This window comes from Oncorhynchus keta, chromosome 27, assembly GCF_023373465.1.
Source record: "Oncorhynchus keta strain PuntledgeMale-10-30-2019 chromosome 27, Oket_V2, whole genome shotgun sequence".
Lineage (NCBI taxonomy): Eukaryota > Metazoa > Chordata > Actinopteri > Salmoniformes > Salmonidae > Oncorhynchus > Oncorhynchus keta.
The window spans coordinates 47,904,450-48,048,628 of NC_068447.1; the positions used below are offsets into that span (position 1 = coordinate 47,904,450).

Here is a 144,179-nt window from a genome sequence, read left to right on the forward strand (position 1 = left end):
GATACAACAAGCTCTGTGATTGGTGGAGCCTTGGAGTCATCATGTATGAGATGCTGATAGGTGAGATCCTGTCAACAACTTCTGCTTGGGGCCTCTGAAGAACATTGGCTTTCAATCATCTTGCATCAATGTCACAGAATGGTGCCATTACTACGTATTTGTCCATGCCTGGCTTGTTGATCCCATGTGTGTTGTTTTCCAGGCTATCCCCCGTTCTGCTCAGAGACCCCCCAGGAGACCTACAGGAAGGTGATGAACTGGCAAGAAACACTGACTTTTCCCCCTGAAGTGCCCATTTCGGAGAAAGCTAAGGACCTCATCCTCAGGTTCTGCTGTGAGGAGGAGCACAGGATTGGAGCCACTGGAGTGGAGGACATTAAGGGCAACGCCTTCTTCGAGGGGGTGGACTACGACCACATCAGGTAGTTAAAAGAATAGTTAACTTTTCTGATGTTTTTTATACATTTTAAATTGCTGGTTATTTGTCAATATCCCAAATCTCCTGGCTAGCATTTTTTTGAGGATGATTGTCTCAGTTAATGGTGCATTCAGAAATGGGAACAGTGACATTGTAAAAACAGGGTTTCATTTTTATTACAGAGAGCGACCCGCTGCCATTCCCATTGAGATCAAAAGCATCGACGACACGTCCAACTTTGACGAGTTCCCAGACTCTGATATCCTCCAGCCGACAGGTACGTTTCTCATTGTCACCAACATTAGTGGTCCAGTAGTCATAATTCAACAGGGTAGTGTTCATTAGGGCACACAATGAAAAACAAAGACGTTTCGTATTACACCAGTTAGTCACTCCCAGGTTAAGTCTGTTTTCTTCTATTTGGCGCCAATTAAACACGGCCCTGGTCAACTAATGCCACCTTGAAACAGGATTCTCACATTTTGGCTCCTTTGTTTACCTCTTTTGCCCTGTGTGAAATAATCCCTGTCTTTTTCTGCCTCAGCTGCCCCTGTGGTGTCCAACCATTCTGAGGCAGACCTCAAGAACAAGGACTGGGTCTTCATCAACTACACCTACAAGCGCTTTGAAGGCCTCACAGCCCGAGGGGCTATCCCCTCCTACATGAAGACGGGGAAGAGATGAATCCTTCCTTTGTTTCCTCACTCACTCTACCTGCCCCTCAGACTGGCATTCAAATGGAATTCCCCATGGATCCCAACGTCCACTCCTCTCCCAAACTCCATTTTGGAGGTAGAAACTAAATGACCCTATTCAAGCTTGTTGAAGGGGTCCCTCATAATTGAGACTATCCCATGTGTCTGATCCTGCTGAAGGGACCTTTCTCATTCCTTTGCAGGGGACTTGTAGGGCTCTGTGTACTGTGTAGAGAAGTGTGACCTACTCCAACTCGAGTTTGTCTATCTAAAATAGCCATAGTGTTGTGCTGGACGGTATGGACAGTGATTGTTTTCTATGTGAAAACTCACATGCCATTCCACCCCAGGATTAAAGTTCCCAGTGTGGGATCCACCAATGAGCAGTCTTGGAGGTGTTGATATGACCTTAGTTTGGGGACCATCTCTCGTAGATCTCCACTAGCATCGGTCCAACTCGGCCAAGACTGATTCTCTATCCTTCAGTATCCCAAGGGACTGAACCAAGATACCAGCATAACCGGTCACCTTAGTGGCCAGAGCCCATTTTCACATCAGAAGAACACACTTGACTGGCTATTACCAGCCTTCTTCACTTCTTCCTCCACAAACAGACATTGAAGTCTTAAAGTTTAGCTGGGCGACCACCAGCATGGGACTAGGATCCAATATGCCTCACTTTTCTGTCAAAGGGCTAGCTTTTCTCTCTTCAGTTTCTTTCTTTTTTCCACACACACACAATAGAATTCCATCTTTTTAGAAATGAGTTCTGCCATTAAAAACATTAGAAATAGTGTCATTTGACAAACTAATGATGCTTTTCAGGGAATATATGTCAATGTTTTTCATGTGTTTTTAGAGAGCTCTCTACTGAAGCATCTTGGATGATGGTGTTTCGGACCAGTTGCCTGTTGCAACTCATAACCAAAATCAATGAGAGCTGAGAGTAATTGTTGTAACTCTTCAGTCTAATTTGAGGGTTTCAATGGAATTACTTTGTCTCCATTTAATTGTCACTTCCCTACTGCCAATGGTGGAGCTGTTACATGGACTTTGGCAAGTGTTTAAAGCAATAGAATCGCCTCTTGAATATGATTATATTTGAAATGGAACTACCCCTTCCAGAAGCCCACCTTTTTAGGGTCTTAGTTTAGGTTCTTAGTTTGACAATCACCCACTGTTAATATTAGCACCTTCATGCTCTCCTTCAACTCATTTGATTTACCAATACTCGTGGATATACATGTCCTTTAGCTAGAGAGCAAAATCAAATACAAAAATATGTTGAATGTACTGATTGAATGCTAAAATTTGTTGCATGTACCAACCATTATTTATGGTACTTTTCCATGGACCTTTGGGGTAGGGGAGCTATGAGTAAGGTCAAGATATTGATACTCTTATCTTTCCTTCTCTTTTTTTTGTCCTGACCACTGGTCTGTAAGGGCTTGGTAGGTGAGGTGGCAGAGCAAGTTTGTTCAGTGGATATGTAAGTAACAGAGAATAGAAGAAGAGCAGCATTTAGAGTATTGAGACACACTCAGGCTCTGTGACCCTGGGTTAGGGTCATTAACACACTTTTCCCACTTCCTGTCATATCTATAGTTCCGTCTCTTCCTGTTGCTTGGCTATTTCTTAGCAAGAATACTTTAAACATTACATTTGTCTGACGTTTGGTGTCAAGGATATGCCACCTGGTATGTCCTTACTTTTCAAGAGGCGAAGAGGTGTGAGTGAGAAACTCGACCGTAACTCTGTAAACAGGGCTATATGTGACTCACTGTTCTTAACACAATCCCAAATGCTGTCATTTGAATCGAATGTAATCCCAATGTGTAGTTGAAGATGAATTTAATGCCATGTTGTTTCCAAAATGCTGTAATTTGAATGGAATGTAGCCTAAACCACAGGAGTGGTAGGTTTGTCACACGTTGAAGATGTCTGGTATTTTGTTAAATATCTGTACGGTGTTCTGGGTAGTTCAGACTAATTGCTGAGATTTAATATCCAGACTTTTTTTTTGTAGTTTTTACGACTGAGCGACAGAACTGATTTTGAGACTGGTCTCACCTTTTACTGATGCTTGTTGCCCGAATGATCCTGTGGTAATGCCGGGTTTAAAAAGTATTGGGCGGATGACTTGGCAAAGTGCGAATAACGTTTTGGAATATTTGTATTTTAAATGTATGCTGCTTGGTGTGTGAGATTTGCATGTCTTTTAGAGAAATGGGTGATGGTGCTCAGTAAAAATAAGATGCTGGAATATGTTGTGCTCGATGAACCAACACTGATAAGGTGGGTGCTCTTTTGTAGATGTCATCCAACTGTGTGTGCCTGCTGTTATTTCCCCCAGGCACACAAGGTGTGGGAAACAGGATGTACAAACCTTTTTATAGGGAACATTCAATCAAAGGTAGGGGGAGTTGTATTTAATCCACTGTGGTGTGGGTGTTTCTATTGTATATTTTCTGCCATTTCACATTGAATAACTGCACTTAGTGTCTGTGGTGTTTCCGTTTGTACAGCAAAATAATGGGCCGCTCTGAAATCTCCTTGTTTTGATGGGTGAGGGAATGTCATTTCACTGGTTGAATGGGCAAGCTAGCCATATGCAGGAGTTACATTTTCTTCTGGAAATAGTTTTATCTGACAAACTAAATGAGATGGAATAATGTAGATGGTGAAGAAAGGTCTTAATTAAATATTCAAACACCCCTTCGCCAAGAGCAATGTTTTCATCCAAACGGGAGAAGGGTGAGGTTTTTTTTTTTTTTTTTTTGACCAAAGCGAACCCTACACCACAAACGGGGCTAGGAGTAAAGTTAGCAGGACCCACCAGTTTCTCAAGCCCCATCATGTAGAGTCACCCAGGCATTGCGCTGTCATCTCTCAATAGTGCAAAGCAGTTCTTACAGGGCTGTTGTCATGCATGCAACCATTTAAACAGCGTAAACTAGTCTTTGTGTAATAGATGGCACATTCCACCTGTGAAAACTAACATGGTTTTCAGAGAATTGTTCAGTGTTCCTCAAAGGTGCTACTAGGCAGTATCTCTGGTTAGACATGGAAGCTAGTAGCCTACTACCATAGAGGCTTAGAAACTACCTGGTTGAGATGTGCATTTAACCATGTATCCTTTCAGTATGTTAACCCACTGTTAAGGCAGAAAGTGGCTAAGTTGTGTGGGTATTGGTTCTCCAGTTAGTTCAAAGGGCACATTTTATTTTGCCAGTTAATGGCAGACCGCTTGTTTCACTTCTGGTAGAAATACTCACCTCCGCTATTATGGTGGTAGACTTTTAACAGCATTAAATAAAACACCTAGGACTATGTTGAACCAGTGTCTGTCTTTTTCATTCCTTGTCTGTGTAGAATAGGTCAGCTAGGGTGGCTCTGCCTCCAGGGAAGAAACAAGTTATAAGGCAAGAAAAGTGATGCAAAAGTTATCACAGTTGGCTAGGGTAACAGGTTGGGATGCTCAAAACATATCCTACTGCGGAAGATGTTTTGATATCAGCCTCAACCTCAAACAGGGTTTCTCTTTAAAAACGTGATGCTACTTATCCTTTTACCTATTGTTGAAGGAATTCTAAATTCCTCTGTTTTAATTCCCAATCAAAATTAAACGCTGTCAATGCATTAAGGGTTTGTAAAGACCCTTATTTTATAAGAATGGACAGAGCCCCGGTCTTAAGTCAGGTAACAGCCTTTAATTCAAGAGAGTACTAAGTTCATACACATTTTACCACAGGTTATAAACTGAAAATGACGTCAGCGTTTTCTAAATGTTCCGTCTCTTCTTGACACTGGTAGAAAGGCCCTATAGTTCTCAAGCCTTCCCTCCTCGCCTAGAGCCAAGGTCAGTCAGTGTAGATAAGCATTCTAGACAGTCTGGAGATAGTTCATTCATTTGTACAAAGGAACAGACCGTCATTGTACTAAACTCCCTACTACATTCACTACATTATATTCAATAATGGGAGCAAGAGAGAAATTCATGTATAGTAACATAATAGCCCTTTAATTCATCCTGATTGAAATGTATACATAATTAGTCATTATAGATAAAAATTCCCTTAACACCTATATAATGTCTAGCACAACTAGTTATGTCAAAAAAAAACTACATACAGGGCCTTGCAAAGTATTCATCCCCCTTGGTGTATTTCCTATTTTGTTGCATTACAACCTGTCATTTAAATTTATTTATCTTTGGATTTCATGTAATCGACGTACACAAAATAGTCCAACTTGGTGAAGGGAATTAAAAATAAAATAAAAAACACCTTTTTTTTAACTTTTTTTAAGATGGAAAAGTGGTACGTGCATATGTATTCACCCCCTTTGCTAGGAAGCCCCTAAATAAGATCGGAGTCACATAATTAGAATGCACACAGGTGGACTTTATTTAACTTTCGTATGATCTGAGTATACATAAACCTGTTCTGAAAGGCCCCAGAGTCTGCAACACCACTAAGCAAGGGGCACCATGAGGACCAAGTAGCTCTCCAAACAGGTCCGCCACAAATTTGTGGAGAAGTTCAGATCAGGGTTGGGTTCTAAAAAAAAATCGGAAATTTAGAAAATCCCACAGAGCCCCATTTTAAATCCATTATTAAAAATTGGAAAGAATATGGCACCACAAAAAAACCTGCCAAGAGAAGGCCGCCCACCAAAACTTACGGACCAGGCAAGGAGGGCATTATTCAGAGATAAATCTGAAGGAGCAGCAGAGCTCCATTTACATTTACATTTAAGTCATTTAGCAGACGCTCTTATCCAGAGCGACTTACAAATTGGTGCATACACCTTATGACATCCAGTGGAACAGCCACTTTACAATAGTGCATCTAAATCTTTTTAGGGGGGGGGGGGTGAGAAGGATTACTTACCCTATCCTAGGTATTCCTTGAAGAGGTGGGGTTTCAGGTGTCTCCGGAAGGTGGTGATTGACTCCGCTGTCCTGGCGTTGTGAGGGAGTTTGTTCCACCATTGGGGGCCAGAGCAGCGAACAGTTTTGACTGGGCTGAGCGGGAACTGTACTTCCTCAGTGGTAGGGAGGCGAGCAGGCCAGAGGTGGATGAACGCAGTGCCCTTGTTTGGGTGTAGGGCCTGATCAGAGCCTGGAGGTACTGAGGTGCCGTTCCCCTCACAGCTCCGTAGGCAAGCACCATGGTCTTGTAGCGGATGCGAGCTTCAACTGGAAGCCAGTGGAGAGAGCGGAGGAGCGGGGTGACGTGAGAGAACTTGGGAAGGTTGAACACCAGACGGGCTGCGGCGTTCTGGATGAGTTGTAGGGGTTTAATGGCACAGGCAGGGAGCCCAGCCAACAGCGAGTTGCAGTAATCCAGACGGGAGATGACAAGTGCCTGGATTAGGACCTGCGCCGCTTCCTGTGTGAGGCAGGGTCGTACTCTGCGGATGTTGTAGAGCATGAACCTACAGGAACGGGCTACCGCCTTGATGTTAGTTGAGAACGACAGGGTGTTGTCCAGGATCACGCCAAGGTTCTTAGCGCTCTGGGAGGAGGACACAATGGAGTTGTCAACCGTGATGGCGAGATCATGGAACGGGCAGTCCTTCCCCGGGAGGAAGAGCAACTCCGTCTTGCCGAGGTTCAGCTTGAGGTGGTGATCCGTCATCCACACTGATATGTCTGCCAGACATGCAGAGATGCGATTCACCACCTGGTCATCAGAAGGAGGAAAGGAGAAGATTAATTGTGTGTCGTCTGCATAGCAATGATAGGAGAGACCATGTGAGGTTATGACAGAGCCAAGTGACTTGGTGTATAGTGAGAATATGAGAGGGCCTAGAACAGAGCCCTGGGGACACCAGTGGTGAGAGCGCGTGGTGAGGAGACAGATTCTCGCCACGCCACCTGGTAGGAGCGACCTGTCAGGTAGGACGCAATCCAAGCGTGGGCCGCGCCGGAGATGCCCAACTCGGAGAGGGTGGAGAGGAGGATCTGATGGTTCACAGTATCGAAGGCAGCCGATAGGTCTAGAAGGATGAGAGCAGAGGAGAGAGAGTTAGCTTTAGCGGTGCGGAGCGCCTCCGTGATACAGAGAAGAGCAGTCTCAGTTGAATGACTAGTCTTGAAACCTGACTGATTTGGATCAAGAAGGTCATTCTGAGAGAGATAGCGGGAGAGCTGGCCAAGGACGGCACGTTCAAGAGTTTTGGAGAGAAAAGAAAGAAGGGATACTGGTCTGTAGTTGTTGACATCGGAGGGATCGAGTGTAGGTTTTTTCAGAAGGGTGCAACTCTCGCTCTCTTGAAGACGGAAGGGACGTAGCCAGCGGTCAGGGATGAGTTGATGAGCGAGGTGAGGTAAGGGAGAAGGTCTCCGGAAATGGTCTGGAGAAGAGAGGAGGGGATAGGGTCAAGCGGGCAAGTTGTTGGGCGGCCGGCCGTCACAAGACGCGAGATTTCATCTGGAGAGAGAGGGGAGAAAGAGGTCAGAGCATAGGGTAGGGCAGTGTGAGCAGAACCAGCGGTGTCGTTTGACTTAGCAAACGAGGATCGGATGTCGTCGACCTTCTTTTCAAAATGGTTGACGAAGTCATCTGCAGAGAGGGAGGAGGGGGGGATTCAGGAGGGAGGAGAAGGTGGCAAAGAGCTTCCTAGGGTTAGAGGCAGATGCTTGGAATTTAGAATGGTAGAAAGTGGCTTTAGCAGCAGAGACAGAGGAGGAAAATGTAGAGAGGAGGGAGTGAAAGGATGCCAGGTCCGCAGGGAGGCGAGTTTTCCTCCATTTCCGCTCGGCTGCCCGGAGCCCTGTTCTGTGAGCTCGCAATGAGTCGTCGAGCCACGGAGCGGGAGGGGAGGACCGAGCCGGCCTGGAGGATAGGGGACATAGAGAGTCAAAGGATGCAGAAAGGGAGGAGAGGAGGGTTGAGGAGGCAGAATCAGGAGATAGGTTGGAGAAAGTTTGAGCAGAGGGAAGAGATGATAGGATGGAAGAGGAGAGAGTAGCGAAGGTTGGGACGGCGCGATACCATCCGAGTAGGGGCAGTGTGGGGAGTGTTGGATGAGAGCGAGAGGGGAAAGGATACAAGGTAGTGGTCGGAGACTTGGAGGGGAGTTGCAATGAGGTTAGTGGAAGAACAGCATCTAGTAAAGATGAGGTCAAGCGTATTGCCTGCCTTGTGAGTAGGGGGGGAAGGTGAGAGGGTGAGGTCAAAAGAGGAGAGGAGTGGAAAGAAGGAGGCAGAGAGGAATGAGTCAAAGGTAGACGTGGGGAGGTTAAAGTCGCCCAGAACTGTGAGAGGTGAGCCGTCCTCAGGAAAGGAGCTTATCAAGGCATCAAGCTCATTGATGAACTCTCCAAGGGAACCTGGAGGGCGATAAATGATAAGGATGTTAAGCTTGAAAGGGCTGGTAACTGTGACAGCATGGAATTCAAAGGAGGCGATAGACAGATGGGTAAGGGGAGAAAGAGAGAAAGACCACTTGGGAGAGATGAGGATCCCGGTGCCACCACCCCCCTGAGAATGGAGTGGAGAATGGAGTATCTGTCAATAGGACCACTTTAAGCCGTACACTCCACAGAGCTGGGCTATACAGAAGAGTGGCCAGAAAAAAGCCATTGCTTAAAGAAAAAAATAAGCAAACATGTTTAGTGTTTGCCAAAAGGCATGTGGGAGACTCCACAAACATATGGAAGAAGGTACTCTGGTCAGATGAAACTAAAATTGAGCTTGTTGGCCATCAAGGAAAAATGCTATTTCTGGTGCAAACCCAACACCTCTCATCACCCCAAGAACACCATTCCCACAGTGAAGCATGGTGGTGCTGTTGGTATGTTTTTCCCTGGCAGGGACTGGGAAACTGGGCAGAATTGAAGGAATGATGGATGGTGCTAAATACAGGGAAATTCTTGAAGGAAACCTGTTTCAGTCTTCCAGAGATTTGAGTCTGGGACAGAGGTTAATTTTCCAGCAAGACAATGACCCTAAGTATACTGCTAAAGCAACAGTATGAGTGGTTTAAGGGATACATTTAAATGTCTTGGAATGGCCTAGTCAAAGCAAAGACCTCAATGACTATGACTTAAAGATTGCTGTACAGCAGCAGAACCCATCCAACTTGCTGGAGCAGTTTTGCCTTGAAGAATGGGCATAGTTATGCACGCTCAAGTTTTCTGTTTTTTTAGTGTGTTTTTGTCTTATTGTTTGTTTTACAATAAAAAATATCTTGCATCTTCAAAGTGTGTAAATGTTGTGCAAATCAAATGATACAAACCCTCCAAAAATCAATTTAAATTCCAGGTTGTAAGCCAACAAACATAGGAAAAATGCCAAGGGGGTGAACACTTTTGCAAGCCACTACAGTACCAGTCAAAGCCACTCTCAGGCTACCTGAATAAAGCACTAAATTAACTTCAGTTAGTGCTAAACGCAGCCGCTAGAATCCTGACTAGAAGCAAAACATTTTTATCATATTACTCCAGTGTTTTCCTCTCTACATTGGCTTCATGTTAAGGCTTGGACTGATTTCAAGGTTTTATTGCTAACTAAAAAAGCATGACATGGGCTTGATCCAACCTATCTCTCCGATTTTGATCCTGCCGTACATACCTACACGTACGCTACGGTCACAAGACGCAGGGCTCCTTACTGTCCCTAGAATTTCTATTTCAAACAGCTGGAGGCAGGGCTTTCTCCTATAGAGCTACATTTTTATGGAATGATCTGCATATCCATGTGAGAGATGCAGACTTGGTCTCGACGTCTTTACCGAAGACTCCTCTCTTCAGTAGGTCCTATAATTGAGTGTAGTCTGGCCCAAGGGTGCGAAGGTGAAAGGCAAGGCACTGGAGCGAAGAACCGCCCTTGCTGTCTCTGCCTGGCCGGCTCCTCTCTCCACTGGGATTCTGTCTCAGACCCTATTACGGGGGTGAGTCACTGGCTTTCTGGTGCTCTTCCATGCCGTCCCTAGGAGGGTTGCATCACTTGAGTGGGATGAGTCACAGACGTGATCTTCCTGTCCAGTTTTCTGCCCCCTCGGGCTTGTGCAGTGGTGGAGATCTTCGTGGGCTATTTTGCTTTGCTTATTTGAGCTGTTCTTGCCATATTATGGACTTCGTCTTTAACCAATATCTTCTGTATACCACCCCTCGTCAAACACAACTGATTGGATCAAATGCATTAAGAAGGAAATAAATTCTAAATTAACTTTTAACAAGGCACACCTGGTAATTGAAATGCATTCCAGCGGACTTCCTGATGAAGCTGGTTGAGAGTACCTAGAGTGTGCAAAGCTGTCTTTCAGGCAAAGGGTGGCTGCTTTAAGACCAAATTCTTATTTACAATGACGGCTTACTAAAAGGCAAAAGGCCTTCTGCGGGGACGGGGGCCGGGTGTAAAAGTAAATATTTAGGATAAAACACACCATGACAATGGAATACCCACAACACTACATAAATAGAGACCTAAGACAACAACATGGCTGCAACACATGACAACACAACGTGACAACACGGTAGCAAAGGGGTGTACATTTTCTGGAATTTTCCAAGCTGTTTAAAGGCAGTCAACTTAGTGTATGTAAACTTCTGACCCACTGGAATTGTGATACAGTGAATTATAAGTGAAATAATCTATCTGTAAACAATTGTTGAAAAATTACTTGTGTCATGCACAAAGTAGATGTCCTAACCGACTTGCCAAAACTATAGTTTGTTAACAAGAAATGTGTGGTGTGGTTGAAAAATGAGTTTTGTTGACTCCAACCTAAGTGCATGTAAAATTCAGACTTCAACTGTAAGTTTTGTAGCTATTCCTATGTTGTTGATGTAAAGAATGTTTTTTTGGTCCGTGGTATGTAGTGAGGAGCAACCCAACGCTGCACTAGACACATTTATGAAATTGCTTATCCCATTTACTAATAAGCATGCACACTAAGAACATTACTGTAAAAATGGTTAAATCCCAGTGGATCGATGAGGAATTGAAAAACGGTATGGTTGAGAGGGATGAGGCAAAATAAATGGCAAGTAGTTCTGGCTGTACAACCGATTTGGCGGTTGTACAGCCAACAAGCACAGCACTTACACAAGTGACTGATGATTGGCTGAGAGTAATTGATGATACAAAGATTGTGGGGGGTGTTTTGTTAGACTTCAGTGCGGCTTTTGACATTATCGATCATAGTCTGTTGCTGGAAAGATGTATGTATTATTGCTTTACACCCGCTACTATATTGTGGATAACGAGTTACCTGTCTAACAGAACACAGAGGGTGTTCATAAAGCATTACCTGTCTAACACTGAGGGCTTTCTTTAATTGAAGTCTCCAACATAATCCAGGTAGAATCAGGAGTTCTCCAGGGCAGCTGTCTAGGCCCTTTGCTTTTTTCAATCTTTACCAACGACATGCCACTGGCTTTGAGTAAAGCCCGTGTGTCTTTGTATGCGGATGACTCAATACTATACATGTCAGCTACCACAGTGACTGAAATAAATGCAACACTTAAAGAGCTCCAGTTAGTTTCAGAGTGGGTGGCAAGGAATAAGTTAGTCCTAAATATTTCTAAAACTAAAAGCATTTGGGACAGATCATTCACTAAACCCTAAACCTCAACTAAATCTTGTAATGAATAATGTGGTAATTAAGCAAGTTGAGGAGACTAAACTGCTTGGAGTAACCCTGGATTGTACTGTCATGGTGAAAACATATTGATACAACAGTAGCTAGGATGGGGAGAAGTCTGACCATAATAAAGTGTTGTTCTGCATTCTTAACGGCACTATCAACAAGGCAGGTCCTACAGGTCCTAGTTTTGTCACACCTGGACTACTGTTCAGTCGTGTGGTCAGGTGCCACAAAGAGGGACTGGTTCAGAACAGGGCAGCATGGCTGGCCCTTAGATGTAGACAGAGAGCTAATATTAATAATATGCATGTCAATCTCTCCTGGCTGAAAGTGGAAGAGAGATTGACTTCATCGCTACTTTTATTTGTGAGAGGTATTGAGAGGTTGAATGCACCGAGCTATCTGTCTAAACTACTGGCACACAGCTCAGACACCCACGCATACCCCACAAGACATGCCACCAGAGGTCTCTTCACAGTCCCCAAGTCCAGAACAGACTATGGGAGGCACACAGTACTACATAGAGCCATGACTACATCAAACTCTATTCCACATCAAGTAAATCATGCAAGCAGTAAAACTACATTTAAAAACAGATAAAATACACCTTATGGAACAGCGGGTGACTGTGAAGCAACACAAACATAGGCACAGACAAATGCATACACACACTTTAACATATGTGGTCGTAGAGTAGGGGCCTGAGGGGGGACACTTAATATGTTGCGAAATCGGTTGTGAATGTATTGTAAATGTAAAAAAATATATATAATATCTGCCTTAATTTAGCTGGACCCCAGGAAGAGTAGCTTCTGCCTTGTATTTATCTATAATAAATACAAATACAAAAATGGCATACTGTGCCATACTGTGCCATTATCTCTTTGTTTGTAAATGCATTGTGTAATATTTGTAAAACAGATTTCTAACAATTCCCGTTTGCCAGATTAGCTGTGCCATTATGTTTAGCTACCAAGTGTGAAGTCTTCGTGTCAACAGTAAATCTATTTTAGTTTTATGAAAACATTCTCGATTATGCAAATGTTTCTCATATCACTCAATTTACCTCTGCTCATCAATCAAAGCACAGACCTCACTACAGTGTAAAAAAAGCCTGGCTTTTACAAAAAAATTACCAAGAAAAAACACTTCCATCTCTGTTTTCATAATTTTACTTAAACTTGCAAGTGGTTGAATGTATCTCAACGGAGAAAGCATTCGAGCGAACGAAACAGCACTCCTCATGTCTCAATATGTGTAGGACATCTATCTGATGCTGTCTGGTCAAAAGGACTATGACAATGTTAGTGATCATAGCATTGAATGCAAGGGAAGCTCGAGAGCATTTGTCTTCCCTTGATAAAAATAAATAAAAATAATAGCCAATCAGTTAACTCAACTCAAGTTGGTTCACCCCAACCACATCAAAATCACACGTAATTTACAGAAAACTTTAATGGAAAAATAAAAAAAATACAGAGCGTAGGGGTTGGTAATGTTCTCTAGTTGCGCCGTGATTGGCTCAATGTTCTGTCACTCGTGTTCCAAGGTTATTTTGTCCCATGTAAATATTCATTTTTTTCCTGTTTTTTGTTGTTGTATATATTTCAATCTTCAAATGAAATATACCTTTCTGCAACCAGCTTCACCCAATTTGGTACGTACATTTTTTTTAACCTTTAAACTGGAACCTCTTTCAGAAGCTAGCAAGCTAATTAGCTACCAGCTATTTAGTCAATGTTAGCCACTGCTAGTGGTCTTTACCTTTTAGCTCAGACTCCAGCCGCTTTAGCCCAGATAATACCTACCAGTCTGCACAGCGTGATATCAGCCCTCAGTACATCAGACTGCTTTTCTCCACTACATCACCAGATTCCTGCTGCAAGCTCTGGAACATTACACTGTATCATCACAGCTAGCTAGCTGCTACCGAGTGGCTATTGTGGCTAACGCCGCTGTCCAGAAGCAAGCACCAGTTAGCCTCAAGCTAGCCTAGAGCTAGGCCCATCTCCCGGCTAGCCAACGAAGTACACAAACTACAGTACCTCTCTTGCCAATTGGCCTGGACCCTTTGTCGACACGGAGCCTAGCCGATCCATCACGACTGGTCTGCTGATTCGGCCGATGTGCTCTCCACCGGTCTCTGCATCGTGGATGTCATTGAAGACCCATCTGCTAGCCCCGGCCCGGCTAGCTTTCTGAACGCCGTGTCTCCCGCTCGCCTAGCATAGTCCGACTACCTAACGGCTCCCTGTTTCATCTATTGCTGCTCATTGTACCCTATGATCACTCGGCTACACAGCTGATTCCTGCTGGACTGTTCATTAACATGGTACTTCATTTTGTTTATCTGTCGGCCCCAGCCTCGAACTCAGGCCCTGTGTGTAGCTAACTGACCCTCTCTGCCCATTCATCGCTATTTACCCGTTGTTGTTGTCTTAGCTGTTTACCCCTTGTCTTAGCTCTCCAAATCAACACCTGTGATTGCTTTATGCCTCTCTCTAATGTCAATATGCCTTGTATACTGTTGTTTCGGGTAGCTCCTCATTGTTTTATTTGACTGCGGAGCCCCTAGTACCGCTCAACATGCCTTAGATAGCTCCTTTGTCCCACCCCTCACACTTGCAGAGACCTCCCCTAGCTTAACTGGTGCCCCCAGAGATGCAACCTCTCTTATCGTCACTCAATGCCTAGGTTTACCTCCACTGTACTCGCACCCTACCATACCCTTGTCTGTACATTATGCCCTTAATCTATCCTACCACACCCAGAAATCTGCTCCTTTTATTTTCTGTTCCCAACACACTAGATGACCAGTTCTGATTACCTTTAGCCATACCCTCATCCTACTCCACCTCTGTTCCTATGGTGATGTAGAGGTTAACCCATGCCCTGTGTGTCCCCAGGCGCTCTCATTTGTTGACTTCTCTAACTGTAAAAGCCTTGTGTTCATGCATGTTAACATCAGAAGCCTCCTCCCTAAGTTAGCTTTATTCACTGCTTTAGCACACTCTGCCAACCCTGATGTCCTAGCCGTGTCTGAATTCTGGCTTACGAAGGCCACCAAAAATTCAGACATTTCCATCCCCAACTACAACATTTTACGTCAAGATAGAACTGCTAAAGGGGGTGGAGTAGCAATCTACTGCAGCGATAGCATGCAGAGTTCTGTCATACTATCCAGGTCTATGCCCAAACAGTTTCTACTATGCCCAAACAGAGCTTCTACTTTTAAAACTCCATCTCTCTAGAAATAAGTCTCTCACTGTTGTCGCTTGTTATAGACACCCTCAACTCCCAGCTGTTCCCTGGACACCATATGTGAATTGATTGTCCCCCATCTATCTTCAGAGTTCGTACTGTTAGGTGACCTAAACTGGGATATGCTTAACAACCCTGCCGTCTTACAATCTAAGACAGATGCCCTCAATCTCACACAAATTATCAAGGAACCTACCAGGTACAACCCTAAATCCGTAAACATGTCCACAGTCATCCCCCTCTTCAAAGGGTCCACTCTAGACCCAAACTGTTACAGACCTATATCCATCCTTCCCTGCCTTTCTAAAGTCTTCGAAAGCTAAGTTAACAAACAGATCACAGACCATTTCGAATCCCACCGTACCTTCTCCGCTATGCAATCCGGTTTCCGAGCTGGTCATGGGTGCACCTCAGCCATGCTCAAGGTCCTAAACAATATCACAACAGCCATCGATAAAAGACATTACTGTTCAGCTCTATTCATTGACCTGGCCAAGGGTTTCGACTCTGTGACGTCGCTCTTGCTGTGGGTGATTTTTTGATCAACCTCTACGCAGACGACACCATTCTGTATACATCTGGCCCTTCTTTGGACACTGTGCTAACAAACCTCCAAACAAGCTTCAATGCCATACAACACTCCTTCGAAGCCTCCAACTGCTCTTAAATGCTAGTAAAACTAAATACATGCTCTTCAACCGATCGCTGCCCACACCCACCCACCCGACTAGCATCACTACTCTGGACGGTTCTGACTTAGAATACGTGGACAACTATAAATACCTAGGTGTCTGGCTAGACTGTAAACTCTCCTTCCAGACTCATATTAAGCATCTCCAATCCAATATTAAATCTAGAATCAGCTTCCTATTTCGCAACAAAGCCTCCTTCACTCATGCTGCCAAACATACCCTAGTAAAACTGACTATCCTACCGATCTTTGACTTCGGCGATGTCATTTACAAAATAGCATCCAACACTCTACTTAGCAAATTGGATGCAGTCTATCACAGTGCCATCCGTTTTGTCACCAAAGCACCATATACTCCCCACCACTGCGACCTGTACAGTATGCTCTCGTTGGCTGGTCCTCGCTACATACTCGTCACCAAACCCACTGGCTCCAGGTCATCTATAAGTCTTTGCTAGGTAAAACTCTACCTTATCTCAGCTCACTGGTCACGCACTCCAACAGGTATATTTCACTGGTCATCCCCAAATTCAACACCTCTTTTGGTTGCCTTTCCTTCCAGTTCTCTGCTGCCAATGACGGGAATGAATTGCAAAAATCACTGAAGTTGGAGATCTATATCTCCCTCACTAACTTTAAGCTTCAGCTGTCAAAGCAGCTTACCGATCGCGGCAGCTGTACACAGCCCATCTGTAAATATCCCATCCAACTACTTACCTCATCCCCATATTTATTTTTGTTTTTCTGCTCTTTTGCACAACATTATTTCTACTTGCACATCCTCATCTGCACATTCTATCACTCCAGTGTTAATTGCTCAATTGTAATTACTTCGCCACTATGGCCTGTTTATTGCCTTACCTCCTTACTTAATTTGCACGCACTGTATACAGATTTTTCTATTGTGTTATTGACCGTACGTTTGTTTATCCCATGTGTAACTCTGTGTTGTTGTTTTTGTCGCACTGCTTTGCTTTATCTTGGCCAGGCTGCAGTTGGAAATGAGAACTTGTTTTCAACTGGCCTACCTGGTTAAATAAAGGTGAACCAAAAATAAAAACTCACGGGGACATTACGTCACCGCAAAATCTACGGGGAGAGCTCGAAAATTAAAGCTCCTTAGGTGCTGCCATAGTTACATTAGAAGTGCCCATCCAAGAAGGCTCAAGGTCATTGGCTGCAGATAAAATGTCAATTTTGTTATTTTAAATGTAACCTTTATTTAACTAATTGTGCACCACCCTATGGGACTCCCAATCACGGCCAGATGTGATACAGCCTGAAATTGAACCAGCGACTGTAGTGACGGCTCTTGTATTGAGATGTAATGTCTTAGACCGCTGCGCCACTTGGGAGCCCTCATGTTATCTCTACAGTAGCGTTGATTGGGCTGATCATGTCAAGATCATACCTTCAAAATCTTAGCTAGCCAGCTAGCCGTCATCATGAATCAAGTTGACAATCGACTAGCAAATCCTTTTCAATCCTTGTCAAATGAAGAGAAATAATGAGGAGATATATGATAGATAAAACATATTGGTGCTCATTGGCCATTGGACAATGAGTTTGGAAGGAATCAAGCTGTTAGTAGCCCATGTGCCTCACCCTAATAATTTGGTCCCTTTTCCCCTCATAACTTAGCCTACTGTTCTGACTTGGTGGTTCACATGTAGCCTATATCCTGTTTTAGAGAAATGTCATCATTAAATATTGTAAGAGCTTTCATTATCTGCTAATTATTATTATCTGCTTTATTTATCCTACGGTTCTGACTTGGTGTACAGGGTGAATACTGTAAGAACGGTCCATGTTCTGAATTCTGTCGTTGTACATTTCAGAAGTGCTAAACAAATAGTTATATTGACTACTACATCCGCCCTAGCTCGCTCATTAATGTCTAAGAGAGGTTAAATGCAGAAGACACATTTCAGTTGAATGCTTTCAGTTGTACAACTGACGAGGTATCCCCCTTTCCCTTTCCTAATCAAAATAACAGATTGCCTCTTATCCGCTCATTGTCCCCTTATGCCATAGTTTTTACACCTCAATTGTCAGTAGAAACCACATTTGTTTAGACAAGTCAGCCGTATAAGATATGTTTTTTTAAAGGCAGTAAATGAGGCTGAATGAACTGTTTTGCTGCTAGACAAGGCTCCGCTGATAACCAGCTGTAATAGTGGTAAGGTGTTGGGACAGCTTTGTGTCCTGTAGGCCTTAACAGTTTGTGGGCACCGTTTGTCACCGTTATAGTCCAATTAATGTATTGTTTAGTGTTGTATTGACTTTGCTGGCATGCAACATCAACATTATTTTATTTTAGTTTGCCCCATCAAAATGTACATGCTAAAATCTCCACTGATGGAGATATGGATTTGGGTGGATACTTAATTCTCCGTAACTGTCCAATAATTATGATGGTGATTCTGATCTAACCATACATTGTGCCCCTAACCTGAGAGGGTGGAAGTTCAATATGTAGCTAGATGTAGTTAGACTAAACTAAAAGCGTGAATAGTTAAAACAAGTAGGATGAGTCAACATGTTTTGTCCACACACACACACATGGACAGCCACATAATATTTAGCTTTAGTTGATCGGACTAAATAGTTTTTGGTATCTTAGTTGTCACTGTATTAGACTAAGCAGAGGTGATTTGACGTTGTTGAATAGTGGAGGCAGCTCCAGTTTTCTTTGCAACTTGCGTTTAACTCTCTGTGGTTCTAAATCAATAGTTGTTTAGTGGTCTGAAAATGTCAGACTACATAATTTGCTTAACCATGTTGTAGGTCATGTCTGTTACTGTACATTAATATGCTTTGGCTTAATTTATTGCACACATTAGTTTTATGAGAAGGGCTCTTTCATTAGTTTTGTTTGTATTAATTTATTGCTGGTACCCTCCTACCTGAGCGGCATGAGGCCTGTGTGGCGTTGCACTGTTAAAATCATCCCAGTGTGGAGACCTATGTGTTGCAAAGCCACATGCTCAAAGTCCTCTCTGCTGTGGGTAATATTAATACAGAGAGAACCATTGTAAATGTCTTTTCTCTTTTTAATGCCATTATGTTTACCATGTCAATGCCCTTAAATCTGTAGTTTGAAGCATATATATATATATATATATATATATACATTGTTTCACTATATTACATAATCAACAAGAAGCATATCACACAATACCTTACAAGTGTGTCTATTTTCATTCTTGGCATCCGATCAAGTTTGTTTGTCAACTAACTCTCCTGGTAAATTAATTTTTATGTTTTAGGTTTTCAGAACTCAAGTCCCCTTACATGCGTACTTAATACACATCCGAGGCTGACGAGTGCTAATTTCACTCAACAACTTTCTAAGAAGGGTAGTAGACATTTACAGATTATAGTCTAGCCCAAAACTAATGAGACGGTTTCAGCATGTTCAAAGTAACACTACAAAACAGAATTTATTTATTTTTCTCACAAAAGGGCTTCATTACAGACATAAATCCCTTCAGCACTCCCCCCTCCTCAGACGATCCTGCAGGTGATGAAGACGGAGGTGGAGGGTGTTAAGGGAATTTTTTATCAATGATGACTAATTATGTATACATTTCAATCAGGAATGACTAATCAGAATACTATTATGTTACTGTATATGTACTAATCCGAATACTATTATGTTACTGTATATGTACTAATCCGAATACTATTATGTTACTGTATATGCACTAATCAGAATACTATTATGTTGCTGTATATGTATGAGTTTTCTTTCTTGATCCCAGTGCTGAATATAATGTGTGTAAATGTGGTCAAGAGTTAGAACAATGACTGTCTGTTCCTTGGTAGAAATAAATGAACGATATCTTCAGACTGGCTAGAATGCTTATCTACACAAGAACACCTTGGCTCATAAATTATATTAAATTTGTAGGAAGGCGATGTGGGAAGGCTTGAGATACTGCCTTTGTACCAGGGTGGGAGAAGAGATGGGTTGGTACTGGAACTAATGATGTCATTTTCAGTTTATAACCTGTGGTAACCTGTATCGTGTTCAGTACACTCGTGAATAAACTCTGCTGATTGACTTTAAGACTGGGCTCTGTCCATTATTATAGAATAAGGGTCTTACAAATCCTTATGAATTGACAGTGTTTAATTTTAATTGGGTATTAAAACATAGAGCAATCTAATTCCTTTAACAGAGGGCTGGCGTGATTACACGTGGTCTGTGGTTGTGAGGCCGGTTCGGCTATATAGCCAAATTCTCTAAAACATGTTGGAGGCGGATTATGTTAAATAACTGAACATCCAATTCTTTGGCCACAGCTCTGTTGGACATTCCTGCAGTCAGCATGTCAATTGCACGTTCTCTCAAAACGTGAGACATACAGTGGGGCAAAAAAGTATTTAGTCAGCCACCAATTGTGCAAGTTCTCCCACTTAAAAAGATGAGAGAGGCCTGTAATTTTCATCATAGGTATACTTCAACTATGACAACAAAATGAGAAAAAAAATCCAGAAAATTACATTGTAGGAATTGTAGTGAATTTATTTGCAAATTATGGTGGAAAATAAGTATTTGGTGCATGTACCTTAACTGTTCAGTTAAGATATTTTATATTACAAATGGGTTTAATGAAAAGCTGATGAATGATGAACTGTACAGGGAACAAGACTCCCAACTAATAAATATACAGATAATTACCACTCTTCGACCCTCTCATTCAAGCCTCTGCCTGGCACCGAAAGTATAAATGTATAGCTGTGTGTGTCTGTCCAGTTGGTAAGTCCTTCAGAAATTACTGCTTGTAGACCATCACATTCATGTCATTTCTTTTTATAAATAAAACAAGATCACAGGCTAGGTTCAAACACAGATAGGATAGGCAAACATTCCAGGTTTCATTACATTTTTATGAAAATAAGAGACATTGGCAAAGCAACTGCCTTGTCATTGCTTCTCCCTCTTTCAGAGATCACAGTTTACAGGGAATGTTTGACTGTGAACTCAGAACACACGAGAGTGAATACTCATGGCATTATGAGAAGAAATACAGATTACAGCACCGGACACCATATTCTTAATACATGATCAATGTTTGCTTAAAAAAAATAAACCCACACACACACACTTGGAGAAGCATGTGTCTCCTCTGCATGCCATGTCCACACATTATTTAAAGTAGACATGATTGGAGGAATCCATCACAAAAACAGGAATAAGGACACAAAACAGCCCATACCAAATCCAGTCAGGATTATTTTGTGGTCAACACTGATCACAGGGCCAGATAATGATCATGTAAAAGGTGGTAAATGGATTCCTTATATTTATATGCTACTAGTGGTCAACTGTAAATTGGCAGGTTAACTGGGATGTTCAACTGAAGTCAAAGAGACTCATCCAACAGATGTGGCCAGTTCAGAGTTCAGGCACACACCCTTAACCTGAATGCAAAAAGTGGCATAATATGCACAACCACTCAGAAAGTATTCATACCCCTTGACTTATTCAACATTTTGTTGTTACAGCCTGAATTCAAAATGGATTAAATATTTATTTTTCTCACCCATTTACACACAATACCCCATAATGACACAGTGAAAACTTGTTTTTAGACATTTTTTCAAATGTATTGAAAATGAAATACAAAAAGATCTCATTTTACATAAGTATTCACACCCCTGAATCAATACATGTTAGAATCACATTTGGCAGTGATTACAGCTGCGAGCCTTTCTGGGTAAGTCTCTAAGCGCGTTGGACACCTGGAATATACAATATTTACCTATTTATTCTTTTCAAAGTTCTTCAAGCTCAAATTGATTGTTGATCATTGCTAGACAACCATTTTCAACTCTTGCCAAAGCTTTTCAAGCAGATTGAAGTCGAAACTAACTCGGCCAATTAGGAACATTCAGTGTCTTCTTGGTAAGCAACTCCAGTGTTGATTTGGCCTTGTGCTATAGGTTATTGACCTGCTGAAAGGTGAATTCATCTCCCAGTGGTACTCCGTAATGTCTTGTATTTGCCCCAAACATAACACTTTGTATTCAGGACAAAAAGTGAATTGCTTTGCCACATTTTTGCATTATTATTTTAGTGCCTTGTTGCAAACAATGTTTTGGAATATTTATATACTGTACAAGCTTTCTTCTTTTCACTCTGTCAATTAGGTTAGTAATGTGGAGTAACTACAAATGTTGTTGATCCATCAATGCCTTGGTAAGCAGCTCCAGTGTATATTTGGCATTTTACAACAGGTGGGTCTAATGCTGATTGGTAAATAGGCATTTTAACGTCATAGATTTAGCTGGTGGTAACTTGTGGAATAGACACGAGCTAAATATGACATTTAAAATGCCTATTTACTATTTTCGGTCTGACTGTGCAATCCACTGTCTCATCAGACCAGCCAAGCAATTTATAAACTTCATCTCCACTATAAAAAACAGACATTTTCTCATTTTTTTTTCCTATCACAGCCATTAAACTCTTTTTTTTAGTCACCATTGGCCTTCTGGTCAAATTCCTGAGAGGTCTCCTTCCTCCGGCAACTGAGTTAGGAAGGTCGCCTATATCTTTGTAGTGACTGGATGGTGTATCAATGTACCCAAAGTGCAATTAGTAATGTCACCATGCTCAAAGGGGTATTCAATGTATACTTTTTTTTTACCCATCTACCAATTGGTGCCCTTCTTTGCGAGGCATTGGAAAACCTCCCTGGTCTTTGTGTTTGAAATTCAATGCTCGACTGAGGTACCTTACAATTCTGTATGTGTGTCCATGGAACTTATGTGACTTGTTAAGCAAATGTTTTCTCCTGAACTTATTTAGGCTTGCCATAACAAAGGGGTTGAATACTTATTGACTCATGACATTTCAGTTTTTCAGTTTTTATTAATGAGTAAACATTTCAAAACAAATTATTCCACATTGACGTTATGGGGTATTGTATGTAGGTAGGTCAGTGACAGAATACATGTTTAATTGAGGCTGTAACACAACAAAATGTGGGGAAAGTCAAAAAGGGTGTGAATACCTTCTGAAGGCACTGTAATTTAGCATTTCTTTGTCACTGGTAACACAAATATACCCATCACTTCACACAAATTAGAACACAACATTTGTGATATTGACAAATGTTCTTAATATATGGCCACAGACAACCTTTTGTGGATGGCAGGCCACGTTTTTGAACATCACTGAAAACTACTGGTTGCCCTCTGAATTCCTCCCTTGTTTCTTACTTCTCTCGTGGCAAGAGCTCACTGGAGCTGCAATGTGTACAAAGTTGCAAGAACCTGTGGTCAAATTAGTTTTAAAGGAGAGCACCAGGGATGCACAATATATAGGTGGACATATCGGAATCGGACGAAATTAGCTAAAAATGCCAACATCGGTATCACCCCGATGTCTAGTTTAACGGCGATGCTAAAAACGAATGTCAAAGTTACCGGTCATACCTATATAATGTATAGGACGTAATACAGGACGTAATGACGCCACGTAAAATGTGCTATAGGTGCAACACAGCATTCCTAACCTAGCCCACAATGTCTGCTGTGTGAATCGAGCAGTCAACGAGTCAAGCAGTCATTTGAAAGAGTAAGAACATTTCAGCGAGACAACTCAAAGGCGAAATCCATTAAAGCCAAGATAATGGAATTCATTGCCCTTGACAACCAACCGCTCTGTCGTGGGTGATGATGGCTTTCCCGACTGGTCGAGCACCGGTACACACTACCAAGTGTGCTATTTTTCAGATGTTGCCCTACCGAAGTCACACATTGATAGCATCACTGCTATTAGCTTCACGACATACATACTATGGAACGCCGTTTGGGTCTTTGCGTGTCAAAAAAGATAGTAGACAGTAGCACTCTCAAAGCTGTACAAAAAAAGTCTGCAAACACCGGCCACGAACCATGTGTCAACAATACCTCCTTGGTAATAAAGCGTTATTTGTTCGACTGCAACTTCTGGGGTAGCTAGTTAGCTTTAGCTTGGTACCTAGCTAGCACCAATACAACCAGCCTGAAAACAATGACCAGTAGAAACTGCAGTCATTTTCATTATTCTTATCAACTATTTAGGGATCCTTGTGAGTAAGTATTAGCTAGGTTGCTACTTGTTGTTAGCCTATTAAAATTGAACTTCGGTTCATGAAAATAAATAGCTAGCCAGCTACTTAACCCTGTTACCCAAAGCTAACGTTATAAGCAGCTAGCTAGTTTCATCTGGCTAGTGAGGCTCAACTGGACCGGGTTACGTGTTGTGAAGCTAGCCACAATAAGGATTAAGCACAATAGTGGAATTTGCGGTTTGACTTCAAAATAAAAGTATGTCATTGACAGTGATGCAAATGAATAGAAATAGTAGAATTATGCCATACTTTTATTTCGAAAGTCCACTATCGTGGCTAATCCCACATAGATGGGTCCGACCACCATTAATCAAACAAGAACTATCTTATCAATTAGGCTTATTTTAGATGACATCTAGCTAGCTAGCTAACTATATAGCTACTGAAACAGATTGTCATTTTGCTATGTTTTGGGGAAGAAAATGATTTGCATCCATTAGCTAGCTAGATTGTTTTTATGACCAGCACTGTAGGTGCGCGAGACAACTTTACCAGCATCATAGCATTTCGATGAATCATTGTGACATGAAATACAAGTGAGTGCAATCAATGTGTCAAAACTACGTAAAAAATGTATGAACGAGTTAAATTATTATTTGACGTGCAGTCGTATTCAGGTCCTGATTGGTAAAATGGTGTTATTTGACACGAAAAGACCCAAACGGTGTTCCATAGAAATCCTGGTTGAGAATGAAATGACTGAACAACGAAACAGCACAGCAAGTACAGTTGAAGTCTGAAGTTTACATACACTTAAGTTGGAGTCATTAAAACTTGTTTTTCAACCACTCCACAAATTTCTTGGTAATTAACAAACTATAACTTTGGAAAGTCGGTTAGGACATCTACTTTGTGCACGACACATGATTTTTCCAACAATTGTTTACAGACAGATTATTTCACTTATAACTCACTGTATCACAATTCCAGTGGGTCAGAAGTTTACCTACACTAAGTTGACTGCCTTTAAACAGCTTGGAAAATTCCAGAAAATGATGTCATGGGTTTAGAAGTTTCTGACAGGCTCTAATTGACATCATTTGAGTCAATTGGAGGTGTACCTGTGGATGTATTTCAAGACCTACCTAAGACCTAACTCAGTGCCTCTTTGCTTGACATCATGGGAAAATCAAAAGAAATCAGCCAAGAACTCCACAAGTCTGGTTAATCCTTGGGAATAATTTCCAAACGCATGAAGGTACCACATTCATCTGTACAAACAATAGTACGCAAGTATAAACACCACGGGATCACGCAGCCGTCATACCGCTCAGGAAGTAGACGCATTCTGTCCCCTAGAGATGAACGTATTTTGGGGCAAATCAATCCCAGAACAGCAGCAAAGGACCTTGTGAAGATGCTGGAGGAAACAGGTACAAAAATATCTATATCCACAGTAAAACGAGTCCTATATTGACATAACCTGAAAGGCCGCTCAGCAAGGAAGAAGCCACTGCTCAAAAGCCACCATAAAAAAGCCAAACTATAGTTTGCAACTGCACATGGGGACAAATGTTGTACTTTTTGGAGAAATGTCCTCTGGTCTGATGAAACAAAAATAGAACTGTTTGACCATCGTTATGTTTGGAGGAAAAAAGGGGAGGATTGCAAGCTGAAGAACACCATCCCAACCGTGAAGCACGGGGGTGGCAGCATTATGTTGTTGTCATGTTTGCTAGAGGAAGGACTGGTGCACTTCACAAAATAGATGGCTTCATGAAGATGGAAAATTATGTGGATATATTGAAGCAACATCTCAAGACATGAATCAGGAAGTTAAAACTTGGTCGCAAATGGGTCTTCCAAATGGACAATGATCCAAAGCATACTTCAGAAGTTGTTGCAAAATGACAACAAAGTCAAGCTATTGGAGTGGCCATCACAAAGCACTGACCTCAATCCTATTGAACATTTGTGGGCAGAACTGAAAAAGCATGTGCGAGCAAGGAGGCCTTGACTGAGTTACACTAGTTCTGTCAGGAGGAATGGGCCAAAATTCACCCAACTTATTGTGGGAAGCTTGTGGAAGGCTACCCGAAACATTTGACTCAAGTTAAACAATTTAAAGGCAATGCTACCAAATACTAATTGAGTGTATGTAAACTTCGGACCCACTGGGAATGTAATGAAAGAAATAAAAGCTGAAATAAATAATTCACTCTTCTATTACTCTGACATTTCACATTCTTAAAATAATGTGGTGATCCTAACTGACCGAAAACAGGGAATATTTACTAGGATTAAATGTCAGGAATTGTGAAAAACTGAGTTTAAATGTATTTTGCTAAGGGGTATGTAAACTTACGACTTCAACTGTAAGTGAAAGAAATAGGTTTTGATTATGTTTGACTGGTAATGGGGACATGTAAATGCCAACAAAATAACTTTTTGGTCAGGGTGGTGTGTGTAACCTTTATTTAACTAGGCAAGTCAATTAAGAACAAATTATTATTTACAATGACAGCCTGGGCGACACTGGGCCAGTTGTGCGCCGCCCTATGGGACTCCCAATCACGGCCGGATGTGATACAGCCTGGATTCGAACCAGGGACTGTAGTGACACCTCTTGCACTGAGATGCAGTGCCTTAGACCGCCGTGTCCATGTGTGCGTGTTAACTATTTACCTGTACTAGAGTGCTTAAAAGGCCGCTAATTTCTTAAAATATCTGGGTTTTTTGGCAAGGAAAATATTGGATATCGGTATCGGCCAAAAAAAGTCATATCGGTGCATCACTAGAGAGCACTCCAGTTTTTGTGGGCTTATGGTGTTTGTGAATAGGTATAATTATTGGGTAAAGCACTTCTGATAGAAGGCAAATTAGCACTTTCGAATGCAACCATATATCATGCTACTACTAGTGAGACCCTTTGAAAAATAAACATTTGGCATTTTTTCCTATAGATGGAAATCAACTATCCAATTTTAAAGCCTACATAGAACTTAATTAAACTGTGTCCTATAAATATTGCAAAATTAAGTCATAGATTCTAATAAATAAAAAAATAGTGCAACTTTGCTGGTATAGTAAAAGGAGATTATACCCTCAGCATTCAACCAAGACAAAATATATTGGATATAATTTTGATTCGTTCACATTAAGTCTCACTCCTCAGACCTCTTACTTTTGAGTGGCTACATTATTATTTAGATTAAAAACAAGATTAACAAAACTCTTCATTTGTAAGTAACTTTACTTCAGTAAAACACCTAGCCCATTGATAACATGCTGCTCCGGCTTTATCCACTGGGGGGTTTAAGGTGAGGGGGTGGTTGTACATTGGTCTCACTGAGGTACCGGTTAGGAAGGAGAACAGTGGCACAGGTTGTGCGGTGGTTGATTTTATCACTCCTCAGTCAAAGCCATCCCTGTCACAGGCAAGCGGCGATAAAAGAAGCTGGATCCTCGGAAGAGATGGCCCTAATGGGTGAGAAATAAAAAGACAGTTTCAGACATGCACTACCAGAGAAAACACACACACACACACACACACACACACACGTTCCATTTGCTCCAGCTGAATGAGCGTGACTGTACCTCGTGGCTCAGACGAGCCCAACAGTGGACCCAGGACTTAAAGATGGGAGAGTTAGGGGGAAGACCAGCCACCAACCTGTGAACACACAAGACAGAGATCCATTATAAGCTGAACCCACAAGCTAACACTTCATGTTATTTGTCTCTCAAACAAACACATTTAAACTGTATCCTATTATTTTGTGATATATCAAGGCTATACTTTGATATGAAAGTCATGACAGACACACCATTATTCTCAAATGGCACCAGCTATAGGACAGTTAAGTACAGGTAACAGACAGTAACAAGGCCATGTGGTACTTTCTATTGTTGTACTCTTGACTTAAATCAAATGTGCTTCAGTGAGAGTTCACTGACCTGGGTATGCTTGGAAACCTTATAAATTGAATCTGGTTATTCAAATATGCAATGTAATAACAAATGATGCATGATGTTGAGTAATCTTAAGTCAAAACTTTAACTAGGCCACTCAGGAACATGCAATGTCTTGGTAAGCAGCTCCAGTGTATATTTGGCCTTATACAACAGGTGGGTCTAATGCTGATTGGAAAATAGGCATTTTAATGTCATAGATTTAGCCGGTGGTAACTTGTGGAATAGACACTGACATTAAAATGCCTATTTACTATTTTCCATCTGACTGCGCAATCCACTGTCTCATCGGACATACCAAGCAATTTATAAACTTCATCTTCACTATAAAAAGCATCTAGACATTATCTCACATTTCTCTTAGACTAGTTTTCAACAGCAGAGATTTGTATAAACCTTGCTCTCTGTCTCTCCGACATTTGCAACATTGTTTCAATATTCAAATTCGACCTACAGCTGTCCCATAGTAATGAACATGTCTGTAGTCGGGACGAGAGACAGGCAGGCAGCGTTTCTCAGCTAGCTAACATTAGGCTATAACTAGCAATGCAAATGGCTCTGAGATAAGAATAATATAACAACTACACAGATCATACACATAACGTTAGCTAGCTAGCCAGCCAGCTAACGTTGCCTAGGTAACAGTACACTAACTTGAAATGAAAACGAAATGTGTAATATCTAAAAATGTAGCTAGCTAGACAATTATACATGGATGCTTCTCCCTCTCTGTCACAGATGCCATTGTTGCCTTTGGTTTGAAGATGTAATCCGGAGACAGGTGTTTTATACAACAGCCAGTGTGTTCTCTTTATCGACTCTGTCTGCATATTTGCAATCAAACGGCAGAATTTTCTCCATCTCCTCAGCTATCATACTCTAATTCCACTGATTTCAAACTTATGCCGTTCTGCTACGTAATATCTTTCAAAAGAGCCGCTTTAGAATTACCTACACATACTGACCATCATGTTAGACAGAAGCATGCTACATTGGGGTGGCAACGTAGCCTAGTGATTAGAGCGTTGGACTAGTAACCGGGAAGGTTGCAAGTTCAAACCCCTGAGCTGACAAGGTACAAATCTGTCGTTCTGCCCCTGAACAGGCAGTTAACCCACTGTTCCTAGGCAGTCATTGAAAATAAGAATTTGTTCTTAACTGACTTGCCTAGTTAAATAAAGGTAAAATAAAATAAACATGGCAGGCCAATCCGAACTCCTCTCTCAGCATGTTCCAGAAGGCATGTCTGCCTTCGTCTCGGGTCTAACAACACCCATGTCAATCTATTCTCCAAACACCGGCTTCTCAGGCATTTTCACTTAATTGTGTTTTAGGTTATTGTCCTGCAGAAAGGTGAATTTGTCTCCCAGTGTCAGTTGGAAAGAAGACTGAAGAAGGTTTTCTAGGTCTTCTAGGATATTGCCTGTGCTTAGCTCTATTCTATTTATCTTTTATCTTAAACTCCCTAGTCCTTGCCGAGGAAAAGCATACCCATAACATGATGCAGCCACCACCATGCTTGAAAATATTAAGAGTAGTACTCAGTGATGTGTTGGATTTGCCTCAAACATAACACTTTTAATTTAGGACAAAGTACATTTTTATTGCAAACAGGATGCATGTTGTGAAATATTTTTATTCTGTACAGGCTTCCTTCTTTTCACTCTGTCATTTAGATTAGTATTGTGGAGTAACTACAATGTCATTGATCCATTCTCAGTTTTCTCCTATCACAGCCATTAAACTCTGTAACTGTTTTAAAGTCACCATTGGTCTTATGGTGAAATCCCTGAGCAGATTCCTTTCTCTCCGGCAACTGAGTTAGGATGGACGCCTGTACCTTTGTAGTGACTCGGTGTATTGATACACCATCCAAAGTGTAATTAAAACTTCACCATGCTCAAAAAAAAAAATCAAACAATAGTTGCCCATCAAACAATAGTTGCCCTTTACGAGGCATTGGAAAACCTCCCTGCTCTTGGTGGTTGAATGTGCTTGAAGTTCACCTTAAGGAATTGTTACATATAGTTAGTTGTATGTGTGGGGTACAGAGATGGGGTAGTCATTCAAAAATCATGTTAACTACTATTATTGCACACATAGTTCATGCAACTTATGTGATTTGTTAAAGTTATTACTCCTGAACTTATTCATGCTTGCCCAAAACAAAGGGGTGGAATTCTTATTCACTGTAGACATTTCAGCTTTTCATTTTTCTAAATTTGTGAAAGTCCACTTTGATATTAAGGGATATTGTGTGTAGATTAGAGACACAACATTTCAATGTAATCCATTTTTAATTCAGGCTGTAACACAACAAAATGTGATTTGTTTCAGGAAACTAGGCGTACGTCGCGGGTCACTACTTCATAGGAGAGCCATTTGAATGTAAACTTTACAAAAAAAATCTAATTGTGTTTTTTTTAAATCAGAAATGCCTTCTGGAACATGTGAGCTTTTTATGCTTCTACACCTGCATTGCTTGCTGTTTGGGGTTTTAGGCTGGGTTTCTGTACAGCACTTTGAGATATCAGCTGATGTACGAAGGGCTATATAAATACATTTGATTTGATGTGCCTTAATAACAAACATGTATGCCATTTATGAATATAATTGTTAAATTACAAGCCTAGTTGGTTTATTCACAGAAAGTCAGCACCCTTCCCGCTAGCCATAATTGGCTGAGATAATGAGTGGGCTGGACATGCCGAGAGATGAGTTCAGATTGGTCTGCCATATAGCATGCTTCTGTCTATTTGAGCTGGTCAGTAGGTGTCTAACGCAGCTTTTTTTTTAAAGATATCTATATATATCATAGCAGAACCGTATAACTGTTCTCCACTTTTGAAATCAGTGGAATAAGAGTATGATAGTTTAGGGGATGGAGAAAACACCTGTCTCCGGATTACATCTTCAAACTATGGGCAACCATTTGTATTTTTTAGCTATTATGGATCCCCATTAGCTGCCAAAGCAGCAGCTACTCTTCATGGGGTTCAGCGAAATGAAGGCAGCCGTGACAGGGAGAAGCGTCTATCCATGGTGTTTATGGGCAAGATAGTCTAGCTAGCTACATTTTCAAATATTACACATTTCTAATTTTGACAGAAAGTAATTTTTATTTCAAGTTTAAAGTGGCTGGCTCACTAGCTAACGTTACGTGTATGATCTGTGTAGTAATATTATTTGTATATCGCAGAGCTATTTGCTTTGCTAGTTATAGCCTAATGTTAGCTAGTTACAATTGAACGTGGTTGTTTAGCTAACTGCAGATTCATGCAGGGTAGTAACATCATAGTAACATACATTTCTTAACAAAAAAATACTCCACTATGCAAGTAACCATTGCAATAGAATGTCACTGTGACAACTGTTGATAGACGTAGCTGGTAAATTCGTTCTGGCTATCTACTCCTATTTCAGAGCACTCTCGTCTGTGTGTGCCAGAGAGCAGAATAACTGACAAATTTACAAATGCTCAACATCTGAATATGGCCGGTGTCAGTAAACGTTGGCAAAAAAGTGTAAATTGTTGCCAGCAGCACAGTTGCAGTCACCAACACTGGATAACATGAAAACAGCCTAACCAGCTCTGCTACGGTGAGTAAAATGGTCAGTGAGCTGTTCTCTCATTTGTGTCTGGAAGTAGCTAGCATGCTAGCCAACATTTGCCAGTTAGCTTGGGTGCATGACTACTGCGGTTAGGACAGAATAAGAGGGTGTGAACGATGCTGAATGGGTGGACAAAGAAGAGCTCTCCAGTAAGTACCAAAACATTAAAAAGTAAGGTTACAAGTTTATCAACTTCCAAAGCAGAATTGCTTTCCCATTGTTCTTCAACTGTAGTGTATGATTTACCATTTTCTAGCTCTCTACTTTAATCCAACGTAAAAAACATAATACTGAATTGAGACGGTCAGTCACAAATGTGGAAAAAGTCAAGGGGTGTGAATACTTTTAAGGTACTATATTCACTCGCTGCCGGGTTGGAGCGAGCGGTCGCATTCGCACTTCGGTCCGCAGGTAGTATTACTTTTCATTACTTTTCATTATAGTACAACGGTTTGATTTGTCTAATCTTAGCAATTTCTTCTTAGCTAGCTACATAGCCGTCTTTGTATCAAAGATAATTGCGTAATTATCGTATTTCGTCGTCCTAACGGCAGCACCGTAGAAACTATTACACTCAACTGAACGACTTGATTAGTGTAGTGTTAGCTAGCTACATAGTTGTCTTTGCTGTCTTCGTATCCAAGATAATTGTGTAGTTTAGAGTGTGTAGTCTTAGAGTGATTATCTTAATTTACCGAGGTTAGCTAGCCAGCTATTTGTCGTCCTTAACGTAGGAGACACTGCTAGCTAGCTAACAGCTAACAGCTAGCCAACAACAACCCGGTCGCATTCCGCTTCGCTCCACAGGTAGTATCACATTTTCATTTCATTTCATTACAGCACAACGGCTTGATTTGCTTGATCGTAGCTAGCTACATAGCCGCTACATAGCCGTCCTGTATCAAAGATAATTGTGTAGTCTAGAGCGATTTTCTAGGTTAGCTAGCCAGCTATAGTCGTTCTTTTAACGCAACGTAACGTAATCAACACTGCTAGCTAGCCAGCTAGCCCCGAATAGTAGCACTGTAGAAACTATTACACTCAACGGAACGACTTGATTAGTGTAGTGTCAACAACGCAGCCACTGCCAGCTAGCCTACTTCAGCAGTACTGTATCATTTTAATCATTTTAGTCAATAAGATTCTTGCTACGTAAGCTTAACTTTCTGAACATTCGAGACGTGTAGTCCACTTGTCATTCCAATCTCCTTGCATTAGCGTAGCCTCTTCTGTAGCCTGTCAACTATGTGTCTGTCTATCCCTGTTCTCTCCTCTCTGTACAGACCATACAAACACTCCACACCGCGTGGCCGCGCCACCCTAATCTGGTGGTCCCAGCGCGCACGACCCACGTGGAGTTCCAGGTCTCCGGTAGCCTCTGGAACTGCCGATCTGCGGCCAACAAGGTAGAGTTCATCTCAGCCTATGCCTCCCTCCAGTCCCTCGACTTCTTGGCACTGACGGAAACATGGATCACCACAGATAACACTGCTACTCCTACTGCTCTCTCCTCGTCCGCCCACGTGTTCTCGCACACCCCGAGAGCTTCTGGTCAGCGGGGTGGTGGCACCGGGATCCTCATCTCTCCCAAGTGGTCATTCTCTCTTTCTCCCCTTACCCATCTGTCTATCGCCTCCTTTGAATTCCATGCTGTCACAGTTACCAGCCCTTTCAAGCTTAACATCCTTATCATTTATCGCCCTCCAGGTTCCCTCGGAGAGTTCATCAATGAGCTTGATGCCTTGATAAGCTCCTTTCCTGAGGACGGCTCACCTCTAACAGTTCTGGGCGACTTTAACCTCCCCACGTCTACCTTTGACTCATTCCTCTCTGCCTCCTTCTTTACACTCCTCTCCTCTTTTGACCTCACCCCTCACCTTCCCCCCTACTCACAAGGCAGGCAATACGCTCGACCTCATCTTTACTAGATGCTGTTCTTCCACTAACCCCATTGCAACTCCCCTCCAAGTCTCCGACCACTACCTTGTATCCTTTTCCCTCTCGCTCTCATCCAACACTTCCCACACTGCCCCTACTCGGATGGTATCGCGCCGTCCCAACCTTCGCTCTCTCTCCCCCGCTACTCTCTCCTCTTCCATCCTATCATCTCTTCCCTCTGCTCAAACCTTCTCCAACCTATCTCCTGATTCTGCCTCCTCAACCCTCCTCTCCTCGCTTTCTGCATCCTTTGACTCTCTATGTCCCGTATCCTCCAGGCCGGCTCGGTCCTCCCCTCCCGCTCCGTGGCTCGACGACTCATTGCGAGCTCAAAGAACAGGGCTCTGGGCAGCCGAGCGGAAATGGAGGAAAACTCGCCTCCCTGCGGACCTGGCATCCTTTCACTCCCTCCTCTCTACATTTTCCTCCTCTGTCTCTGCTGCTAAAGCCACTTTCTACCACTCTAAATTCCAAGCATCTGCCTCTAACCCAGAGGTGGGCAAACTTTTCCCTCCTGACTCCTCCCCCACAATGGGTTCTAAACCATTTGAAAGAGGGGCCGGGCCAGGAGCATTTGGAGGGAGTGTTTGGGCCGGATATACTAAAGCATTAAATGTAGTGTGTGCAAACCTCATAGCACAGTAAGAACACTACAACCCAATTTATTAACTGTCTTTCAAATGTGAAAAATAGCCCTTATCAGTTAATAAATTTGTCTCAAGGAATATGCAAGATATGGCATTTACATACTATTTCCAGATACTGGGAGGAGAAATGTAAATAGATTAAAATAACATACGCACTGTGATTTATCAAGATTGCGTCTGTTTTTAATAAGTTTCAATCGAAGGTGCAAAGTTAAAGAAATCAACATTTATTGAAAAATGGAATCACTTTCAACATTCAAAACATATTATTACACAACGAAATACTCAAGCTCAATAATATCTACTTGTGTTAAACTCCAGCAAAATCATGGATGGATTGTCCTGACCGCGCGCTCTACAAACTCGCCACGGACGCCCCTCTGCCTCACGCGCAAACAGTACACGTGTATCGTTGCCAAGCACACAGACATAGGCTGTATTAAATATCCTACCTGCAGCTGAAAATTTAAATTTAAATTAAGAGCGTGTGCGGCGTGTTAATTAAGCTACTGTACCGCTGCTGTGCGTAAATGCGCATTGCTCTTAAATAAAAGACGCACTTCCAAACTTTCCATATGCATTTTTCATAACACAGCAGAAAAACTCACCATTTCAGTGGGAACAGTGTTGTTGGTCTCCCTTTTTGCCAGTGCATCAAAGTCTGGAGTTAGTTTTGTTGTGGCAATTCTCAGGACAGATCTGAGGTGTTGGTCAGTTAACTTGGATCTGTGATGGGCTTTGTTGATTTTCATGACGCTAAACGTGGCTCACACAGTAGGTCGAGCCAAACAACACCAGCATCTTCTGCGCCTTCCTCAGGAGGTTTGGAAACGCGGTCTCGTTAAGTGAAGCGTAAAAGTCATTCAGTTTAAGAGACTTGAACTTCTCCTTTGAGACGGAGTCAGACTGAAGATCGATCAGTTCCAATTGCAGCTCCTGCGGTTTTCAAAATCACAGAACCGACGGCAAAATTCTCTGTGCAGATCATCCAGTGATTTGCCTTATTTCTTCGCATTTCCTGGGACGGCTCTCTTTCTGCACGGCTAGTGTGGGGAAATGTCCCCAAGATTTGTTTGACATTTGCCTGGAGAATAAAACCAGCTTGGATTTGAAGGCTCTCACATTTGTGTACATGTCGTGCGCAAACTGATCTTTCCCCTGTAGCTTCACGTTCAGCTCATTCATGTGTGAAAATATGTCCACAGCAAACGCAAAGTCACAAAGCCAGTTTGTGTCTTTTCCTCTCGCTCAGCTCGGGAATTCATCGGATTTCCCCCATTAAATTAAAAAATGAGCGAATCTCATCTTTGAGCTCCCAGACTCGTTGAAACACTTTCCCCAAACTTAACCAGCGGACCTCCAGGTGGTAAAGTAGGTCCTGGTGATCCGCATTAGTTTCTTCCAGGAACGTAATGAACTGACGATGATTAAGTCCCCTTGCTCGTATGAAGTTGACAAGTTTTACAACTGGATCCACAACGTGATTAAGCTGCAATACAGACTTACACAGAGACTCCTGATGAATGATGCAGTGAAGTAAAATAACATCCTGGTCAGGGTTTTCTTTCACTTTATCCTGGATTCTTTTCAGCAGCCCGATGTTTTTTCCAGTTAAATTTGGCGATCCATCCGTGGTGACATTGGCAAGTTTTGACTCCAAGGTAGCTTCATTCTCTCGATGACAGCAGACACCTGTTCATATAAGTCCTCTCCTCGCGTTTTCCCTTTCAGTGATTCCATGCTCAATCCTCGTTTGCTAAGCTCCTCCGTTATCTCAAAACTGTCGTTAATCCCTCGGATAAAAAAATTAGGAGCTGAGCAGTGTCTTTTCATGTCATCAACTTTGACCCAGTGCTAGTGAATATAACTTAAAGGACTCCGCCTTTTGTTTAACCTGACTATATCTTCGATCAATCAGTTCCACTACAGACCAGTCACTGTCCTGCGTGCTAAACTGATTTTTTCAAACTCTTTGCTCTCCGGACACAAGAGACCTGCTGTCTCTACCATGCACTCTTTCAAAAGTCAGGTTTCAAGAAAGGCTTCAACTAGCCTTTGCTAATTTGAATGCCAGCAAATAACTTGCCTTGGTACTTGACTCTTGAATTGCAGTTTGTCGGTGAAAAAGTTCTGTTGACTCTGTAAATTAGCTGCCAACCTCTGAGCAGTAGCCGCCCGTTCTTGTGTTGACTGCTTGCTAGCATAGTTTGCATGCTTCGTGGCAAAGTGACGGCTGATATTGTACTCTTTGAAAACCGCTCCACCCTCTCCGCATCTCCGGCGCGGCCCAACAGCTTCTTGGCATATCAGACATACAGCCGTTGATCGGACTTCAGTGAAGAAGTATTTTGTTGTCCACTCCTTATTAAACACTCGCATTCGCTGTCCACTTTCCTTCTCTTTGGTCCGCTCATTTTCACAGAAGGGCTTAATGGTGACGTGAAACGAAGTGAAAATTAAAGTGAAATAAAGAGAAATATCACCACCCAACAACGGTCAATGTGTTTTGAGTGCGCCATCTATTGGGGAAACGTGGGCATTGCAGGGAAAGGGAAAAAGGAGGTTTTTACTATAATTTGGACAAGTTCGGCGGGCCGGATTAAAAGCCTAACGGGCCGTATGTGGCCCGCGGGCCATGCTTTGCCCATGTCTGCTCTAACCCTAGGAAGCTCTTTGCCACCTTCTCCTCCCTCCTGAATTCTCCTCCCCCCTCCTCCTCCCTCTCTGCAGATGACCATTTTGAAAAGAAGGTCGACATCCTCGTTTGCTAAGTCAAACGACACCGCTGGTTCTGCTCACACTGCCCTACCCTGTGCTCTGACCTCTTTCTCCCCTCTCTCTCCAGATGAAATCTCGCTCTTGGCGGCCGGCCTGTGCCAACAACCTGCCCGCTTGACCCTATCCCCTCCTCTCTTCTCCAGACCATTTCCGGAGACCTTCTCCCTTACCTCACCCGCTCATCAACTCATCCCTGACCGCTGGCTACGTCCCTTCCGTCCTCAAGAGAGCGAGAGTTGCACCCCTTCTGAAAAAACCTACACTCGATCCCTCCGATGTCAACAACTACAGACCAGTATCCCTTCTTTCTTTTCTCTCCAAAACTCTTGAACGTGCCGTCCTTGGCCAGCTCTACCAAAACTATCTCTCTCAGAATTACCTTCTTGATCCAAATCAGTCAGGTTTCAAGACTAGTCATTCACTGAGACTGCTATTCTCTGCATCACGGAGGCGCTCCGCACTGCTCCCCCAACAAGATTTAGATGCAAGTGGCTAACTCTCTCTCCTCTGCTCTCATCCTTCTAGACCTATCGGCTGCCTTCGATACTGTGAACCATCAGATCCTCCTCTCCACCCTCTCAGAGTTGGGCATCTCCGGCGCGGCCCACGCTTGGATTGCGTCCTACCTGACAGGTCGCTCCTACCAGGTGGCGTGGCGAGAATCTGTCTCCTCACCACGCGCTCTCACCACTGGTGTCCCCCAGGGCTCTGTTCTAGGCCCTCTCCTATTCTCGCTATACACCAAGTCACTTGGCTCTGTCATAACCTCACATGGTCTCTCCTATCATTGCTATGCAGACGACACACAATTAATCTTCTCCTTTCCCCCTTCTGATGACCAGGTGGCGAATCGCATCTCTGCATGTCTGGCAGACATATCAGTGTGGATGACGGATCACCACCTCAAGCTGAACCTCGGCAAGACGGAGCTGCTCTTCCTCCCGGGAAGGACTGCCCGTTCCATGATCTCGCCATCACGGTTGACAACTCCACTGTGTCCTCCTCCCAGAGCGCTAAGAACCTTGGCGTGATCCTGGACAACACCCTGTCGTTCTCAACTAACATCAAGGCGGTGGCCCGTTCCTGTAGGTTCATGCTCTACAACATCCGCAGAGTACGACCCTGCCTCACACAGGAAGCGGCGCAGGTCCTAATCCAGGCACTTGTCATCTCCCGTCTGGATTACTGCAACTCGCTGTTGGCTGGGCTCCCTGCCTGTGCCATTAAACCCCTACAACTCATCCAGAACGCCGCAGCCCGTCTGGTGTTCAACCTTCCCAAGTTCTCTCACGTCACCCCGCTCCTCTGCTCTCTCCACTGGCTTCCAGTTGAAGCTCGCATCCGCTACAAGACCATGGTGCTTGCCTACGGAGCTGTGAGGGGAACGGCACCTCAGTACCTCCAGGCTCTGATCAGGCCCTACACCCAAACAAGGGCACTGCGTTCATCCACCTCTGGCCTGCTCGCCTCCCTACCACTAAGGAAGTACAGTTCCCGCTCAGCCCAGTCAAAACTGTTCGCTGCTCTGGCCCCCAATGGTGGAACAAACTCCCTCACGACGCCAGGACAGCGGAGTCAATCACCACCTTCCGGAGACACCTGAAACCCCACCTCTTTAAGGAATACCTAGGATAGGATAAGTAATCCTTCTCACCCCCCTTTAAGATTTAGATGCACTATTGTAAAGTGACTGTTCTACTGGATGTCATAAGGTGAATGCACCAATTTGTAAGTCGCTCTGGATAAGAGCGTCTGCTAAATGACTTAAATGTAATGTAATGTAAATGTTTATGAATACAAAGTAACTTGTTTGTATGTGCATTTTTGGATTACATTTTACACCAAAGTCAAAGGCAGAAGTTTTGTGATCTCAACCATTTTTGTGATGGAAAGGACAGTTCTGTGTGAAGACCTAACGAGGACAAATAAAATCTCGCGGCAATACTGATATGCTATTCTTCATAAGCAGTGACCAAAACAATATTGGAATTATGCAACATGCAACAGACTAATGGCCATGTCAACCTATGATGTTTTTCGACTTGAAAGCTTACATAGTCTGCTCCTATGGAATATTTCCAGAGACTAATTTGTCAACAGGAACCTCATTTTGATCTCAGCTATCCTTCTCCACACCTAAATGTCCCCTTCATTTCAACAAGAGCAGCATGTTTGCCATCTCGTCACGATCGTATTCTTCCATGATGTGTCCGTCAATCTTGAAGGAAAGAGAAAAGATTCATACTTATCAAGCAAAATATAAAATAAAAAACAAAATACATTGGGGTAAAAAAGTATTTAGTCAGCCACCAATTGTGCAAGTTCTCCCACTTAAAAAGATGAGGCCTGTAATTTTCATCATAGGTACACTTCAACTATGACAGACAAAATGAGGGGGAAAAATCCAGAAAAATCACACTGTAGGATTTGTTATGAACTTATTTGCAAATTGTGGTGGAAAATAAGTATTTGGTCAATAACAAAAGTTTCTCAATACTTTGTTATATACCCTTTGTTGGCAATGACAGAGGTCAAACGTTTTCTGTAAGTCTTCACAAGGTTTTCACACACTATTGCTGGTATTTTGGCCCATTCCTCCATGCAGATCTCCTCTAGAGCAGTGATGTTTTGGGCTGTTGCTGGGCAACACTGACTTTCAACTCCCCCCAAAGATTTCCTATGGGGTTATGATCTGGAGACGGGCTAGGCCACTCCAGGACCTTGAAATGCTTCTTACGAAGCCACTCCTTCGTTGCCCGGGCGGTGTGTTTGGGATCATTGTCAGACCCAGCCACGTTTCATTTTCAATGCCCTTGCTGATGGAAGGTGGTTTTCACTCAAAATCTCACAATACATTCATTCTTTCCTTTACACGGATCAGTCGTCCTGGTCCCTTTCAGAAAAACAGCCCCAAAGCATGATGTTTCCACCCCCATGCTTCACAGTAGGTATGGTGTTTTTTGGATGCAACTCAGCATTCTTTGTCCTCCAAACACGACGAGTTGAGTTTTTACCAAAAAGTTATATTTTGGTTTCATCTGACCATATGACATTCTTCCAATCTTCTTCTGGATCATCCAAATGCTCTCTAGCAAACTTCAGACGGGCCTGGACATGTACTGGCTTAAGCAGGGGGACACGTCTGGCACGGCAGGATTTGAGTCCCTGGCGGCGTAGTGTGTTACTGATGGTAGGCTTTGTTACTTTGGTCCCAGCGCTCTGCAGGTCATTCACTAGGTCCCCCCGTCAGTGTTCTGCCATGGCCAGCGAAGAGCCCGGATCTCAATCCCATAGAGCACGTCTGGGACCTGTTGGATCGGAGGGTGAGGGCTAGGCACATTCCCCCCAGAAGTGTCCTGGAACTTGTAGCTACCTTGGCGGAAGAATGGGGTAACATCTCACGGCAAGAACTGGCAAATCTGGTGCAGTCCATGAGGAGGAGATGCACTGCAGTACTTAATGCAGCTGGTGTCCACACCAGATACTGACTGTTACTTTTGATCTTGAACCCCCCATTGTTCAGGGACACATTATTCCATGTCTGTGGAACTTGTTCAGTTTACGTCTTGACAGTGAGAGGATGTTTCTTTTTTTGCTGAGTTTATTTCACTAACTTTTGACAGGCCCTCTGCGCACAAATGAAAGGAATAAAGGAGAGAGAGGTGGTGATGGAAACGCATGGTGTTGCGATATTCTGTATAGCTAAAGGTAAATTGTTACCCAATTAATTGTGGAAATATAAAAAAATTACTAGGCTGTTCAAAATTGCCCTGCACAATCAATGAACCAACTGGCTATACGTTCTCTCCCAGACTCGTGGACAGAAATGTTGAAGCATAGCATCAGGTAACCAGTCCATCCAGTATGCATAATAATATAGTCCACATTCAAAGGGGATTACTCTAATGTTTTACATTTTGTAGTATAGGCTAGACCAATTATGTACCAAAGACATCTTAAATCAGTTTTGTGTTATATGTTTATGCCAAGCGTAAATATGTGGTAGGCTATGTATTGTTGGGCTTGGAATGAGTATGTATATGCATAAACTCTAATATGCATATGGAGTTTTGAAATAACCGTCACCTTAGAAAGCTGTCAATTTCGTTGTATTAGGCTTTGAAACATCCACAATGACCCTCTTTTACACTCTGCTGTTGAACTTTTCTTCCAATTTATCATCACAGTGAGCTGAGTTTTACTAGGATAAGTTTGGCAGCGTGAGTGAAGGAGGCTTTGTTGTGAAATAGAAAGCCGATTCTAGATTTTATTTTGGATTGGAGATGTTTTATATGAGTCTGGGAGGAGAGTTTACAGTCTAGCCAGACACCTAGGTATAGTTGTCCACGTATTCTAGGTCAGAACCGTCCAGAGTAGTGATGCTAGTCGGGCAGGCGAGTGCGGGCAACGAACGGCTGAAAAGCATGTATTTGGATTTGCTAGTGTTTAACCTCTAGTGACTTCCCATCCCGCATGAGGGAGCGTAATCATCGACTGACACTAATTAGCATAACGCAACGGACATAAATATTCCTAAAAAATATTCCTATTCATGAAAATCACAAGTGAAATATATTGAGACACAGCTTAGCCTTTTGTTAATCACCCTGTCATCTCAGATTTTCAAAATATGCTTTACAGCCAAAGCTAGACAAGCAGTTGTGTAAGTTTATCGATAGCCTAGCATAGCATTTTGTCCAGATACCTGCTGCTAACTTGGTCATGGAAATCAGAACAGCAATCAAATTCAATCGTTTACCTTTGATGAGCTTCGGATGTTTTCACTCACAAGACTCCCAGTTAGATTGCAAATGTTCCTTTTTTCCAAAAATATTATTTTTGTAGGCAAATAGCTCCGTTTGTTCTTCACGTTTGGCTGAGAAATCGCCCGGAAATTGCAGTCACGAAAACGGCGAAAAATATTCCAAATTAGCTCCATAATATTGACAGAAACATGGCAAAAGTTGTTTATAATCAATCCTCAAGGTGTTTTTCAAATATCTATTCAATAATATATCAACCGGGACTGGTGGCTTCTTAGTAAGATAGAGAGAAACAATGCCGCACCAAACACTCAGAGACTTCAGCTGACCACTGACGCAATGTTGACGTTCAGGCTCGTTTTAAAAATAAAAGCCTGAAACTACTTATTTTAACACTAGATACATTAGGGAAGCCATAGAAAAAGTAATCTGGTTGATAGCCCATTCACTGCCCAATAGGGACGCATAAGAACGCAGAGCCTTCTAAATAAGAGTCCCTTCCTGTTTGGATTTTTTTCAGGCTTTCGCCTGCAACATCAGTTCTCTTATACTCACAGACAATATTTTTACAGTTTTGGAAACTTTAGAGTGTTTTAAAATATCCCGTTTACTACAGGAACGTTATTTTTCCAAAAATGAAAATACTGCCCCCTAGTCACAAAAGGTTAAGAGCAGTTGGAGGCCACGGAAGGAGTATTGTATGGCATTGAAGCTCGTCTGGAGGTTAGTTAACACAGTGTCCAAAGAAGGGCCAGATGTATACAGAATGGTGTCGTCTGTGTAGAGGTGGATCGTTGATATATTCAGAGAAAAGTGTCGGCCCGAGAATTGAACCCTGTGGTACCCCCATAGAGACAACAGTCCGGACAACAGGCCCTCCGATTTTACACACTGAACTCTGTCTGCGAAGTAGTTTGTGAATCAGGTGAGGCAGTCATATGAGAAACCAAGGCTATTGAGTCTGCCAATAAGAATACGGTGATTGACAGAGTCGAAAGCCTTGGCCAGGTCGATGAAGACGGCTGCACAGTACTGTCTTTTATCGATGGCGGTTATGATATCGTTTAGTACCTTGAGCGTGGCTGAGGTGCACCCGTGACCAGCTCGGAAACCGGATTGCATAGCGGAGAAGGTATGGTGGGATTCGAAATGGTCAGTGATCTGTTTATTAACTTGGCTTTCAAAGACTTTAGAAAGGCAGGGAAGGATGGATATAGGTCTGTAACAGTTTGGGTCTAGAGTGTCACCCCCTTTGAAGAGGGGGATGACCGCCGCAGCTTTCCAATCTTTAGGGATCTCGGACTAAATAAAAGAGAGGTTGAACAGACTGGTAATAGGAGTTGCAACAATGGCGGCGGATAATTTTAGAAAGAGAGGGTCCAGATTGTCTAGCCCAGCTGATTTGTACGGGTCCAGGTTTTGCAGCTCTTTCAGAACATCTGTGATCTGGGTTTGGGTGAAGGAGAAGCTGGGGAGGCTCGGGCAAGTAGCTGCGAGGGGTGCGGAGCTGTTGGCCGGGGTTGGGGTAGCCAGGAGGAAAGCATGGCCAGCCGTAGAGAAATGCTTATTGAAATGTTCTATTTTCGGTGGTGACCGTGTCGCCTAGCCTCAGTGCAGTGGGCAGCTGGGAGGAGGTGCTCTTGTTCTCCATGGACTTTACAGTGTCCCAAAACTTTTTGGAGTTAGAGCTACAGGATGCAAATTTCTGTTTGAAAAAGCTAGCCTTTGCTTTCCTGACTGACTGTGTGTTTTGGTTCCTGACTTCCCTGAACAGTTGCATATCGCGGGGACTATTAAATGCTATTGCAGTCCGCCAAAGGATGTTTTTGTGCTGGTCAAGGGCAGTCAGGTCTGGAGTGAACCAAGGGCTATATCTGTTCTTAGTTCTACATTTTTTTGAATGGGACATGCTTATTTAAGATGGTGAGGAAATTACTTTTAAAGAACGACCAGGCATCCTCGACTGACGGGATGAGGTCAATATCCTTTCAGGATACCTGGGCCAGGTCGATTAGAAAGGGCTGCTCGCAGAAGTGTTTTAGGGAGCGTATGACAGTGATGAGGGGTGGTCGTTTGACCGCGGACCCATAGCGGATGCAGGCAATGAGGCAGTGATCGCTGAGATCCTGGTTGAAAACAGAGAGGTGTATTTAGAGGACCAGGATGATATCTATGAGGGTGCCCATGTTTACAGATTTAGGGTTGTACCTGGTGGTTTCCTTGATAATTTGTGTGAGATTGAGGGCATCTAGCATAGATGGTAGGACTGCTGGGGTGTTAAGCATATCCCAGTTTAGGTCACCTAACAGAATGAACTCTGAAGATAGATGGGGGGGCAATCAATTCACATATGGTGTCCAGGGCACAGCTGGGAGCTGACGGGGGGGTCTAACAGGCAGCAACAGTGAGAGACTTATTTCTGGAGAGATTCATTTTTAAAATGAGAATCTCAAACTGTTTGGGCATAGACCTGGAAAGTATGACAGAACTTTGCAAGCTAACTCCTCCCCCTTTGGCAGTTCTATCATGAAGGAACATTTTGTAGTTGGGTATGGAAATCTCAGAAGTGTTGGTGGCCTTCCTAAGCCAGGATTCAGACATGGCAAGGACAGACATTGGGGTTGGCGGAGTGTGCTAAAGCAGTGAGTAAAACAAACTTAGGGAGGAGGCTTCTGATGTTAACATGCATGAAACCACCATACAGAAGTCAACAAATGAGTGCCTGGGGACACGCAGGGCCTGTGTTCGCCTCCACATCACCCGAGGAACAGAGGAGGAGTAGGATGAGGGTACGGCTAAAGGCTATCAAAACTGTTCATCTGGTGCGTTGGGGACAGAGAATAAAAGTAGCAGATTTCTGGGCGTGGTAGAATAGATTCAGGGCATAATGTGTAGACAGGGCTATGGCAGGGTGCGGGTACAGCGGAGGTAAGCCCAGGTACTGAGTGATGAAAAGAGAGGTTGCATCTCTGGACATGCTTGTTATACTGGGTGAGGTCACTGCATGTGTGGGAGGTGGGACAAAGGAGATATCTAAGACATGTACAGTGGGACGAGGGGCTCCGCAGTAAACTAAAACAATGATAATTATCCTAAACAACAGTATACAAGGCATATTGACATTTGAGAGAGACATAAAACGAGGCATAAAGCAATCACGTGTTGATTGTGAGAGCTAGCTAAGTCAACAACGTGTAAGACAACAACAGCTAAGTCAACAACAACAGGTAAAATGGCGATGAATGGGCAGAGAGGGTCGGTTAACTACACACAGGGCCTGAGTTCGGGGTTAGGGCCGACAGATAAACAAAGGTAAACAACGTGGAGGACCGTGATAAATGAACAGTCCAGCAGGCATCAGCTATGTAGCCAAGTGATCATAGGGTCCAGGGGACAGCAATAGATGAAACAGGGAAGCAGCTAGGTAGTCGTTACTATGCTAGAACGCGGGAGACACAGCGTTTAAAGTTAGCAGTCCAGGGTAAGTAGAAGTGTCTGCTCTGTCGTCCGGCAAAGGCCGGTTGAAGGCACAGCTGATGGAATTACGTCTGCGGACCAGTCTTAGTGGTACGGCGGGGTGCCGTGTCGACAAAGGGACCGGTCCAGATGGCGAAAGAGGTATTGTAGTTGTGGGAATTTCGTTTGCTAGCCGGAAGATGCGCCTGGCTCAGGGCTAGCTTCGGGGCTGGGTCACTCAGTTGAAGATAGCTAGCTGTGATGATCAATGGTTGGCAGGAATCTCGTGTTGTAGTGGAGAAAAACAGTCCGAGGCCGGCAGGTATTATCCAGGCAGAAAAAAAATGGCTGGTGCCTTAGCAGAGGGTAAAGGCCGCTAGCAGTGGCTAACAATGAAAAATGGATAGTAACTTTTTTTTACCTGACTGGCTTTTCAAAGAATATCAACAAATGTGCATACTGCTCTGATCTGAACTGATCTAAAAAGCGCAATCACTCTGGGATGATTGAAAGACAGCTCGTCTGCCAATAGAATTCTACTCCTTTGCGCTCTGACTCTGCCTACAACAAAATCAGACTCAATCTTGCAAAGTTACGGCCTGGCATTTCTTCTACGCGGAAGTCTTGGAGAAGGTGCGCACGCAGCTTAGAGGGTACATTGGTCTTAACCGCTTTACCTTTCATAAAGATATATTTTTTAAATGAATGAGTGAGTGAATGACTAAATGCAAAACCGATGAACATGTTGCCACTACCGTGAATGATGCATGCCTGCTTTTGGCTCACGTGTGTTGACCTGCTCAGCAGCTATGATAAATTACTAAAACAAGTAGTGATTTAAAAATGAACCGCTGAATTTTCACACACATTTCTCAGAGGATGCGAAAAACTTGCGTCTTATAACTGGGTAAAGTTCATATATAATTCCAACTCTCTCTTTCCCCTCCCTGTCTCTTTTGACCTCACCCTTTACCAATCCTCTCCAACTCACAAGGCAGGCAATACAATTGACCTCATCTTGACTAGGGGCTGTTCGCCTACTCATCTCACCGCAACCCCCCTCCAGGTCTCTGATCACTACTTTGCTAAATCCTTTCCCCTCCTGATTCTGCCTCTTTGACCGTATTCTCCTCAGTTTCCGCATCCTATGACTCGCACTGTCCCCTTTTCTCCCGGCCGGCTCGGCCCTCCCCATCTGCTCCGTTTCCGCATCCTATGACTCACACTGTCCCCTTTCCTCACGGCCGGCTCGGCCCTCCCCTTCTCCCCCGTGGCTGAGTGACTCATTGCGAGCTTACAGAACAGGGCTGCGGGCAGCTGAGCGAAAATGGAGGAAAACTTAACTTCCTTCCACTCCCTCCCTACCTTCTTTCCTCTCTATCCGCTGCTAACGCCACTTTCTATCACTACATTTCAAGCTTCTGCCACTAAACCCAGGAAACTCTTTTCCACCTTCTCCTCCCTCCTTAATCCTCTACCCACCCCTCTCCGAGGACGACTTTGTCAACCTCTTTGAAAACAAGGTTGACAACATCCGCTCCCCATTCACTTAGTCTATTGGGTCCACTGGTCCCACTCAGAACTACCATACGCCTTGACCTCTTGCTCTCCTCTCTCTCCAGATGAAATCCTGAGACTAGATACAGTGCCTTGCGAAAGTATTCGGCCCCCTTGAACTTTGCGACCTTTTGCCACATTTCAGGCTTCAAACAAAGATATAAAACCGTATTTTTTCGTGAAGAATCAACAACAAGTGGGACACAATCATGAAGTGGAACAACATTTATTGGATATTTCAAACTTTTTAACAAATCAAAAACTGAAAAATTGGGCGTACAAAATTATTCAGCCCCTTTACTTTCAGTGCAGCAAACTCTCTCCAGAAGTTCAGTGAGGATCTCTGAATGATCCAATGTTGACCTAAATGACTAATGATGATAAATACAATCCACCTGTGTGTAATCAAGTCTCCGTATAAATGCACCTGCACTGTGATAGTCTCAGATGTCCGTTAAAAGCGCAGAGAGCATCATGAAGAACAAGGAAAACACCAGGCAGGTCCGAGATACTGTTGTGAAGAAGTTTAAAGCCGGATTTGGATACAAAAAGATTTCCCAAGCTTTAAACATCCCAAGGAGCACTGTGCAAGCGATAATATTGAAATGGAAGGAGTATCAGACCACTGCAAATCTACCAAGACCTGGCCGTCCCTCTAAACTTTCAGCTCATACAAGGATAAGACTGATCAGAGATGCAGCCAAGAGGCCCATGATCACTATGGATGAACTGCAGAGATCTACAGCTGAGGTGGGAGACACTGTCCATAGGACAACAATCAGTCGTATATTGCACAAATCTGGCCTTTATGGAAGAGTGGCAAGAAGAAAGCCATTTCTTAAAGATATCCATAAAAAGTGTTGTTTAAAGTTTGCCACGAGCCACCTGGGATACACACCAAACATGTGGAAGAAGGTGCTCTGGTCAGATGAAACCAAAATTGAACTTTTTGGCAACAATGCAAAACGTTATGTTTGGCGTAAAAGCAACACAGCTTATCACCCTGAACACACCATCCCCACTGTCAAACATGGTGGTGGCAGCATCATGGTTTGGGCCTGCTTTTCTTTAGCAGGGACAGGGAAGATGGTTAAAATTGATGGGAAGATGGATGGAGCCAAATACAGGACCATTCTAGAAGAAAACCTGATGGAGTCTGCAAAAGACCTGAGACTGGGATGGAGATTTGTCTTCCAACAAGACAATGATCCAAAACATAAAGGAAAATCTACAGTGGAATGGTTCAAAAATAAACATATCCAGGTGTTAGAATGGCCAAGTCAAAGTCCAGACCTGAATCCAATTGAGAATCTGTGGAAAGAACTGAAAACTGCTGTTCACAAATGCTCTCCATCCAACCTCACTGAGCTCGAGCTGTTTTGCAAGGAGGAATGGGAAAAAATGTCAGTCTCTTGATGTGCAAAACTGATAGAGACATACCCCAAGCGACTTACAGCTGTAATCGCAGCAAAAGGTGGCGCTACAAAGTATTAACTTAAGGGGGCTGAATAATTTTGCACGCCCAATTTTTCAGTTTTTGATTTGTTAAAAAAGTTTGAAATATCCAATAAATGTCGTTCCACTTCATGATTGTGTCCCACTTGTTGTTGATTCTTCACAAAAAAAAAAATACAGTTTTATATCTTTATGTTTGAAGCCTGAAATGTGGCAAAAGGTCGCAAAGTTCAAGGGGGCCGAATACTTTCGCAAGGCACTGTAAGTCTGGCTACCTGACAACCTGCCCGCTCGACCCCACCCCCTCTTCAGACCATCTCTGGAGACCTTCTCCCATTCCTCACTTCCCTCATCAACTCATCCTTGACCACTGGCTGCATCCCCTCAAGACTTCAAAACGTCGCTCCGCTCCTCAAGAAACCAACACTCGACTCATTTGACGTCAAAACCTAGACCTCTATCCCTTCTTTCTTTTCAAACCTCTTGAGCGTGCTGTCGCTGATCAACTCTCTTGTTATCGTTCTCAGAATGAGCTTCTTGACCCTAACCAGGCTTCAAGATGGGTCACTCACTCCAGACTGCTCTTCTCTGTGTCACAGAGGCAATCTGTACTGACTGCCAAAGCTGACTCTCCCTCCTCATCCTCCTAGATCTATCCACTGCCTTCAACATCGTGAACCATCAGATCCTCCTCTCCACTCTCTCAGAGCTGAGCGTCTCAGACCTTGACATGACCCTGAACAACAGCCTTTCGTTCTCCGCAAACATCAAAGCAGTGACTTGCTCCTGCAGGTTCATGCTCTACAACATCCATAGAATGCGACCCTACCTCACACAAGAAGTGGTGCAGGTCCTAATCCAGGCACTTATCTCCTGTCTAGACTAATGCAACTCTGTTGGCTGGGCTCCCTACTTGTGCCATCAAACCCCTGCAACTTATCCAGAACGCTGCAGCCCACCTGGTTTTCAACCTGCCCAAGTACCCTTCATGTCATCCCGCTACTCCACACACTCCACTGGCTTCCAGACCATGGTTCTTGCCTATGGAGCAGCAAGAGTAACTGGCCATCCCTACCTTCAGGCTATGCTCAAACTCTACACCCCAACCCGACCACTCCGTTCTGCCACCTCTGGTGTATTGGCCCCTCCCGCTCAGCCTTGCCAAGCTCTTCTCTGTCCTGTCACCCCAATGATGGAACCAGCTTCCCCCTGAAGCTAGGAGTCCCTGCCCATCTCCCGAAAGCACCTGAAACTTTACCTCTTCAAAGAGTATATTAAATAATCCGCCTCCTCACCTCGACCTCAAATACAAAAAAAATATTCTGAACCAACACTTGCACTTGACCCCCCCCCCCTATACCTGTAAAAAGGGGTTTTCCCACCAAGCTAACTGTAAGTCTCTCTGGATAAGAGCGTCTACTGAATGTAAAAAAAATATTGATAGTCTATACCATGCATTTGCTTAAAAATGAATTAGCTATATACATAATATTGCCAAGTACTGCTAGCTAATTAGCATTAGCTAATCCTTGCTTCACTTCCCAATAGTAAAACTGTCTAAACAGTAAATGACGGTAGTTAAGCCAAAAAGGTTGATACACCACTTTCCTTTCTATTGCTGTTTTCTGCAGGCACATGCTAGCTTTGTGAACAATCATTGTAGTCTCAACCTCTTAACCTTATCTCCAGAAAATAAATACAAATGGATCAATGAGTTACTAATTAAATTAGTTAAACAGATGAACACCGTTACCACTTCTGTGAACAATAAAATGTTGGCTCGTGTTGTAACTCAGTAAAATGTTTAAAATTGTTGCATGTTGTGTTTATAATTTTTGCTCAGTGTAGAACAAAAATAATTAACATTTTAGCAATTTAGTAATGTCGCTCTTGTCCAGAGCGAATTACAGGAGCAATTAGGTTTAAGTGCCTTGCTCAAGGGCATAGACAGATTTTTCATCTAATCGCCTCGAGAATTCGAACCAGCGACCTAGCAGTTACTGGCCCAACGCTCTTAAACGCACGGCTCCTCCAAAGCATGCACGTTTTTGTAGTGCGGGGGCTCCGGTAGTCTGGAGTTGAAAACATTTATACTTTTTTAAACAGAAAAGAAAACATGGATGTGATCCCAGCCTTACCCACAGTTGTTAACTGCCATTAGGTCTGCCACCAGCATAAATGGGTACGTCAACACACTCACTGCAATCTGGAGACAGGGGTAGGGAGATCAAACACGGGAAAATAAGATGGACACGTGCTGTAGTTGCAACACCATCAGATAAACAAAGTAAAAGGAGGCTTTGAGAGATGACCTAGGGAAACAAATATTCAAAATATCCTCACCACATTTCAGTTTCAGAAAAATGTGTACAAAGACATGTAGAGGTTGTGCAGCTTAACTTACCCCCATCACAAACTTGGTGTAGCTTCTCACTGCTGGGGCTTGGCTGAACTGCAGAAAAGTGTGAGAGGGAAGCATTTACAAAATAATTGTGTTAGGACATAATTTTCTTGCACAAAACACTGTTTTCCAACACATGATCTCTTCTGATGACTGGCTCTGGGGCATCTGCCCTGATCTGTTAGATATTGAACCGGTGTTGAGAGACCAGATGCAAACTGGCTACCCAGTCATCTCTGCATTACCAGATCCTCCAGCCCAGTGTTGAACTGTCAAGTATCAACCCCTACCCTGTACCCCATCGTCATTGGGTTTACCAGACCCTGCCACAGACGGATCCAAGGGAGGCCTTGAACCATCACCCTCCAGTACCAACCTCATACGTATTGTGCATATGTGCACATTCATTTTAAACAGAATAGCATGACGATCTTAGAGATCATGTGCTGGAAAACAGTATTTTCATGACGGAGCACTGTAGATAACCAACATAAGTGTTTAACATGATTTTTGAATGACTACCTACCTCATCTCTGGTGCTCTCTAGTTAAACCCACTTCCTGTTGAACGCGGAACAGCTCTGTTTGTTGTTTTGGAAAGTTTTGAAAGGTCTCTGAAAAAGTGTTCTATTGAAAAAGCTTGGTAACTAGCTAGCTACCTTTTGAGTTTGGATCCCATGACGCGGTTGGCATCAGTTGCTGGGACCGCTGCTATCTGTCCAGGGATCTTGCCAAACATGGGTCTGAGGAGCTGCTTGGCGTAGCAGCTAGCCTAGCAGCTAACTGCCTATCAAGCTAGCTGGGTTTTCTTGAGGGCTTGAGCACAGCCCATGACGCGGTTAGCCCCTGTGGCTGGGACCGCAGATTGTCCCGGGCTTGTGGCGGTCTAGATCTATGCTGTTTGTTTCTGTTTCCATCTTCCCTGCGACCTGCCCTGACTGGAACTGCGAGGAGTAACAGCGTAGCCTACGTTGGTAACATGACCAAAGCCTGTGGTACCGTTGAGGACAGTGGTGTCTCTTTACTACAGGTGAAGGTTATTTTAAACAAACAAAAATCATTCTATATGCAGTTGTTACAACAATGAAATAGATTCAAGTGTTGTGTGAAAATATTGGTGGAGTCAACTAATAAAACAAATGGATGACCTGACCAGAGGTCGAGGACCCGAAGAACAGTTTGCAGTTACCCCAGGGTCAGCTCATTAAGTTTAAACAGGAGAACGGAAAGATGACAGCAATCTGTAAGTCATTGAGGGAGGACATCAGTTCTATATGTGAATCCCTGACAACAATGACAGAGAAATCAGATTATCTCGAGGGACAATCGAAGAGGAACAAGATTGTTGTGGATGGAATTGCAGCGTCTGAGGACAAAGTGAGGGAAATTATATTGGAGAAACTGAAGATGGACCACAGGAAGATTGAGGTGGAGTGCACCCACGGGACAGGAAAACTCACCAACGGCCCTAGTGACAGGCCCAGGCAGATAGTGGTCAAGTTACTGAGGTTTAAGGACAAGGTAGCTGTTCTGGAAAGAGCCAAGAACTTGAGAGGAACCGACATCTTCCTCAACAAGGAATATCCTGAAGCTGTGCGCTAGAAGAGGAAAGAACTGATCTCAGTCATGAAAGCTGCCAGAGTGCGTGGGGACATCCACTATGACAGGCTCATTGTCCACCATCCCTCCCAAAATCCTGGAAGGGATGAGAGAGCCAAGCCTGTGTGTTTGTAGCTTCAGCACACACACACATACTGATTAATGGACTTCTGAATGTTAGTTTTTTTCTCTTGCTTTGTTTGCCATTTTCCAAGTTTAGTCTATTTCTTATAAGCTACCCAGGAAAGGGCAGAAAATGGCCCATATTAATATATGTAGCCGTAGAAACAAGGTTCATGAAATCAATAACTTGTTAATATCAGATAACATTCATATATTAGCTATTTCTGAGACTCCTCATTTGATGATACAGAATTAGCAATACAAGGATATAACATCTATAGAAGAGAGAGGAATGCTTATGGGGGAGGTGTTACTGTATATATTTATATATTCAGAGCCATTTCCCTGTAACACTAAGAGAAGATCTCATGTCAAATGTAATTGAAGTGTTGTGGTTGCAGGTTCACCTGCCCCATCTAAAGCCTATTATTGTGGGGTGTTGCTATAGGCCACCAAGTGCTAACAGTCAGTATCTAAATAATGTGTTTGAAATACTTGATAGTGTAGCTGATGTAAAAAGAGGTCTACTTTCTTGGGGACCTGAATATTCAGAGAACACTTCTCACTGTAACCAGTGCCTGTAATCTGGTTCAGGATATTAATCAACCTACCAGAGTGTTTACAAACACTACAGGACCAAGATCATCCACATCATCCACACATATCAATCACATTTTTACTAGTACTGCAGAACTTTGTTCTAAAGCTGTATCCGTACCCATTGGATGCAGTGTTCACAATACAGTGAATTCAGAAAGTATTCAGACCCCTCGACTTTTCCCACATTTTGTTACGTTACAGCCCTATTAAAAAATGTATTACATTGTTCATCCACCTTAATCTACACACAATACCCCATAATGACAAAGCAAAAACAGGTTTTAATACACTTGTGTAATTTATAAAATAAAATGTAAATATGACATTTACATAAGCATTCAAACCCTTTACTCAGTACTTTGTTAAAGCACCTTTGGCAACTATTACCCAAGAAGAGTCAAGACTGTATGACGCTACAAGCTTGGCACACCTGTATTTGGGGAGTTTCTTCCATTATTCACTGCAGATCAGAAGCTCTGTCAGGCTGGATGGGGAGCATCGCTGCACAGCTATTTTCAGGTCTCTCCAGCGATGTTTTATCAGGTTAAAGTCTGGGCCAGGTTTCCTCCAGACGTGACGGTTGGCATTCAGGCCAAAGAGTTCAACCTTGGTTTCATCAGACCAGAGAATCTTGTTTAGGTGCCTTTTGGAAAACTCCAAGTGGGCTCTCATGTTCCTTTTGCTGAGGAGTGGCTTCCATCTGGCCACTCTACCATAAAGGCCGGATTGGTAGAGTGCTGCAGAGATGGTTGTCCTGGAAGGTTCTCCCATCTCCACAGAGGAACTCTGGAGCTCTGTCAGAGAGACCATCGGATTGTTGGTCACATCCCTGACCAAGGCCCTTCTCCCCCGATTGCTAAGTTTGGCCGTGGTGCCAGCTCTAGGAAGGTGCTTGGCGGTTCCAAACTTCTTCCATTTAACAATGATGGAGGCCACTGTGTTCTTGGGGACCTTTTTTGGTACCCTTACCCAGATCTGTGCCTCGACAAAATCCTGTCTCGGAAGTCTACGGACAATTTCTTCGACCTCATGGGTTGAATTTTTCTCTGACATACACTGTCAACTATGGGACCTTATATAGACAGGTTTGTGCCTTTCCAAATCATGTCCAATCAATTGAATTTACCACAGGTGGACTCCAATTAAGTTGTAGAAACAACTCAAGAATGATCAATGGAAACAGGATGCACCTTAATACTTAAGTAAATATTTGTTTTTTATTTTGAAAAAGGTCAAGGGGTCTGAATACTTTCCGAAGGCACTGTAGATCCAATGGTTGTAAAGATGGGGGAAGAGGTTTGTCCCTACTAAAGAGATGCTCTGCTTTTTGACACCACACTCGACAAAGCAAGTCCTGTAATCTCTAGTTTTATTTTATCTTGATTATTGTAAATTCACATGGAAAGACCTAATTAAACTGCAGCCCAGAACAGAGTGACATGGCTACTATTAATAATATGCATGCCAGTCTCTCTTGGCTAAGAGTTGAGAAAAACTGCATCACTTCCTGTTTTTATAAGAAATGAGTGCATGGAGCTCCCATCTCATATAGCGCAAGTGAATAGCAAACCTGGGTTCAACAAAACAAGCATTTCCCCTCACGGCACAAGCATTTAATATAATAATAATAATAATAATATATAATTTCCCACCATGTGACCTAGTTGTTGTGTGTATGTACTGACATGTATGTGTAACTGATAGATGCACACAAAATGTATGTACATTTTACAGTCTTTTGTCTGTAATGTTTTTTTTGTTACGTGTCGGACCTCAGTAAGACTAGTTGTCGCCACTGGAGATCCGCCTAATGGGGATCCTAATATATATTTATATGTTTTTTGTAAATCAAATCAAAATCAAATCAATTTTATTTGTCACATACACATGGTTAGCAGATGTTAATGCGAGTGTAGCGAAATGCTTGTGCTTCTAGTTCCGACAATGCGGTAATAACCAACGAGTAATCTAACCAAACAATTCAACGGCTCAGACACAAGAGGTATGTGGCAGGGTCTACAGTCAATCACGGATTACAAAAAGAAAACCAGCACTGTCACGGACCAGGATGTCTTGCTCCCAGACAGACTAAATAACTTTTTTGCCCGCTTTGAGGACTCTCCTTCACTGCAGCCGACGTGAGTAAAACATTTAAACGTGTTAACCCTCGCAAGGCTGCAGGCCCAGACGGCATCCCCAGCCGCACCCTCAGAGCATGCAAAGACCAGCTGGCTGGTGTGTTTACGGACATATTCAATCAATCCTTATCCCAGTCTGCTGTTCCCACATGCTTCAAGAGGCCCACTATTGTGGTACTATTCCTATGTAAAGGTATCATTAAAGAAAAAGTACAAAGAATACATTGCTGACTTTATTCTGACTTTAACTCTGACTTTAACTATGAAATTCATGTCCAGTGCTGAACCAAGGATGAACTAGAATTTGTTTCCAGGTTTATTTTCCTGTTATTCAAGAGTTGGTAACAAAACAAGTAGATTATTGTATTCTTCCTGCCCTCATGGGGCTCCCGAGTGCACTGCACTGCATCTCAGTGCTAGAAGCGTCACTACAGACCCTGGTTCGATTCTAGGCTGTATCACAACCGGCCAATTGGCCCAGCGTCGTCCGGGTTTGGCCGGGGTAGGCCGTCATTGTAAATAAGAACTTGCCTAGTGAAATAAAGGTTAAATAAAAAAATGCAAATAGAAATGGCTTCGTAAAGTATCTACAACTTCAACTGAGATGTGTTGTGTCACTTAGGTTATTAAAGTGACCGCTGATCTTAGATCAGTGCTTAGAGGTGTAGGTAATGTGCTTACATTGTCGTCCACGGCGTAGGTGTTGATGAAGTGGGCCAGGAGGTTACAACACCACAGAAAGATGACCTCACCCAGGACATGGGGCACAACCCCCCTGCAAACATAAAGTGTCCAATAAGGGGAAAGGACATAAATACAGTACAGATCAAAACAAAACAATGTCAATGGTTTTGAACCAGGAATATTGATTCTTACCTAGGGCCCTATAAAATCAGTTTGATTTTTTGTTTGATTACGTAATTTGTTTCCCCAAATTCCGTTTTCACCGTTACGTTTTTACAGATTTCACTGTTTCCAGGTTTTGGCTAAAAAACAAAACATTTGAAGTTCTAAGTACACAACAATGTTTAAATCACATCAGGAGACTATTTCTGGAGGTCTGGGATTTTTTTGGTTGAAATGTTGATTATGGGTGTAGTCACCCTTTAATGCAAGTGTGTACCAAGAAGAGATTGTTGTTTGGTGGTCGGTGCTATCCGGAATACTTGGGATGTCTGTACCCTAGACCCCGATGGAATTATGTTTTTAGAATTGTTTTAAAGTAATACAAAATGAAAGTATGAATACTTTCTGAAGGCACATACTGAACAAAAATATAAACATAACATGATACAATTTCAAAGATTTTACTGAGTTACAGTTCATATAAAAGGAAATCAGTCAATTCAAATAAATAAATTAGGCTCTAATCTATGGATTGCACGTGACTGGGCAGGGGTGCAGCCATGGGTGGGTCTGGGAGGGCATAGGCCCACCCACTGGGGAGCCCAGCCAATCAGAATAATATTTTCCCCACAAAAGGGCTTTATTACAAATTCTCTAAAACAATGTTGGAGGCGGCTTATGGTAGAGAAATTAACATGCAAATCTCTGCCAACAGCTCTGGTGGACATTCATTTTCTCTGTATATATATCAATGATGTTGCTCTTGCTGCGGGCGATTCCATGATCCACCTCTACGCAGACGACACCATTCTGTATACTTCCGGCCCTTCCTTGGACACTGTGCTATCTAACCTACAAACGAGCTTCAACGCCATACAACACTCCTTCCGTGGCCTCCAACTGCTCTTAAACGCTAGTAAAACCAAATGCATGCTTTTCATCCGTTCGCTGCATGCACCCTGGATGGTTCCGACCTAGAATATGTGGACATCTATAAGTACCTAGGTGTCTGGGCAGACTGTAAACTCTCCTTCCAGACTCATATCAAACATCTCCAATCTAAAATCAAATCTAGAGTCGGCTTTCTATTCCGCAACAAAGCCTCCTTCACTCACGCCGCCAAACTTACCCTAGTAAAACTGACTATCCTACCGATCCTCGACTTCGGCGATGTCATCTACAAAATAGCTTCCAATACTCTACTCAGCAAACTGGATGCAGTTTATCACAGTGCCATCCGTTTTGTTACTAAAGCACCTTATACCACCCACCACTGTGACTGGTATGCTCTAGTCGGCTGGCCCTCGCTACATATTTGTCGCCAGACCCACTGGCTCCAGGTCATCTACAAGTCCATTCTAGGTAAAGCTCCGCCTTATCTCAGTTCACTGGTCACGATGGCAACACCCACCCGTAGCACGCGCTCCAGCAGGTGTATCTCACTGATCATCCCTAAAGCCAACACCTAATTTGGCCGCCTTTCGTTCCAGTTCTCTGCTGCCTGTGACTGGAACGAATTGCAAAAATCGCTGAAGTTGGAGACTTTTATCTCCCTCACCAACTTCAAACATCTGCTATCTGAGCAGCTAACCGATCGCTACAGCTGTACATAGTCTATCGGTAAATAGCCCACCCAATTTACCTACCTCATTCCCATACTGTTTATATTTATTTACTTTTCTGCTCTTTTGCACACCAATATCTCTACCTGTACATGACCATGTGATCATTTATCACTCCAGTGTTAATCTGCAAAATTGTAATTATTCGCCTACCTCCTCATGCCTTTTGCACACAATGTATATAGACTTTTTTTTTCTCTACTGTTATTGACTTGTTAACTGTTTACTCCATGTGTTACTCTGTGTTGTCTGTTCACACTGCTATGCTTTATCTTGGCCAGGTCGCAGTGCACACAACGCGAGGGAAATAATCTGTGCATATGAAATATGTCAGGGATCTTTTATTTCAGCTCATGAAACATGGGACAAACACTTTACATGTTGCGTTTATATTTTTGTTCAGTGTATTATATTTGGCATTAGCTAGCGCTAGTCGACTGCACCTGCGGCAAAACTCTGGTATTTGTCATCCTATAGCTTGTTCCCCATCTTCTATTTAAATAGTGAGCCAACATGTTCAGCACTTTTAGTTCCATGGCTGATCAAAACATTTTCATGCTCTCTCGTCTCTCTGCAGCAGATATCTAGGCCACAATTCCGACCAAAGTAAAGGGCATGTAAATGTAATGTAATTCCCTTTTTATGCACTCTCTCTATGCATTCTCTGACCTTGAACTTAACATGAGAATAGACAGTGGCGGTTCTAGCTTGTATAATTGCATTAGTACTGTAGAAAGTTGGGAGGTGCGCTATTTGATAGATTCCCTTGCTCCCCCGACCTCAGGCTTCCAGTGGGGAGACCTGAGGTCAACTTACCCCCCACCCCCCCTCCATCTCGTACTTCTGAATGCGAGACCTTCCCAGGCAGTAGCCTGCCTAGCTCACAAACTAGAATCAGAGCCCCCACTCCGACAAGGTTAATTGACCCACAATCCTACACGGTGACATGATATTATTAACGTGACGCGGAAATGAGCGAAAGAAAACCGATCGCTTAAATGTCTCAATTCCAAAAAAGTTTTGTGCGGGCGCCGTGTGCCGCCCCGGCAAGATGCCGCCCTAGCAAGATGCCGCCCTGGGTGGCTGCCTATGTCGCCTTTACCTAAATCCGCCACTGTGTCTAGACACGCCGTATACTGACCTTAAATATTAGCCACAATCAGGAGCCACCGTCAGTAACACCCACATACATTTATTTATGCATCACTCTATTCCATTCAGTTTACCTTTCATTCCTCTGTCACATCCTTGTAAGTTCCTGGCATTAGTGGGTCATATTAGGCTAACGTTGTGCAATCATATGGGACATGTAGCCTATGATTATGTAGCAGGTTAAACCTAGAACCTGGCGCACGGTTCACAAGGACTGGACCGTTGTCATACAGTTCCATGGTTAGTGAGAATTAGGGTGGATTTATAGGACTATAGTTCAACCCCAATTGAACACTTTTTTCCACCTTCCAATATGTTATGGATTTAACTTGAATATGACAACTTTCAGGATGAATCAAACCACTGTATTTTTTGGGGATACTTTACTAACCCTAAAATGTGCCTAAATAATCTACAAAATCAGAGTATTTTTAAATCTGCCAGTGCGTACTGAAACAAAGACGAATACGCATAGATGGCCTTCTTTCATCGATCCCTAATATTCTGACCGCGTTCTCTCAATGTATTCTACTGAGTCTGTTGACAAAATTCTAATTAAAAAAAGGTACATCGTATTAAAAGCAATGGCTTAAGATAAATGTACTCAAAACCCCATTGAATGAAAACTTCAACTAGCAGTTGAATGAAATGTATTGAGAGCGCGCAAGGTAGCCACACCTGCAGAGCGCGTTACGCGACTGGAAAAGGTAAGTCTTGAATACCAAATTCTGAGAAGTGTGTAGGAAAGGCGAGTATAGGGAAGGCATCAATTCCTAAGTTGGGATCGGGCCCATAGTGAGCAATATATGTTTGGAACATCAAATTGCAATAAAAATCGCAGTATCGAATAGCAATACATATAGAATCGCAATACATATCGTATTGGCACCTAAGTATCGTCATAACATCGTATCGTGAGGTCTCAGCCCTAACACAAAGGATAATAATGTCCCTCACCTATAGTGCTACACCAGTGGTCACCAACTTGTGGATCGCGATCGACTTGTCGATCTCCAAGGCATTTCTGTACAAAACTCAACGATAAAGCCTTTAAATATATATATATATATATTAGTCTCGGGCTGTTGATGGTAGGTGCAGCTAATTCAGCTGCCCTGCGTGCCGGGTAGGCAAACCGTTGCCATTTCATGTGTCTGAAGGTACAAACTCTGCCTTCCAGGTGGGCATGGAGAGGAAATCAAGTGCACTATGCCACCACTGGCCAATCAGATTGCTCAGATGACCGAGTCTGCAGTAACGTAGCAGGCATACAAGAAAGCTACGGCAAAATTGAAACTGTGAGATTTCAAAATGTTTAAAACCTTAACTAGAGAGAGACTGTCAACGAATACAGCAGAGCTGCTGTTTTTATGAGTGAGTTCATGTTTCAAGTTCTTACTTAGCACTATCAACTTCGTATTCAACACTTTTATAACCCATAAAATGCATGTTCTTCCTATTTCCACTCAGCGCTACAACAAGCACTGCAACAGTATTGTACGAGTAGGATAGTGTAGCTATAGGCTTGCTTGGTTGTTGTTGTTGTTGTTATTATTAGCAGCTTGGCTCTTTTTTTAATATCATACATTTCATTTCTCTGATCATAGGAGTAACAACATGAATTTGTGCATAAGGCAGAAATAATGCAGTGCGGCTCGAGTTTTGCCATTGGCTGGAAGACGGTGTCCCTTTTGATCAGTGTCAGTCTGCTGCTCTCTCCCTCCGCTGAGACTGACCATCAGATGCAGGCACCATCAGCCCAGTAAAATAAAAAGCAAATTACTTAAATGTATGCTCACTCAGCTGTGCCTAACAAGTAATACAACAATGGTTCTATTACCGGTGTGATGAGATAGCCCAACTCAAAATGTGAAATAGAATTTCAAAAAATGTCCTGAACAACAATACATTGGCAGGTAAATTCAAGCAAAGCCAGTATGCTGTGTTAATGTATTGGGCCTATAGCTTACTGCACAAACCTAATTGCTACAGTACTGTTTTTAATTGGTTAATGTTGCATAGGCTTACATTTTTTAAGTCATGTTAATTTAAAAAAATCAGAGTGGCAGATCTCGGCATGCATTTTGACTCAGAAAGTGATCTTGACTCAGAAAATGTTAGTGACCACTGTGCTACACAAACTAGGAGATTCACACTACCATTAGGGTGATGTCAGTAAGAATTACACTTAATGACAAAGTCTGACTAGTATTTTTTTTTAATTACTTTACAAAGTGGAATAAAAAAAAGCATTACTTACACAAAGAATCCCCCAATGCCCTCATCCTTGAAGATGTTGGTGATGCTGCTGAACAGCCCCCTGTCAAAGTCAATCCCAGAGGAAACCAAGATGAAAACTTCAAATTAAACACAAATCACCCAAGTGTTAATCTTTTACAACTACATGTTTAGAACCTCTGAGTGCCTCTCATTAAACTAAGCTATCCATTCTATTACTTCAACTAATGTAGACCGCTTAGAATTTTGGAATAAACAGTCTGTATTGTACCATGTCACTGTCAATGGAGTCATGAAGTTGCAGTAATGAAATGGACACTTTCTTGTCAATTATGGCATTCATGCCTAGTGTTAGATGAACTACCATGACACACTGAGAAACTGTAAGGTAACCGAGTCAAATCAACAACTCCCTTGGTTCATTTGCATTCAGTATCTGAGGTATGCTGCATGTGTCACACCTTACCTGTACTTGACTTCTCTCCCCACAAACTGAGCCATGCATCGCACGGAGATCACTGAAAGACAGGGCAACAACGTCAGGGGAGCAAACGGTGTTATCTGCAGGACATCACAAAGAAACCAAATCTGAGAGCTAACAAATGAACGAGACCAGCAAATCTTAAGACAACTGCTTCTAGAAAGACACACTAACCAGGTTTCCATCCAACCAACTCATGCGGATGAATTAGAAAAAAAACTCACGGCAGGCCTGATGGAAACTGCAACTTTGTCAGCAAAATGTCATAATTAATTACGTGACAATTGCAGTGGAAACGCTGTTATGCTCAACTACTGATATAATAACCATAAAAGGAGGAGCATGTGTGTACCGATAGGACAGATGGGGAGTGTGTAGCTCTGTTTTGAACTGATAAAAATGTGGTTATATGTAGAAACCAGATGTTTAAATGAAGCCTCTAAAATCAACATACCCCCAAGCAACTGGGAGAGAGTGAGTGATCACTTATGTACAACAGCGAACCAATCGATTCAAATTGTATTAGACACATGCACATTCACCTTACATTCACCTTACAGTGAAATGCTTACTTACGAGCCCCTAACCAACAATGCAGTTTAAAAAAAAATATGGATAAGAACAAGAAATAAAAGTAACAAGTAGTTAAAGAGCTGCAGTAAAATAACAATAGCGAGACTATATACAGGGGTGTACCGGTACAGAGTCTATGTGCTGGGGCACCAGTTAGTTGAGGTAATATGTACATGTTACTAGTTATTAATTTGACTATGCATAGATGACAACAGAGAGTAGCTGCGGTGTAAAAGGGGGGGAGGGGCAAATAGTCTGGGTAGCGATTTGATTCGATTTTCAGGAGTCTTATGGCTTGGGGGTAGAAACTGTTAATTCTCTTGAACCTAGACTAGGCGCTCCGGTACCGCTTGCCGCACGGTAGCAGAGAAAACAGTCTATGACCCGGGTGGCTGGAGTCTTTGAACATTTTTAGGGCTTTCCTCTAACGCCACCTGGTATAGAGGTCCTGGATGGCAGGAAGCTTGGCCCCTGGGCCGTTCGCACTGCCCTCTGTAGTGCCTTGCAGTGGGAGGCCGAGCAGCTGCCATACTAGGCAGTGATGCAACCAATTGGGCAGTAGAATAACTTTGAGGATCTGCCAAATCTTTTCAGTCTCCTGAGGGGGAAAATGTGTTGTTGTGCACTCTTCACAACTGTCTTGGTGTGTTTGGACCATGATAGTTTGTTGGTAATGTGGACACCAAGGAACTTGCAACTCTCGACCCGCTCCACTACTGCCCCGTCGATGTTAATGGGGGCTTGTTCGGTCCTCCTTTTCCTGTAGTCCACAATCAGCTCCTTTGTCTTGCCTCACATTGAGGGAGAGGTTGTTGGCCTGGCATCACACTGCCAGTTCTCTGACCTCCTCCCTATAGGCTGACTCAAAGTTGTCGGTGATCAGGCAGCCCATCAGGAAGTCCAGGATCCAGTTGCAGAGGGAGGTGTTTAGTCCCAGGGTCCATAGCTTAGTGATTAGCTTTGTGGGCACTATGGTGTTGAATGCTGAGCTGTAGTCAATGAACAGCATTCTCACATAGGTGTTCCTTTTGTCCAGGTGGGAAAGGGAAGCTTGAAGCGTGATTGAGAATGCGTCATCTGTGGATCTGTTGGGGCGGTATGCAAATTGGAGTGGGTGTAGGTTATCCAGGAGGATGCTGTTGATGTGAGCCATGACCAGCCTTTCATAGCACTTCATGGCTACCGACGCGGGTGCTACGGGTGGTAATCATTTAGGCTGATTACCTTCGCTTCCTTGGGCACAGTGAGTCTGCCAGATCAGAGGCAATAGGGACGAGCAGGGATGTTCTCTTGATAAGTGCGTGAACTGGACCATTTTCCTATTATGCTAGCCTTTCAAAACGTAACGAGTACTTTTGAGTTTCAGTGAAAATGTATGGAGTAAAAAGTACATTATTATCTTTAGGAACGAAGTGAAGTAAAAATACAATTTGTAACAAATATAAATAGAAAAGTAAAGTACAGATACCCCCCAAAAATACATCGGTAGTAATTTAAAGTATTTTTACATCACTGCCAACTAATTGCAGCATTGCCGCAAAAATGGAAGAGGCAAAAGATTGTGTATGTGCATGTTACTGTGCCTGTTTGTGTTGCCTCACAGTCCCCGCTGTTCCATAAGGTTTATTTTTATCTGTTTGTTTTTTTAATCTAATTCTAAGTTACTTGATGTGGAATATAGTTCCATGTAGTCGTGGCTCTATGTAGTACTGTGCGCCTCCCAAAGTCTGTTCTGGACTTGGGGACTGTGAAGAGACCTCTTGTGGCATGTCTTGTGGGGTATGCATGGGTGTCTGAGATGTGCGCCAGTAGTTCAAACAGACAGCTTGGTACATTCAACCTCTCATAAATACAAGTAGTAATGAAGTACATTTCTTCTCCACTTTGAGCCAGGAGAGATTGACATGCATATTCTTAATATTAGCTTTCTGTGCACATCCAAGGGCAAGCTGTGCTGCCCTGTTTAGAGCTAATTGCAATTTTCCTAAGTCCCTTTTTGTGGCACTTGATCAGCAGTCCAGGCGTGACAAAACTAGGGCCTGTAGGACCTGCCTTGTTGATAGTGCTATTAAGAAGGTAGAGCAGCGCTTTATTACAGACAGACTTCTCCACATCTTAGCTACTGTTGTATCAATGTTTTGAACAAGACAGTTTACAACTTATATATATATATATATATATTTACAAATATATAATAACCATAATGTTGAAGTAAACTTGGATTCATGTGATGGTATGTTACACTGTAGCCTATAGCCCACCACGATGTGGAAAAAGCATGAAGAGTTTATAGGCAGATTAAATAAGCTATGATGAACTTCCTCATATTGTAGTTAAAAGCGCACAGTGATGAGATTCAAATTTCCAATAAATATCGAAGGTATTATTTGAAAGCTGGTGACATGATGATCGTTGCTGGGCTTCCATTATCAAATAAAAATAATATTTATCTTATCCATTTCTCATCATATAACCTACCCTGTCAAATTTTTCATTGGCCACTGTCTAGACTAGAGAGCATAATGCCAAAAACAGATTGGGCAAGATGGCTATTTATCGCAACAGTATCTGTGACCAAGCCATCAGTAGAGTTGAAAATGCGATGTAAACACGTTAAACTTCTGATTTTTATTCGGTAGTTGGAAACTTAAGCTCAAAAGTGCTTCAAATGTGCACTACATCATCAAGCACAGCTTTTTATCCACAACGTGTCAGTTTGATGGAAACTCAAAATTCTCATATTTTTTCTATGTGGATTTTTGAATATTTGCATGAAACTCTGTTGCATATTGGATGGAAACCTAGCTAGTCTGAATTAAAAAAACAAAGCTATAAACTCCAATAAAGAAAATAAACAGACAGACAATCGCCAGGATTTACCATGGAAGGGATGAGTGGCTATTCTGGACAGGCACTGGATGACCATCTCATGTGAGGTCTTGAGTGAGAGAAAGAGGAAATCAAACTGTGTCAAGTATCAGTGGGCATAGCTATGCAAAACTGCTACATCTAACCCGTTCAGAAATGACCAAGTAGGCAACACTGGAATCTATTGCGAACACTAAAAATAAGACCAGCAAATATAGAACTGCACAACAATGTTATATATCATTAACCACAACATAAGAGGGGATTTATGAATATCTTATTACAGGTATTATACATATATTAGAAGTCCATGCTTTCATTCAAAAGTTACTGTATTGATGTGTTTATTTAAATAATACACTGAGTATACCAAACATTAGGAACACCTTCCTAATATTGAGTTGCACCCCTCCCCTTTTGCCCTCGGACCAGCCTCAATTAATCTGGGCATGGACTCTACAAGGTGTCGAAAATGTTTCACAGGGATGCTGGCCCATGTTGACTCCAATGCTTCCCACAGTTGTGTCAAGTGGGCTGGATGTCCTTTGAGTGTTGGACCATTCTTGATACACACAGGAAACTGTTGAGCGTGAAAAATCAACAGCGTGGCAGTTGACACAAACCAGTGCGCCTGGCACCTACAACCATACCCCGTTCAAAAGCACTTAAATCTTTTGTCTTGACCATTCACCCTATGAATGGCACACACGTCTCAAAGCTTAAGAATCCTTCTTTAACCGGTCTCCTCCCCTTCATCTACACTGATTGAAGTGGATCTAACAAGTGGCATCAATAAGGGATCATGGCTTTCACCTGGATAGTCCATGTCACGGAAAGAGATGTTTCGTGCGTGCGTACATGCACACACATACACATTATATGGATATCGTAATCATTATACTTCCAGAACAGAATGTCTAGAAAATGGAGTGAATTCACTCCAACCTAATAAACTCAACTGGCTTCACATGAACACACTTGACATTTTATACTTTCATATTATGCTCCCTATCACACTTCGACCTCTCACCTCTTTCATCACTTTCCTGAGGGAGGTCTTCAAGTCGTCTCTGTTCGATACATGCTCCGCCTGCTCTGCTGGGACGGCCTGGAGAGGAAAAAGAAAGGCTTAAATAACTTGATATACGGGGTTCTTCCCACATACTGTTACAAATGCATTATACAATTACACGTGTTTCTCTCATTTGATGGACACTGACTACACATTGGCAAGCTCCGATGATTGGTTGGATTATAGGCTTTTGTGGCCAGAGTGGCGAGTTTCAAAAACCTATTGAGAGCAGTTGCAGTTATGAGTGATTATGAACTACCACGCCTCTGGGTTTAGGATTCCCTTACCTGTTTGACTTTACTCCGGACCATGGTGGAGATGGCACTGGACATTATACGAGGGGATAGACCTCGGAAGAGTCCCATCTTTCCATCAACCCTTACGATGTGCTGTGCTGTGGACAGACAGATAGCCATCACATTCCTGTCAACTCGTATTCCCCATATACAGGGTGACAAAGGATGATAACCCATGAGCAAGACTCACACACCATAGGAGAAGAATCCAGGTAGGTACAACACTTTCCTCCCAAACATGGTGGTTCCGACAGTTGGGGTGAGGGGCTCATGTCCAATCTGAAAGCACACACAACTCACTGGAAGCAAGCTGGCATACTGAAGGGGGAATCATTTTTATGTATTTTTCACAGCTGTCGTAGCTAGCTAGGCCCTAGTTGTAGTGGTAGGATCTTGGCACTTGCAGTTGGCAGAGAAGTGGCATCTTGGATAGTTAGGTACTGAAAAGGGCAGGCTGGCACGCAGAGAATTTGACCAAATGCAGCTAGGATTAAATGCAAATAATGTCCATTTCGCTTTATCTGTCCTCCCCAGACACACATACTTATGAGAGATAATATTGGCTATGCTCAACGCTTGAGGTTTGACTGGGGGTGGGCCAAGCCAGGACTAGAGATGATGCCATCTCTGACGTTAGTTATTTAGTTAGCAAGCTAGCATGTTCGAAATATGGTAGAAAAGGGGGTGAAATACCAAAACATTTATAAATAAGCTAACGTTAGATGTTGACCGCAAACTCCCTAGCTAGCCGGCAAGCAAACTCAAACACCCCAATCATAATCCTGAAAGTGGGACCTCAAAGTGATAGCCCTCGTGCTTGCTGGCAAAATAATGAATAACTCAAACCAATGTAGATTTAGCTAAATTGAGTAACTCGCTAGCTACCTGAATGAGCAGTTTGACGTACAGCAGCGGGTGTGTGATAGCTGTCACCCCGGCTCCGAGAAGTACAATTGCCGTGTCCATGTCCACGGCCGTCGCGGACGCATCCTGGTCAAATCTGAGGGGCTCCCTTCGCCCACCTGTACCGCCAGACAGGTTCTCAGGTGTCCCCATTTTCACGGCGATATTGGGAGGAGTCGTCCAGTCCACAGGCTGTGCGGGGAACTGGATGCGCAAAACAAGAACATGTCACGTGATTCGGTCGAGGATCATAACAAGAGGCTGGACAACTTTACCTCCCTGCGGAAGGAGCTGCATGCTCCTTTCTATCCAGCAGATGGGACTGTTTGCTTCCTCTTCTTTTGACAGTTCACTACAGCTCAGTACAAGAGCCTAGTTCTACTGCCGAAGATGAACCCATATTCATTTGCCGTGTAAACTCCGATGATGTAATTGTGAAATGGAAAATGTGAAGACATATGTGGGTCATTCTATGAAAATGGTGGCTTTTTGAACAGCCAACTTTTAGAAATTGTAATTACTTTTTTAAAATCAAAACCTAGTCAGATATTAGTTAACCACTTAACATTATAAATCAACATAATTGACAGCTTAACATATTTTTTTAATTTTTACTACATTACATAAAAAAATGCTTGTGCTGCCTTTTTGTCACTGGTGTTACCTATATTTTAGATGAGAATTCAGGCTTTCTAGAATGTAATTTCAGTCTTAATTTGCATATATAATCAAAGACAGAAAAGGTTAATGATAATACTAATAAATTGTTTGGATTAGTAATAATTTACTTTAAACATGCATGTGTAACGTTCTATTGTCTGACGTTTTTCCATTTATACTATTGTTTTTTGTAACGTTACAAATAATTGAGGTTGAGTCGTCAAAATTGAATGATCATATCCTTAAAATGTTTACTAATGAATGTAGCAACAGTTAGGTAGATACAAAAACCATGTTAAATTAAATTGGGCAACTCTGATGCCAGAACACCAATATGCCATACAGTAATACCAGTGATGCAATGTAACACCAGTGACACAATGTGAAACCAATGACAAACATAAGATTACTTGAAATACATTTGAACAATTTATTAGTAATATTTTTTATTACAAATCATTTCAGATTTCATATAATATCAACAATAAAATGAGGGTTATTGGTCAAATATTAAGACCAAAAGATGAAGCCAGTTTGTCACGTTCTGACCTTAGTTCCTTTGTTTTGTCTTTTGTTTTAGTATGGTCAGGGCGTGAGTTGGCCTGGTATCGTTCTCAATCAGAGGCAGCTGTCAATCGTTGTCCCTGATTGAGAACCATATTTAGGTAGCCTGTGTTCCATGGTGTTTTGTGGGTGGTTATTTTCTGTTTAGTGTTGTACCTTGCAGGACTGTTTGTTGGTTGTTTATTGTTTTGTTTTCAGTGTTCATTAAAAATGTTCAAATATGAGCACTTACCACGCTGCACCATGGTCCTCCTCTTCTTCCCACGACAGCCGTTACACCTATTGACTAAAATGTGTCTGTCACGGCCGTTAAAGGAAGAAGACCAAGGTGAAACGTGGTGAGCGTACATTTCTCTTTTTATTTGGAAAAAAGACACCGAACAAAACAAACACGACAAAAAAAAACAAAAAAAAACTAAAGGCTATGAGCCATAAACAAAAGTCAACTTCCCACAAAGACAGGTGGGAAAGGAGCTACCTGTCCCTGATTGAGAACCCTACCCGGCCAAAACATATAAATATAAATAATAGAACATAGAATACCCACCCCAAATCACACCCTGACCAAACCAAATAGAGACAAAAAAAGGATCTCTAAGGTCAGGAGGGCGTGACAGTGTCTTTCATAACACAACATTGTCATACAAACATATTAAACATGTCCACTAGAACATTAGAAACACTAACATTGAACATAAACTAAAACAGTTTTCCTAACCACACTGATACGAACATTTTGTATGCAGTACAACCTGTTCATGGAATTTTTCCTGCATTGTTCTTCACTTTTACTTCAGGTATGTTTGTCTTTGCCATGTTATTGTGTTGCGTTCATCACTTATCATCTCTGAGCCAATCTCCATTGCTTTCTAGCTACTGACAGCTTCTTCACTTGTAGCCAGTGCACATCTGCCACTTTCACAGTCAGGTGAAATTTGAACTGATCTTTTGTTCACTGGCAGCGGCTCTAGCATTAGACAAACAATCTGGTTATCTCCATACCAGATATCATCTCTTGTGCTCAGCCAGTAGAACTTGTTGACATTATGTTCTTCAATCTCCAGTACAATGCCAGGGTTGTTGGTCGTAGTTCATGATACACCACTGTCCACTGTGGTGAGACTTGATGACATTTGGGGATGATGTCTTCTTTGGGGATGATCAGTGAGATATACCTGCTGGAACGTGTGCTATGGGTGGGTGTTGTTATTGTGACCAGTGAACTGAGATAAGGCAGAGCTTTTACCTAGCATAGACTTATAGATGACCTGGAGCCAGTGGGTCTGGTAATTATAAAGGGTTCACATAGTGGGGCAAAAAAGTATTTACTCATCCACCAATTGTGCAAGTTCTCCTACTTAAAAAGACGAGGGAGGCCTGTATTTTTCATCACAGGTACACTTCAACTATGACAGACAAAATGAGGAAAAGAAATCCAGAAAATCACATTGTAGGATTTTTAACGATTTTATTTTCAAATTATGGTGGAAAATAAGTATTTGGTCACCTACAAACAAGCAAGATTTCTGGCTCTCACAGACCTGTAACTTCTTCTTTAAGAGGCTCCTCTGTCCTCCACTCGTTACCTGTATTAATGGCACCTGTTTGAACTTGTTATCAGTATAAAAGACACCTGTCTACAACCTCAAACAGTCACACTCCAAACTCCACTATGGCCAAGACCAAAGAGCTGTCAAAGGACACCAGAAACAAAATTGTAGACCTGCACCGGGGTGGAAGACTGAATCTGCAATAGGTAAGCAGCTTGTTTAGAAGAAATAAACTGTGGGAGCAATTATTAGGAAATGGAAGACGTACAAGACCACTGATAATCTCTCTCGATCTGGGGCTCCTCGTGGGGTCAAAATAATCACAAGAACGGTGAGCAAAAATACCAGAACCACACGGGGGGACCTAGTGAATGACCTGCAGAGAGCTGAAACCAAAGTAACAAAGCCTACCATCAGTAACACACTACGCCGCCAGGGACTCAAATCCTGCAGTGCCAGACGTGTCCCCCTGCTTAAGCCAGTACATGTCCAGGCCCGTCTGAAGTTTGCTAGAGAGCATTTGGATGATCCAGAAGAAGATTGCGAGAATGTCATATGGCCAGATCAAACCAAAATATAACTTTTTGGTAAAAACTCAACTCGTCGTGTTTGGAGGACAAATACTGAGTTGCATCCAAAGAACACCATACCTACTGTGAAGCATGGGGGTGGAAACATCATGCTTTGGGCTGTTTTTCTGCAAAGGGACCAGGACAACTAATCCATGTAAAGGAAAGAATGAATGGGGCCATGTATCGTGAGATTTTGAGTGAAAACCTCCTTCCATCAGCAAGGGCATTGAAGATGAAACGTGGCTGGGTCTTTCAGCATGACAATGATCCAAAACACACCGCCCAGGCAACGAAGGAGTGGCTTCGTAAGAAGCATTTCAATGTCCTGGATTGGCCTAGCCAGTCTTCAGATCTCAACCCCATAGAAAATCTTTGGAGGGAGTTGAAAGTCTGTGTTGCCCAGGAACAGCCCAAAACATCACTGCTCTAGAGGAGATCTACATGGAGGAATGGGCCAAAATACCAGCAACAGTGTGTGAAAACCTTGTGAAGACTTACAGAAAATGTTTGACCTCTGTCATTGCCAACAAAAGGTATATAACAAAGTACTGAGATAAACTTTTGTTATTGAACAAATACTTATTTTCCACCATAATTTGCAAATAAATTAATTAGAAATCTTACAATGTGATTTTCTGCATTTTGTTTCTCATTTTGTCTGTCATAGTTGAAGTGTACCTATGATGATCTTTTTAAGTGGGAGAACTTGCACAATTGGTGGCTGACTAAATACTTTTTCCCTCACTGTATATATTTATACAGCAGGAAGAAAAAAATATATCCATATTGTCTGAATACACTGTATATACAGTATATATATAGTGCATTCGGGAAGTATGAAGACACCTTCACTTTATCCACATTTTGTTATGTTACAGCCTTATTATAAAACACATTTTTTATGTTCAATCTACAAACAATACCCCATAATGACAAAAGCATAAACTGTTTTTTTATTTTTTATTTTGGGAAATGTATTAAAAATTAAAAATAACTGAAATATGACATAATAATAATTAATAATTGATTATGCTTATGTTGTATTAATAGAAGGGGAGGGGTTATAAGACCCCTCCCTCCTTACATTTATAGGGTCCTAGACTACAGATTAACTATATATATATATATTTATTCATTATAGGGGTTTAAAATTGTTCCACAGTTTTTTTCTAGTCTCTCTGCCTCTTATAAAGAAACGGTCTGAGAAATGTGTGACTGAGACAGAACTCTGCAGGGGAGTATAAGAGATAAGAGACTGGTCAGACATTCCACTATAAACCAACTTGGGAAGTGGACATTTACTGCTTAGCCCTTAGAAAACACTGGAACTATTGTGTCTCTCTTGCAAGTTTGTATAGCTGTGTATGCATGGGCCTGGCCTGATGAGTAGAAGGTAATGATGTATGCAGTGACATCACTAGGGCTGGACTTCGGGCTTAATAAAACAACTTGGGACTTTTCCTATTTTGCAGAACTTACACGGAAACATGCGTGCTGTGTTCCTGTTGTCACCTTCTGTCTGCAATTGCATTAATAAAGGTTTTTGAAAACCTTTTTTAAAAACCTTCACCACCTTCCAGAGACACCTGAAACCCCACCTCTTTAAGGAATACCTAGGATAGGATAAGTAATCCTTCTCACCCCCCCCCCCCTAAAAGATTTAGATGCACTATCGTAAAGTGGCTGTTCCACTGGATGTCATAAGGTGAATGCACCAATTTGTAAGTCGCTCTGGATAAGAGCGTCTGCTAAATGACTTAAATGTAAATGTAAATGTTAATTAAAGATATTGTCTGAATGCTAATTTCACCAATGAGCAAATAATTGACAAGGAAAACGGAACGAACCCCAACAGTTCGAAACTTCTTCCATTTAAGAATGATGGAGGCTATTGTCTTCTTGGGGACTTTCAATTGCTGCAGACATTTTTTGGTACCCTTCCCCAGATCTGTGCCTCGGTACAATCCTGTCTCGAAGCAAAGGGTCTGAATACTTATAAGTTATTTTTTTTTTACTATTTATTTCGTAACGTATATATACAGTGCCTTCAGAATGTATTCACACTCCTTGACTTTTTCTACATTTTGTTTTGTTACAACCTGAATTTAAAATTGATTAAATTGAGAGTTTGTGTCACTGGCCTACACACAATACCCCATAATGTCAAAGTGTAATTAGGTTTTTCCACATTTTTACAAATTAATACAAATTTAAGTATTCAACCCCTTTGTTATGGCAAGACTAAAACAGTTCAAGAGTAAAATTGCGATTAACAATTCACATAATAAGATGCAAGGTCTCACTCTGTTTGCAATAATAGTGTTTAATATGATCTCTGTACCTCACACATCCAATTAGCTGTAAGGTCCCTCTGGCGAGAAGTTAATTTCAAACACAGATTCAACCACAAAGACCAGGGAGGTTTTCCAATGCTTCACAAAGAAGGGCACCTATTGGCCCACTTGGTAAAAAAAAACAAAAAGCAGACATTGAATATCCCTTTGAGTAATGGTGAAGCTATTGATTACTACAAAGATACAGGCATCCTTCCTAACTCAGTTGCCAGAGAGGAATGGAAACCTCTCAGAGATTTTACATGATGCCAATGGTGACATCAAAACAGTTACAGAGACTTTATTCAATTCCCGCCTGAAGACATACCCAAATCTAACTGCCTGTAGCTCAGGGTCAGAACCAAGGATATGCATATTCTTGATTTCATTTGACAGAAAACACTCTGAAGTTTGTGTAAATGTGAATTGAATGTAGGAGAATATAACACAATAGATCTGGTTTAGATAATACAATGAAAAAACCATACGTTTTTACATTTTTATTGTTGTATCATCATCTTTAAAATGAACAAGACAAAAAAAACATTCAGATAGGATGATGGGGACAGTTTCAGTGCAAAGTCTCAGAATGATAACTTCAAAAATGAGTGTGCTACATGACATTTATCATGAAGTCACCCAGGTGTCCCACACAAGTAACCCAAATGTACCCAAGTGGCCAAATTGGTGAAGTTATACATTTTGAATGGAATAACTATATACAACATACCAAAATGGTATACTAACACACCCCCCTCCCCAAAGAATGGAGAAAAAACATGAAAAAAAAATATATATATTTACAAAATAACACTTTCAATATTTGGAAAGAATTTTGCAAAGAACACAGCAACGCCTCCATGCTGTGCCCTTTTGGCCCTGAGGCACATCCATGCCTGCAGAAATACATTTCGGCGGATGAACCAGCTTCAGTGGGGGATGGAAACCTTGGCCCTGGGGGCTGCCATTCGGAGTCAGTGTCACTGTGATAGAAAATATTCAGTTAGAATAGTTTCACATATTATGACATTTCAGCTAGATCTACTGTCTCTATTATATTATGACAGACCAGCTTGATCTACTGTCTTTATTATATTACAACAGACCAGCTGTATCTACTGTCTCCATTTCACTTTGGCCATTGTTGTGGGCCTGAACTCCCCTCAACAGCCTCAAATAGGCTATTTCATTCACAAATAACATTTTATATTATTCATTTGAAACAACGGCATTAGCATGAGAAGAACTTACCAGTCCAAAATGATGTCCTCTCCGTTCAAAAAATATTTGGGAATCGCTAAATGAATCGTCCTCCAACAATCTCTGTCTCACTTTCCTGATCAATTTCTTCTAAAATGGTGTGTACATCTGTATATCTAGACTTAGATTTAGCTTTCCCTGACTTAGTCGCCATACTGATTGATATATAAACAGCTGAAGATGCGCTTTACCAAAACAATGCTGTGCGTAACATGCGTGGCTCCTTCCGGTATGAATCTTCAATGGCGAATGAACCTCTTTACGCCGGAGTTTACTACATGGGTTGGTCTTCCAACACATAAACATTACATTTTGCCGTTTACCTCAGCTCATTGGCTATCTACCCAGCTAGATTTCAAGACGATCAGTGGTCATTGGGTTAAAATACAGTCAAACAACGAAACAGCGGTCATATCATTGGTGCACAATGATGTCATTACTTGTCTTCAAATCAGTTTCTTTCAGTCAATACGTCCCGTGAAATGACCCATCAGGTTTGGTTGTGTTACAAACAAACCAGTTGATTGCAATGAAACCAAACATGACTGGAAAAGTCACGTTTAGTGTGTGTATTTACATAGAATGTGTCGGCGAAAATGGAATGAAACGGAATTCACGACAAGCGGTTCACAAAATGTTTTGTGTTAGGCTATAAAAATGGATTTTATCAAACAAAAGACCATTCATTGTGTAACAATGAGCATTGGGATTGCAAACAGTGGAAGATCGTCAAAGGTAAACAATTTATTTTATTGCAATTTGTGATGTTGTTACGCCTGTGCTGGTTGAAATAATTATTCTTTATGGGGCTTTGTTCTCAGATAATCACATCGTATTCTTTCGCAGTAAATCCTTTTTTAAACCTGACACCGCAGTTGGATTAGCAAGATTCTAGGCTTTCGACCCATGTGAGACACTTGCATTTTCATGAATGTTTAATATGACTATTTATGTAGCGATCACCGTATGTTGTTGAATTTAATCCCGCTAACGGGTTCGGTGCGCAGAGAGGTTAATGCCAGTGATACGATAAAATTGAGGATGGATCAATAGCATTGCAGTTACTCCACAATATTAACCTAATTGGCAGAGTAAAAAAGGAAGCCTGTACAGAATAACAAATATTCAAAAACATGCATCCTGTTTGCAACAAGGCACTAACGTAATACAGAGTTTTCTGAGTTGATCTCATCTTTGTGTCCTACCGTCTCCAATGTTGTTATCCTAGGTGATATTCACATTGATTCAAGAAAATGTTCCTCTGCTACTGACCTCCTGAACTTGCTTGACTGTCTCAACCTGGTACAGCATGTCAACGTCCCCACACAATTGTGGAAATACACTAGACCTCATTATCACTGGAGAAGTCCCTGCCTCAGACCTGGATGTACATGAGGTAGCTGTATCTGATCATAGGTCTGTGACAAAATCTGTGAGTACTCCTGGACTTCCAACCCTGACGAGATGTTCGACCTGTATTTACCTGCACTTTAGGCAACACAAATAGCCTTGGTCCCCGTGGTTCACAGAGGTGCTAGAGCATCTGTAGTACTGGCCTAACTCTTCATGTGTTGGCGTATAAAGACCACCATGCTTGCTATTTCAAGGTACTAAAAGCAGCCCGCTCCACCTTCTACTCTGCCATGATAGACAACGACCGAGGAAATCCCAGGACCTTGTTTACCCCATCAGTGGCCTTCCAACAGCAATTACGGAACAATGCAACCGATTTTAGTTCTTCAAGTCTAAAATCAACACCATCCGAAAGAAGATAGTATCCCCCAACCCGGCTCCTACTCCCCCAACCATATCCACCCCCCTCTAAGTGACTTTGCTCTAGTCTCACCTGCTGCCGTATTAGAAATCTAAAAAATGAAAACTACCAGTCGCCCACTCAACCCTATTCCAACATCACTGTTCAAAACTTGCTCATCTGCTCTCATCCAGTTTGTAACCAACCTGTTCAACAAGTCCCTCCACCCCCTTGCTCAAGAAACTATCCCTTGACAAGACCTTCTCTCAAACTATAGGCCTATTTCCAATCTCCCATTTTTGTCTTAAAAGTCCTGGAGAAGGTAGTGACAACTTAGCTTCACACACACCTCAGTACTAGCCAGCTTTGTGAGGCTCTCCCATCTAGCTTTATGGACCATGCACAGTACTGAAACAGCCCTGGTGAAGGTTGTAAATGATATGCTCATGGCTGCAGACACAGGATACCACACCATCCTGATTCTTCTGGACCTCAGTGCTGATTTTGACACAGTAGATCACACCATTCCACTGCAGCGCCTCAGAGAGCACACTGCCATCTGTGTGACTGCCCTTAACTGGTTCACGTCCTTCCTTTGTAACCCTAAGCAGTACATCACCTTTGGTGAGGCAAGATCAGGGGATTCCACCATAACCTGCATTGTCCCACAAGGCTGGTGTTAGGATCTATCCTCTTCCTGCTTTACATGCTCCCACTTGGCCAGATCTTCATATACAGTACAGTGTCCAAATCCACTGCTACGCAGATGACACACAGGTGTCCACTAAAACAAAGCCTGACACAACATCTTCTCTGTCAACATTGTCCAACTGTCTGGAAGAGGTAAAATCTTGGATGCAGAACAACACCCCCCCAGCAGATCACCAACTCCTGCAGCATCCACCCTGCCATAGATGGCCACATCAGCCCCCTCTCCTCAGTCATCTCTAATTTGGGTGTGAAAAATGACCCTGCTCTCTCCTTCAATGCACACCTTAGTCAAGTCTGTAAAAACTACATTTTTCACCTGAAGAACATCTAAAACCCTCTCCCACCACATCTGACGCAGAAGAGCTAATCCATGCATTCATTTTCTCCAGAATTGAGAAAATTCAATTAATCAACTACAGCTCATCCAAAACAGTGCAGCTAGGATTCTGACCCACAAAAAAAGTCTCCCCACATTACCCCCATCCTTGCTGATCTCCATTGGATAAAAGTATCCTCCTTGTCTACAAAACCCTAAATGCCATCAGATCCTCCTACTGTCACGACCTGACCTTAGAGAGCCTTTTTATTTCTCTATTTGGTTAGGTCAGGGTGTGATTTGGGTGGGCATTCTAGTTTTCTATTTCTTTGTTGGCCGGGTATGGTTCCCAATCAGAGGCGGCTGTCTATTGTTATCTCTGATTGGGAATCATACTTAGGCAGCCTGTTTTCCACCCTAGTTTGTGGGATGTTGTTTTCACACAGTAGCTGTATTAGCCCTGCAACTTTACATTAGTTTTTTTCCCTTTGTTGTTTTTTTGGTGTTCATTCTAGTGTACGATGTACGATGAACACTTTCCACACTGCGCTTTGGTCTCATTCCGATGACGGACATAACAGAACATCCCACCACCAAAGGACCAAGCTGCGTGGCCAGGAGGAGCAGGGATCCTGGGCTCGGGAGAAAAGTGAGTGGAGGACATCATGGACATGGAAGGAGATTATGGCGAGGGACAAGACCCTGCCATGGAAGCAGGGGGAGGCAGCGAAGGAGGATCAACGACGACTCCGGGAGTCGCAACCACGACGGAGGCCCGAGAGGCAGTCCCAAATTCTTTTGGGGGAGGCACACGGAGTGGTCGGCGGAGCCGAGGGGTGAACCAGAGCCAGTCAGGGAGTCGAGTGAGGAGCTCGATGCAAGATTCCGGAGAGAGGTGCTGGCGTTGAGAGCGGGGGACTTAGTTTGGGCACACACAGAACAGGAGTTGACGTAGCGAATAACATCCTGCGCCAAGGTTGGCCACCAATACTTCCAGGAGAATGATTGTATAGTACGGGTGATTCCAGGATGTCCAGCGAAGATAGCTATGTGTGCCCAGGTCAACAGCCGCTCCCTTATCCCCGTGGGAATGTAGATGCGCTCAGGTGGTGGGTGCGCGTTCCCTCTCCAGAGCCTGGAGAATATCTGCATCTACGTCCCAGACCACGGGGCTCGAGAGGGAACAGGAAAACATGTCCACTGGCATTCGGGTGACCAGTCCGTGATTCTCATCCTCGACCATGAGATGGTGGGGTTATGCCGTTGGATCCATGGGAGGCAGAGGATGATCTTCTGAGCTGGTGCACAAATGATGAATAAGGGAATTGTTTCCTGATGAATGGACTCCATGTGAGGGTGAGTGGTGTGGTGATGTGTGTGATGGTTCCGGATCCTAGTGGCCGATTATCAAAAGCTTGAACACGGAAACAGAAAAGAGAGCGGGTATGAGGGGATCTTCAGAGAAAAGGTAAGGGTCTGGTCAATAAAGTTCCCAGTGGCAGACAGCACGAGGGACAGCCAGCTAGTATGATCGACACTAAAAAGGATTTGGCAGAAAATGATGAAGATGAGATACTCATACCTGCCCCAGGAGGTGGAAGATCACATGACCATCCCTCTGTTCTCGTGGATCCCGAGTTGGGACTTACCGGACACTGTTGAAGCTGGTGCCCCCCTTGACCACAATAAAGACAATATGCCCCAGCAGTCTCCGTCTGCTTCACTCCACCGCGGGGAGTCGTGTGACCCCTACGCCCATAGGGCCAGGCTCTGATACAGAGTGTTCACCGAGGAAGGGAGAGAAGCGATGTGGGAACTGATGCTCCCGAAGTAGGTTATCCAAATGGATGGCCATTGCGATGAGTGTGTCCAAGGAGAGGTTGTCATCACGACATGCCAGCTCCGTTTGGACCTCCTCGGGCATTCCTCTTCTGAATAGCAAACGGAGTGCCGGCTCATTCCATCCCCTGGATGCTGCTAATGTCCAGAAGGTGAGCTCGTACCGGCAGCGGTCTGGTGTTCCTGTTGTGGTTGGAGTAGGCGCTCACCCCTCTCTCTGCCCTCTGGTGGATGATTGAAGATACCTCTGACCAGAGCCATGACCCCCCCTATACGAAGCCAGTTCCTCCTCTCCTCTCTCCCAGATAGCCCAATCTAACGCCAGCCCAGTCAGCAGAGAAATAACCGTGGCAACCTTGGACCTCTCGGTGGTGGGGGCTCCCATTTGGTGTGCAAAATAGAGGGAGCAATGGAGTAGGAAACCAGGGCATTTAGATGGGTGTTACGGATACAGTTATCCTGTGTGTGTGTATCCTGTGTGTGTTTCTTTTCTCTCCTTCTCCCCTCACAGGTGAAAATCATCACTCTCCAATCAGTCAACAATCAATCATCAATCAGAAGACACACCTCCTCCTATTTCCTAACCTATCAACCTATCACCCCATAATTTGTTTGTTCTAGAGCTCAATCTCTCTGTAAATGCCATGTTTGTAGGTCTCTGTGTTTCACTCTCGCTTTGTGTCTTAACCTCTCTTTTGTTTAAGCACCTCATAGCACTTTGTCATCACCTGTGAGTATTGTTTTTGGTTATGGTGTTTGTTTGTTGCTGGTGGGAAAAGGGGGAAACCAAGACAAATCGCCCATGGGCATACACTACCCGTAGGTGAACTTTGTTAAATACACTAGTTAGAACTGGGCGGACCACCCACTGTATTTTTGGTTAGTTAGTTAGCTGCTGTTAAAGTAGGCTAGTCTAGCTTAGGGGTGTTTTTGAATACTTATTGTTTCTTTCCTTGGGTCCAGCTCAGCCCCTTTTCCTGCTCCCCCCATTACCGTGTGTTTATAAATAAACCTGGAGTTTGACGGTAGATTTCTGTTGTCGTGGTTATTTCGTTCACACTTGATTACCAATTTATGCAGAAATCCAGGTACTTCCAAAGGGTTCACATACTTTTTCTTGCCACTGTAAACCTTAACTGTCGGAGGAGATGGCTGCCGTTTTAAGGTCTCCTAACCAATTGTGCTATTCTGTGTGTTTTGTCACATTATTTGAAATTTATTTTGTACATAATGTTTCTGCCACCGTCTCTTATGACCGAAAACAGCTCTTTTATATATATATATATATCAGAAAAGTGATTACTTACCTTAAACTGGATGAAGATTTTTCTGTAACGAGTCCGACGCAAAGGATTTGACTTCAGACACCCAACAAGGCCCAAATCCCTGTGATTCGCATGAGAAAGAGACAGAGATATCGGGGACATAGGTCGGGCGTGCCTTGTAAATTATATGACGCCGAGTGGGTAATCTGCCTCTACCATCAGTAGTATTAGCCAACGTACAATCATTGGATGATAAAATAGACAAACTACGACCATGAATATCCTACCAATGGGACATTAAATAACTGTAATATCTTGTGTTTCACCGAGTTACGGCTGAACGACGACATGAATAACATACAGCTGGTGGGTTTTACGCTGCATCGGCAAGATAGAACAGCCGCCTTCAGTAAGACAAGGGGTGGCGGTCTGTGTATATTTGTAAACAACAGCTGATGCACAAAATCTAATTGCAAGGAAGTCTCAAGGTTTTGCTCACGCGAGGCAGCGTATCTCATGATAAGCTGTAGACCACACAATTTACCAAGAAAGTTGACATCTATGTTCTTCACTGCTGTCCATTTACCATCACAAACTGATTCTGGCACTAAGACCGCACTCAATGAGCTGTATACGGCCATACGGAAACAGGAAAGCGCTCATCCAGAGGGGACACTCCTAGTGGCCGGGGACTTTAAATGGACTTAAATCCATTTGACCTCATTTCTACCAGCATGTTACATGTGCAACAAGAGGGGGGACAACTAGACCACCTTTACTCCACACACAGAGCTCTACCCCGCCCTCCATTTAGCCAATCGGGCCATAATTCTACCCTCCTGATTCCTGCTCACAAGCAAAAACTAAAGCGGGAAGCACCAGTGACTCGGTCAATAAAGAAGTGGTCAGATGACAGGACTGTTACAGGACTGTTTTGCTAGCACAGACTGGAATATGTTCCGGGATTCTTCCGATGGCATTGAGGAGTACACCACATCAGTCATTGGCTTCATCAATAAGTGCATTGATGATGTCTTTCCCACAGTGACCATACATACATACATATCCCAACCAGAAGCCATGGATTACAGGCAGCATCCGCACTGAGCTAAAGGGGAGAGCTGCCGCTTTTAAAGAGTGAGACCCGGAAGCTTATAAGATATGCCCTCTGACGAACCATCAAACAAGTAATGCCTCAATACAGGACTAAGATTGATTCGTTCTAGACCGGCTCTTATGCTCGTCGGATGTGGCAGGGCTTGCAAACTATTACAGACTACAAAGGCAAGCACAGCCACGAGCTGCCCAGTGACACGAGCCTACCAGACGAGCTACATTACTTCTACGTTCGCTTCAAGGCAAGCAACACTGAAGCGTGCATGACAGCATAAACTGTTCCGGACAACAGTGTGATCACGCTCTCCGTAGCCGATGTGGGTAAGACCTTTAAACAGGTCAACATTCACAAGGCCGCAGGGCCAGACGGATTACCAGGACGTGTACTCCGAGCATGCGCTTCCTAACTGGCAAGTGTCTTTGTTGGTTCCACTTTTCTGGGCTCTGTTATTTACATAACAAATAAGGAACACTCAAAATGTGCACTTATAAATCATAAAAATTTTAACCAAAATACAGCTGGAGACAGAAGTCAAAGATAAAACATCAGGCATACAACTGATGCCTCTCCTGAGTTCTGCCCCGAACAAAAGAAAGGCCGGATCTTATATACTCGAGATCACACCTATCTCCTATGTCAAAACCTGCATATGCAGCTAAAAGAACAAGTTATTCTTAACACAAGGTTTCTGAGAACCTGTCTCAGTGGCATGCATATCTGCCCTTGTTTCAGAGAAAACCAGACGCTGTCTCTCTGTGTCTCGCTATCACCCTCGGTGTCACGTTCTGACCTTAGTTCCTTTATTATGTGTGTGTGTTAGTTTGGTCAGGGCGTGAGTTGAAGTGGGTAGTCTATGTTCTTTTTTCTATGTTGTATTTCTGTGTTTGGCCTGGTATGGTTCTCAATCAGAGGCAGCTGTCGATCGTTGTCTCTGATTGAGAATCATACTTAGGTAGCCTGTTTTCCCCATTTTGGTTGTTGGTGATTGTTTTCTGTTTTTGTATTCTGTATTCTGTACCAGAGAGAACTGTTTCGGTTTCATTCATTATCTTTTGTTGTTTTTTCCATTCAGTGTTCAATTCATAATAAAAGATGAACACGTACCACGCTGTACCTTGGTGCTAACCTTCTTCAACCCACGACAGTTGTTACAGAACCACCCACCACAACCGGACCAAGCAGCGTGGCAACCAGGAGCAGGGGGTTCTGGACTCCTGGACATGGGAGGAGATTTTGGATGGTAGGGGACAGAGCCGCCCATCTGTCAGGAGCTGCCAGAGCCGCCCATCAGTCAGGAGCTGCCAGAGCCGCCCATCAGTCAGGAGCTGCCAGAGCCGCCCGTCAGTCAGGAGCTGCCAGAGCCGCCAGTCAGTCAGGAGCTGCCAGAGCCGCCAGTCAGTCAGGAGCTGCCAGAGCCGCCAGTCAGTCAGGAGCTGCCAGAGCCGCCAGTCAGTCAGGAGCTGCCAGAGCCGCCAGTCAGTCAGGAGCTGCCAGAGCCGCCAGTCAGTCAGGAGCTGCCAGAGCCGCCAGTCAGTCAGGAGCTGCCAGAGCTGCCCTTCACTCCGGCGCTGCCGCAGTCTCCTGCCTGTCCGGCGCTGTCGGAGTCTCCCATCTATTCGATGCAAGGGTCCTCAGTCCAAAGGCGCCACTTAAGTGGGCCAAGACTAGGGTGGAGTGGGGTCCACGTCCCGCACCAGAGCCGCCACAGCGGACAGATGCCCACCCAGACCCTCCCCTATAGGTTCAGGTTTTGCGGACGGAGTCCGCACCTTTGGGGGTATCACATGCTGACCTTAGTTCCTTTATTATGTCTGTGTGTTAGTTTGGTCAGGGCGTGAGTTGGGGTGGGTAGTCTATGTCCTTTTTTTATGTTGTATTTCTGTGTTTGGCCTGGTATGGTTCTCAATCAGAGGCAGCTGTCGATCGTTGTCTCTGATTGAGAATCATAGTTAGGTAGCCTGTTAGGTAGCCTGAGAATCATAGTTAGGTAGCCTGTTTTCCCCATTTTGGTTGTGGGTGATTGTTTTCTGTTTTTGTGTTCTGTACCAGACAGAACTGTTTCGGTTTCATTCATTATCTTTTGTTGTTTTTTCCATTTAGTGTTCAATTCATAATAAAAGATTAACACGTACCACGCTGCACCTTGGTCCTCACCTTCTTCAACCCACGACAGCAGTTACACTCGGTCCCTTTTCTCACCTTCTCTCCCAGGGGCTGTGGGTTTTGGCAGAGAGCTAGACACAGACAGAGGCCTCAATATTCAGCTATACAGTGAGAATAAGTACAATCGCACATAAGCAAACGGATAACATAATCAATGGTGGAAGTCTTTCGAAAGACCCCCAAAATCAATTTTAACCCTACATCTTCACTGACATTTTCAACCTCTCCCTGACTGAGTCTGTAATACCAATATGTTTCAAGCAGACCACCATAGTCACTGTGTCCAAGAACAAAGTTAACCTGACTACCGACCCGTAGCACTCACGTCTGTAGCCATGAAGTCCTTTGAAAGGCTAGTCATTGCTCATATCAATACCATTTTTAGTTAAGGGCAACTTGTCGGTGTCCCGTCTTGTTGCTCAATATGCATAATGTGACTAGAGCGTTGTAAACAACAACCAATTTTCTGGTAAATATAAGTGTCTTATATGGGCAGAAAGCTTATATTCTTGTTAACCTCTCTAAACCACCCATCCCGGATCCGGTATAATTGTCATCAGCAACGCTGAATAGCATAGCGCCACAGTCAAATAATATTACTAGAAAATAGTAATATTCATATTCATGAAATCACACGTGCAATATTGCAAAATACAGTTTAGCCTTTTGTTAATCCACCTGTCGTCTCAGATTTTGAAATTATGCTTTACAGCGAAAGCAATACAAGCGTTTGTGTAAGTTTATCGATCGCTCGACAAAACAATAGGTACACTTAGCATCAGGTAACTTGATCACGAAAATCAGAAAAGCAATCAAATTAATCGTTTACCTTTGATGATCTTCGGATGTTGTCACTCACGAGACAAAAGATGTTCCTTTTGTTCCATAAAGATATTTTTTATATCCAAATACCTCCGTTAGTTTGGTACGTTATGCCCAGGAATCCACCGGAAAGAGCGGTCACGACAACGCAGACAAAAATTATATCCAAATTATATTCCAAATTACATCCATAATGTCCACAGAAACATGTCAAACATTTTTTATAATCAATCCTCAGGGTGTTTTTCAAATATCTATTTGATAATATATCAACCGGGACAGTTGGCTTTTCACTAGGACCGGGAGTAACAATGGCCGCCTTTCTCTTTTGCGCACAACTCACTCTGAGAGCCCCCACCTATCCACTTATGCAATGTGGTCGTTCACGCTCATTCTTCAAAATAAAAGCCTGAAACTATGTCTAAAGGCTGTTGACACCTTATGGAAGCCATAGAAAAAGGAATCTGGTTATATCCCTTTAAATGGGTAATAGGGATGCATAAGAACAGAGAGGTTTCAAAAACAGGGGCACTTCCTGATACATTTTTAAATTGTAGGAATCTGAAGGCGCAGCTTGGAATTCCTCAATGTTCCTTGAGACCTGCCTTAATGAATGAATAATTCATGATATTTGTGATGTTGTGTTTTTAATGGATTTTGACACTTGACATTTTTGTTGTTGTGGTGGTTTTTCATTTGTACATACAGCCTAAAGTACATAAACGAATGCCAATGATATTGCGTTCTTTGAAATACATTTTCTTTTGTATTTTAATATTACATAAAACCTTCATAAACAAAAACAAATCGGTATTTCTTTTTTTGCATAGGCCTGTATGAAATGCATTTATTAAACTGTTGTTAGAATGTTGACGTCAAGAAGACATTGATTTAAGTACGGGGGTATCGAGGCCCGACTTTTCTAGTGTTAAGGAAATAGACACTTGGCTCAAATAGAAGCCTGTCTCTAATAAGCACTGGTTGTGTTCAGTGATTGACTGTATGCTCCAACTCTGACCTGACACCCATTCAGTGATCTTTCTCCCATTGCCACTAATTTCAACAACAGGAGGCGCTATTTTATATGTTGAAGAATGATCCATGCACTTTCCTTAGAAAAGATTGTGTCAAAAAACTATTGTAAAAAACAATGTTTGCTCGATGATGTAGTGCTCATTAAATCAACTGAAGGACAATCTCTTTGTTGTCCACTTTATAGATGGGCACGGACACACGGTACATCTTCAGGCAATATAGCTGTTGCATAGGCCTATTACTCACCATAGTCCTGTTTTGACATCTTAAATATATGTTTTTGCCATCCTCCTACACCATGGAGCTGGAACCTTACAGTGATAATTCATACCAGGGTCCGAGTCCCATGAAAAACAGTGACAAAACAAGCCCGGATTCTCTATTACGCATCTGTCCGTCGGCTTCGATGTGGGCGATGTGTTTGGAGTCCTTGTCTTTTGAGCCATGGGCAGCCAACTCAGAGATTAGAAGACCAACTGGAGCTGTAAGGGAAGAGAGAGACTAAAAGACAACCACTCCTCAACTAAATTCACAGGTAGAAGAATTCATATGTGGTGCAACTTCATCTATGTCGTTGTCTGTTGTGGATAGACCATGTTTTTGGCCCAGGGTGGGGGGTGGCTATATAACCAACCTGTTGAACTATACACGGTAATGCTCAAACCTCCAGGTTGTAGATAACTGTGGGATAATTGCACTTTCATTTTGGTACTTGGCATATTCATTTTATAGAGTTATCTAATATGGCCCTTGAAGTTTGAAATGTTGAGAGGCTATATGCGCTCTTTAAAGGTCCTTTAAAAAGAATAGTGTCAGTTCTAGGTGAGTAAGTATAAAAAAGAGGAATACTTAGAAAGCACATTGTACTACAGAAATCAACTTTAAGAATGAGGCTATGATAATGTACAGAGTTTGAGGCTCGTTCTTACCCTAAAGAATGGCTTGATGATTCTCTTAATAATGTAGCAAATACAGACACCAGGTCAACCAGATGGTATCAATACACCCAATCACTACAAAGAAACAGCTGTCCTTTCTAACTCAGTTGCCGGAGAGGAAGGAAACTACTATGGGAGGCCAATGGTGACATTAAAAACATTACAGAGATGAATGGCTTTGTTAGCAGAAATCTGAGGATTCTCCACAATTCTAACCTAAATGACAGAGTGAAAAGAAGGAAGCCTGCACAGAATAAAAAATATTTGTAATAATAATGCACAAAAGTAAAAATGCAAAAAATGTGGCAAAGAAATAAACTTCATATCTGTAATGGCTCTAGGTGTAGCTGGTGTAGAGAGTCAGGCGCAGGACAGCAGATATGAGTAATCAAACGTACTTTAGTCAATATACAAAGTAACAAATCCACGTACACCATGACAGACCGAAAATACAAATAAACAATCACTCACAAAAACCATGGGGGGTAACAGAGGGATAAACAATGACAGGTGGTTGTGGGATTGAAAACAGGTGTGTGAAACAAAGACAAAACAAATGGAAAATGAAAAACTGGATTGGCGGTAGCTAGAAAGCCGGTGACGTCGACCGCCGAACGCCGCCCGAACAAGGAGAGGGACCGACTTCGGTGGAAGTCGTGACAATATCCTGAATGCAAAGTGTTATGTTTGGGGCAAATCCAACACAACACATCACTGAGTACCACTTTTCATATTTTCAAGCATGGTGGTGGCTGCATCATGTTATGGGTATGCTTGTCATTGGCAAGGACTTGGGAGGTTTTTTTAAATAAAAAGAAACAGAATAGAGCTAAGCACAGGCAACATCTTAGAGAAACATTGAATGTTCCTGAGTGGCCTGGTTACTTAAATCAGCTTGAAAATATATGGCAAGGCTTGAAAATGGCTGTCTAGCAATTATCAACAAGCAACTTGACAGAGCTTAAAGATTTCAAAAATGAATAATGTGTAAATATTGTACAATCTGGGTGTGCAAAGCTCTTAGAGACTTACCCAGAAAGACTCACAGCTTTAATCAGTGCCAATGGTGATTCTATTTGCGTGTATTTCATTTTCAATAGTTAGAGTGGCGCAATGGTCTAAGGCGCTGTGCTACTAGAGATCCTGGGTTCGAGTCCAGGCTCTGTCGCAGCTGGCCATGACCGGGAGACCCATGGGGCGGTGCACAATTGGCCCAGCATTGTCCGGGTTAGGGGAGGTTTTGGCCGGCAGGGATATCCTTGTCCCATCGCGCAGGCCGGGCGCAGTGCATGCTGACATGTTTGCCAGGTGTACGGTGTTTCCTCTGACACATTGGTGCGGCTGGCTTCCGGGTTAAATGGGCAGTATGTCAAGAAGCAGTGCGGCTTGGTTGGGTTGTGTTTCGGAAGATGCATGGCTCTCAACCTTTGCCTCTCCCAAGTCCGTACGGGAGTTGCAGCGATGAGACAAGACTGTAACTACCAATTGGATACCATGAAATTGGGGTGAAAATACAAAAAATAAATAACAAGGTGTAATTAGTGGTCTGGCAATTAGAAACTAAAAGGTCAGGTCTTTTTACAGAAAAATAGGAGGTGCTGCCAATCCTTCTATCTCTCTTTACCTCAAACTCAAATGACCTGGGGGCCAATGTGATAAGCCTACTTATTCTCATGGGGGTAATTTCCAGTATTGCCAGCATTGTGAAAAATAGTGAAAAAAAGATGATCATATACTGGGGGCTCATTCACTTTTTTACCTGTATTCACTGTTATTAAATGGAGTTTATAGTGATGGCTGTGCCAGTTTAGGTGGTCTGTGGTTGCTTCAAAAAAATATGGTCTGTAACATGCCATAGTTATAAAACTATTTTTGCACATGAATTGATTCCAAATAGTATAGAAATCCTCTTGAGGACCTAATATAGCAATCAGATATCAGTCTAAGGGCAACAAAACAAATCAGCTTGTGGACCTAATGTGGCTCCCGGCCTTGAGTTTGAGACTCTATTTCGCTGTTTACCTCACTGAACTTATGTAGACAGTATGGTCATTAATCCACACCGGTTTCATTGTCTTAAGCCGGGTGAACACTAAACAATTTTGGCCCTGATTTTACTTTCCCAGGCACGTTTTTGAAATCGGAGACTACTTTGGGTGCGTGGCCGTCACCGACACTCATTTAATGTGAGAGGGTCAGAGATGCAACCTGAGGGCAACCAATCCCATTTTGAGCAGTCTCAGACGTCCCAATATTTTTAAACATGTTTGATTTTATTGGCCCAAAATCTGCTCTTGTGGTGTGAGATGTCTAACAACAAGCATTGAGAACAGTGATCAGCAACAGCCAATAAGAGCTCGCTAGAGAAGAAGCCAGTGACACGATAACGTTTGGCATCCCCCAGAATGTGTAAACTCGAGCAGGAGCAATCCCTACTCGTGGTATGTGTTTGTACTTGCGTTTAACCAAACATTTGGCAAGACAACAGGAAAGATGGTCATTCAATATGAGAGGCTCAGCGATGTTAGAATTTGTAAAGTTGTGTAGTGTAAAACCTGGCATTAGACTACAGGATAACCCACACAACTTACAAAATGCTTTTTTGTAGCTTTTGTGACTACGTATGTGTGTTTTCTAAACCTGCTCTCTCCTCTCCCTGCTGACTTTAAAGACGCTCCACACCCCTTAGCTGCAACCCTTCTAATTTGGTGTACCCTGCTCGCACAACATATGTGGAATTCATAGGAGGTTGGTGGCCCCTTGGGGAGGACGGGCTCGTGGTAATGGCTGGAGCGGAATTAGTGGAATGGTATCAAACACATGGTTTGATGCCATTCCATTTGTTCCGTTCCAGCCATTATGAGTAGTCCTGCCCTCAGCAGCCTCCACTGGTGCAAATCCTGTTTGGAACTGCTGTTCATCTCAGCCTATGCTGCCCTTCAGCAGTGGTGTGAAGAACTTAAGGAAAAATACTTTGAAGTACTACTAGTTTTTGGGTGATCTGTATTTTACTTTAGTATTTCTATTTTTGACAACTTTTACTCCACTACATTCCTAAAGAAAATAAATGTACTTTCTACTCCATACATTTTCCCTGACACCCAAAAGTACTCATTACATTTAGAATACTTGGCAGGATAGGAAAATTGTCCAATTCACGCACTTATCAAGAGAACATCCCTGGTCATCTCAACAGCATCTGATCTGGTGGACTCACAAAACACATGCTTTCTTTGTAAATTATTTCTGAGTGTTGGAGTTTGCCCCTGGCTAGCCGTAAATAAACAAAAAACAAGAATCGTGCTGTCTGGATTGTTTAAATAGTTTTTACTACTTTATATTTTGCTAGTTACATTTACTTTTGATACTTTTGATACTTTTACTCAAGCAGTATTTTACTGGGTGACTTTTACTTAAATCATTTTCTATTAAGAGATATCTTTACTTTTACTCAAGTATGACAATTGGATATTTTTTCCACCACTGCCCTTCAGACTCCCTGACATAGACATGGATCACCCCAGAGAACACTGCTACTTAAGCGGCTGTTTCTTAATCTGATTATGCTTTTTCTCATAGTTTTAGAGCATCTGGTCGTCCCAGTGGTGGTACAGGGCTACTTATTTCTCCTAATTGGAGATGTTCTCTTTTCTCCCTCTCTTACCTGTCCATCTCCTCTCTCACCTGTCCATCTCCTCTCTCACCTGTCCATCTCCTCTCTCACCTGTCCGTCTCCTCATTTGAATTCCATGCTGTCACTGTCACTTGTCAACTCAAGCTTAACATTGTTGTCATATATCACCTACCAGGTGACCTTAAAGATCCTCAATGAGCTTGACACCTTGATAAGCAAGGCAAGACAGGCTGTTCCTCTACTAATCTCACTGCAACCCCCCTCCAGGTCTCTGATCTCTACTCTCCCTTTCCTCCAACCCTCGCTACTCAGCCTCCACCCAGATGTTCATGTGCTGTCTTCGATCTCTCTCTCTCTCTCTCCTCTTCTATACTATCATCTCTCCCTTCTTTCCTTTCCGCATCCTATGACTCACACAGTCCTCTTTCCTCCCGGCCGCCTCGGCCCTCCCCTCCTGCTCTGTTTCTGAGTGACTCATTGCGAACTTGCAGAACAGGGCTGCGGGCAACTGAGTGAAAATTGAGGAAAATATAAATTCTCGTTTTCAACTGTTGGACCTAGATCAGCTAGATGCTGGTAAGAGTCTGCAAGGTGGTATTTGTATGTGTCACTATCTGTCACCTTGAATATTTACAATTCTCTCGAGCTGTGCACCTTGTAGCCTCATAGGCTAGGTTGTAGTAACCTTGTGATGAGTACAGGGAAAACTTTAGTATGCAGTAGCCTAAAGCTATCAATTTTACATTGAGCTGGGTGAATGGAATATGAATGACAGCCATCCAATATGCTGTAATAGAAATAAGGCCATGTTAATACATAAATAAATCTTCCTCCCCAATCTTAAACGGCATTGACCGCCACTGTTTGAAAAGAAGTGTAGTGGCTTCCTTTCGTCTTTATTATAGCCACTGCCCAAGCCTGAAGCGGGGTTGTTTGGTACGCATACAGTCCACAACTCAAGGTTTCCAAACGGCCAAACATTCAATGACATCCAGGGATATGGTGCAACAAAAATGTTTATTCTTCTTATATCTAACAAATAAATGATTCTCCAATCAACTTAAAGCATAGATGACTTTATATGGAAAATACATATTATGACTTGTCTGTATGTCTGTATGTCTGTATGGTCAAAAAACTATACCGCTCCTGCATCTCAAGGACTCCCTCTTCCGGAAGGCCCAACTTCCTGCCTTTATCCGAACACACTTACTACAATACAATGAACAGGCAAGAGGGGGGCCAAAACTGAGTTACACTGAATATATCTCAATCAGGTAAATATAAATCATAAAGGAGGATGAGGAGGAGAGTCATCTCCATTGGAGAGTCACAATGGAGAGTCATCAGGTAAATATAAATCATAAAGACTCCCTCTTCCGAACACCCAAACAAGGCCCAACTTCAAAACTGCCTTTATCCCAATGGTGGAACAAACTTACCACAATACAATGAACAGGCAAGGAATACCTAGGATAGGGTAAAAACTGAGTTACACTAACAACAAATGAATATATCTCAATCAGGTAAATATAAATCAAATGACTTAAATGTAAATGTAATAAAGGTACGTACCTAATATTTCATAATTTACATTAATTTTTAATATATTTACACAAATATACATGGAGCTCCATATGTTCGGTCTTTTATACAAATATGTCCAAATCGGCTCTAACAAGAAGGTTGACGACATCCGCTCCTCATTCACTCAGACTATTGAGTCGACTGGTCTGACTCAGAACTACCATACGCGTTGACCTCTTGCTCTCCTCTCTCTCCAGATGAAATCCTGTGACTACAGCGGTCCAGCCGCCTGATCCTAACCAGTCAGGCTTCGAGACGTGTCACTCAACCGAGACTACTCTTCTCTACATCACAGAGGCTCTCTGTACTGACTGCCAAAGCTGACTCTCCCTCCTCATCCTCCTAGATCTATCCGCTGCCTTCGACACTGGGATCCTCCTCTCCACCCTCTCAGGGCTGAGCGTCTCAGGGTCTGCACACTCTTGGATTGCATCCTACCAGGCAGGCTGCTCCTACCAGTTGATGTGGAGAGAATCTGTGTCTGCACCACGTACTCTCACTACTGGTGTCCTTCAGGGCTCGGTTTTAGGCCCTCTCCTCTTCTCTCTATACATATAGCTCTGTCATATCCTCACATGTTCTCTCCTATTATTGCTATGCAGATGACACTCAACAAATGTTCTCCTTCCCCCCTTCTGACACTCAGGTGGTGTAACGCATCTCTACGTGCCTGGCAGATATCTCAGCTTGGAAGTCGGCCCACCACCTCAGGCTCATCCTTGACAAGACGGAGCTGCTATTCCTCTCGGGGAAGGCCCGCACGCTCAAAGACCTCTCCATCATGGTTGAAAAATCTATGGTTTCCTTCTCCCAGAGTGCAAAGCACCTTGGCGTGATCCTGGACAACACCCTGTCGTTCTCTGAAAAACATCAAAGCAGTGACTCGCTCCTGCAGGTTCATGCTCTACAACATCCCTAGAGTACTACCCTGCCTCACACAAGAAGTGGCACAGATCCTAATCCAGGCACTTGTCATCTCCCATCTGTTCTAATGCAACTGGCTGTTGCCTGGGCTCCCCACTAGTGCTTTCAAATCCCTTCAATTTATCCAGAACGTTGCAGCCTGCCAGGTGTTCAACCTTCCTAAGTTCTCCCATGTCACCCAGCTCCTTCGCACACTCCACTGGCTTCCAGTGGAAGCTCACATCCACTACAAGACCATGGTACTTGCCCACGGAGCAGCAATAGGAACTTCCCTTCCCTACCTTCAAGCTATACCCCAACCCAAGCACTCCGTTCTGCAACCTCTGGTCTCTTGGCCCTCCCACCCTTATGGTAGGGCAGCTCCTGCTCAACACAGTACAAGCTCTTCTCGGTCCTGGCAGCCCAATGGTGGAACCAGATTCCCCTGAAACTAGAACAGGACCTGCCCATCTTCCCGAAAGGACCTGAAACCCTACATCTTCAAAGAGTATTTTAAATAATCCCCCCTCCCTGTCATGAGAATTTTCAATCCCAATGATAATAACTAACAATTATTCAAGCTTTGACCAATCTCCGAGGTTTGTGAGACCCTGGGTTTAATAATAATTTGGCAAAGACTCAGCTTATGCAAAAGGTCCGTAAAGTGTATTCATGAGAATGTTCTAAAGTCCATAATACAAAGACATGCCATTTTATAACTCACCCCCTCCCTACCTACTATACGCACTTACCTACACACAAACAGTAGGTGGGATGTATCTTTCCCCATAGTTCTCACCACTCGTTTATCACTACCAAGCTGGCAGTTCCATCCTCCCGAGATTAGAGGAACCTTGACAGAACTCCCCTTCCTGTCATAAGTTTCTCAGAGTTCTAACCAGGTTTTAGTCATACATAGTTTAATTGTTCTCACACACACACACACTTTTCTCTCCCTTACTTGTCTCTACTGAACCTTATTGAACTTAAGTTTATCACTTTAATTATTCATTATACATGTTACATATTCTAATAATTACGTTATAATTACGTTTCAGGGTGGAACTCTTTAGTCATTACCTTAAATATATAAATTCCCTTATCACTCCCCCAACTGGATGTCACTCTGCTAAATGACTAAAATGTAAATGTAAATATGCTCTCCTTCCCTTGGCCTCCTTTCTACATCCCTGGCCCCTTTCAGTGTTCTCATTCCTTCCAATGGTGAGAGCCCAGTGCATTGAATAGACCATATCCTATTGTACCTTATCTGGGCTAAGACGCTGACTGGTCTACCTCTTCTGGCCTACAGCAACCAGGTGATTAGCGTCCTGTGGGCAAAGGATTCGTAGAAGTTTGTCCTGGAGGGTATTCATAACATAAACCAGTTCAGTAAAGGGCGCTACTCCTTCTTACAAACAACCTACCCCCCTTTCTTCTCTCAACGCAGGACCTTTTTGGTGACAGATGGATGTCACACCAGGCTTTTTTGGCTCACCATCAAATAACGTCTGAATGGACACGTCAAAGGATGCAGATTGTGACACAACAGTCTCGTAAATGATGCACATAGTAGATTAACTTTAGGTAAGTAAACACACCAGAGAGCATTCGTGACAGAGGTGCCATGGCACATCTAATAGGTGTCATAGGTCCTGTTCACACAATGTCAGAGATCAAAGAGGGCGTGCTTATTGTGTGGTGTGATGATACACTGTCTTCTATATCATTGCAAAATCACTATTCCTCTTCACTCTCACTAATCTTTTTGGGATTTTAATCCTGTGTGTGTGCACGCAAGCACAGATGGGCTGTTCCATATTTAGTCTAAATTACTACACATTGCTCTTTTTCAGGGGGGTTACGCAACAATGTAATTACATGCTATGTTTCAGTCAGTTTGCTGAACAGGGGAAAACAATTAAATCACCCTAACATTTCCCAATCTAAGATTAAAGAGTGCTGATTTTATCCCAGCACTGCTTAGTCAATGGACTCTTTTCACTGCGTCAGTCCTATCTGTTTGGCTTATCCATTCATAGTGTTGTCTCCTCTCCTGCTTGTATGAGCCAATGGCCATCTACACCAGAGGTTTATAGCTTCTGGGGTTAGGATTGGGTAATTATCCCAATTTGTGTGGGTGCGTGTGTGTTTACAACTTCAAATGTCATATCAACATCAGCTCATAACAGAACAGATACAATGCCTGTGATGGCTCACAGAGGGCAGTAATGCATCTGTCAGTTCAGCATCGTGTGTGGGTTAAGTGGTCTGTAGCGTATTGCTTATAGACATCACTCTAACCACTGGCTCCAGCCCAGCTTCCAGCACATAGTTTTCTAATTACTAGTGAACATATTGTACTAGTGAACATGTGCTTCTTTGTCTGTGTATTGTAGTGTGTAGTTTAAAAAAAATCACTGATTGGCATACAATACGGTATACTTTATTGTCCATTTACATGGAAATTCATTCAAATACACAACACAATATACTACACGCAGCACGGAAAACTGGAAAGTTAGTACACAAGTCAGACATTTACATGTTCACATATTCAAAGTCTGCGGCCATCTGTCCGATGTGTATTGGGCCTGCATCTGTCTTACCGTATGTCACACTGTTCAGATGGCTGATGGCATTACACTTGCCTTGCTCCTATTCGTGCGGAACAGTGGGACCATTAATCTCCTTCTGGAAGGCAGCAGCTCATAACATTGGGCAAGATTGTGTGTGGGGTCATCTGTGATGCGCTTGCCCTTGTTCCTTGCTCATTTATCATAGAGGCCCTGATCCACATTTTCACATAATATAAACACTATTATAAACTGGTTGATTCGAGCTCTGAATGCTGATTGGCTGACAGCTGTGGTACTGTATATCAGACCGGGTATGACAAAACATGTAGTTGTACTGCTCTAATTACGTTGATAACCAGTTTATAATAGCATTAAGGCACCTTGGGGGTTTCTGCTATATGGCCAATATACCACGGCTAAGGGCTGTATCCAGGCACTCCGCATTGCGTCATGCGTAAGAAAAGCCCTCAGCAGTGGTATATTGGCCATGTACCACACCCCTTCGTACCTAATTGCTTAAATATGGGTCTGGCAATAATGAAAATGAGGTTAAACATGTATTTACTGGAGTTTGCACTTCTGGGACTATTCCATTGGTTCCCTTGTTTCGGGCAATCAAATCAAATGCAGCAAAAGGATTTGACATACAATATACTCACTCGTGATAATCTGAACTGAGTTAAGACATAACCACGATGCCACTTCATTGGAATCTGTCACCGGCTGTTCCTTTATGTGTGTGTGTGTGTGTGTGTGTGTGTGTGTGTGTGTGTGTGTGTGTGTGTGTGTGTGTGTGTGTGTGTGTGTGTGTGTGTGTGTGTGTGTGTGTGTGTGTGTGTGTGTGTGTGTGTGTGTGTGTGCGCGCATACGTGTACAGTAAACATGTACTGTCATGTTTGCTACTGCTGCGTCACCTCTCCCAGGGCACAGTGTGTTCAGCAGGACCTGTCCTCTCCTCAGATTACAGCTACGTAGATTGGATTAGGATTAGTAATCTACCTGTGTCCAGACATAACCAGTCCTCGTGTTAATGAGAACCAGGACAGGAAGTGACGTGTGTGTGTGTGGGGGGAGGCTATCACATTAATCAGCGCCCTGTCCCAAAACCCAGAGAGCAACAATACAGCACTGAAGTCCAAAACAGGGTTGTGTTCCTTAGGGCCACAATGTAGCAAAACATTATAAAACACAACCCAGGTATCTCTGTTTGGAGTTGAGATTTGGGAAAAGAAAATAACACAATTTATCACATAAGCAATAATAAGCATTTGTGTTTCATGTACCAACAAAGCCCTACAGGTGGCAGTACACATGGCAGGCAGCCCAGTGTATGTATATCAAACTTCAAGAGGAGCTAGAGGCTGATAACGGTTTATCTGTCCATTCACAGTGGTGCAGATCCAATGGATGTGAGGTGGATGCACAATGTCATGTGACAGAGCTATGCTTCAGCCTAGAGTGGCTTGAGAAACAGACTCATACAGTGGCCTGTGAAAGTATTCACCCCCTTGGCATTTTTCCTATTTTAGTAACTTACAACCTGGAATTAAAATACAATTTTCAGGGGTTTGTATCATTTAATTTATACAACATACATTTTGTCATACACTCAATAAATGAGGGGTTAGAATAGGTGGTTATGAAACACAAGGATGATAAATACTATAACTGCAGTTCACATAGTCCGTTTATCACACAGGTCAATATGAAGATGCAATTTATTTTTATTGTGAAACAAACAAGAAATAAGACACAAAAAAACAGAAAACTTGAGCGTGCATACAAAGGCAATACTTTGTAGAGCCATCTTTTGCCGCAATTACAGCTGCAAGTCTCTTGGGGTATGTCTATAAATTTGGCACTAGCCACTGGGATTTTTGCCCATTGTTCAAGGCAAAACTGCTCCAACTCCTTCAAGTTGGATGGGTTCTGCTGATGTACAGCAATCTTTAAGTCATACCGCAGATTCTCAATTGGATTGAGGTCTGGGCTTTGACTAGGCCATTCCAATACATTTAAATGTTTCCCCTTAAACCACTTGAGTGTTGCCATAGCAGTATGCTTAGGGTCATTGTCCTGCTGGAAGGTGAACCTCTGTCCCAGTCCCAAATCTCTTGAAGACTGAAACAGGTTTCCCTCAAGAAGTTCCCTGTATTTAGAGCCATCCATCATTCCTTCAATTCTGACCAGCAGTCCCTGCCGATGAAAAACATACCCACAGCATGATGCTGCCACCACCATGCTTCACTGTGGGGATGCTGTTCTCGAGGTGATGAGAGATGTTAGGTATGTGCCAGACATAGCGTTTTCCTTGATGGCCAAAAAGGTCAAGTTTAGTCTCATCTAACCAGAGTACCTTCTTCCGTATGTTCGGGGAGTCTCCCACATGCCTGTTGGCGAACACCAAACGTGTTTGCTTATTTTTGTCTTTAAGAAATAAAGCCCAGCTCTGTGGAGTGTATGGCTGAAAGTGGTCCTATGGACAGATACTCTTTCCATTTTTTATTAATGGATTTAATGGTGATCCGTGGGATGTTCAAAGTTTTGGATATTTTTTATAATCCAACCCTGATTTGCACTTCTCCACAACTTTGTCTCTGACATGTTTGGAGAGCTCCTTGGTCTTCATGGTGCTGCTTGCTTGGTGGTGCCCCTTGCTTGGTGGTGCCCCCTGCTTAGTGGTGTTGCAGACTCTGGGGGCTTTCAGTACAGGTATATATATACTGAGATCATGTGACAGATCATGTGACACTTAGATTGCACACAAGTGGACTTTATTTAACTAATTATGTGGCTTCTGAAGCTAATTGGATGCACCAGATCTTATTTAGGGGCTTCATAGCCAAGGGGGTGAATAGATACATTTGAAGTCGGAAGTTTACATAAGTTTACGGAAGTTTACCTTAGCCAAATACATTTAAACTCAGTTGTTCACAATTCCTGACATTTAATCCTCGTAAAATTCCCTGTCATAGGACAGTTAGGATCACCACTTTATTTTAAGAATGTGAAATGTCAGAATAATTAGTAGAGAGAATGATTTATTTCAGCTTTTATTTATTTGTACACTCAATTAGTATAGGTTCGGTGAATTTTGGCCCATTCCTCCTGACAGAGCTGGTGTCAGGTTTGTAGACCTCCTTGCTCGCACACACTTTTTCAATTCTGCCCGGACATTTTCTATAGGATTGAGGTTAGGGCTTTGTGATGGCCACTCCAATAGCTTGACTTTGTTGTCCTTAAAGCATTTCGCCACAACTTTGGAAGTCTGCTTGGGGTCATTGTCCATTTGGAAGACCCATTTGGAACCAAGCTTTAACTTCCTGACTGATGTCTTGAGATGAATCTTCAATATATCCACATACTTTTCCTGATTCATGATGCCATCTATTTTGTGAAGTGCACCAGTCCCTCCTGCAGCATAGCAACCACACAACATGATGCTGCCACCCCCGTGCTTCACGGTTGGGATGGTGATCTTTGGCTTGCAAGCCTCCCCCTTTTTCCTCCAAACAGAACGATGGTCATTATGACCAAACAGTTATATTTTTGTTTCATGAGACTAGAGGACATTTCTCAAAAAAGTACGATCTTTGTCCCCATGTGCAGTTGCAAACCGTAGTCTGGATTTGTTATGGCCGTTTTGGAGCAGTGGCGTCTTCCTTGCTGAGCGGCGTTTCAGGTTATGTCGATGGAGGACTCGTTTTACTGTGGATATAGACACTTTTGTACCTGTTTCCTCCAGCATCTTCACAAGGTCCTTTGCTGTTGTTCTGGGATTGAGTTGCACTTTTCACATCAAAGTACGTTCATCTCTAGGAGACAGAACGTGTCTCCTAGGTCCTTCTGTAGCTCAGTTGGTAGAGCATGGCGCTTGTAACGCCAGGGTAGTGGGTTCGATCCCCGGGACCACCCATACGTAGAATGTATGCACACATGACTGTAAGTCGCTTTGGATAAAAGCGTCTGCTAAATGGCATATATTATATTATTATTATATTATTATTATCCTTCCTGAGCGGTATGACGGCTGCGTGGTCCCATGGTGTTTATACTTGCATACTATTGTTTGTACAGGTGAACGTGGTACCTTCAGGTGTTTAGAAATTGCTCCCAAGCATGAACCAGACTTGTGGAGGTCTACTATTGTTTTCTGAGGTCTTGGCTGATTACTTTTGATTTTCCCATGATGTCAAGCAAAGAGGCACTGAGTTTGAAGGTAGGCCTTGAAATACATCCACAGGTACACCTCCAATTGACTCAAATTATGTCAATTAGCCTATCAGAAGCTTCTAAAGCCATGACATCATTTTCTAGCATTTTCCAAGCTGTTTAAAGACACAGTCAACTTAGTGTATGTAAACTTCTGACCCACTGGGATTGTGATACAGTTATAAGTATAAGTGAAATAATCTGTCTGTAAACAATTGTTTGAAAAATGTCTTGTGTCATGCACAAAGTAGATGTCCTAACCGACTTGCCAAAACTATAGTTTTTTGACAAGAAATTTGAGGAGGGGTTGAAAAGCTTTTAGTTTAAATGACTCCAACCTAAGTGTATTTAAACTTCCGACTTCAACTGTATGCACTCACCACTTTTCCATTTTTTTTTAAACAAGTTATTTTTTTTCTTTTCACTTCACCAATTTGGACTATTTTGTGTATGTCCATTACATGAAATCCAAATAAAAATCTATTTAAATTACAGGTTGTAATGCAACAAAATAGGAAAAATGCCAAGGGGGCGAATACTTTTGCAAGGCACTGTATGTAACATTGTTATCAGATTGTTGTCAGAGACAATCAACGGCATCAGGAGAAAAAAAGCACATATGCTACTGCACACTTCTGTAGGTAAAAATCGTCCTACAGTGTATGTATGGAGAGCTAGTTCTCGACCACGAAATTAGATACATAGATCAGACTCGTAGTTATAGTTAGAAAAAGTCAGAAAGTAGTTACAGTGCATTCGGGTATTCAGACCCCTTGCCTTTTTCCACATTTTGTTACATTCCAGCCTTATTCTAAAATTGATCAAATACATTTTTCCCTCATCAATCTACACACAGTACCCCATAATGACAAACTGAGTTTTTAGAAACAGTAGTGAATGTATTGAACATTTTAAACAGAAATACCTTATTTACAGTACCAGCCAATAGTTTGGACACACCAACTCATTCAAGGGTTTTTCTTTATTTTTACTATTTTCTACATTGTAGAATAATAGTGAAGACATCAAAACTATGATGGAATCATGTAGTAACCAAAAAAGTATTAAACAAATGTAAATATGTTTAACATTTTTGATTCTTCAAAGTAGCCACCCTTTGCCTTGATGACAGCTTTGCACACTCTCGGCAACCAGCTTCACCTGGAATGCTTTTCCAACCGTTTTGAGGGAGTTCCCACACATTCTGAGCACTTGTTGGCTGCTTTTCCTTACTCTGCTGTCCAACTCATCCCAAACCATCTCAATTGGGTTGAGGTTGGGTGATTGTGGGGGCCAGATCATTTGATTCACTCTCCTTCTTGGTCAAATAGCCCTTACACAGCCTAGAGTTTGGTCATTGTCCTGTTGAAAAACAAATTATAGTCCTAAGCGCAAAACAGATGGGATGGCTTATCGCTGCAGAATTATATGGTAGCTATGCTGGTTAAGTGTGTCTGACAGTGTCACCAGCAAAGCACCCCCACACCATCAACCCTCCACCTCCATGCTTCACAGTCGGAACCACACATGCAGAGATCATCTGTTCACCTACTCTGCATCTCACAAAAACACAGCGGTTAGAACCAAAAATCTCAAATTTGGACTCATCAGACCAAAGGACAGATTTCCACGGGTGGGACCTTTCAACTGTGGGACCTTATATAATCAGTTGTGTACCTTTTCAAATCATGTCCAATCAGTTGAATTTACCACAGATGGAATCCAATGAAGTTGTAGAAACATCTCAAGGATGATCAATGGAAACAGGATGCACCTGAGCTCAATTTTGATGCTCATAGCAAAGGGTCAGAATACTTACGTAATCAGGTATTTCTATTTTTGTTTTTGTAATTTGCAAAAATGTCTAAAAACCAGTTTTTGCTTTGTCATTATGGGGTATTGTGTGTAGATTGATGAGGCAAACAAATAATTGAATCCATTTTAGAATAAGGCTGTTGTCACGTTCTGACCTTAGTTCTTTTATTATGCCTTTGTTTCAGTATGGTCAGGGCGTGAGTTGGGTGGGTTGTCTATGTTCTTTTTTCTATCATTTGGGATTTTCTGTGTTCGGCCTGGTATGGTTCTCAATCAGAGGCAGCTGTCAATCGTTGTCCCTGATTGAGAATCATACTTAGGTAGCCTGGTTTCACTTTTGAGTTGTGGGTGTTTATTTTCTGTTCTGTGTTTTGTTGCACCATTCAGGACTGTTAGTTTGTCGTGTATTGTTTTTGTTTCAGTATTCATTCTTTATTAAATTACAATAAATACTTACCACGCTGCACCTTGGTCCTCTCTGTCTCCCGACGACAACCGTTACAGCTGTAACGTAATAGAATGTGGGAAAAGTCAAATGGGTCTGAATTATTTTGAATGCTCTGTACATAACGCACAGTCAATAGCTAAAGACAGTGCTATTCAAGAAGTCTCACTGAGAATGTGTGCTAAATTCCCTGCTCAAAATAAACAGCATTCTCAATCAAAATTGTTGTCAAATTAACAGTCAAAAGAGGAACACTGTCCCTGTTTGAATACTCTTACAATACATGCCTCTTTCCTATCTTCCTTGTAGTAATCACCCATCTATAATGTAGTGACTTTAGTAAAGCGTCCACCTTATGTCACCAATCATATATCAGATCAGTGATTACATCAAGGAAGGGAAGAAAGAAGGATACTCTTCAAGACTATTCCAACAGGGCCTGTAGTTTAATGTGGACTATATAAACAGTCATGTCTGCCCACGGCCCTGGAGATGCTGTCACCCAGTCTGTCCGTCTAGGACACGTGCTGGGACGAAACGCAGCAACTAAATTTAACAAGTGGGTCAGCTTAGTCCAGTGGAGAGATGGAGAGATTCTGCTGTAGGCAACTAAACACAGCTGTGCAGAGCTCTTTATTCTGGACATCCTGTACTGTCCTGTCCTGTTCTGTTCTGTGTTGTCTGGGCCCTAAAGGCATGTCCTAAATCTCTCTCACCCCCTTAAAAATCCTTGCTTTCGATTTAGCCAGGAGTATGACGTTTATGTGAGGCTCTTGTCCAGATGGGGTTTTCAAATCTGCTTCTGGAGGGCTACTGGATCTTTTTGTTTCAGTCCATCACTAACACACCTGATTCAAATAATCAACCTATCAGTGTTTTCAGTTTGGACTGGGTTTTAGCTGTGTGTTACTGCAACGCTGTAATAAAAGAGTTCCAGACTTTTTAAAATTTCACCTTTATTTACCTAGGCAGGTTAGTTAAGAATAAATTCTTATTTACAATGATGGACTACACCGGCCAAACCCCGGACGACGCTGGGCCAATTGTGTGCCATTCTATGGGACTCCCAATCACAGCCGGATGTGATTCAGTCTGGATTCGAACCAAGGACTGTAATGCCACCTCTTGAAGTGCCTTAGACCGCTGCACCCCTCAGGAGCCCAGTTGTCACAGGGAGGGGAATGATTGTCTGCTGATTTAGCTGAAAGTCAAACCCTGTTGAACCCTGTTGTTGAGACTGTAAATGAGTGGTGTGGAACATCCCATAAGGACCAATTCTTCATCCACTTTACCATAATATTTGACATAAGCCATCTAGCCGCTTGCCTGTCAGTCCTATTCGATTGTATTGAATAGCGATTTTATAACTTCCTTTATAATATCCTCAAACCATATTCAACATTCTGGACTCATTTATACACTATATATACAAAAGTATGTGGACACCCCTTCAAATGACTGGATTCGGCTATTTCAGCCACACCTGTTGTTGACAGGTGTATAAAATCGAACACACAGCCATGCAATCTCCATAGCGGATATTGGCAGCAGAATGGCCTGACTGAAGCTCAGTTTGTAAAATGTCTGCCCTGCTAGAGTTGCCTCGGTCAACTGTAAGTGCTGTTATTGTGAAGTTGAAACGTCCAGAAGCAACAACGGCTCAGCCGCGGAGTGGTAGGCCACACAAGCTCACAGAATGTTAGCGCTATCGTCCGTATATTCATGAAATGGGTTTCCATGGCCGAACAGCCACACACGAGCCTAAAATCACCATGTGCAATGCCAAGTGTCGGCTAGAGTGGGGCAAAGCTCACCACCATTGGACTCTGGAGCAGTGGAAAGGAGGAATAATGATCTGAAGTTGTTTTTCATGGTTCGTGCTCAGTCCCTTAGTTCCAGTGAAGGGAAATCTTAATGCTACAGCATACAATGACATTCTAGACTATTCTCAGCTTCCAAACTTGTGGCAACAGTTTGGGGAAGTCCCTTTCCTGTTTCAGCATGACAATGCCCCTGTGCACAAAGCGAGGTCCATACAGAAATGTTTTATCGAGATCGGTGTGGAAGAACTTGAATGGCCTGCACAGAGCCCTGACCTCAACCCCATCGAACACCTTTGGGATGAATTGGAACACCGACTGCGAGCCAGGCCTAATTACCCAACATCAGTGCCCGACCTCACTAATGCTGTTGTGCTGAATGGAAACAAGTCCCCGTAGCAATGTTCCAACATCTAGTGGAAAGCCTTTCCAGAAGAGTGGAGGCTGTTATAGCAGCAAATGTGATATGTCACATAGACGAATGCGTCACAGACGCACACATTTTGGGGAGATGTTTGAGGAAGTTATATGTTGAAGCATTAAAAAGACACAGGAGTTTCAAACCCCACAATAGTGTTGTTGCGTGCGCACGTCTGTCTGTCTGTCTGTCCAAGTGTCTGCCTGTCTATCTATGGGCCTGCATGTTTGTGTGTGCGTACACGCACACATGATTGTGTACCTGTGCGTGTGTGCTAGTCTACAGTACTCTCTGTCCTAACCATTATTTCCTGTCAAAGGCTTTCATGGTGCGTGCCATGTCCAGACCACAGAAGTCCCCTCTTCCCCTTTCTGTCTCTTACAAAACCGGTTTATTTAAAAAAAAAAATTCCACCCATTTGAGCCACAGGAGGCTGTAGAACAATGCAGGTGGTATCAACATGTTACTGATCCTCTATTGGCACAAGGGCCAAGGCCTTATCGCACAACAGCCCCTCTCACTCGAATACTCCGCCTGACGTATATACCTACTGTACTAATGGTCTCCAAAAGGGTTACTCGGCTGTGCCCATAACGGTTCATAAACTGTTGATGTGCACTTGAGCAAGGCACTTATCTCTAATTGCTCCTGTAAGTCGCTCTGGATAAGAGTGTCGGCTAAATGAGTGGTGTGGGGGATGTGCTTTGGCAAAGTGGGTGGGGTTATATCCTTCCTGTTTGGCCCTGTCCGGGGTGTCCTCGGATGGGGCCACAGTGTCTCCTGACCCCTCCTGTCTCAGCCTCCAGTATTTATGCTGCAGTAGTTTATGTGTCGGGGGCTAGGGTCAGTTTGTTATATCTGGAGTACTTCTCCTGTCCTATTCGGTGTCCTGTGTGAATCTAAGTGTGCGTTCTCTAATTCTCTCCTTCTCTCTTTCTTTCTCTCTCTCGGAGGACCTGAGCCCTAGGACCATGTCCCAGGACTACCTGACATGAGGACTCCTTGCTGTCCCCAGTCCACCTGGCCATGCTCCTGCTCCAGTTTCAACTGACCTGAGCCCTAGGACCGTGCCCCAGGACTACCTGACATGAAGGCTCCTTGCTGTCCCCAGTCCACCTGACTGTGCTGCTGCTCCAGTTTCAACTGTTCTGCCTTATTATTATTCGACCATGCTGGTCATTTATGAACATTTGAACATCTTGGTCATGTTCTGTTATAATCTCTACCCGGCACAGCCAGAAGAGGACTGGCCACCCCACATAGCCCGGTTCCTCTCTAGGTTTCTTCCTAGGTTTTGGCCTTTCTAGGGAGTTTTTCCTAGCCACCGTGCTTTTACACCTGCATTGTTTGCTGTTTGGGGTTTTAGGCTGGGTTTCTGTACAGCACTTTGAGATATCAGCTGATGTACGAAGGGCTATATAAATAAATTTGATTTGATTTGATTTGATTTGAAATGACAAATCATTGTATTTTTTACAAATGTAGTAAGGGAACCTTTTTAGGTTCTAGTTAAGCATATTTTTTTTCTAAGTGTGAAGTTACTTTAGACAGAAACAAAAGTAGGGAGGTTGGTCGGGGAGGATGGGTTGGCGTAATCCGTGACTGTCTGGCAACCCAAAGGTTGAGTTTTCGAGTTGCATCAGGGGCCAACTGTAGCACTTTAGCTAACCTTTCCCTTAACCCTTATTTCAAACGTAACCCAATTCACCTAACCTGCTACTTAAATACATCTAACCTTTGTCGTTTTAGTTCTCCTAACCTTTTACGTATTTTATCCGAACCTTTGTTGTTAGTTCCCCTAACCACCAAGGTACATTTTCTCCATAAATCTCTTTTTTTTTGTGCAACAAGCAACCTGGTCTTAGAGAAAGACGTGTAATAGTATTCGTCCTCCAAGATGTATGATACTATACGCCATATCATTTTTATGACATTGTATGATTGTTATTCCTATCATAATGTCACCAAACATCATGTAATATATCATACTAAATGGAATGTCACAGAATCATATGAATTGCCCTGAGACCACATTGGAATACTATACAAACGGTTCTGCAGCGGTAGATACCAATCAAGAGGCAGGTTAAAGGGGTGAATCCTAAGTGCCACTCAAGTCAAATTGTCTCTTAGTTATGCATTGTTGTCAAAGGGAGAGTAAGTACAAATTTGACTTAAGTGAAAGTTCGGATTGGCCCCTTTAGCCTTTACTGACATGCTAAACTCCCCTCTCTATAAAGTAATCATGGATCAGCTCTTGGCCCAGTGATTGGTCAAAACGGAGGATATGGGCTTATTGGTGAACATATGAATGGTATTACTCACACATTACTTCAACAAATTAATGGAAAGCATATACAGTGCCTTCAAAAAGTATTCATACCCCTTGATTTATTTCACATTTTGTTGTGTTGCAGCCTCAATTCAAAATGGTTTCAAGAAGATTTGAGTCAAAACTTTAACTAGGTCCCTCAGGAACAGTCAATGTCGTCTTAGCAAGCAACTCCAGTGTATATTTGTGTTTTAGGTTATTGTCCTGCTGAACGGTGAATTCGTCTCCCAGTGTCTGGTGGAAAGCAGACGGAAAAAGATTTTCCTCTAGAACTTTGCCTGTGCTTAGCGCCATTGCATTTATTTTGATCCTATCCCAGTCCTTAACGATGACAAGCATACCCATAACATGATGCAGCCACCACTATGCTTGAAAATATGGAGAGTGGTACTCATTAAAGTATTGGATTTGCCCCAAACATAACACTTTGCATTCAGGACAAAAAGTTAATTGCTTTGCCACATTTTTTTCAGTATTATTTTATTGCCTTGTTGCAAACAGTATGCATGTTTTGGAATATTTTTAAGAATGCTTCCTTTTTACTCTGTCAATATGGTTAGTATTGTGGAGTAACTAACATTTTGTTGATCCATCCTCAGTTCTCTCCTATCACAGCCATTAAACTCTGTCACAATTGTCCTCATGGTGAAATCCCTGAGCAGATTCCTTAATTTCCGGCAATTCAGTTAGGAAGGGAACCTGCATCTTTGTAGTGACTGGGTGTATTGATACACCATCCAAAGTGCAATTAATAACTTCACCATGCTCAAAGGGATATTTAATGTCTGCTTTTCTTTTTACTTACCCATCTACCAATAGATGCCCTTTTTTGCAAGGCGTTGGAAAATCTAACTGGTCTTTGTGTTTGAATCTGTGTTTGAAGTTCAACTGCTCGACTGAGGGACCTTACAGATAATTGTATGTGTGGGGTACAGAGATGAGGTAGTGATTCAGAAATCATGTTAAACACTATTATTGTACACAGAGTGAGTCCATGCAACTAATTATGTGACCTGTTAAAGATGCACTATGCAGAAATCACTCCGGCCATTTCCTGGTTGCTAAAATTCTAATAGTTCGCATTATTTCGGTTTATGTGAAAAAAATAAGCAAGTAGTGTAGAGAATCATTGTAAAACCGCTGTGGAATATCTTTTCTATAAGCATAAATATTGTATTTTCAGCTGGTGTACAAAAACAAAAGTAAACGTTGCAAAAACAAAACTTGAGAATGCGAAGCATAGAAATAGCGCTCATAGAACAGATCTACCACTTCTTACACTTCCTTTAAATTAGAACTACAGATCTATAGCACATTTCTAGGAGAATTTTGTCAGGTCGCCAAAAACGTTAAATATTGTAGCATTAAGCAACTTTATACTCCTGAACTTATTTAGGCTTGCAATAACAAAGGGACCTGAATACTTATTGACTCCAGACATTTAAGCTTTTCCATTTGAAATCATTTGTAAACATTTGTGTAATGTGTAAGAGGTCAAGGGGTGTGAATACTTTTTTTACATGGAAGCTTCAGTGTGCCACAGTACTATTATATCAGACACACGTTATACAACTGTTATGACCTGCTGTAAGTGACACGTGACAGGGGTTTTGTCACTTTCATAACAGTGCAGTGTAGCCTCTATATTGGGTGGCTTTACAGTGCATTACCTGATCTAACATGCTTCTCCTGCAGGGTATTTCATATGTGAGAACATGTTTGGCTACAGCACTAGTAAGAGTGGGAACCTGAAACTCCCTACTCTACTTACATTTACTCGCCTTCAGGTAAAGTATTTACTGTATGTATGGCCTGTATGCAGCCCATACGAAAGCATACAACGTGTAACCAACTGTAACCAATGTGGGCAGAGGTGGATGTGTGTGGTTGTGGTCCGTTACTGTGTGTTATGCAAGCCTGTAAGTCTCATTGTTTCCATGAGTATGTGCACATGTGAAGATGTGTATATGTCAGTATGTCTAGACATTGACATGTCTGCACATGTGTTTGTGAGAGTGTTTGCATTCCTACTACGAGGAGGGGGGTATTCAACTACGCGTCACTGACATCACTGCGACCCAGACGATCTACTCATCTGTCCCATACCTGCTTTTTGACCCTTGCTCACTCACTCTCTCTCTGCAGCTCCATGGGGATAGCAAGATCCACTCTCACCCCTACCCTCTCTCCTTTTCAAACACGGTTACGTATCTCTAGCCCTCGCTCTCTCCCCCTCCCGTCCCTTCCTATAGCCCATTGTTACATTTTCACGCTGTGCACCGGCACGTTCCCCTGTTAAAGACTGGCCCTCTGTTTTATAGGCGACACTCGCTTCCTGTTTTACCTCTCAGCTGTACACAGTCAAAGCTCTCTCTCTTCCTCTCTTTTCCCCCACCTCTATTTTGATCACCCTTCTGAGTGCTGCTGAGTCATTAGCTTTCTCAACCATTTCCGATACAAAAATTAAAATAACAAAAATGAGAGAGCGGAAGATAGAATAGTTAATAAAATGGTGTGAAATCATTGACTCCTATGGTTTGTGGCAGTTTGTTTGATGAAAAAAATTGTAATTTGAATTAGAATGAAAAAATGAAAATATTGCTTACAAAGATAAATGCTTTCCCAAGCGAATTGTGGTTACTTAACTGATTGACCAGACAATGTGAATGTAGTTGCAATGCATATACTGTATGTATGTCATACGCTGTTGTGTTATGCATCTCTATAGCCTACCCTGTATATAGGTGACACAGAGGGAAAGAAACTGTTGCACCTGGTGAAAACATGCAAACCTGTGACACACAACTCCAGATGACAGTTTCTCGCCCTACAACTTCTGTGGCTTCTGTACGGTTGCCCAAACCGCAGTTTCTTTGTGACCACAATATTTATTTAATGTTGTACTCCTAGCAAGGTGCTTTAGGTAGAACTGAACTTGAACAGGACAAAATGTACAGCAGCAGCTGTCTACATGATCTTAAAACTCCATCCCATATTGAACATAAATTAAGAGTCCTCCCCAAATCCCTTTTTAAAAGCTGGAATATGTCACTTTTTGGGTGACTCGACCAAATTCACGTAGAAGTGTGTGTTATAGATCTGTCATTCTCATTGAAAGCAAGTCTAAGAAGTGGTATGTTCTCTATTCATATGCTTCCCATTTTGTTTTTGCGTCTTAATTTCCGGATTTGTACACAAGCTTCAAAAAGCTGAAAATACAATATTTTTTTATATTGAAAATATATTTCACAGCGGCTTAGATGGTACAATGATTCACTACACTATAGATTGCCCAATTTCAGTTTGTGACAAAACAAGCCAACTCTTAGAATTTTAGCAACCAGGAAATGGCTGAACGATTTCTGCATATTGCACCTTTAACCTGTTGAAATGTAATCTCCATTGTAAAGATATTTGTCAAAGAAAACCACAATTTGACAATGGAATAACATAACTCTTCTAATCATATCATTAAATTGCACCACCACATAAATTGTAAAAATCCAAATAACTTTAAAATAAACAAATAATACCAACAGCTGCCCATAACATGATGCATTAGTCTGTAATATCCCTGACAAGTGTATTCGGTGCTTTTGGACATGACGCTTTCTCGCCAGTCTTCCTACCGAGTCATTACAATGTCAGAGCTGTTGTCTTAACATTAACTGTATATAGACTTATTTTTCTACTGTATTATTGACTGTATGTTTGTTTTACTCCATGTGTAACTCTGTTGTTGTATGTGTCGAACTGCTTTGCTTTATCTTGGCCAGGTCGCAATTGTAAATGAGAACTTGTTCTCAACTTGCCTACCTGGTTAAATAAAAGGTTAAATAAATAAATTAAACATGGATTGTGTATGTGTGACATTCAGAGGGTAAATGGGGAAGAGAAAATATTTAAGTGCCTTTGAATGGGGTATGGTATTAGGTGCCTTTCAATCACCCACGTGGGTATATGCTCCTAAAAACCAATGAGGAGATGGGAGAGGCGGGAATTTCAGCGCATCAAGCGTCAAAAATAGAACCAAGTTCTATTTTAGCGCCTGGCTCTGCAGATGCTCGTAACGATTGAATAACGCGTATGTGTACATTTATTTTGCAATGCGAGGGGTTTGGTCACCATGTTAGCCTATTATAAAGGTGATATCGATGTGACCAGCTACAGTTGTTAGTAAAAGTATTCGGATTTAATTGAAATCCTACTGTATTTCACTATTTCATGTAGTAGGCCATGCATGATGCAAATATATAGAGCTGTCCATGATGCTGAAGTTAAGAGATCAATGTACCGTTAATGAGGAAGCCTGTGATCGCCAACAGGCCATGTCAACGCGTGGAACATAACCATGGGCATGTAGATCTATGCTGTGCATTTAATACAGGTGTGAAATGCTCTAGAACAATGGGAAGTCTAATTCTAAGCCCACCCATTGTATAAGTTGCATTTTTACATCTCAATAATAAAGGCTGTTGGCACCTCCATGAAAAAAAAGATGGTCCGGTCCATGGAAATGGAATGCCCCTCCAACTGATTTGTTTTGGCGCTGGGGCTGATGCGTCTGTCTTTAGTGTTTAGAGTTCTAAAGGCTTTTAAAAAAGCAGTTACAAGACTCTTTGGTACAATTATAATGTGTTGAGTGTTCTTTACACTGTTCCAAATGGTCCGATTTTTTAAATATTGTATGCTTCTACAACTAAGTCAAATGTCTTCCATACATCGGACTTCCTCTTTCCTTCCTGAGCAACCACTAAACATTAAGTTTATTTTACACGTCCTCCGCATCCATTATGCTATCACGTGTGCTATGGTGTTGGAGTTTGTTATAACAAATGTATTGATGTGATTATGGTCTGCTATACAGTAGGTCAGGCCCACATGCGATACATGTGCCACGTAAAAAGAGCAAGGGTTTAGGCAATGCTTTCCTAAACAAATGAGGGATTTCGGTAACTTAACTTTTCAGTGAGAGAAAAAACAAGAAACTAGAAATGAATTGTTGCAGCTTCAGCACCACGGACAGTGCAAAAACACTGTTGCTATGCTATGGTCCCTGGTCCCTGCAGCAGGGTGGAGAGGGAGAGAGCGTGCGGCAGTCACACAGGGCCTCTGCACATTTTCTTTTAAACACAGTCTGGCAAGTACGAGCCTGGCCCAAATCAATGGCAGTCAGGCTCCCTCAAGTGATTTGGGTCTTCATTTTTTTTTATCAACACTGTGCTTAAAATATCAGACAAGCTCAGTGCATATACTGTAGTTGATTTTATTAAAACACATACGCTGTTTTTAAGCCTATGGAGAAATACATTTAAAAAATGTATTGGTCGAAAGAAAACTCTCGGTCGACCAAGACAGGGACAGCCCTAGTCCATACCTTGTAGGCTCACCCAGTATCAAAGGCTTGGTTTGGCAATCTCCAAATGTCATTAAACTTTTTTGGTGTTTTGTAACAGAGGTATTTTTTTTCCATTCATCAGATGGCTGCAGCACAGTTTGTAATGATTGGATCGGTTAAATACATTATTTTGGAGGAATGCAATGGTGTTAGGGTAGTGAGGGATAATCCTTGAGGGAAAACAGCCGCTCCGATCGAAAGGATTATTGACGGCTGTGGGAAACATGTTTGTCCATTTGGGCCTCTACTAAATATACAGTGACAGGGGACGGCAGCAATAGAACCAACATATAGACATCACAGTCTGATGCAGATCAGTTGCGCTCAGATGAGCACCAGACTAACAGAGACAGTTGGCGGCTCGATTGAGCTGGTTTGACAGACAGCAGACATAATAGCTGGCACTCTCAGAGATGCTGACAACTACAATCATTCATTACATTTCTAAAGACGAGGACCAAATTGGTCAGAATAGTTCTCAAACTGGGAGTATCAAAAAAGTAATTATCACGTCATCTAATATGTAATAATGTAAGCCATTTAGCAGATGCTTTGATCCGAAGTGACTTAGTCATGCGTGCAGAAATTGAACCCACTATTGTAGCGTTGCTAGCGCCATTATCTACCAATAGAGCTACAGAGGACCACTACTCACTACTGTTGTGGCATGAACTTGATGGTTACATAAGTGGGGTTCAACCAGTTCATTAAGGATCGTCACTGCCTGGTATGGCAACTGCTCGGCCTCTGAATGCAAGGCAATACAGGGGGTAGTGCGTCCCAGTACATCACCAGGGCCAAGCTTCCAGCCATTCAGAACCTCTACACCAGGCAGTGTCAGAGGAAGGCCCTAACAATTGTCAGACTCTAGCCACCCTAGTCATAGACTGTTCTCTCTGCTACCGCACAGCAAGAGGTACCGGCACGCCAAGTCTAGGTTCAAGAGGCTCCTAAACAGCTTCTACCCCCAAGCCATAAGACTTCTGAACAGCTAATCAAATGCCTACCCAGACTATTTGTATTGCCCCCCCGCTACTCTGTTATTATCTATTTAAGAACTCTACCTACATATTATCTCAATACCAGTTGCCCCGCACATTGACAATGTACCTGTATCTAGCCCCACATGGACAATGTAACGGTATCCCCTGTATCTAGCCCCACATTGACAATGTAACGGTATCCCCTGTATCGAGCCCCACATGGACAATGTAACGGTATCCCTGTATCTAGCCCCACATTGACAATGTACCTGTATCCCCTGTATCTAGCCCCACATTGACAATGTACCTGTATCTAGCCCCACATGGACAATGTACCTGTATCCCCTGTATCTAGCCCCACATTGACAATGTACCTGTATCTAGCCCTACATTGACAATGTACCTGTATCTAGCCCCACATTGGCAATGTACCTGTATCTAGCCCCACATTGACAATGTACCTGTAGCCTCTTAGCCCCAAGGTTGACAAACCCCGAGCTGACAAGGTACAAATCTGTATCTGCCCCTGAACAGGCAGTTAACCCACTGTTCCTAGGCTGTCATTGAAAATAAGAATTTGTTCTTAACTGACTTGCCTGGTTAAAAAAAAATACAAATCTAGCTTGACAATGTACCGGTATCCCCTGTATCTAGCCCCACATTGACAATGTACCTGTATCTAGCCCCACATTGACAATGTACCTATACCCCCTCTTGCACCGCAATTGTTATTTACTGCTGCTCTAAATTGTTCTTCCTTTTTTTTCAAGTTATGGTCTTAAAACTGCATTGTTGGTTAAGGGCTTGTAAGTGAGCATTTCACTGTAAAGTGTATTACACCCGTTGTATTCAGCGCATGTGACAAATACAATTTGATTTAAAGACTGCTATCAGAGGTTGGTTTGAGCCCACTGTACAAGAACAGAAGTATTTGTTGGAGTGGATTACAAAATGCTACTTTTATCATGTCTAATTAATGAATTGGGTTGATGATATTAAAACCAAACAAAGATTTGTATTTTGGATCATTTATTTCAAGAAAAATAGAAGTTGTCAAACATTTACAGCAAAAAAAACACAATGCTTTGCTAAAACACCTAATGGCTCCAGTCAGCTTTTTGAACAGAAATTTCATATTTTACATGACATTGTAAAGATACGTAATGTATGAACACTGACATGTGATGAAAGTAGTAGTTCAGGAGAACAAAGCAGAACAGAAATGCTGTGGTTCCTTACACAATGTGTAGTGAGAGAACGTTGCATAGAGGAGTGTAGGATTTTAAGAGGAATGAAGATGGTAATTTAACCTACACGCTAACATCTTCACTACCCCAACAAGATACGATGTCATGAATGAACAAGTAGGTGGCAGAAAGAGCTTCGTTGTGGCGGTGCCTCAACATTAAAGTAGGGTAGTCATGTGACAGTTGATGTTGCTATGACGTTTAATGGAGCGCTCACATAATTGATTACACTGCGAAAGAGGTCAGAGGTTACAAGAGGTTTTCCAGGTAACAAACTGGTCCCATCGGTGAAGCTGAGTATGAGGAATCCCGGTTAATGTACAGGCTGTAACATTAAAACAGAGGTATCAAAGAGAGAGAGGTGTGTGTTAATCAAAAACATTTCTAAAAAAGGCAAAAGCCAAATATTTTCCTACAGCTAAGCTTTAAAAAAAGGTAAAGTATTCAAAATGTCAAAACGGCAATAAAAGTAGCTAAACGAAAAAAACCACATCAAGAAGCCTTTGAGGAGTTTGACCTGAGGTTGCTTGATGTTAAAGAGAAACAAACAGTCCCAGGTTTAAAGCTATCACACTTAAAGAAATTGCCTGTCAAAAACGCAAATGAAACACAGGTCTGGACTGATATCAGTTTAGAATTAATCTACTGAAACGATCTAGGGAAAGAACAGTCCGAGAAGTAGAAGACAGGTAGGACCGGACTAGCAAATACAGATTGAGTTTGTCAATAGCTGTAAACTAAAAAAGGTCAAATGTGAAAACAGGATGCTACACTGGGCTAACAAATCTGGAGGATGGATTGCCTCGACCGTGATGGGGCAGCACAAGCTGCTGTCTCAACTGAATCCTGGAAGCACGTTTACGAGTCAACCATCAACTACCGTGCTCACTTCAAACAAAACGAAAGCTAGTTAAGACAGTGGACAATATGCCCAGTATACTTGTCGTTAAATAGTCCACACTCGGCAATCAAGAATGAGCTTTTGTAATGATCCAGCCCTGGTTTTAGACAGTCAACCATTACCTGAGCGGGTATTGTAACTCAAGACTTTGCGTGACAAATTCTCATGAGCCAAAGTACTACAATATAAAATCATTAAAACGTTATTTTTTTTAAAGACTTCATAATCCAGAAGGTAGCCTCTTCAAAGTGGTAGTGTTTGAAAGACGTTGACAAAAACTATCTGGAGGGAGGGGAGGGGGGTGTACATCTGGGGTGTATAATACCTGTCCATTCAACTGCGATTTCCACACACACACACACACACACACACACACACACACACACACACACACACACACACACACACACACACACACACACACCCCACCCGTTTACCGTGTGAAGTGAAACGACTAAAAACAGGCCCAATGGTAAGCAAGGAACATGGCACCATGCAGTATTCACTAAAGTTACAGAACAGACGGGAAACCAACTGATGGCTCAACATGTTATACAAAGCTTTACTGTCTACTGAACATGACGTTCTGCCAGTTTGGAAACGCTTTCATGGAGAAGAGGCTTCAGCTAGGCAGTTGTTGTGGACTAAAGTGGACCCATTTTGGAAAGGTGTTTTTTAACCTCGTCTTGGTGTTACTTGGGGAACTATTCCCAATCAGACTTCCTAAACGGAAGTACCTCCACAACAGATATTCAAGAACTACTCAAAGATCAGATGATATTGATTCAAAGGGTCCTTTCGATCCCATAGCATTATTTACACAATGTTAAACGGCAAATTTTATTGTAACACTATGCAAAGTCAAATAAGTAAATGAGTCAAAAATATATATATTCTTTTTGAAGCACTCAAAAGGTTCCCACTTTTCCCTTACATGGCAATAGACTGCAAAGTGAATGAGTAGCTAGAATACAATTCACTTGTTTAGGGTCCTGAATCTTCATGACCATCTCACATTGAAACCATAAAATGCTCAATTTTTTTTATAAATTCTTGTAGAAAATGACTGTCAAGTTCATAAACATAATGGTAAGTGACATACAATATACACGTCTAAGACTTTTCATAGTAATGACTACCTACTCAGTCAAAAGTTGAGTTAATATAATTTTTTGGTCTTAAATTATCATTCCATATTATACCTCCTTTTTTGGAGACATGGATATAAAAATGTCAGATTTAGCCCAATATTACATTGACACACCAGTGTCCAAAACTCTCAGACAATTTGGTTAAAGCAATGCCCCTAAAACCATTTTATAATCTCATATAGAGACAAACAGTTGTCTTCAAATGCACAACATATTATCAACTGATATAGGCCTGCTACCAGGGACAAATTATATACTGCATCAAAACATTTTTGAAATAAAAATATACATTTTTGTGAATCAAATGAGTTAGCCGTCCATTTGATGAAGGTAAAATAAGGCACACGGGTGTAGAGGGAGGAAAACAGGGGTGTTGATGATGCAGCTTGGTTGATACTAGGTCCGTGAGTCCACATTGAGGACGGGGAACTGCTTACTCAACTACACAACAAAAGGGCCTAACCCACCGTTCTTAATTGTCTGTATAAAGTTGTATTGAATTTAATTCCCATTTACAGTATACAAGTCATAGAGATGTTGTTAAATTACTCGAGGGGCTACGTCATAGACCCTCAAAGTTCCAGAATGGGGTGAAAATAGCAACCATATTGGCCAAACCAGTCTAATTGGAATGAATGGCAGTAGAGGAATAATCCTGATTTTACTTAAATGCCTTTGATCTTTCTGCATATCAGAAATTGTGTAAGACTTGTCAACGTAAAATATTGTCAGAATTATAAATGCATTTATGTATTTTTAATAACAATTTTCTGTATAAATAGCCTTTAAAAAAACAGACCATACCAGTTCTCTTGGAGAGCTGGGAGTGCCATTATATGATACGATATCAGTCAATACCTGTTGCATTTACAACTTGTCTGAGTCCTAGCATCAATTTCAGCCAGTGTATGGCTGTGGATTGACTGCATTGTATGAATGGAATGTTGGCATTTATAAACTGGGGAGTTCGAGCCCTGAATGCCGATTGGCTGACAGCCGTGGTATATCAGACCGTAAACCACAGGTACAACAAAACTTATTTTTACTGCTTTAATTACATTGATAAACAGTTTATAATAGCAATAAGGCACCTCAGGGGTTTGTGGTACATGGCCAGTATACCACAGCTAAGGGCTGTGTTCAGGCACTCCACGTTACGACTAAGAGCAGCCCTTAGCCGTGGTATATAGGCCATATACCACAAACCCCTGAGGTGCCGTATTGCTTAAATAGACCCATTTGTTATTAGAATAGAACATCACAACCCAGCCTGCCTGAGGGGAAAACAACCTGTGGTTACCTAGGTTACCCCATTGGCTCACAGCAAATACTTGGGCCTTTTTCAAAAAATGTATTTTTGTCTGCTTGTTTTAGTCAATTACAAAATTAAATTTAAGCAAAGTACAAGTCTAAAGATGACTTTTCAACATTGCCTGCTCCTGAGTGTTCTCACTACTTAATATTGTAGGGCTTCCCCCAAGCCCCTTTTCATGCCGATGCTAGCAGCCACATGACCTTATGTCATTACATAACAATTACCTTGCATGAAGACCTCATCACTGATGATTGAGTTTGTTTTTTAATGTCTTTCTGCTCGCATTTTGATGTGTATTTTCTGTAATTGATGTAATTCAGGGCTCATCTGTAAAGAGCCCTTTGTCTCAGTGCGACTCCCTGAAGAAATAAAGGTGACAAATAGAGTGAGTGCTATTAACCAGAACATTAAGCTAGCCAAGACCAACAACACAAACTATTTCCCTACATGGGAGCATGACCAACTGTAGGTCGGGATTTCAGATCTGGTTACATGTACATTGAACAACACAGCAGCTTTATCGGCCATAAGAAAATAAATAAACATAAATTGCCCCTTTACACTGGGGGGTTGGAGAAGAATGTTTGTTGTTTGTGGGGCGTGGGCAAGGGTAATTATTGGCAGTTAAATTATTCCATAAATGCTTTAAAAGTGGTCTAAATCTGTCTGGCTAATAAAACAGACAGTGCAGATACGTTATTGCATCTGCACTGTGTTTGTCAGCAGTGCAGTTAAATTCTATTTTCATAATATCATAGTACTGTCAAACCATGGTTGATCAACTCCCTGACCAAAATGTCTGACATTTATCCCATCATAAGAATGTTCATGTCCATCCGAGAACAAATTCTATGATAGAAATTGAGTCCCTTCTTCTACATCATTATCATCCGTCATTTTAGGAATACTTTTTAAACCTCTGGCATAGAGGGTCCACAGTGCAACATGTTAGCCTCTCAGTCCATACATGACAGATCCATCCATACTAGCCTGTGGCCCCATCCAACAACACATGTCAACATTGGAGGAGAAGGAAGAACCCGTCCATAACTGGACCAAAGAAAAAAGAACATTGAGAAAATGTATTTTGAAGACCAGCACATCAAATATAAACATAACTTAATTACTCCTTCAGGCCATTTCAAACCAGGTGTGCAAGGTGTGTTCTGGCATAGCTGATCATCACACATTGGTGAATGTCGAACCTGACTTTCCATACAATTTGATTGCATAGCTTTTCCTAAGATGGTGTCCTGATTTTTGAAGTGCTGACCTCAATCACAGAGGTTTTAAAGTTCAGAGATGATCAGAGTCCCTTTTTCCACCTCTGTACAGACTTGGGATCCCACATTGAGTGAGTAAACATCTGGAGAGAGGGGAGAAAATAAGATGGGTGAATGTCAGCCAATATGAAACAGAGGCTTACAGGTTATGAGCATCAATTTTCTTTAGGCAGTGCTATTAGTGTACTGTGGAACTCCAGTGCATTTTACTGAACCAGCAAGCAATATCTGTGCATACAAAATGAAGCCTATATAATTGTGCCAATTTGCAAGACCATTCAGCTGTGCATGATTGGTGGGATTCATTATGCGACCCCGACGGACACGTCTAAGGTCACTGATTGTTTCATGGTATAAATACCCTCAGGTTCACTACAACAAATTATTTACGGTGGTCTCCACTGGGGCAGTCGACACAACCCCATTAAATCACCCCTCTTACGCAGCAACCACTGCAGCACCTGAGGTTCCTCAAGCAAAAGGGCCCCTTCGTTAACCCTGCTCTCAGCAGCTAAAGGACAGGCTAAATGCCAGCCATTATTGATTGCTCTTAAGCTCGGCGGTGGTGGCCGACTTCACCTCCCATTCTAAGTCATGTGCAGGCTTGTTGAGGAGGATGCACGCTGCCATGAACCAGGGTCACGGTCCTTAGGGCAAGCAACAGAAAATGCTTTCAAATGTTTTAACAAAAAAACTGATGTCAAATCAAATCAAATTTTATTTGTCACATACACATGGTTAGCAGATGTTAATGCGAGTGTAGCGAAATGCTTGTGCTTCTAGTTCCGACAATGCAGTGATAACCAACAAGTAATCTAACTAACAATTCCAAAACTACTGTCTTATACACAGTGCAAGGGGATAAAGAATATGTACATAAGGATATATGAATGAGTGATGGTACAGAGCAGCATACAGTAGATGGTATAGAGTACAGTATATACATATGAGATGAGTATGTAGACAAAGTAAACAAAGTGGCATAGTTAAAGTGGCTAGTGATACATGTATTACATAAGGATGCAGTCGATGATGTAGAGTACAGTATATACGTATGCATATGAGATGAATAATGTAGGGTAAGTAACATTATATAAGGTAGCATTGTTTAAAGTGGCTAGTGATATATTTACATCATTTCCCATCAATTCCCATTATTAAAGTGGCTGGAGTTGGGTCAGTGTCAATGACAGTGTGTTGGCAGCAGCCACTCAATGTTAGTGGTGGCTGTTTAACAGTCTGATGGCCTTGAGATAGAAGCTGTTTTTCAGTCTCTCGGTCCCAGCTTTGATGCACCTGTATTGACCTCGCCTTCTGGATGATAGCGGGGTGAACAGGCAGTGGTTCGGGTGGTTGATGTCCTTGATGATCTTTATGGCCTTCCTGTGTTTCTCATTGAACAAGTTCAACCAGTTCCAGTGGGTCTTCTTCCATTTAGTGCCTAATGAACACGAGCCAGCTAAAAGGTCCTGTCCAGACTCTGGGTGGGAGACACCTACTCTGAGCACAGGGCCATTTAAAGACTGCTGAAACAACCTCCCCCATGCCACTAGCATGCTTCCCATACCGCGACTCCAACATGCAAGATTGCATAACTACAAAGACTCTTGCAACCTTTTGCCATTTTAGGCAGCCAATTGAACCACCCCCCCTTCTCTTTTTTTACACAAAGCGTCAAATTGAATCAAACAAATCCAAAGTCTAATGTTTTAAATGAGCTAACCTATTGTTGGTTTGATTGTCGTTGGTCTGGAAAAAGGGGTGCACAGTTTGCTAGTGCCCGTGCCTGCAGCAGGAAGCAAGGCAAACATCACATGAACTAGAGGTGCTGCAGGGTGAAACTGAGCCACACTGTAATTCTTCAACCATCCCACTAAGTGTTGCTTAACATGCTCCCCAAAAGGGCTACCTTGTTAAAACCAGTAGAGACTGGTATCTGCAGTGGAGACGTGGGGGAGGAGGGCTTCCTCTAAGTCCGGGATACATGCAACTCTTTACCATTCGAGGTTAGGAAAATAACATTCATATTTTTACGAGTGGTTGTGTTAACCAAACCACTGCATTACCCTCGCTGGCTGAGTGTCAAGAGAGTTGATAAACGGTGGTAAATTTGGTTTGGTAGCACTGAACAATGTGTAGCTTTTACACAGAAAGCACTTCACTTGTACTATATTAAAGATTAATATGATGATTTATGCAAGTAGGCCTAAGAATGCAGATGCCAACATGGGTTTGTGGATATTGATGCCTCGATTCCACTGCCGAATAACGGGGCAGCAAGCAACAGGTCGACTGCTAGATTTTACACCATAGAATTACATGGGAATTCGAAGGAGTCACTTTCTAATAAACCAGTAAGTTCCCGTCTCATTTAAGCTTCTCTTTAGATACTCAACTAACTGGAATTAAATCATGCTCCTGCATTTGAAAAGGCTGAAAAGCCTCAGTCCACCCACCACTGCAAGACAAGTTCAGTAATTATATATGACAGGGTGTGCCAGAGAACATTTCACCCTTATGGTGTCAGAATGCTTCAGTTCGGCTGGCGGCTACCCGAATGAGTATGGTCGCACTCGCTTAAAAGGACATTCTCTTGAAAAACGAGAAGCAGAAATAGTACTGTCCGTCCATTCTGAGATGCCGCAGCAAGTATACACTTTCTTAAAGAAATAATTCAAGAAATCTGTCATTAAGTTTGACGTTTTTGCCAAGGAGATCTTAGTTGGATGTAAAATTACACAACTAAGGTGTTAGGTGCTGTATTTCTAAATGAAAAAAGAAATGTGCATGAAAACGAGTAGTCTCCCGTTGAATGACCAAGACTTTACGGAAGAATCCCTACTGTTGACCAACCACTGACGAAGGGGCGTAGACTTCGGGTTAGCATCAAGAAAAAAAAAATGTGCCCCAAACAACCAAAAAAACCCTTACTGAAGTAAAAAAAATAATAATAATAATAAAAGTGACATTTTGTGAATATATGCAGAAACTCTTTCGAACAGTTTCGGCTGGGAAGCATGCAGATGCCTTTACCCTCTCCAGAGAAAGGGAGAGGGGGATGGAGAGAGAAAGGCAGGCAGGCCTCGTTCAGCATAGCAATTAAAACCAGCAGAGGAGTCTGGTCCTCACCAAAACCGGTTATAACTAGATCTGTACAAACCACAACCGCACCATAGAAAAGCATTAAATAGAGCTTAAGGAACAGAAAGCACAACAGAGAAACTGACAAACTTATGCAATGCCCAAACTGACACTGAGGTTAGCTGTGCCTGTGTGTTTGATTTCAGGTTTGGGAGGAACTCACCTCAAGTAATTCACCCATCTTAAGTGATTAAATATTAATGTGAGTTGAGGATTTGTGGGAAAGTGGTGGTTTATGGCTTTGGCAAAGTATGTGGATCTTTGAGACTCTCAGTGAAGCTACCACAGTGACGCTTATCTAAAACGTTCATAGTGGAAAACATCCTTGAGAGAAAGCTCAACTGCTTTTCGCAACAACTGATCATGCAGCTCTCATCCATCAATTAGAGTTTAAAAGGCTCCAACCACAATCAGAAGAACAATGCTGAAAGACAGAGCGCCAGAAATCAAATAAATAAAGTGATTTAAACCAAACATGGCACCAAAGAGCAATGATACGGTTGAGACTCACTACTCTATGCCTACGCAGAACCCTAGCACTGCCATAGCACTGGCGACCAGACAGAACCCTAGCACTGCCATAGCACTGGCGACCAGACAGAACCCTAGCACTGCCATAGCACTGGCGACCAGACAGAACCCTAGCACTGCCATAGGACTGCCGATCAGACAGAACCCTTGCACTGCCATAGCACTGGCGACCAGACAGAACCCTAGCACTGCCATAGCACTGGCGACCAGACAGAACCCTAGCACTGGCGACCAGACAGAACCCTAGCACTGGCGACCAGACAGAACCCTAGCACTGCCATAGCACTGGCGACCAGACAGAACCCTAGCACTGCCATAGCACTGGCGACCAGACAGAACCCTAGCACTGGCGACCAGACAGAACCCTAGCACTGCCATAGCACTGGCGACCAGACAGAAACCTTGCACTGCCATAGCACTGGCGACCAGACAGAACCCTAGCACTGCCATAGCACTGGCGACCAGACAGAACCCTAGCACTGCCATAGCACTGGCGACCAGACAGAACCCTAGCACTGCCATAGCACTGGCGACCAGACAGAACCCTTGCACTGCCATAGCACTGGCGACCAGACAGAACCCTTGCACTGCCATAGCACTGGCGACCAGACAGAACCCTAGCACTGCCATAGCACTGGTGACCAGACAGAACCCTTGCACTGCCATAGCACTGGCGACCAGACAGAACCCTAGCACTGTCATAGCACTGGTGACCAGACAGAACCCTTGCACTGCCATAGCACTGGCGACCAGACAGAACCCTAGCACTGGCGACCAGACAGAACCCTAGCACTGCCATAGCACTGGCAACCAGACAGAACCCTTGCACTGCCATAGCACTGGCGACCAGACAGTGACATAGACAGTGTCTAAGGCAGGGTGAGACGAGACCCTGAGGGGTGCGTACAAAAGCAGATCCATTAGATTCAATTACATCACCAGCCAACCGTGCTGTTTGACTGGGGGCAGAGGAGCAGAAAGGCGAAGGCCCTCCAGTTATGACAGTGACTCAGCAGAAGGGGTGGGGGTGTATAGCCAAAGAACAATGCCGAGGTGTGTGGATGTGCACAAAAAAAAAATATATATATAAAAAAATAAAACATACTTCCTAGTATTACGACTATCAGCTTTCATGGAAACCTGACTTTCCATAAGACTTGTGAAGCTCACAAATGTATATTTGGGTTGTTAACCCAAGTTTCAGGCAGGCTTCTTTGAAAGCCCTTTCATTACAAGGGTCTCTTATAATTTTTTACAACCCCTATTACTCAGATAAACACACCCCGTTACATAAGTCATCCAAAATGCTCTCCTTCAACACCCACCCTTTTCTCCCCCAAAACCCAATATAAAGAAAAAGTGCCCTCCTGCTGGCATTTCTCAGTCAACTCTAATATTGTGATTAGCTTTTGCTGACTTGTCATCCCCACCCTCCCACTCCCCGACCAGTTCCCCTGATAACAAGCCTCTATACATACAGTAAGACACGCCCACAGAACACATATAGTACATACTGTACCGTTCAGCCAAACCACTGCATAAACACCATTTCTATAGAGACCATAGTACAGAGAGTGTGAGTGAGTTTCAACACGTTCTTCTGCTCGTGTGCCCTGGGCCAGTTTTGAACTAGACTCTGTATGGGACCCATAAAAAGACTTATGTAAAGCACTAGTCAGTGCTCCTTGTTGATGTCACAGACTTAAACACATTCATTAGACAAGCCTTTTACGTGACATGTTACTTTGCACCATGTGCAGTGCACTCTAAATCCTCCAGTTCATACAAAATCCTACTACAGTATTCACATCGTCAAAACATCATTTCAAAAGCTAATGCACATTGGTCTGGTTTATCTGGGTACAGAGGCAGACAGGCTGGCAGAGACACAGAGGACAAAATGTTCCAAAAGTGAGCCTCCGTAAGCCCTCACCGAGAAGGAGCAGCAGCCTCATTGTCTAACAGTGGGAAAGGGGTGGGGGAGCGAGGGAGGGAGAATGGAGAGTGGAAAAGTGGAGGGCTCCTGAACCCTGCATCGGACTGGCAGCTGAAGTCTGTGCTGCTATCCAGAGGTGGGAGGCGCTAACACTAACCATGGCCCATAGGCCAACACTAACCATGGCCCATAGGCCAACACTAACCATGGCCCATAGGCCAACACTAACCATGGCCCATAGGCCAACACTAACCATGGCCCATAGGCCAACACTAACCATGGCCCATAGGCCAACACTAACCATGGCCCATAGGCCAACACTAACCATGGCCCATAGGCCAACACTAACCATGGCCCATAGGCCAACACTAACCATGGATCATAGGCTAACACTAACCATGGATCATAGGCTAACACTAACCATGGATCATAGGCTAACACTAACCATGGATCATAGGCTAACACTAACCATGGATCATAGGCTAACACTAACCATGGACCATAGGCTAACACTAACCATGGACCATAGGCTAACACTAACCATGGACCATAGGCTAACACTAACCATGGACCATAGGCTAACACTAACCATGGACCATAGGCTAACACTAACCATGGACCATAGGCTAACACTAACCATGGACCATAGGCTAACACTAACCATGGACCATAGGCTAACACTAACCATGGACCATAGGCTAACACTAACCATGGACCATAGGCTAACACTAACCATGGATCATAGGCTAACACTAACCATGGATCATAACACAACCATGGACCATAGGCCAACACTAACCATGGACCATAGGCTAACACTAACCATGGACCATAGGCTAACACTGACCATAGGCTAACACTAACCATGGACCATAGGCTAACACTAACCATGGACCATAGGCTAACACTAACCATGGACCATAGGCTAACACTAACCATGGACCATAGGCTAACACTAACCATGTACTGCTCTCAGAGTGCACAAGTGTAGTGTGTGCACAACAACAGCGATGGCCACAGCAGTGGTTGGTGGAGTTGGTACTGGACTGAGATGATCTCACCTTAAGTTAAGCATAATCTTCTTGCACTAACTTGAGCAGTGAAAGGATTAGTATTTAACACAGGATTAACCCCCCGTAACCCTCCATTAACTCGCCATATTCACCCACTCTGGCTCAGAGCGACAGATTGGACAGTGCAGATGTAAAAGCACGGTGGCTAGGAAAAACTCTTTACAAAAAGGCAGGAACCTAGGAAGACATCTAGAGAAGAGCGAGGCTCTGAGGGGTCCTCTTCTGGCTGTGCCTGATGGAGATAAGAGTAGATAGATCATCATAGATGACCAGCAGGGTCAAATAATAAGCAGTGGTTGTAGAGGGTGCAACAGGTGGTTATAGAGGTTATAGAGGGTGCAACAAGTGGTTATAGAGGGTGCAACAAGTGGTTATAGAGGGTGCAACAAGTGGTTATAGAGGGTGCAACAAGTGGTTATAGAGGGTGCAACAAGTGGTTATAGAGGGTGCATCAGCACATCAGGAGTATATGTCAGTTTGAGTGGGCGCAGATCAAGTATTTTAAAGAAAACAAAAAGGCTACTTTTTGAACACTCGTGCCTTACGCCCCACCAAAGGCACTGGGAGTCATCCACTGAGAGGTAAGTCTTAATAGTCTCTTAGAAAAACAAGGTGAGGACAATCCCAGCCCAAAGACTGACATGGCACAATGCCCTACAAGGAATTAATCAGCCTACCAGGGAATTCACATATGTCATGATTAAAAAAACAGGATTAAGGAAGGAACAAGGTATAGTCTGCAGGGAAATGAGTTCAGGCCAAGCCGTGGTGTTGAAAAAGTGAACATGTGATGTGAGTGTACCTGACAGGTAAGGCAAAAGGGAGTCTGTCACTCAACTTAGCCCAGGAGTAATAGGGCTTGTTTACAGATAACTGATACCACCATCTCTCACACAGAGGAGGAGGAAGGGTTTGGCTGGGCTGGGTTTGCCTTGGGAAAGGTGACGAGCCCAGCTGATCTGCTCATCTACAGGCATACAAAGTGCTAAACGAAAAGGCCCCTGAGGCAATGATCTGTCAGAGTAGGACAGTGTTATGAAAGAATGAAAAGTGGGCCAGAGAGAGAAAGGAGAGGGGTGGAGTTTGGACTGGTACTGGCAACTATACAGGGTACATGTTGGCCCCTGGGCAAGTAGCATGGTTTTGATTAAAGCCAGAGAAAGAGGGTGAGGGATTGGCTGAATAAGCAGACAAACAACGAGTGGTAAGAGACTGAGCTAGGGGCCTCCAGCAAGCAGAGTTACCTCTCTGGACTTGAAAACGGCAGACAGAGCGTCAAGGCATTACCAGCCTAGTTGTCCCTCTACTACTGTTGATCGGCTGGCTGAACAGAGAAGGGAGGCCAAAGCCTCTACGGAGTCAAAAACAGTACCTCAGATTAAAGTCAATCTGGCAGTGAGGAGAATACCTCATGTTTGCCCATGGTAGAAGTTCTCAGAAATACTTTTTAGACCTGAATGCCAAAACATTCAGGAGATTGAGGTTCTCAAACTTAACCCCTTTTGCATACCCTACCATGAGACATCCATGTCTTCATCACTGAAATAGATAAACGGTTGAGGTTGATATAAATTTGAAAGCTTTACAAACAGGGTTGTCACACTGTTTAATTGAAGAACAATAATCTGATGCGTATCTGCTAAATTGCAAGGGTCTGAAGGGATAGGTCCATCCTATAAATTCAATTTCTATGATCAGAATGACACCCACCCTGAATATAGTGTCTCTCAACCGATGACGGGCACAACAAACACTTCAGATTATGTAAAATAGGGTCTAAACTACAACATTTGTGAAAATGAGACAAATATGACTTTACTCGTTTTAAGATCAATGACGTTAAACTTAATTTATTTCAAGAAATCATAGAATAGTTTGACAACCCTGTTTGTAAGCTTTCAAAGTATATAAAATTCTACGTTTATCCATTTCAGTGATGAAGACATGGATATGCCATGGTAGCGTGTGGTATGGAAAATGGGTCAACTTCGAGCACCTCTATGTTTTGGCATTCAGGTCCAAAAAGTTACTTGGGCAAACATTAGGACCAGGATGAGACCAGTATTGCAATACTCGTTAGTATCATGGCAAGGAAACAAAACACAGAGTGAATTTAACTTCTTCAGGAAAACAGCCTTAATGTTGTAAATAAACATCAGTATGTTGTCATCCAGAGTCACCTTTAAATCGGGAGTATTCATGATTAATGACTCATGGTGTAACCATAACATACAGGCTCTCAAGTCCTTCTGTTCACCTGACCTAGAATTACTTAATCAAATACGGACCATATTATCTCCCAAGAATTATCTTCAGTTATCGTCGCAGTGTATATACCTCCTCAAGCAGATACCACGACGGCCCTCAAGGAACTTCACTGGACTCTTTGTAAACAATATATCCTGAGGCAGCATTTATTGTAGTTGGAGATTTTAACAAAGCAAATTTGAGAACAAGGCTACCTAAAACTAACAGCATATTGATTGCAGCACGGGCAATACACTGGACCCCTGCTACTCTGACTTCCGCGAGGGATACACAGCCTTCCCTCGCCCTCCCATCGGCAAATCCAACCACTACTCCATCTCGCTCATACCGTAAGTGCATTGGACATGTTGTGCCCACTGTGACTAATAAAACATTTACATTTAAGTCATTTAGCAGACGCTCTTATCCAGAGCGACTTACAAATTGGTGCATTCACCTTATGACATCCAGTGGAACAGCCACTTTACAATAGTGCATCTAAATCTTTTAAGGGGGGTGAGAAGGATTACTTTATCCTATCCTAGGTATTCCTTAAAGAGGTGGGGTTTCAGGTGTCTCCGGAAGGTGGTGATTGACTCCGCTGTCCTGGCGTCGTGAGGGGGTGTGTTCCACCATTGGGGAGCCAGAGCAGCGAACAGTTTTGACTGGGCTGAGCGGGAACTGTACTTCCTCAGTGGTAGGGAGGCGAGCAGGCCAGAGGTGGATGAACGCAGTGCCATTGTTTGGGTGTAGGGCCTGATCAGAGCCTGGAGGTACTGAGGTGCCGTTCCCCTCACAGCTCCGTAGGCAAGCACCATGGTCTTGTAGCGGATGCGAGCTTCAACTGGAAGCCAGTGGAGAGAGCGGAGGAGCGGGGTGACGTGAGAGAACTTGGGAAGGTTGAACACCAGACGGGCTGCGGCGTTCTGGATGAGTTGTAGGGGTTTAATGGCACAGGCAGGGAGCCCAGCCAACAGCGAGTTGCAGTAATCCAGACGGGAGATGACAAGTGCCTGGATTAGGACCTGCGCCGCTTCCTGTGTGAGGCAGGGTCGTACTCTGCGGATGTTGTAGAGCATGAACCTACAGGAACGGGCCACCGCCTTGATGTTAGTTGAGAACGACAGGGTGTTGTCCAGGATCACGCCAAGGTTCTTAGCGCTCTGGGAGGAGGACACAATGGAGTTGTCAACCGTGATGGCGAGATCATGGAACGGGCAGTCCTTCCCCGGGAGGAAGAGCAGCTCCGTCTTGCCGAGGTTCAGCTTGAGGTGGTGATCCGTCATCCACACTGATATGTCTGCCAGACATGCAGAGATGCGATTAGCCACCTGGTCATCAGAAGGGGGAAAGGAGAGATTAATTGTGTGTCGTCTGCATAGCAATGATAGGAGAGACCATGTGAGGTTATGACAGAGCCAAGTGACTTGGTGTATAGCGAGAATAGGAGAGGGCCTAGAACAGAGCCCTGGGGGACACCAGTGGTGAGAGCGCGTGGTGAGGAGACAGATTCTCGCCACGCCACCTGGTAGGAGCGACCTGTCAGATAGGACGCAATCCAAGCGTGGGCCGCGCCGGAGATGCCCAACTCGGAGAGGGTGGAGAGGAGGATCTGATGGTTCACAGTATCGAAGGCAGCCGATAGGTCTAGAAGGATGAGAGCAGAGGAGAGAGAGTTAGCTTTAGCAGTGCGGAGCGCCTCCGTGATACAGAGAAGAGCAGTCTCAGTTGAATGACTAGTCTTGAAACCTGACTGATTTGGATCAAGAAGGTCATTCTGAGAGAGATAGCGGGAGAGCTGGCCAAGGACGGCACGTTCAAGAGTTTTGGAGAGAAAAGAAAGAAGGGATACTGGTCTGTAGTTGTTGACATCGGAGGGATCGAGTGTAGGTTTTTTCAGAAGGGGTGCAACTCTCGCTCTCTTGAAGACGGAAGGGACGTAGCCAGCGGTCAGGGATGAGTTGATGAGCGAGGTGAGGTAAGGGAGAAGGTCTCCGGAAATGGTCTGGAGAAGAGAGGAGGGGATAGGGTCGAGCGGGCAGGTTGTTGGGCGGCCGGCCGTCACAAGACGCGAGATTTCATCTGGAGAGAGGGGGAGAAAGAGGTCAGAGCACAGGGTAGGGCAGTGTGAGCAGAACCAGCGGTGTCGTTTGACTTAGCAAACGAGGATCGGATGTCGTCGACCTTCTTTTCAAAATGGTTGACGAAGTCATCTGCAGAGAGGGAGGAGGGGGAGGGGAGGAGGATTCAGGAGGGAGGAGAAGGTGGCAAAGAGCTTCCTAGGGTTAGAGGCAGATGCTTGGAATTTAGAGTGGTAGAAAGTGGCTTTAGCAGCAGAGACAGAGGAGGAAAATGTAGAGAGGAGGGAGTGAAAGGATGCCAGGTCCGCAGGGAGGCGAGTTTTCCTCCATTTCCGCTCGGCTGCCCGGAGCCCTGTTCTGTGAGCTCGCAATGAGTCGTCGAGCCACGGAGCGGGAGGGGGGACCGAGCCGGCCTGGAAGATAGGGGACATAGAGAGTCAAAGGATGCAGAAAGGGAAGAGAGGAGGGTTGAGGAGGCAGAATCAGGAGATAGGTTGGAGAAGGTTTGAGCAGAGGGAAGAGATAGGATGGAAGAGGAGAGAGTAGCGGGGAGAGAGAGCGAAGGTTGGGACGGCGCGATACCATCCGAGTAGGGGCAGTGTGGGAAGTGTTGGATGAGAGCGAGAGGGAAAAGGATACAAGGTAGTGGTCGGAGACTTGGAGGGAGTTGCAATGAGGTTAGTGGAAGAACAGCATCTAGTAAAGATGAGGTCGAGCGTATTGCCTGCCTTGTGAGTAGGGGGAAGGTGAGAGGGTGAGGTCAAAGAGGAAAGGAGTGGAAAGAAGGAGGCAGAGAGGAATGAGTCAAAGGTAGACGTGGGGAGGTTAAAGTCGCCCAGAACTGTGAGAGGTGAGCCGTCCTCAGGAAAGGAGCTTATCAAGACATCAAGTTCATTGATGAACTCTCCGAGGGGACCTGGAGGGCGATAAATGATAAGGATGTTAAGCTTGAAAGGGCTGGTAACTGTGACAGCATGAAATTCAAAGGAGGCGATAGACAGATGGGTAAGGGGAGAAAGAGAGAATGACCACTTGGGAGAGATGAGGATCCCGGTGCCACCACCCCGCTGACCAGAAGCTCTCGGGGTGTGCGAGAACACGTGGGCGGACGAAGAGAGAGCAGTAGGAATAGCAGTGTTATCTGTGGTGATCCATGTTTCCGTCAGTGCCAAGAAGTCGAGGACTGGAGGGAGGCATAGGCTGAGATGAACTCTGCCTTGTTGGCCGCAGATCGGCAGTTCCAGAGGCTACCGGAGACCTGGAACTCCACGTGGGTCGTGCGCGCTGGGACCACCAGATTAGGGTGGCCGCGGCCACGCGGTGTGGACGTTTGTATGGTCTGTGCAGAGAGGAGATAACAGGGATAGACAGACACATAGTTGATAGGCTACAGAAGAGGCTACGCTAATGCAAGGAGATTGGAATGACAAGTGGACTACACGTCTCGAATGTTCAGAAAGTTAAGCTTACGTAGCAAGAATCTTATTGACTAAAATGATTAAAATGATACAGTACTGCTGAAGTAGGCTAGCTGGCAGTGGCTGTGTTGTTGACTTTGTAGGCTAGCTGGCAGTGGCTGCGTTGTTGACACTACACTAATCAAGTCGTCCGTTGAGTGTAATAGTTTCTACAGTGCTGCTATTCGGGGGCTAGCTGGCTAGCTAGCAGTGTTGATTACGTTACGTTGCGTTAAAAGAACGACAATAGCTGGCTAGCTAACCTAGAAAATCGCTCTAGACTACACAATTATCTTTGATACACAGACGGCTATGTAGCTAGCTATGTAGCTAGCTACGATCAAACCGTTGTGCTGTAATGAAATGAAATGAAAATGTGATACTACCTGTGGAGCGATTTGTTGAGTGCGGAAGTTCTATTCAGTAGACGTTGGCTAGCTGTTGGCTAGCTAGCAGTGTCTCCTACGTTAAGGACGACAAATAGCTGGCTAGCTAACCTCGGTAAATTAAGATAATCACTCTAAGACTACACGCTCTAAACTACACAATTATCTTGGATACGAAGACAGCAAAGACAACTATGTAGCTAGCTAACACTACACTAATCAAGTCGTTCAGTTGAGTGTAATAGTTTCTACAGTGCTGCTATTCGGTAGACGGTGGACGTTTGCTAGCTGGCTAGCTGCTGGGCAGATAGCAGTGTAGACTACGTTAGGACGACGAAATACGAAGTTGCAATAGAAGTGCTGACTGTTTCACTTTGTTGTCCTCTTTCTTTTCCTTTTTCTTCTGTCCTTCTTTTGTCCTTATTTTGTCTTCCTTTCTTCTGTTAACTAGATATTTTTGTTGTTATTCTTTGTAAGCTAGCTAGCTTCTTCCAGGAGAGTCCCTAGCAACTGCTTAGCAACAAGTAAACAATTCTGCTAGCAATTCAGATAGCTAAGATAACTGTACAATTTTATGAAAAATAGTTAATTTTTCAAAAGCCTGTCTTTTTTGGTTTCCTTGTTTTGTCTTCTATTGAGTCTTGCAGTTCTCTCTTGATTTTTTCGATGTACTTCACTCTAAAAAAACATTTAAATCTCAATATATACAGGAGCTCATTTTTCAGCAGCTGCTCAATTTAGAACTCCGGAACACAGAACCTACCCAGACCAAAAACCACAGATGGCAGCATTTGCACAAAAATGAAAGTGTGACCCACCGCATTTAACCATGGAAAGAGGATTGGGAATATGGCCGAATATAAACAGTGTAGTTATTCCCTCCGCAAGGAAATCTAGCGAAATGTTGGTATAGGGACAAAGTGGAGTTGCAATTCAACAGCTCAGACAAGAAACATATGTGGCAGGGTCTACAGGATATCACAGATTACAAAAAGAAAACCAGCCATGTCACAGACACTGACGTATTGCTTCCAGACAAATTAAACACATTCGCCCGCTTTGAGGATAACACAGTGCAACCGACACGGCCCGCTAACAAGGACCACGGGGACCCCCCTCTCCTTCTCCGTGGCCGACGTATACATGACAGTTAAACGAGCTAACCCTCGCAAGGCTGCCGGCCAAAACTGCATCCCTATCACCTCCACCTTACCTGCCACCCTAGACCCACTTCAATTTGCATACCACCCAAACAGGTCCACAGACGATGCAATCGCAATCACACTGCACCCTGCCCTGTCCCATCTGGAAAAGAGGAATACCTAATGTAAGAATGCTGTTCATTGACTACAGCTCAGAATTTAACACCATAGTACCCTCCAAGCTCATCATTAAAAGATGGAGGCCCTGGGCCTCAAACCCACCTTGTGCAATTGAGTCCTGGACTTTCTGAAGTGCCGACCCCAGGTGGTGAAGGTAGGAAACAATACCTCAAAACTGGGGCCCCACAAGGGTGAGTGCTCAGCCCCCTCTTGTACTCCCTGTTCACCCATGACTGTGTGGCCAAGCACGCCTGCAACTCAATCATCTAGTAGGGTGGTGCGGTCTGCACAACGCATCACCTGGGACAAACTACCTTCCCTCCAGAACACCTACACCACCTGATGTCACAGGAAGGCCAAAACGATCAAGGATAACAACCACCCGAGCCACTGCCTGTTCACCCCGCTATCATCCAGAAGGCAAGGTCAGTACATGTGCATCAAAGCAGGGACCGAGAGACTGAAAAACAGCTTCTATCTCAAGGCCATCAGACTGCTGCTAAACAGCCATCACTAACTCAGACAAGCTGCTGCCTACATAGACTCACTCATCACTTTGAACTAACCACTTTAATGTTCACATATCTTACATTACTCATCTCATACGTACAGGGATTGGAGTCATTAAAACTTGTTTTACAACCACTCCACAAATGCCTTGTTAACAAACTGTAGTTTCAGCAAGTCGGTTAGGACATTACTTTGTGCATGACAAGTGATTTTTCCAACAATTGTTTACAGACAAATATTTCACTGTATCACAATTCCAGTGGGTAAGAAGTTTAAATACACTAAGTTGATTGTGCCTTTAAACAGCGTGGGAAATTATGTCATGGCTTTTGAAGCTTCCGATTGACAAAAATTATGTAAATTAGCCTATTGGAGGTGTACCTGTGGATGTATTTCAAGGCCTACCTTCAAACTTAGTGCCGCTTTACTTGACATCATGGGAAAATCAAAATCAGCCAAGACCTCAGAAAAAAAATGGTAGACCTCCACAAGTCTGGTTCATCCTTGGGAGAAATGTCCAAATGCCTGAAGGTACCATGTTCATCTGTACAAACAGTATGCAGGTATAAACACAGCCATCATACCGCTCAGGACGGAGATGCGTTCTGTCTCCTAGAGATGAACATACTTTGGTGTGAAAGGTGAAAATCAATCCCAGAACAACAGCAAAGGACCTTGTGTAGATGCTGGAGGAAACGGGTACAAAAGTATCTATATTCACAGTAAAACGAGTCCGATATCCACATAACCTGAAAGGCCGCTCAGCAAGGAAGAAGCCACTGCTCCAAAACCGGCATAAAAAAAAGCCAGACTACGGTTTGCAACTGCACATGCAGACAAAGAACGTACTTTTTGGAGAAATGTCCTCTGGTCTGATGAAACAAATATAGAACTGTTTGGCCATAATGACCATTGTTATGTTTGGAGTAAAAAGGGGGAGGCTTGCAAGCCGAGGAACACCGTCCCAACCGTGAAGCACGGGGGTGGCAACATCATGTTGTGGGGGTGCTTTGCTGCAGGAGGGACTGGTGCACTTCACAAAATAGATGGCATCATGAGGACGGAAAATTAGGTGGATATATTGAAGCAACATCTCAAGACATCCGTCCGGAAGTTAAATCTTGGTCACAAATGGTTCTTCCAAATGAACAATGACCCCAAGAATACTTCCAAAGTTGTGGCAAAATGGCTTAAGGACAACAAAGTCAAGATATTGGAGTGGCCATCACAAACCCCTTACCTCAAATCCATAGAACATTTCTGGGCAGAAGTGAAAGTGTGTGCGAGCAAGGAGGCCTACAAACCTGACTCAGTTGCACCAGCCCTGTCCGGAGGAATTGGCCAAAATTCACCCAACTTTTTGAAATCTTGTGGAAGGCTGCCTGAAGCATTTGACTCAAGATAAACAACTTAGAAGGCAATGCTACCAAATACTAATTGAGTGTATGTGAACTTCCGACCCACTGGGAATGTGATGAAAGAAATAAAAGCTGAAATCATTCTCTATTATTCTGACATTTCACATTCTTAAAATAAAGTGGTGATCCTAACTGAACTAAGAGAGGGAATTTGTACTAGGATTAAATGTCAGGAATTGTGAAAAACTGAGTTTAAATGTATTTGGCTAAGGTGTATGTAAACTTCCGACTTCAACTGTATATACTGTACCTTATTCCATCTATTGCACCTTGCCTATGCCACTCGGCCATCACTCATCCATATATTTATATGTACATATTCTTATTGCATCCCTTTAGATTTTTGTGGATTAGGTAGTTGTTGGGGAATTAGATTACTTGTTTGACATTTCTGCACTGTCGGAACTAGAAGCACAAGCATTTCGCCGCAATCGCATTAACATCTGCATGTGACCAACACAATTTGATTAGATTTAGGCATTCATTTTCCAGGCTATAGCACACGTTTTACATACAGCAATTTTTAAAAGGTCCAAAGACTCGGGTCTCCGTCGTGGTTTCATATTTGCCATGGGAAAAAAATAGTGATCGTCACAGCCCAAGCAAACATGTATGAAAGGTCTTGTTCAAATCAAAAGGGGTCCAGTCAGAAAGTGATTGAAATCTTATGGAACAACCCACATGTGGTGTCCTCACCATGTGAGGAAAACCTACCTGGTAAAAAAGCAGACTGGCCATGGTTTAGAAAGGGGAATGGGAGGGGAGCGGTGTCACGCAGCACACGTGACTAGGTTCACCAGCACCTCCAGTTGGAAGGCGTCGGGCCGGTCCAGGGGGTTGACCGCAAGCATGTCCTGCAGAAGCTTCTTTACCCCCTCAGACATGGTGCTGCGTGTCTTCTGCGGGATGTGGAGCACCATCTTGGGGTTCCCCAGGAGCGCCTCACCCACTGGCACAATCTCAGTGCCCCGGCGCACGTAGGTGCCCAACAGCTCACGCTTGGACTCGGCGTCGATGAAGGTGATCCGCTCCAGCATGGCCCAGATGATGATTCCCAGGGCAAAGATGTCAGCCTTGGCCGTGTAGTGGCCCTCCCACACCTCGGGCGCCATGAAGAAGTCTGAGCCACATGTTGACGACAACCAGAACTTGTTCACGTTGTTTCTGTCGCCTCCAGCTTTGGGGTGCTCATTGCCATCTTTGCCCAAGCCTGCGCAGACCTTGCTGAGGCCGAAGTCAGCCACTTTGAGGACAGGCAACCCTGACTTCTGGGAGATGAGGATGTTGTCGGGCTTGAGGTCGCGGTGCACAATGTTGTTCTGGTGCAGGAAGGCCACGGCACTGGTCAGCTGGCGCATGAAGCTCTTGTTGGTGCGCGGATCAGGCCGTCGCGAAAGGATGTACTGGTTCAGGTCCCCGCCTTCGCAGAACTCCATGATGAACCATAGGTAGCACGGCTCCTCCGGGTAGCCCAGAATTCGCTCACCTAGGGAAAGAGACAGACAAAACAACATTTAAGAGTGGCAAAACCAATGGAACCTCGCCAATCTTAAAGGCTGTCATCTTGGCCGCAGACTAAATCTGGATGTTTTAAAGACAATTTCCTGCAATTCTACGCATTTTGCCATGACATGTCATCCGTGTGCCTCAAACATTATAAAATCAATGGAGGCTCCATGCCATGTTTTGAATTTTAGATTCTGTCTAGCTCCTTTATCTTTTCTACATACTTTATATCAGGTTTTAGTCGTTTAAGGTTGCACTGAAAACATTTTAGCATCCCAATTATATATTTGTTAAAATGTAAGTACATATTTTGGACAGTCGGCAATGACTTAGCGTCGGCGGCCTGCCGCTGCTAAAAGAATATGGGAAACACTGTCCCCCTTTCCACATGTGCAGCGATGGCTATGAAAACAAACGGGACTTGTTTCTCAAATAAACTGTGGCAAGCTATCTACACACATTAACATGGGCTGGGCTGTGTGCAACAGCGCAATCATCAACGCACAGATCTTGGCTAGGGTCTATGGGACTGTGTCCAAAGAGCACAGCTAATCTGTCTGTGCCCCACAACGTTCCCAGAATTTCAATGTTTGTTTGGTTAGGGTCATTTCTGTTAATAAATATATTGAAAACATTATTATTACTACCACGATGACGGTCTTACCGTTGTCATTGTAGTAGTTGTCATTGTAGTAGTTGGACACAACCTAGGCTACACTTGTGAGAAAAAACTAGTTGGTTTATTTCATTCCATTTACTAGTTGTCAATTATTGAATTGTCTTTTGTTTGGAGCGCTCCTGTCAATCTTGAGGAAGAACACACCTGGTTTACGCATATAGAAGTAGGCCTAGTCTACCAGGCCTTCGGGCAAATGTTGGTCTATAAGTGTGCCCATTTGGGGATCTGATAAGACAAATCAGAAATTGCAGGGGAAACTAGCGCTGCAGAATATTTTATACAAACTTGTAAGTTTGCTAGCACGAGCGTCGGGTCAGACCAAGTTAATGCAATAGTTGATACAATGTTTCAAGTTCCTTGCAGACAGGCCACGCATAGCCAATGTGATTTATAGGATATTTATTTTCATCAGGATATTTTCTACCGGCAGGCTGCAATGTTTGTTGGCTTTATGTAGGCTATTTTTACATATTAGCAATAGAAGTAACTTCCAGATTTATATCATTTTCATTTCAAATGTTGATTCACCACATGACATTGATTTTGAGATATGAAGACTATTGTAAGTGAAATTAAACTGTTCCACAAAAATGTACATATGAAAATCATAACTGGCACACAGATCAGTAGAAATGGTAGGATAACTTGGCACTCTAAATTAAAAAGTTGCCGACCGCTGGTGTAGCCTATTACCTGCAACTTCAGGAGCGTACTGCCAGCAGCAGAGAGCAACCGAAACAGGAGGGTCGGGAACAGGTTCTCTTCTTCTGGTTAGGCTATATTGATCTCTCGGCTCCTTCTTTAGTAATTTGTGTGTCTTCATTTTTATTGGCAGGTCTTAATGCAGAAGACAAGTTCAGTAGTATTCAGACCCCTTTCTGTTAAATTTTAGAATAAGGGTGTAATGTATTAAATATTTTTTTTTCCAGTGGTGGAAAAAGTACTCAATTATCATACTTCAGAAAAAGTAAAGATACCTTAATAGAAAATGACTCAAGTAAAAGCCATCCAGTAAAATACTACTTAAGTAAAAGTCTAAAAGCATTTCATTAAAAAATATACTTAAGTGTCAAAAGTAAATGGAATTTCTAAAATGTACTTAAGTATTAAAGGTAAAAGTGCAAATAATTTCAACTTCCTTATTAAGCAAACCAGACAGCACATTATTTTTTTTGACAGATAGCCAAGGGCACAGTAACACTCAGACATAACTTATGAACTAAGCATGTGTGTTTAGTGAGTCTGCCCGATCAGAGGCAGTAGGGATGACCTCTTGATAAGTGTGTGAATTGGACCATTTTCCTGTCAAAATGTAACGATTACTTTTGGGTATCAAGGAAAATGTATGGAGTAAAAAGTACATTATTTTCTTTAGGACTATTGTGATGTAAAAGTTGCCAAAAATACAAATAACCTGACCATATGAAGATCATCAAATGTAAGGGATTTTTGTAACGCTTCTGCTTGGCTGGTTACTGTTTGTAATAATTTGTCAACTGGCTATGTTCTGGGCTAGGCATGTTCTGGGCTAGGTATGCTTTCGCCTAAAAGCATTTTCTAAATCTGACACCGTGGTTGGATTAACAAGAAGTTAATCTTTAATCCTATGTAAAATATGTTTTGTTTTCTGAATTTTTATAATGAGCATTTCTATATTTGAATTTGGCGCTCTGCAATCTCACTGGATGTTGGCCAGATGGGACGCTAGCGTCCCACATACCCTAGAGGGGTTAACTTGTCTTGGCAAGTGGTTCCCAAATTAGGTGTCGGCAGGGGGTCGTGCCCACCCAGTATTTTTTTTAATTACTCTTGAAAGTTGTAATAGTAGAATGCACAGGGTGCAATTAAGAAATTGGGTAGTGAATCATCAGTTCCTCTTGTCATGTTAGTCATTACATACCTTAGAGCTATTTATAACTAGATGTTATTTTTTCTCACTCAAATATCACATGAATACATATTAGACATTGCAAAATTTAGAATTGCAATAAAATGCGCATTAAAAAAAAGCTAAATAGTCTTTGCACCCCATGACAAAATGTGTAGAATTGCAGGAAATAAGCTTTAAGACAGTGCTGAAGTGTTCGCTGAGCATTATTGTCCAACAAACTTTCACAGATAAAAAAAAAAAAGAAACATCCCTTTTTCAGGACCCTGTCTTTCAAAGATATTTGGATTTTTACAGATTAATTTCAGATCTTCATTGTGAAGGGTTAAAAAATAAAAAATAAAAAAACTTTCCTTGCTTGTTCAATGAACCCTAAAAAAATAATGAACATGGACCTGTGGAACGGCCATTAAGACACTAACTGCTTACAGACGGTAGGCAATTAAGGTCACAGTTTTGAAAACTGAAGAGGCCTTTTTCTACTGACTCTAAAAACACCAAAATAAATATACCCAGGTTCACTGCTCATCTGCGTGAACGTGCCTTAGGCATGCTGCACGGAGGCATAAGGACTGCAGATGTGGCCAGAGCAATAAATTGCAAAGTCCGTACTGTGAGACGCCTAAGACAGAGCTACAGGGAGACAGGACAGAGAGCTGATCGTCCTTGCAGTGGCAGACCACATGTAACAACACCTGCACAGGATCGGTACATCCTAACATCACACCTGCGGGGCAGGTACAGGACGGCAACAACATCTGCCCGAGTTACACCAGGAACGCACAATCCCTCCATCAGTGCTCAGACTGTCCGCAATAGGCTGAGAGAGGCTGGACTGACTGCTTGTAGGCCTGTTGTAAGGCAGGTCCTCACCAGACATTACCACCAACAACGTCGCCTACGGGCATAAACCCACTGTCGCTGGACCAGACGGGACTGGCAAAAAGTGATCTTCACTGAAGAGTCGTGGTTGTCTCACCAGGGGAGATGGTCGGATTCACGTTTATTGTCAAAGGAATGAGCGTTACGCAGAGGCCTGTACTCTGGAGCAGGATCGATTTGGAGGTGGAAGGTCCGTCATGGTCTGGGGTGGTGTGTCACAGCATCATCGGACTGAGCTTGTTGTCATTGCAGCCAATCTCAACACTGTGCATTACAGGGAAGAAATCCTCCTCCCCCATGTGGTACCCTTCCTGCAGGCTCATCCTGACATGACCCTCCAGAATGACAATGCCACCAGCCATATTGCTCGTTCTGTGCGTGATTTCCTGCAAGACAGGAATGTCAGTGTTCTGCCATGGCCAGCGAAAAGCCCAGATCTCAATCCCATTGAGAACGTCTCGGACCTGTTGGATTGGAGAGTGAGGGCTAGGGCCATTTCCCCCAGAAATGTCTGGGAACTCGCAGGTGCCTTGGTGGAAGAGTGGGATAATATCTCACAGCAAGAACTGGCAAATCTGGTGCAGCCCATGAGGAGGACATGCATTACAGTATGTAATGCAGCTGGTGGCCACACCAGATACTGACTTACTTTTGATTTTGACCGCCATTTGTTCAGGGACACATTATTCCATTTCTGTGGATCTTGTTCAGTTTATGTCTCAGTTGTTGTATCTTATTATGCTCATACTAATATTTAAACTTGTTAAGTTTGCTGAAAATAAACGCTGTTGACAGTGAGAGGACGTTTCTTTTTTGCTGAGTTTAGGATGATCACCATACAGTATATTCATTCTAGGATTCAAAACACCATGCTTTCAAAGCTGTGCAAAAAGTGACAAATATTGATGATTAAATGTTAATCAAAATGTTGACTATATAGACTAGAGAAGCTCCTTTTGTTTTTTTTAAATTATGCATATTGGCTAAAATTATGTTAAGTCAAGATTCATATTTAATTTGTTGACAAAAGAAATGGCCTGAAATGACACTTACATAACGTACTATAAAAAGACAGCCAGCAAAGGCAGTACTGAGGCTAGGCTCTGAGCAGTGAGCCTAGAGATTAAAAGAAAGATTCAGCAGTATCTGTGGGTCTCAAAACAAAACAACAATCCAATCCTAATTAATATTGACATATTTCACACTAAGCTCAAATAAGCTTGACAAGGGAAAAAAGGTCAAGTGACGTACATTTCATACTAATAGAAATATAATAAGTAAGAGGCAATAGCTTGGGTTAATACCATCAATTGCAAAAAAAATAGATTGCTTGATTCAGTCATGTTTGCAAATTTGCAGCCAACCAAGAAAGGGTTTACTGATGGCCAACTACAACACTGTTCTCAAATCCCAGTAGGGCTGTTCCCTCAAACTGGGAATAGCACACTGTGCCTATAGCGCATGATTTACCCTGCCCCCACCCCCAATTTACATTTATCATTGCCACAGCTGTTCATGTGTATATATTATTTCTATTGTTATTGTTTTTTCACTTTGTCCTACATTGCCAGAGTTCAGAATGCAAGAATTTCCCTGTACCCTATCATTACGTCTGCAACCATGTACACGTGACTAATTAAAATTATTCTAATAACTGCCCATATATTCTGTTTGCCATTCACAGTTACCAAATATAAACAATAGGTAACATAACATGTTACACAATGCTATATTCGTTTTTTTTTTGTTTTTTTTTAAGTGTATGTTTATTTCGCGTATCTACCTCGTTTGTATGTGCTGATCAGCAACTTGGAAAAATGTGCCTCCTTTTTGCAAACAATGGGTCAAACACTGAGTTAGTAGCAAAGTTAATAAGGACATTTTTTATTTTGATTGGCCTGCTTTGTACTGATCACAGCGGGCTAATTTAGCAAGCCATTTTACCGTTTCAATCTAGGTAGTTATAGTAGCTACTAAAGAGTGACAGCAAGAACCAATCAGGCACTGGATTTCATCGAGATAAAAATGAGCTAAAAAGGTACCTTTTAGCGAAGTTTCCACCAACCGCAGGTATTGTTTTGACCTTTTATTTCCATGACTCATTTTCTGGGCCATTCCATTCCTTTGTAGCACACATTCCTCGAGCTGCACCACATTCTCGTGCTTCTTCTCCAGGCTTGCCAAAGCCCAGAATTCTGACAGAGCGAGTTCCACATTTTCAGGAGCGTTACACTGGAGTTTTTTAACCGCTACCCTTGCCCCTGTCCTCCGTGCAATTGCCTCGAACACGACCCCATAGCTGCCCCTTCCGACCTCTCGCAACAGACTGTAACGTGGTGCCATAACCATGGCATGCTCCTCGAGGTTCTCGTTCTTACTAAAGTTCATAGAGAAACAGTGCTCCTCCATGGGGACATCGATGTCCACGTTGTTGTTCTCTACCGCTAGCGACCTCAGGACTTTGCACACCTCTCGTTTCACCTCCCGCTTCGTCATGTTGGCGGTATCGTTCTGTGCTTCAACCAGCCTTTTGTAAGCCCTCAGACTTCTTGGGGTTCTTATTTTTCGCCTCCTCCCGTCGTATCCATAACTTATTTTTTGTCGAAAATATGTGTATTTTTCATTACTTGAGTTAAACTAATGACAATCAAACTTATGACGCTTAACTGTTATAGATGAACCGTCAGATAACCCTCCCTTTATTCAAATACTGTAAATATGTTTAGCTGGCTAATGAAGCCATGATGCCGCTCTAAAAGAAATGTGATTAACACCTGTCTGTATAGCCTCCAATGTATAAAAGGAGATGGGAGGGAGTGGCTTTCTCCGATTGGTCCATCTGACAGATTAAGCAGGTAAAATGACCCCGACTAAATTACAATTCTCCGCGTTACTCAACATTTAACGTAAACAATGATCATTTAGTCATTATATCACACTTTATGAATAACTTTTTAAGTCAAATGTGTCATGTAATAATAACATACACATACAATAACATTAGTAATACACATTGAAGTTAGCGCGGTCCCATTGCTATGCAAATGAGGGAGAGATAACTATGGTCGTAGGTGGAACTGTAGAGGACGTCAGTATATTCCGACAATAAAACTGATTTTATATTAAAATTGGAAGTTTAAAAATACGTTCTCATAAAATCATAGTGCTAATTGCATTTATCTTGTGTATTTGTCCATATTTCTTTCTTTCTCGCCATCCCATTGCCTTGCTATGTCGTTGTCTTTTGGTCTCTCTTGTCGTGATGTGTGCCCAGCCCCCCTCCCCGCAGGAGGTATTTTGCCTTTTAGTAGGCGTCATTGTAAATGAGAATTTGTTCTTAACTGACTTGCCTAGTTAAATAAAGGTTAAGTAAATAAATACAAATTGTGCTCATTGTAAACATGGTTTATCCAGTACAGGATGTACTTTCAAGTGTGCTCAAGCCTGGTACTGACTGCACCTGTACAATGCATGGATTGGACTGGGAGGGGCGTGGCACCTAATCAATAATGAAACAATACAAACAAGTTCATTATTAATCAATTTCAGAGTTAAACCATTGAATAAACATCTTAATATATGCCTAATATCTTATAACACATTTAAAGGCTGTTATTTAAACATGTGGATCATGTCAGATTGCGTTACTCCTCCGCGACTCCCTCCACAGATCTGTCTGTTTTGAGCATCCTCAAATTTCTTTTTTTTAAACATAATTCCTCATTTGTTATCACTGCGCTCTCGTATTATTTTTCTTGAAAGAGACAGAATAACTAGAAGGCTAAATTACAAATGTTGTGACAATTATATAATAGTTTGCAATTGTGTGAAAATAAACACAAATTATGTGCAAGGACGTTGGTCGACTGTGCAGTGATTTGATCAACTTGTGTAGCTAACTAGTTTACTGACATAGCCAGATGGCTATAGATCTTATTTCACTGACATAAAAACATAGCTTATTCCGTTTAAATTAACCTGACGTCGTAGACATGCAGCCCCACAATTAAGAGGAACTGATTTATCTCAAATCAATCCGTAGATCAGATTGTTTCTCTGCAACCGTATCATGGGTCAGCTGTGCACAGCAGCTGACTCGGGAGGCTACCACGGAACAGCTGCTTCATGAAAACGCAAAATAATGTAAACATTAGCACTATTAGCTACTGTAGCTTTCTTCTGTTGGGAGATTCAACATTGTGTGTGCAGCACTAAGTAGCTAGCTTGTTGGTTAGCAGCATCGTTTCAAGGCAAAATCTACCCAAAACCACTAATTCCGGTAATTTACAGTGTTAAATAGTAATTACTAACATGTGAGAACAATGTTTTTTGTGAACAAATATTTAATTTTGGCATTATAATAAGGTTGGAAGCAACATGGAAAATCGTTCTGGAAATTTTGCAGCTCAAGTAGACTACAAAATCCACAATACCATGCCCTCTCTATGGGCGGGCTGGCTGGCTAGGTAGCTAGAAAGCAAACGTAGCTACACACAGTAATACCAAAGACAATATCAGCCTGTAACATAGCTAGTTAGCTGTAAAATCACCTCAACAAACTGCACTATCTATCAATTTAGGAGTTTACAATCTCACCATGTTCAACCTGCAAAATAATAATCTACATTCGTAACGGCAGATATACTTTTGAGGAGATGAGAAACGGTGTCCATGCTATGGACTGGGCCGCGCGGTGTATTCTGGGCTATTCGGGACAAGGAGCGCTCTCCTTCAAGGAGGGAATGATACTCTATTGGGTGCCTGCTCAAAAAACCCAACATGAGCACGAATTTCGTCGACAAGATGTACAACAATACAAATAATTTCTGAGATGTGAGATAATTAACTTGCTCTCTGTAGTATCGTGTATATATAGATATCTATCTATCTATATCCCTGAGCTGACAAGGTAAAAATCTGTCATTCTGCCCTTCAACAAGGCAGTTTACCCACTTTTCCTAGGCCATCATTGTAAATACGAATGTGTTCTTATTAACTGACTTGCCTAGTTAAAGGTTAAATTAAAATCAAAAAAGTTTGCTGGGTGGAGCGTTAAAAATTCCATCATTCATTGGATTCCTATCTCCTTTCTATAATATATCTGGCAACGGCACAATGCAATGCACCCTGGACTAAAGAGTTAGACAAATAGGAAAAATGTGTTAGACCCTCTGTTAAATTATTACATTCTCGAGGTAGAAATATATATATATTTTTTAAATATGCTCATTCAAGAGAAGACATTATCCCGAGTTATGACATCGTCCAGTAGTGAAATCTGACATGTATGAAATACGTTTTTTGGATCTAAATGTTGTATTCCTATTAATTTCCAGAGAGTGACTTTATCACGGTACTAAGTCAACCCGACTGGATTTC

General features: G+C 42.8%; 3 protein-coding genes across 5 annotated transcripts in view; 1 reads left to right on the plus strand and 2 right to left on the minus strand.

Moving 5' to 3' along the window:
* The window catches only part of LOC118360225 (serine/threonine-protein kinase 38), an 18,504-nt gene extending 14,054 nt beyond the window's left edge, over window positions 1-4,450 (plus strand). For both annotated transcript variants that reach the window (XM_035739506.2, XM_035739507.2), the window contains exons 10-13: window positions 1-60; window positions 203-422; window positions 601-695; window positions 963-4,450. The exon at window positions 1-60 is cut by the window's left edge and continues 58 nt beyond it. In XM_035739506.2, the coding sequence (XP_035595399.1) occupies window positions 1-60; window positions 203-422; window positions 601-695; window positions 963-1,102 (515 nt within the window). In that variant the 3' untranslated portion in view covers window positions 1,103-4,450. The remainder of the gene's footprint in view (window positions 61-202; window positions 423-600; window positions 696-962) is intronic.
* An 18,077-nt stretch (window positions 4,451-22,527) lies between these two features.
* On the minus strand, window positions 22,528-67,057 carry LOC118360227 (mitochondrial carrier homolog 1-like). Of its 2 annotated transcripts, none has more exons than XM_035739509.2 (12): window positions 66,805-67,057; window positions 66,114-66,198; window positions 65,911-66,017; window positions 65,582-65,659; window positions 64,564-64,621; window positions 61,096-61,147; window positions 60,652-60,711; window positions 55,453-55,546; window positions 50,316-50,363; window positions 50,054-50,117; window positions 27,331-27,406; window positions 22,528-27,213 (listed from the first exon to the last, which is right to left on the minus strand). In XM_035739509.2, the coding sequence occupies exons 1-11, from the start codon at window positions 66,973-66,975 to the stop codon at window positions 27,339-27,341; spliced, it is 885 nt and encodes a 294-aa protein (XP_035595402.1). In that variant the 5' UTR covers window positions 66,976-67,057; the 3' UTR covers window positions 22,528-27,213; window positions 27,331-27,338. The 2 variants fall into 2 exon arrangements, with proteins under 2 accessions (XP_035595402.1, XP_035595401.1); XM_035739508.2 differs by having other exon boundaries at window positions 50,050-50,117; window positions 66,805-67,055.
* A 49,896-nt stretch (window positions 67,058-116,953) lies between these two features.
* On the minus strand, window positions 116,954-141,569 carry LOC118360228 (serine/threonine-protein kinase 35-like). The gene is made up of 3 exons (XM_035739510.2): window positions 140,843-141,569; window positions 134,560-135,331; window positions 116,954-117,826 (listed from the first exon to the last, which is right to left on the minus strand). Exons 1-2 carry the CDS (start codon window positions 141,294-141,296, stop codon window positions 134,616-134,618), a joined length of 1,170 nt encoding a protein of 389 aa, XP_035595403.1. The 5' UTR covers window positions 141,297-141,569; the 3' UTR covers window positions 116,954-117,826; window positions 134,560-134,615.
* Window positions 141,570-144,179: the final 2,610 nt, after the last annotated feature.

Bases quoted from the DNA above. Each gene is read 5' to 3' on its own strand.
- LOC118360227 (XM_035739508.2), bottom strand. From the start codon at position 66,975: ATGGGGACACCTGAGAACCTGTCTGGCGGTACAGGTGGGCGAAGGGAG. The intron at 66,018-66,113 runs GTGTGTGAGTCT...GTCTGTCCACAG, and splicing joins ACCTGGATTCTTCTCCTATG to CACAGCACATCGTAAGGGTT. The intron at 64,622-65,581 runs GTGAGAGGTCGA...CTCTCACTCAAG, and splicing joins TCAGGAAAGTGATGAAAGAG to ACCTCACATGAGATGGTCAT.
- LOC118360228 (XM_035739510.2), bottom strand. From the start codon at position 141,296: ATGACGAAGCGGGAGGTGAAACGAGAGGTGTGCAAAGTCCTGAGGTCG. The intron at 135,332-140,842 runs GTACCTTTTTAG...CTCTTTCCCTAG, and splicing joins GGTGGAAACTTCGCTAAAAG to GTGAGCGAATTCTGGGCTAC.